At 51.2% G+C, this 106,220-nt stretch overlaps 36 protein-coding genes across 38 annotated transcripts; 18 read left to right on the plus strand and 18 right to left on the minus strand.

Annotated features, from left to right (window-relative positions):
* Nucleotides 1–6,113: 6,113 nt before the first annotated feature.
* LOC128820559 (claw keratin-like) lies at nucleotides 6,114–9,130 on the minus strand. Its single transcript, XM_054001333.1, has 3 exons — nucleotides 9,081–9,130; nucleotides 7,081–7,350; nucleotides 6,114–6,974 (listed from the first exon to the last, which is right to left on the minus strand). Exons 2-3 carry the CDS (start codon nucleotides 7,334–7,336, stop codon nucleotides 6,940–6,942), a joined length of 291 nt encoding a protein of 96 aa, XP_053857308.1. The 5' UTR covers nucleotides 7,337–7,350; nucleotides 9,081–9,130; the 3' UTR covers nucleotides 6,114–6,939.
* Nucleotides 9,131–17,805: 8,675 nt separating this feature from the next.
* LOC128820567 (feather beta keratin-like) lies at nucleotides 17,806–18,202 on the plus strand. Its single transcript, XM_054001339.1, has one exon. It carries the CDS (start codon nucleotides 17,897–17,899, stop codon nucleotides 18,200–18,202), a length of 306 nt encoding a protein of 101 aa, XP_053857314.1. The 5' UTR covers nucleotides 17,806–17,896.
* A 1,776-nt stretch (nucleotides 18,203–19,978) lies between these two features.
* LOC128820563 (feather keratin 1) lies at nucleotides 19,979–20,576 on the minus strand. Its single transcript, XM_054001336.1, has one exon. The coding sequence runs from the start codon at nucleotides 20,339–20,341 to the stop codon at nucleotides 20,036–20,038; it is 306 nt and encodes a 101-aa protein (XP_053857311.1). The 5' UTR covers nucleotides 20,342–20,576; the 3' UTR covers nucleotides 19,979–20,035.
* Nucleotides 20,577–23,249: 2,673 nt separating this feature from the next.
* On the minus strand, nucleotides 23,250–23,956 carry LOC128820565 (feather beta keratin-like). Its single transcript, XM_054001338.1, has one exon. The coding sequence runs from the start codon at nucleotides 23,863–23,865 to the stop codon at nucleotides 23,560–23,562; it is 306 nt and encodes a 101-aa protein (XP_053857313.1). The 5' UTR covers nucleotides 23,866–23,956; the 3' UTR covers nucleotides 23,250–23,559.
* A 2,660-nt stretch (nucleotides 23,957–26,616) lies between these two features.
* LOC128820557 (feather keratin 1-like) lies at nucleotides 26,617–27,053 on the minus strand. The gene has a single exon (XM_054001331.1). It carries the CDS (start codon nucleotides 27,003–27,005, stop codon nucleotides 26,700–26,702), a length of 306 nt encoding a protein of 101 aa, XP_053857306.1. The 5' UTR covers nucleotides 27,006–27,053; the 3' UTR covers nucleotides 26,617–26,699.
* Nucleotides 27,054–28,543: 1,490 nt separating this feature from the next.
* Nucleotides 28,544–29,127, plus strand: LOC128820562 (feather keratin 1). Its single transcript, XM_054001335.1, has one exon. The coding sequence runs from the start codon at nucleotides 28,793–28,795 to the stop codon at nucleotides 29,096–29,098; it is 306 nt and encodes a 101-aa protein (XP_053857310.1). The 5' UTR covers nucleotides 28,544–28,792; the 3' UTR covers nucleotides 29,099–29,127.
* A 4,863-nt stretch (nucleotides 29,128–33,990) lies between these two features.
* On the plus strand, nucleotides 33,991–34,341 carry LOC128820552 (feather keratin 4-like). The gene has a single exon (XM_054001327.1). The coding sequence runs from the start codon at nucleotides 33,991–33,993 to the stop codon at nucleotides 34,339–34,341; it is 351 nt and encodes a 116-aa protein (XP_053857302.1).
* A 5,320-nt stretch (nucleotides 34,342–39,661) lies between these two features.
* Nucleotides 39,662–40,012, plus strand: LOC128820551 (feather keratin 4-like). Its single transcript, XM_054001326.1, has one exon. The coding sequence runs from the start codon at nucleotides 39,662–39,664 to the stop codon at nucleotides 40,010–40,012; it is 351 nt and encodes a 116-aa protein (XP_053857301.1).
* A 5,323-nt stretch (nucleotides 40,013–45,335) lies between these two features.
* On the plus strand, nucleotides 45,336–45,722 carry LOC128820555 (feather keratin B-4-like). Its single transcript, XM_054001329.1, has one exon. The coding sequence runs from the start codon at nucleotides 45,336–45,338 to the stop codon at nucleotides 45,666–45,668; it is 333 nt and encodes a 110-aa protein (XP_053857304.1). The 3' UTR covers nucleotides 45,669–45,722.
* Nucleotides 45,723–46,847: 1,125 nt separating this feature from the next.
* Nucleotides 46,848–48,076, minus strand: LOC128820508 (uncharacterized). The gene has a single exon (XM_054001284.1). It carries the CDS (start codon nucleotides 48,074–48,076, stop codon nucleotides 47,279–47,281), a length of 798 nt encoding a protein of 265 aa, XP_053857259.1. The 3' UTR covers nucleotides 46,848–47,278.
* Nucleotides 48,077–50,505: 2,429 nt separating this feature from the next.
* LOC128820507 (scale keratin-like) lies at nucleotides 50,506–52,329 on the plus strand. Its single transcript, XM_054001283.1, has 2 exons — nucleotides 50,506–50,518; nucleotides 51,126–52,329. Exon 2 carries the CDS (start codon nucleotides 51,140–51,142, stop codon nucleotides 51,863–51,865), a length of 726 nt encoding a protein of 241 aa, XP_053857258.1. The 5' UTR covers nucleotides 50,506–50,518; nucleotides 51,126–51,139; the 3' UTR covers nucleotides 51,866–52,329.
* A 156-nt stretch (nucleotides 52,330–52,485) lies between these two features.
* On the minus strand, nucleotides 52,486–53,970 carry LOC128820544 (scale keratin-like). 3 transcript variants are annotated; one of them, XM_054001319.1, is made up of 2 exons: nucleotides 53,835–53,970; nucleotides 52,486–53,065 (listed from the first exon to the last, which is right to left on the minus strand). In XM_054001319.1, the coding sequence occupies exon 2, from the start codon at nucleotides 53,042–53,044 to the stop codon at nucleotides 52,652–52,654; it is 393 nt and encodes a 130-aa protein (XP_053857294.1). In that variant the 5' UTR covers nucleotides 53,045–53,065; nucleotides 53,835–53,970; the 3' UTR covers nucleotides 52,486–52,651. The 3 variants fall into 3 exon arrangements, with proteins under 3 accessions (XP_053857294.1, XP_053857293.1, XP_053857292.1); XM_054001318.1 differs by lacking the exon at nucleotides 53,835–53,970 and adding an exon at nucleotides 53,189–53,226; XM_054001317.1 differs by lacking the exon at nucleotides 53,835–53,970 and adding an exon at nucleotides 53,145–53,204.
* Nucleotides 53,971–56,732: 2,762 nt separating this feature from the next.
* On the minus strand, nucleotides 56,733–57,579 carry LOC128820534 (scale keratin-like). Its single transcript, XM_054001308.1, has 2 exons — nucleotides 57,429–57,579; nucleotides 56,733–57,321 (listed from the first exon to the last, which is right to left on the minus strand). The coding sequence occupies exon 2, from the start codon at nucleotides 57,295–57,297 to the stop codon at nucleotides 56,905–56,907; it is 393 nt and encodes a 130-aa protein (XP_053857283.1). The 5' UTR covers nucleotides 57,298–57,321; nucleotides 57,429–57,579; the 3' UTR covers nucleotides 56,733–56,904.
* Nucleotides 57,580–58,131: 552 nt separating this feature from the next.
* LOC128820535 (scale keratin-like) lies at nucleotides 58,132–58,974 on the plus strand. Its single transcript, XM_054001309.1, has 2 exons — nucleotides 58,132–58,268; nucleotides 58,376–58,974. The coding sequence occupies exon 2, from the start codon at nucleotides 58,400–58,402 to the stop codon at nucleotides 58,790–58,792; it is 393 nt and encodes a 130-aa protein (XP_053857284.1). The 5' UTR covers nucleotides 58,132–58,268; nucleotides 58,376–58,399; the 3' UTR covers nucleotides 58,793–58,974.
* A 982-nt stretch (nucleotides 58,975–59,956) lies between these two features.
* LOC128820514 (scale keratin-like) lies at nucleotides 59,957–61,205 on the minus strand. Its single transcript, XM_054001290.1, has 2 exons — nucleotides 60,648–61,205; nucleotides 59,957–60,540 (listed from the first exon to the last, which is right to left on the minus strand). The coding sequence occupies exons 1-2, from the start codon at nucleotides 60,711–60,713 to the stop codon at nucleotides 60,124–60,126; spliced, it is 483 nt and encodes a 160-aa protein (XP_053857265.1). The 5' UTR covers nucleotides 60,714–61,205; the 3' UTR covers nucleotides 59,957–60,123.
* A 97-nt stretch (nucleotides 61,206–61,302) lies between these two features.
* Nucleotides 61,303–62,184, plus strand: LOC128820533 (scale keratin-like). The gene is made up of 2 exons (XM_054001307.1): nucleotides 61,303–61,484; nucleotides 61,592–62,184. The coding sequence occupies exon 2, from the start codon at nucleotides 61,616–61,618 to the stop codon at nucleotides 62,006–62,008; it is 393 nt and encodes a 130-aa protein (XP_053857282.1). The 5' UTR covers nucleotides 61,303–61,484; nucleotides 61,592–61,615; the 3' UTR covers nucleotides 62,009–62,184.
* Nucleotides 62,185–63,636: 1,452 nt separating this feature from the next.
* On the minus strand, nucleotides 63,637–64,465 carry LOC128820543 (scale keratin-like). Its single transcript, XM_054001316.1, has 2 exons — nucleotides 64,329–64,465; nucleotides 63,637–64,221 (listed from the first exon to the last, which is right to left on the minus strand). Exon 2 carries the CDS (start codon nucleotides 64,195–64,197, stop codon nucleotides 63,805–63,807), a length of 393 nt encoding a protein of 130 aa, XP_053857291.1. The 5' UTR covers nucleotides 64,198–64,221; nucleotides 64,329–64,465; the 3' UTR covers nucleotides 63,637–63,804.
* An 834-nt stretch (nucleotides 64,466–65,299) lies between these two features.
* On the plus strand, nucleotides 65,300–65,699 carry LOC128820276 (scale keratin-like). Its single transcript, XM_054000929.1, has one exon. It carries the CDS (start codon nucleotides 65,300–65,302, stop codon nucleotides 65,690–65,692), a length of 393 nt encoding a protein of 130 aa, XP_053856904.1. The 3' UTR covers nucleotides 65,693–65,699.
* Nucleotides 65,700–66,940: 1,241 nt separating this feature from the next.
* On the minus strand, nucleotides 66,941–67,604 carry LOC128820541 (scale keratin-like). Its single transcript, XM_054001314.1, has 2 exons — nucleotides 67,557–67,604; nucleotides 66,941–67,449 (listed from the first exon to the last, which is right to left on the minus strand). The coding sequence occupies exon 2, from the start codon at nucleotides 67,423–67,425 to the stop codon at nucleotides 67,033–67,035; it is 393 nt and encodes a 130-aa protein (XP_053857289.1). The 5' UTR covers nucleotides 67,426–67,449; nucleotides 67,557–67,604; the 3' UTR covers nucleotides 66,941–67,032.
* A 741-nt stretch (nucleotides 67,605–68,345) lies between these two features.
* LOC128820542 (scale keratin-like) lies at nucleotides 68,346–69,051 on the plus strand. The gene is made up of 2 exons (XM_054001315.1): nucleotides 68,346–68,393; nucleotides 68,501–69,051. Exon 2 carries the CDS (start codon nucleotides 68,525–68,527, stop codon nucleotides 68,915–68,917), a length of 393 nt encoding a protein of 130 aa, XP_053857290.1. The 5' UTR covers nucleotides 68,346–68,393; nucleotides 68,501–68,524; the 3' UTR covers nucleotides 68,918–69,051.
* A 1,492-nt stretch (nucleotides 69,052–70,543) lies between these two features.
* LOC128820545 (scale keratin-like) lies at nucleotides 70,544–71,372 on the minus strand. Its single transcript, XM_054001320.1, has 2 exons — nucleotides 71,236–71,372; nucleotides 70,544–71,128 (listed from the first exon to the last, which is right to left on the minus strand). Exon 2 carries the CDS (start codon nucleotides 71,102–71,104, stop codon nucleotides 70,712–70,714), a length of 393 nt encoding a protein of 130 aa, XP_053857295.1. The 5' UTR covers nucleotides 71,105–71,128; nucleotides 71,236–71,372; the 3' UTR covers nucleotides 70,544–70,711.
* Nucleotides 71,373–72,193: 821 nt separating this feature from the next.
* Nucleotides 72,194–72,727, plus strand: LOC128820548 (scale keratin-like). The gene has a single exon (XM_054001322.1). The coding sequence runs from the start codon at nucleotides 72,210–72,212 to the stop codon at nucleotides 72,600–72,602; it is 393 nt and encodes a 130-aa protein (XP_053857297.1). The 5' UTR covers nucleotides 72,194–72,209; the 3' UTR covers nucleotides 72,603–72,727.
* A 1,112-nt stretch (nucleotides 72,728–73,839) lies between these two features.
* LOC128820539 (scale keratin-like) lies at nucleotides 73,840–74,514 on the minus strand. Its single transcript, XM_054001313.1, has 2 exons — nucleotides 74,467–74,514; nucleotides 73,840–74,359 (listed from the first exon to the last, which is right to left on the minus strand). The coding sequence occupies exon 2, from the start codon at nucleotides 74,333–74,335 to the stop codon at nucleotides 73,943–73,945; it is 393 nt and encodes a 130-aa protein (XP_053857288.1). The 5' UTR covers nucleotides 74,336–74,359; nucleotides 74,467–74,514; the 3' UTR covers nucleotides 73,840–73,942.
* A 627-nt stretch (nucleotides 74,515–75,141) lies between these two features.
* Nucleotides 75,142–76,003, plus strand: LOC128820531 (scale keratin-like). Its single transcript, XM_054001306.1, has 2 exons — nucleotides 75,142–75,303; nucleotides 75,411–76,003. The coding sequence occupies exon 2, from the start codon at nucleotides 75,435–75,437 to the stop codon at nucleotides 75,825–75,827; it is 393 nt and encodes a 130-aa protein (XP_053857281.1). The 5' UTR covers nucleotides 75,142–75,303; nucleotides 75,411–75,434; the 3' UTR covers nucleotides 75,828–76,003.
* A 1,452-nt stretch (nucleotides 76,004–77,455) lies between these two features.
* Nucleotides 77,456–78,195, minus strand: LOC128820538 (scale keratin-like). The gene is made up of 2 exons (XM_054001312.1): nucleotides 78,148–78,195; nucleotides 77,456–78,040 (listed from the first exon to the last, which is right to left on the minus strand). The coding sequence occupies exon 2, from the start codon at nucleotides 78,014–78,016 to the stop codon at nucleotides 77,624–77,626; it is 393 nt and encodes a 130-aa protein (XP_053857287.1). The 5' UTR covers nucleotides 78,017–78,040; nucleotides 78,148–78,195; the 3' UTR covers nucleotides 77,456–77,623.
* A 627-nt stretch (nucleotides 78,196–78,822) lies between these two features.
* LOC128820529 (scale keratin-like) lies at nucleotides 78,823–79,684 on the plus strand. Its single transcript, XM_054001304.1, has 2 exons — nucleotides 78,823–78,984; nucleotides 79,092–79,684. The coding sequence occupies exon 2, from the start codon at nucleotides 79,116–79,118 to the stop codon at nucleotides 79,506–79,508; it is 393 nt and encodes a 130-aa protein (XP_053857279.1). The 5' UTR covers nucleotides 78,823–78,984; nucleotides 79,092–79,115; the 3' UTR covers nucleotides 79,509–79,684.
* Nucleotides 79,685–81,189: 1,505 nt separating this feature from the next.
* LOC128820277 (scale keratin-like) lies at nucleotides 81,190–81,697 on the minus strand. The gene has a single exon (XM_054000930.1). The coding sequence runs from the start codon at nucleotides 81,695–81,697 to the stop codon at nucleotides 81,305–81,307; it is 393 nt and encodes a 130-aa protein (XP_053856905.1). The 3' UTR covers nucleotides 81,190–81,304.
* An 809-nt stretch (nucleotides 81,698–82,506) lies between these two features.
* Nucleotides 82,507–83,368, plus strand: LOC128820530 (scale keratin-like). Its single transcript, XM_054001305.1, has 2 exons — nucleotides 82,507–82,668; nucleotides 82,776–83,368. Exon 2 carries the CDS (start codon nucleotides 82,800–82,802, stop codon nucleotides 83,190–83,192), a length of 393 nt encoding a protein of 130 aa, XP_053857280.1. The 5' UTR covers nucleotides 82,507–82,668; nucleotides 82,776–82,799; the 3' UTR covers nucleotides 83,193–83,368.
* Nucleotides 83,369–84,873: 1,505 nt separating this feature from the next.
* Nucleotides 84,874–85,381, minus strand: LOC128820278 (scale keratin-like). The gene has a single exon (XM_054000931.1). The coding sequence runs from the start codon at nucleotides 85,379–85,381 to the stop codon at nucleotides 84,989–84,991; it is 393 nt and encodes a 130-aa protein (XP_053856906.1). The 3' UTR covers nucleotides 84,874–84,988.
* Nucleotides 85,382–86,190: 809 nt separating this feature from the next.
* On the plus strand, nucleotides 86,191–87,052 carry LOC128820536 (scale keratin-like). Its single transcript, XM_054001310.1, has 2 exons — nucleotides 86,191–86,352; nucleotides 86,460–87,052. Exon 2 carries the CDS (start codon nucleotides 86,484–86,486, stop codon nucleotides 86,874–86,876), a length of 393 nt encoding a protein of 130 aa, XP_053857285.1. The 5' UTR covers nucleotides 86,191–86,352; nucleotides 86,460–86,483; the 3' UTR covers nucleotides 86,877–87,052.
* Nucleotides 87,053–88,475: 1,423 nt separating this feature from the next.
* LOC128820537 (scale keratin-like) lies at nucleotides 88,476–89,263 on the minus strand. Its single transcript, XM_054001311.1, has 2 exons — nucleotides 89,173–89,263; nucleotides 88,476–89,065 (listed from the first exon to the last, which is right to left on the minus strand). Exon 2 carries the CDS (start codon nucleotides 89,039–89,041, stop codon nucleotides 88,649–88,651), a length of 393 nt encoding a protein of 130 aa, XP_053857286.1. The 5' UTR covers nucleotides 89,042–89,065; nucleotides 89,173–89,263; the 3' UTR covers nucleotides 88,476–88,648.
* An 860-nt stretch (nucleotides 89,264–90,123) lies between these two features.
* On the plus strand, nucleotides 90,124–90,535 carry LOC128820547 (scale keratin-like). Its single transcript, XM_054001321.1, has one exon. It carries the CDS (start codon nucleotides 90,143–90,145, stop codon nucleotides 90,533–90,535), a length of 393 nt encoding a protein of 130 aa, XP_053857296.1. The 5' UTR covers nucleotides 90,124–90,142.
* Nucleotides 90,536–93,296: 2,761 nt separating this feature from the next.
* On the minus strand, nucleotides 93,297–94,123 carry LOC128820523 (scale keratin-like). The gene has a single exon (XM_054001298.1). It carries the CDS (start codon nucleotides 94,105–94,107, stop codon nucleotides 93,643–93,645), a length of 465 nt encoding a protein of 154 aa, XP_053857273.1. The 5' UTR covers nucleotides 94,108–94,123; the 3' UTR covers nucleotides 93,297–93,642.
* Nucleotides 94,124–97,582: 3,459 nt separating this feature from the next.
* LOC128820522 (scale keratin-like) lies at nucleotides 97,583–98,713 on the plus strand. The gene is given in 3 exon segments (XM_054001297.1): nucleotides 97,583–97,594; nucleotides 98,131–98,589; nucleotides 98,591–98,713. Coding segments are annotated over 2 exon segments (465 nt in total). The 5' UTR covers nucleotides 97,583–97,594; nucleotides 98,131–98,151; the 3' UTR covers nucleotides 98,618–98,713.
* A 1,449-nt stretch (nucleotides 98,714–100,162) lies between these two features.
* On the minus strand, nucleotides 100,163–100,972 carry LOC128820526 (scale keratin-like). The gene has a single exon (XM_054001300.1). The coding sequence runs from the start codon at nucleotides 100,970–100,972 to the stop codon at nucleotides 100,523–100,525; it is 450 nt and encodes a 149-aa protein (XP_053857275.1). The 3' UTR covers nucleotides 100,163–100,522.
* Nucleotides 100,973–104,805: 3,833 nt separating this feature from the next.
* LOC128820524 (scale keratin-like) lies at nucleotides 104,806–105,498 on the plus strand. The gene has a single exon (XM_054001299.1). It carries the CDS (start codon nucleotides 104,806–104,808, stop codon nucleotides 105,253–105,255), a length of 450 nt encoding a protein of 149 aa, XP_053857274.1. The 3' UTR covers nucleotides 105,256–105,498.
* The last annotated feature ends 722 nt before the right edge of the window (nucleotides 105,499–106,220 follow it).

Here is a 106,220-nt window from a genome sequence, read left to right on the forward strand (position 1 = left end):
GAAAAAAGGGGCGCAGAGCACCGGGATTTTGGGAAGATCCTCCCAGTGGCTTCTTTGTGCGCAGGGAAGAGTTGGGGCCGTGTGGGTCTTTTTGGGATCACGCCCATGGCAGAAGAATCCTGGGGTTTTTCCCCAGGATTTAATCCTAATGAGGTTGGATGGACGTTGCCTATGAGGAGGAGCCCAAAATCCTGCCCTAAAATCGTCAGTTTTCTTCTCCTCCCGAAATTTCCCATGTTTTTTTATGACCCTTTGGGATTTCTTGCTCCAACACCTTCCCCCCTTCCCAAAATTCCTGTTCCAGACCAGGATGATTAAAGCACGTGGACAAAGTGTGAAATTCATCCCTCGGAAAGGATTCCAGCTCTCCTCAGCTGATCCCTGTGGCATTTGGGAATTCCCAAGCCAGGAAGCGAATCCTGGCTGGCAAAATCAATCCCTGGAGCACAACGGGATCAACTCCTCCCAAAATCCCCCGAAATGCAGAAATCTGGTGAGGAAATTTCTCTTTTCCAGTCGCGTTTTGTGTTTTTCTCCAGTGCCTGGAGTTGGTTCGTCAGGAATTTTGGGGTCCGGGATGGATCCAGACTGAAGGAAGGGGAGGTTTAGAGGGGATTTGGGAAGGAATTTTGTGAGGGTGGGGAGGCGCTGGCACAGCTTTTCCAGGGAATTTCTGGGAAAACCCGTTCTCAAAACTTTCCCAAATGTTTTTTTTTTTTCAGAATTAAGAGACTGAAATCCCTCATTCTCCCATAAATTCAGAAGCCTTGGAAAAGCCCCCGCTTTGATTTTTGCACCTTTTACCCGGCACAGGAAGCAGAGCAGGAAAGCGCCCCAAAATCCCTCAGAGCCAGAATATTTATGCAAGGTTCGGCCCCGATTTTGAGGAGAAATCCACCAAAACGAAGAAAAGTGTCCGAGGCCAGGCTGAAAGGAGCCGGGACCGCGGCAGGGGTGGAACTGGGCGAGTTTTAAGTCCCCTTCCAGCCCAAACCGCCCCGTGAGTAACAAAGGGAACAAAGAGCGAGCGCAGACTGCAAACCCCACAACACAGAGACTTAATATCCATTAATCCTAAATCGCTGTCGAAAATTACATCCTTGCGCAGGGCAGGGGCAGCTTTAATGCCGGTTAATTCGGTTTTTTGTGCCCGAACCGGTTCGGCGGGGCTGCGGAGCCGCGGGGTTCGCTGCTGCGTCTGAGTCAGGAGCGCTGCCTCACGCAGGAATCATCAAAGACAGCAAAGATTTGGGGTGGGAGCGCTGCTGCCGGAGCTTGGCAGCCCTCGCCGTCCTCACTTCAAAGCGCCTCTGCCCGCTGACATCAGCGGCACAAAGCTCGCATCAGCAACAATTCCACCCATCGGGCAGGAGGAGCCGCCGAGCGGGTAATTAACGCAATTAACACCTCCCTCCCCGCGCCTTCTGCTCTATCAGGAGCTCGGATTTCGCAGGGAAAGTCGGAGAAGCTCAAAATCCAGGCGGTGACCCCCGGCCCGCTCAGGGCAGGGAGTGACCTCGGTTGGTCTCGGTGGTGGTTGCCCAAGAGCCGGCGGCTCCCGGGGTGGGGATAAATCCCCAAATCCGCCCAGCGAAGGGGTTTGGGGTTGGTGCGACCCGGAGCACGCCCAGGGTGTCTCATCCTGCTCCAGGAAATCCTCCCCGATCCCAGGTTCCTGCGCTGGGGAGGGTTGGAGCAAACGGCAGCCCCTGGATCGAGCCGTCCGTGGAGGGGGGCGCGAGGCAGGGAGGGTCTGCTCCAAAAAGATGCTCCAAAAAGATGTGCCCGATGAAGAGAGCCTTTCCTGGAGGTTTTTTTGGTTGATAAAAAAAGGGGATTTTTTTCTTTTAGGATGGTCCAGCCTTGCCAGGACTCCGAGGTGTGGGGGATACTGAGGCTCACTGGGGTTTTTTAGTCTTTCCAGGGTTTCTCAGAGCAGCTGAACCCCCTAAATCCAGCAGTGGGCCCCAGGATTTCTGCTTTTTGTTCGCTTCTAGCTGGCATTAAACCCAGCTATTTTTCAGATTTTAAATCCTGAAAAATAACAAAGGGATAAATTCAGGGAATTAAATGTTGGAGGAGCGCAAAAGGGAAAGGGAATGAAAGGAGGAGAGCTGTACTGAGGTGTAGAATATATATACATATATAAAACATGTATAAATATAATAGAAATAAAAATAAATATTGTAGAAAGAAATAGAAATATGACATAAACAGTATAATTGTTATATAGGTGTTATGTAAATATATGGAAATTATACACATCATATGTAAATATTGTGCATAAATATTATACATAAATATTATATATAAATATTATAGATTTATATACTAATATATAATTGCAAGAAAATTGAAATGCCGTGTTGGCCAGGGCAGCAAAGGAAATTCAATTATATAAATGATAGAAATGTTATATATCATATATAATGATATAAATAATATCCAATTATATAAATGATATAAAATCTGTTCAGAACACACCTGAATTCTCTGCTGTTTGTTTTGGTTTTTTTTTTTTAATTAATTCTGGTTTTTGGTGTTTGGGTGGAGCCCCAGATCCGAGTTCCCTCGGTGACTTCGCGTCTCCCTCTGCTTGCCCCAGCTGGCATTGCACAACCTGCCTCAGTTTCCCCACAAAGACCGAGATTTTTCTGCTCTCAGCGGTCCCAAACTCTTCTTTTTACAGCACAAAAGGGGCACCTGCTTTCCTTCTGCCCCATGAAAACCCCAGACCAGGAAAAGGCACCAGGAAGGGCTCCAGGGAAGCTGGAGAGGGACTTTTCCTCAGGAACTGCAGGGCCAGGACACGGGGAATGGGGTCAGAGGGGGAATTTGGGTGGGATTTTGGAAAGGAATTGTTCCCTATGGGGGTCCCAGGTTATTCCATGGATTTCCCACCCCTGGAATGTCCCAGGCCAGGCTGGAGCCGCCTGGGATGGTGGAATGAGATGATTTTTCTTGTTCCTGCCCATGAAAGGAGACGATTTCCGAGTTCCACTCCAATCCAAACCATTCCAAAATTCCGTTCTGTGCTGCTGTAAAATTCAATGGACTTATAAATGTGGATGCCCAAGGTGCTGCTCATTTTCCTGCAGTCAGGCAAGGATGAATCCCAGACTGGTCTGGGTTGGGAAGATCTGAAATCCCGTCCCATTCCACCATCCCAAACCCCAGAGACTGATCTGGGCTCAGTGTCACTCAGCTTTGTCACGTTAAAACCAAATAAAACCAAATAAAACTCAATAAAAACAAATAGAACCAAAACAAATAAAACCAAATAAAACCAAATAAAACCAAATTAAAACAAATTTTAAAAAATAAAACCAAATAAAACCAAATAAAAAAACTAAAAATAAACAAAAACAACACCTGTCCCACGCTGGCTGTGACAAAACAACCCCAGGGATGATCCCTGAGCATTCCCGGGATAATCTGGCCTGAGAGAAGGAGCTAGAGGAGCTGTTGGCACCATCAGGGCAGGAATGGATGGGTAAAAATAAAAACCGAGCTGTCAAAACATCCCTGATTTGTGATGTGGGGCCTGAAAATGCCTTCCCAAAGTTCCTTGGAATTATTCCCACTGGATTTTTGAATTATTCCCTCTGATTTTGGAATTTTTTCTGCTTGATTTCGGATTTTTTTCAGTTTGATTTCGGAATTTTTCCTACTGGGTTTTTGAATTATTCCCACCTGATTTTAGAATTATTCCCACTCGATTTTGGAATTTTTCCCACCTGATTTTGGATTTTTTCCCACTCGATTTTAGAATTTTTCCCACCTGCCTCCCAGCAGGACGGATCTCTCCCCCTGGGGGAAAATCCCACATTTCCAGGAGGGTTTAGGGCAGGGAAAGCCGGGGCTGTTTAATGGGAATAAACCACAGGAATGCAAACAAACCATGCGGGGGGAGGAGCCGGCTATTTTTAGTAACCTCTGGGTGTGGCAGCTGCTCGGAGTCGCCCTGGTCCTCCCGGGGTGGCCCCAGGTGACAAATTCCTGCCTCTGCTGCCACCAGCCTTCCCTGCGGGGGTCAATTTAATGGAAATTCAATCCCTCGGGGCCTGGAGGATCAACGAAGCGTCATTAATGAAGATTTGTGCTTGAGTGACGTCATCACCCGATATTTGAGCATTTTTTGTCCCGATGTTTAGTGTAGGAAAAGCAAAAACAGGGGAAAGATTTGGGATTTGTTTCTTCTAAATATCTGTAAATGTTCCTGCCTGTTCCTAAATGTCTGTAAATGTTTATTCTATATATATATAAATTTGTTTATTCTAAATATCTGTAAATGTTCCTTCCTGTTCCTAAATATCTATAAATGTTTATTCTAAATACCTGTAAATGTTCTGTAAATTTCCTGGGCGGAAATTTGGGATATTTGGGGATTTCTTGAGTCAGTCCAGACACTCAAAATCCCCAAATATCCCAAATTTCCGCCCATTGAAACCCCAGGTGATACAGCTACACCCCTGAGGGATGGAGAACTTTGGCTCCCACCTCAGAATTTCCGCCAATTCCTTCACCCAGCCCCGGGGCAATTCACTAAAAATCCCAAACCAGCTCCTTCCCTCCCAAAAAAACCCCAAAATAACCATCCCGAAAAATGCCGCTCCCAACCCCCCATCCTCACCTTGCTAAAGCGCAGCTGTTGCCCAACATCTGGATGTCCAAATTCGAATCTTCGTGTCGCAAGGCTTGTGTACAAAGATAATTAATGTTTGTGCAGCATTCCCAACCCTCTGTCATTACGGGAAGGATCACCCAGGAGTCAATTTGTGGAAAAAGCAGATTTGCAGATTTCCTTTGTGGATTAGAAGAAATGAAGTGGATTGGTGTGGACAGAACAGCCTGGCGGGGGTTGAGGAAGGATTTTGGAAACGTGATTCCCTGGAAATTCCAGTGGGGGAACGTCAGCTCGTTAATTCTCAGCTTGATCACTCATTACTTCTAGCTATTACCAAATATCAGCCAATATATACATAATATTTAATATTTATATTTATTTCTTTTGCATTTTAAGATACACATCCCTCCGTTGATCATCTTTGCCTATAATAGATAATATTTATATTTATTTCTTTCACACGTTGCAGATGGTCCTTGCCCATAATATATAATATTAATATTTATTTCTTTCACACATTGCAGATCATCCTTGCCCAACTTGTCCTAGCCTGGTGCCCCAGGGAGGGTGACAGTGCCCAGCGCCTGCCCTGTACACACTTGGCCCAGGATTTTTGTCCTATTTTTGGGGAACAGCCTTGTGAGTTGGCTGGAAAATTCATTCCAGGGCTTCAATTAATTAAAAAAATCTGCATTTTTGTGCTGGGCCTGGCACCCGGAGGCAGCAGCATTTCACCCCAAAATCCAGGCTGGATGAACTCTGGGAAAAGGCAAAATCTCATCAATTTTGCTTGGTAGGTTGGTTAATGCTGATGTGGGGGGTATTGAGCCCCAGGAAAAGTCCCAAAGTCACTTCTGGGACCAAAAATGTTCAAAATAAAATGTGGAGGAGAAAGTTTTCCACCAGAACTGGAGTGACTGGAGAGAGGGGTGGGCTCAGACTGAAAAAGGGGAAATTTGGGTGGGATTTTGGGGAGGAATTGTTCCCTGTGAGGGCCTGGCCCGGGTGGTTCCATGGTTTCTCCATCCCTGGAAGTGCCCAAGGCCAGGCTGGAACCACCTGGGAGAGGGGAAGGTCCCTGCCCATGAAATTTGGGTGGGATTTTGGGGAGGAATTGTTCCCTATGAGGGTCCCAGGTTATTCCATGGATTCTCCATCCCTGGAAGTGCCCAAGGCCAGGTTGGAACCATCTGGGATAGGGGAAGGTCCCTGCCCATGGAACCGGGGTGGGATTTTTTGGGATTTAAGGTTCCTTCCCATCCCAAACCATTCCAGAATTCCATGGGCTGCTTTAGATGGGATTTTAGGGATCAACCCTTCCCTGGCCCAGGTGCTTCCATGGATTCCCCATCCCTGGGAGCGCCCAAGGCCAGGCTGGAACCACCTGGGACAGTGGGAATGTCCCTGCCCATGGCAGGGGGTGGCACTGGATGATTTTTGGGGTCCCTTCCACCCCAAACCATCCTAAAAAAGCAAAACCCAAAAGTGCATCTTCATGACAGCATTTAATGGGAACGAGAAGCTCAATTTACAAGTGCAAAACTCTCTGGAAAGGATAAAATCAAAGAATTCCAGGAGGGTCCACAACAAATCCCCACTCCCATGATTTTCACAGATTTTAGCAGAAGGATTTTGCAAAGAGATTTGCTCTTACAATTGCTGTATATATTTTGATTTTGTTTTTTTTTTTTTTTTTCCCTGGCTTTCATTAAATGAGATAAAGAAAGGAAAAGAAACTGGGAGAGCGTTACACAATGGGACTAAGCAGGAAGAAAGCACAGCAAGGAGCTACAAATTCCTAATTTTCAGAAATGCCAAGTAGAGCTGATTTATTTCTTTCTTTTTAAATGCTGGTTCAGCAAAATTTGCAAATGAAGAGGAATTTGGGTAAAATTTCATTTTAGAATCCAAGATTTTCAGTCATATTGTTTGGGTGGATTTTGTAATTTTTTTGAGAGAAATTGATAATAAAACATCTGTGTTGGCATAAAAACGAATTTATTGACACACAGCTTTTAGCAAACCAAAAAAAAAAAAAAAAAGAAAAAAAAGAGATATATATATATATATTTTTTTTTAATTCTGGTTTCTTGGAAAATGCTGGCCTTTGGTTTGCCCTAATTTGGAATGAGGTCAATAGAGAAATTTCAGTTTTCTCGTAGTTTGGAAATTCTAGTCCTTGGGCAGGTCTAGTGCCAGGAATCCCTGGATTTATGGACTCCATGGGAACCTTGGGAGCTCGGCACTTCTACAATCCATTATCCATAAACTTTAGTCGGGCTCTGTCTGACCGCTCAGTTGTGCTTTTCAGTCTATCCACAGATATCCAGGCAGGGTTTAGGTTGGCCTGCAAGTTCCACAACAAAACTGGGATAAGTGAGGAGGAAAAGGATTAAAATTCCCCAAAGCGCCCCGAAAGGAGGCGTTCACACCTGAGCCCAAAGCGCACCTACCCCCAAACCCATGGAATCCCTGGGAGCCCAGGAAGTTCCTGATGTCCAGCAAGGCCGTGGAGCCCACCAGGGTCTGCTGGGGGAAGGTGGTCAGTGTGGGCCCGGGGTAGATGACGGAGTAGGGGGGAAAGTCGGGCTCCACGATGTCCACCACGGTGTCGGGGTACTTGATGACACAGGTGTCACTGCGGGTCACGGCAAAGGGCTCGGGGCACGCCAGGCCTGCGGGCAGGCAGCACTCGTGGAAGGGAGACATGGGGCAGGGCAGAGCTGGAAACGAGCAGGGAAAGAGGGAAAAATGAGAAAAAACCATCCTTGGTGCGGCGGGAAATATCTGGGATAAATAGCGGGGTGTTGGTAACGCAGTTATGGGGATTTACGGCAAATTGGGAATTGCAAAGAGCTCAGGTGGGAATTCAATTTGGCCTGGAATTGAGCAGGAAAAGAGGGAAAAATGAGAAAAAATCATCCTCGGTGTGGCGGGAAATATCTGGGATAAATAGCGGGGTGTTGGTAACACGGTTATGGTGATTTACGGCAAATTGGGAATTACACAGAGCTCAGATGGGAGCTGAATTTGTCCAGTTTAGTTTTCCAAGCAGGAACTCTTTTCCTTCCTGATTGAACTTCCTGCTTTTCAATAGAATTATATTTTCCAGACCATCACCATTTTAACCCCAAAAAGCTTTTATCCCATTGCTTCTCTTCCCGGGATTTTCGCTGTGCCCATCCCCCTCCTATTGCCAGCAGAAAACCATGACCCCCAACTCAACCCCAGACTTTAAACTTGGGTTTTAATCCTCGTTTAAATCCCCAGTGTGCAGGATGGAGCTCATGTCCTCCTCCCACCCTGTTCCAAGTGGAGCAGTGAGATCCACCCATCTTTTATTGGTCTCATTAGGGACCAGCTGGATATTTGAAATCCCAGAGCACTTTAAGCCCAGCCTGATATCGAGGCCAGATTTTTCCCGGGTATGGTTTAATTACGGACTGAAGGCCGTGCTTGCCCTGGATTGTGCCCACACGGATTAGGCAAGGAAAACATGGAGGGAGAAGGGATAATTTTCCTAATTTTCCTCATTTTATCTCTGTGGAGCTGCTGGGGGAGAAATTAAGGGCTGGCAAAAGGGGGGCTTGAAGTGATTTCCTAAATAAGTCCCCACTTCACCCCAGGAATCTCTACAGGAGACAAAATCCAGGGGGAATTTCTCACATCTCCACCTGAACATTCCATTTTAACCTTTCTGAGTTAAAAAAAATCTGATTTTTTTTCCCAATTGATTCAAGTCCAATCTCCTTAGACTTGAAAGTGAGGAAAAGGCAACCACGGGGGATTTTTCCAGCTGAAAAGCTGGATCTGGAATGGCTGATTTTGGCTTTGAGAAAAGAAGATTGGTCTGGGGGTTGACATCGTCGAGTGATTCCACACGATTGGTAAAAGCTCATCCCAGAACTCCTGAAAGGAGGTGAAAAAGGAGCGCTTGGATGTTCCTGCTACATTTGGAATTCAAAACTGTAAATATATTTTAACCGAAGTCAGCAGTAAAGTGGATTTTGAGTAAGGAAAATCTGTGTTCTGCTCTCTGCAGGATTGGGAAAATATTTAGGGCGAGTTCTCCAACTTAACACTGAAGCCTCCTGGAAGACAGCTGAGGGTGAGAACATCATAGAAATTAAATTTTAAATGATCATTTCTTTAATGACACCGACTCTTTAGAATATGAAAAGAGCACCATGGAATTATTGAGACTCTTTAGGATTCAGAGGGAGTTTTCTGTGCCCTCCCTAATTTCCACGAGCTGAGCTCTCCCCTCTGAAGTGTAAAACTTCAATTAACTCCAAACTAAAGGATAATAAAAAGGCTTTTTCTGGCAAAACACCCCCTTGTCCTTTCACGAGCTCACCCTGTCATTTGATATTCAGATAGAAACAATAACAATAATAATAATAAAAATAAATAATTGATTTAAAATTCAATAATTGATTCAAAATTGACTTACCTGGATCACCCAAAGAGGAGAGGAAAAGAAAAGTGATTAGGGAGGCTTCTACGTAGCAAATGCTTTTATACACGTCCCCAAAGCGCCTGGAGGATGTGACACCCTCTTTGCATGAAGTCTTAATTAGTTGCAAAACAAACTTTGCTGCCTGCATAACTTCTGCGAGTAATGAAACTGTTTTGCTCCCTGTTTGTGTTTGTTCCTTCCCGGAGCTTCCCAGAGCGTGCTACGCCCTCCGGGCAGGATTCACTTTGCCCTTTCAAGGGCCAAAAACAGGGCTCGATCTGCTGGTAATTAACCACATTTCAGTTATTTCGGGGCCTGATCAAGGGTTCTTTTATTGGCATTGGGTTTTCCCTCTCAGGTTCTGTGAAAGGGAGCTGCAGTGGCATAATTTCCTATCAGGGAGCAGCATAATATTTATAATTTCCCAGTGCGGATGGGATTTTTTATTCCCAGGGGCATCAGCTGTACCCCTACACAGCTGGACAGCCACGGAAAAGGAGAAAGAATAAATTCACAATTCCAGAATTCTCAATAAATCCCACGAATTCTCAAGAAATCTTTAATTTCACGGCATCAGCGAACACCTCTGAGAAAGAGGAGAAAGCTTAGCCTTATCTCCCATCCACTCCTTACAAATCCTGGGATGGGGTTTAAGCGGAGCAGCTGGATTTGCTCCCGGGCTTTGTGGGGTTTGACCCCAGTGCAATTAAAGGCACTCAAATCCCACCCACGATTCTGGCTCCTGACTCAAGGTGAAGTCACCGAGCCTCACACGGGCCTGGTTTTGTTTGTTTGGGCTTTTTTTTCCCCCTCTCCCCCCAGTTTTTTTGGGTTGGAAAGGATAAAATTGTGGGAAAGGAAAGGTTGGAACCACCTAGGTTTTCTGGGACAGAATTAAGCGGGGGGGAAAAGTAGACATGAAATTGTTCTGTCCTGATGAAAACTTAATTTAACACAAATTAGGGATGTGAATTTAATATAAAACCATTAAAAATACAGGAGATAAATTGGGCTGGGTAGTTTATCAGCATTTTTGAGTGAGCCAGACATGGATTTAAAATGTTTTTATTAAGATTTTAAAGAGGAAATCAATGGCAGAAAAATCATAATAAAGATAGAAATCAGGATTTTCACAGAAAGAGATTTCTGAGGGAGCCACCAGAACGTTTTGGGATAACAGTCCCCCACACAGTTTTATTTCTTTACTACATAAAAGCTGTCCTTAATTGAAATCCTACTGGAGTACCAGGATGGGACTCAAATATTCGGGGACACCCTTAAAAGCAAAATTCCACCTCTGTGTTGTGTCCCTGACGCCCAAATCTGCATAAATCCCTTGAGATCAGCCCAAAACCTTTTGTTCCCAAGTGCCCACAAATGCTTTTGCCTTAGGACCCCTCTCAGGCTGCAGATAATTTATGCTGGGAGGGAAAATTGAGAGTAAATAATAATTAGGAATGAAGCGAGGCAGCTCAACTTTCTGGCACCTTGCTTGGGATATGAATCCTGGGAAAGAGGAATGAGAATTGTGGATATCCCATCCCTGGAAGTGTCTAAGGCAGGTGGGAATGTCCCAAGATTTAACTCTAATTAACCAGCCTTAGGGTATATGAAAGCTGTTCCACAAAATTAATTCAGTTGAAGATATAAAGGGACACTAATGCATATTTTTATATTTTTATATTTTAAAAATATTTTAAATTTATAAATTTATGAATTTTATAATACGATAATTATATATTTCTATAATATATATATTTATATATTTATATTTCTATATTTTTATTTCTGTATTTCTATATTTTTGGGGTTTGTACTTTTTATATTTTATTTATATTATATATATTTATATATAAATATTTTTATATTTTATTTATATTTATAGTTATATTTTATTTCCTTTCAGAACCAACATACTAAGATTTGCTTCTTGCCGATTAACCACCTAACACCTTTTAAAGATAATAATTAATTGTATTTATATAAAAAATTCACACAATGTGCTGCCAAGTGCAGATAAACCTTAAAACCTGAAGGTTTATCCATCACAGGTTGGATTTGATGATCTTGGCGTTCTTCTTCTGGGGTTCTGTGAACCCTCCCCTTTTCCCAACCCCTTGTGCTGCAGAACATTCTGTAACTCGCGGGGATTTCTGCTCCCTCTGCATTTTTGGGCCCCCTGTAAAAAAATCTCCTCTGCCCTTCCCTCGCAGGTGGATTTTCTGTCGCCTTTGGCAGATTTTAATTCCAGTTATTATCTGGGTTTAGGGAAGCACAGGAGGCAAATGAATTCTCCGAGGTCACCCCGGGAGCACCCAGAGGAACCCGGAGTGAACCGGGCTGGCATTTATTTGAATTCCACATTTGAATTCCAGCGGCTCCTGCAGGCCTCGGCCACCGTTCCACGGGGTCCATGGGGGGGAAGGAGAATTCCCCATGGGAAACCCGGGGATCAGCGTGATGGAGCTGGGAATGAAGGACTGGGAGCTCCAAACCATGTCAGGGATTGAGGGAGGAGCTGGGAGCGCTTTTGGACGTGTCCTGAAATGTCTTTTGCAGTTGGGGCCTGGAAATCTGCGCCAGTAAACACAGCCCTGGGTTTTATTTTAATAAATCGTTTTGTTTTCAAAGTGCCCTGTGTTGTCACGTTCTCTCCATGTGTTGTTTTGTGGAGTCCTGGAGTGGTTTGGGTGGGAAGGAGCTTTAAAAATAATTTCATTCCAAGCCCTCCCAATAACTCAGGCTGCATCCAGCCAGGCCTCGAACACTTCCAGGGATGGGGAATCCACAATTCCCTGCAAAAACTCCCCACCCTCCCACAGAACATTTTTATCCTTAATTTCTCCCTCAGAATGAGCAGCAAACTTTGAATGCTTTCCATTTTCCCTTCAAAAAAAGTGCTGAGTTTGCCAAAGTTGCTGGAGGCCTTCAAGGCCCAATCCCTAATTAAAGCCCAGGCCTTTGTTTATGTCTTTCGAAACCTAAAGCTGCCACTTAAGAAATCTGCAATTAGTGGGGCCTGCAAATTGCTCCCGTGGATGGGGTAATGATCCCCAGGCAGAAAATAATTCCTTTTTAATGAAAATCCTGCCCCAAAAATCCCCCCCCGTAGGAAATGCCGCGCTGCCAAGGAATAATCGTATCAGTGTGGATTTATCTGCTTTTTAACAGCTAAAGAGGGGGGAAACCAAGCAAATAAATAATAATAATAATAATAATAAAAGCAGGAGGGTGAAGCTGTGGGAATTTTCTTCAATTAATTGAAATATTAGCGAAGTCTTTTGTGTGTGTGTGTGAGGTGCTAATTAATTCTAGGTTAATTTTTCAGGACTGAGTTGTGCATTCTCTTCTTGTGGGTCACGCTGGCCCCATTTGCATTTCTGACCTTCCCACTCTGCTCCTGGCCCTTCCTCAGAATTCCAGAATAATTGTCTTTTTTGGGCTCTGAGGCTCATAATTAAACTGAAAAATCTTTTTTTTTTTTCCTCAATTCCTTCCTCTGACAAGCCCCAAATTTTTATTAAATCTTAATCAAAGTTCTTGATTTGTTATTCCTTTATCAATATGAAAAAATTCAGCTCTGAGCCCCTTCCCCTAAATCCAAAATTAACCATGAATGATCTCCACATTTTGATTTAAAAATTAGTCCCTGCTTGTGTAATTCCAGAGGAATCAGTGTTGTCCAATGTCCAGGTTTTCTCTGCAACAAATTCCAGCATTTGCCTGTACTGGGAAATCTGGCAGAAGTAAAAAAAACAAAGTTTACAAATCAAAATCAAACCTGAGAAAATATTTATAATCATTAATATTATATTTGCAATAGCAAAAATTACTGTTATTTATTATTTAGTGTATTGCTAATATAGTATTATTTATGATAAATATAATTAATATCTAGATTTTGTTATATTTATACAAATATTTTAATAATTAGAAATATACAATAGATTTAAAGGCTATATATATATATAACATATATTATATACTATATATTTTATATTTTATATTTTATACTTTATATATTTTTTATATTTTAATATTGTTATATTTTTTGTTTTGTATTTTTATATTTTCATATAAATATATTTGTATGAAAAGATAAATATATTTATTAGATTTATTTTTATTTTTATATTTTCTTATATATTTTAAAAATATCTGTTTATGACCAGAGGACGTCCATTACCTGGTCCTTCAGGGTGACTTTGTGACTCTCTTTGCGATCCTGCAATCCTGCTGCATCCCCAAAAGCTGCTAATGAGTGTTTTACATGAATAAATCATTCATGAGATATTGCAAAGGACTTTGAAATCCTTTAATCTGAAACTTCCCGGGGCTGTTCCCCAGGACTGGCATTGCCTCGGGAACTTTGCAGAGTCACGCATTTTTGCAGGAATAATTCCAGACGGAAATGGGATTAATTATTAAAAAGGGGGAAATAGGAATAAAAATGGACAATTCAATGATTTTCAGGGAACGGGGGATGGAGAATGAGCCTTTTTCCTACTGAAATCTCCCAATATTCCAATTATTTCAGATATATATTTTATATGTAATAAATTTTATATCTATATAAATGTATATATAAAATTTTATATATATATATTTAATATACATATTTTAATTTAATTTTTTTTAAAATTATTATTTCCTCAGCAGTAGGGAGACAGGAGGAGGGAGGGAGAGAATTTTCCCTGCTCCAGTCCTTTTCCGAGCAGGAACTACAAGGCTCTGCTGCGAAACCTGAACAGATTTTCTGGAGCACTAAAAATCAGGAGCAGAGAAGCCCCAGTTCCTTCTGGGAGTTTCCGGGGCAGGACCTGGAGCTGCTGGAACCCCCGAGAGGATGGAGGAAAGGCTGAAGGAATTGTTCTGCACACACAGAAACTGGGATTTTATTCCTTTTTTATCCAAAAAAGGACATTTCTGGGCACCCTCGCTATGCTCTGAAACACTTCTTTGAGCATCACCCCCTATTAAAGGGCCAAGAGGTGCCCCAGGGCTGACAAAAACCTCATTCCTGAGCTCATTTTGGGGTAAAAACCTCCACTTTCAGCCCAGGGAATGATGCAGGGAAAGTGCCCAGTGTCCCTCGAGCTCTGCCCTTCCCTACAGCCAGATTTGTTTTTTACCTGCTCCTTGTTTGCTCCTTTAATAGAGCAGCCATTTTTAAATATTTTTTTTCTCTTTAAATCCCTCTAAATGAGGAGGTGTGACAGGGAGAGCCCCGGGGCAGCAGCTCCGATCCCAAATTTTGCCATCCCAGCTGCTCATTAATGGTTTGCACATCCCTGTGTCATTATCCCCAGCGTGGAATTGGCTTCAGACACCCATGGATTGAGCAATAAAAGCCCTCAAAGATAAACAGATCAGAGCTCAGCTGCCATTCCAGTAATCAGTTCCTAATCAGGTCAGGATTCTTGGCCATGTAAGGGTTTTTTTTATTTTATTATTTCCTATGCTGCGTGCATATTAAAACCCAATAATGGAATAAATTTAATTTATTCCATTATTGGAATAAATGAATTAGTGGAATAAATTAAATCCCAATAGTGGAATCAATAAAATCCCAATAGTGGAATAAATTAAATCCCAAGAATGGAATAAATTAAATCCCAGTAATGGAATAAATTAAATCCCAAGAATGGAATAAATTCAATGGACTAAATTCCATTATAATTAATGGAATAACCTGGATCCAGGGAGAGGCAAGTGAACTCCTTTCCCTGGGTTTCACGAATCCATTCCCTGGCTTTGTGTTGGGATTTCCTGTCAGTCTCCCAGGAAATCACAGAATGCTTTGGGGTGGAAAGGGCCTTAAAACTCATCTTATTCCCCCCTGCCATGGACAGGGACATTCCCACCATCCCTGGCTGCTCCAGCCTGGCCTTGGACACATCCATGGATGGAACATCCATGGGATAACCCCTGCCAGGACCTCCCCAGCCTCGCAGGGAGGAATTCCTTCCCAAAATCCCATCTAAATTTCCTTTCTGTCAGTCTGAACCTTCCCAAAATCCCACCTAAACCTCCTCTCCATGGGTCTGAGCCCATTCCCCCTTGTCCTGGCACCCCATCCCTTGCAAATTGTCTCTCCCCGTGGTTCTCGGAGCCTCTTCAGGTCCTGCAAGGCCACAACTGGATCATCCCAAAGCTTCTCAAGGGTAAAAATTCCCAACTCTCCCAGCAGAGCTGTTCCATCCCTCAGATCCCATCCTGGAGCCTCCTCTAGGCTCTCTCCAGCAGCTCCAGGTCCTCCCTGGGCTGGACTTTGGGCTGGGGCAGCTCTGCAGGTGAGGTCTCACCTGAGCTGGACCCCCCCTCCCCATCCCCACCTCGTTTTGTTCCCAGCGCTGCTGCATTAAATTGTCACAAGAATCCCAAGCAGCCTTGGATCTGCTCCAGAGGCTCCGTGGGAGGTCATTGTGACGCACAAAACGACTTTTTAATGAAAAAAATTAATAACCCTGGGTTCTGACGCTGTCAAATGCTGTCTGCCCAGGGAGTAACCAAATTTCGGGTGACGTTCTTGCTCAAGTGACAAAACCATTCCAATTTTGCATTGTAGATGCAATATTTCCATGGCTGATGCACTTTGTGTGTCTCAACCATTTAATGAATATTTGGGATTGGCTTTGAAGTTCTGCCCTTTCAAGAAGCTGAAGCTTCAGTTGTTCTGCAGGCAGACACCTCCGAGGCTTTGGGATGTGGGATGAAGCTAAATGAGAGATGGAGGTTCTGATACTGCTGGCAGGGAGCCTCCAGAGAAATGTCCCTATTTTTATTAATTTTTAAAAAAATCCTAAAAAAATTAGGTTTTTAAAATTAAAAAATACTTACTTTTGAAGTATTGAAATGTCTTTTTTTTTTTAATTAAAAAATACTTATCAATAATTCCACTTTGAGTGAAACATCCTTTTTTTTTTTTTTTTTTAAATTAAAAAAAATGCTTCCTAAAAAAATTCCCCTCAGTTGTGGAGTTACGGAATGGTTTGGGGTGGAAGGGACTTCAAAGATCACCTTTTCCCAACCCCTTCCACTGGCAGGGCCACCTCCCACTGGCTCAGGTTGCCCAATATCCCATCCAGCCTGGCCTGGAATGGATCACATCCTGGAATTGATCATTTCTTCAGCCTCAATCACCACAGGATGCATTCCCAATAAATTCAGTTCTTCTCTGAACTGAAATCTTCAAATAATTCTAAAAATAAAATGGAATCATTTTATCCCTTCATGGTCAGTTTAATTCTTGTTTTGCTGCAGTCATGACGTGCCAAGCTCTGCTTTAATGAGTAAAATGAAACATTTCTCTTCTCAGAAATGTTTTGGGGTGGAAAAATTGAAGCTGGACACTTCCTCCCCTTGGTTAGCCAAAATTACCCGCTCAAATTATCTGAGCTGAGCAGAAATGATTGCTGGCTGCACCACCTGAATGAAGCATTTGCGCTTCTGGCTTTGGGGATGGCCATAAATAAACCCAAATTAGGTGTCCCAGCAATTGCAGGGATGCCCCCTACCCTGTGTTCCCAATTGCTCTCATTCCTGTCCTACAGCAGGGCTGTCAGGATGTCACCAGCGGCCATCCTGGCCTCCAAATTGTGGTGCCAAGACAAAAAACCTGAGCACATTCCAGCCCTAATTAGGCCAGGGAAGCAACTTGCCCACTTGCCAGCTGCTGAATGTTTTATTTCCACTGAGAAACAGAGTTCAGCTCCCTGTTGGAAAAACGGAAGGAAAAACCACTCCTGGAGACTTTGCAGAAGTTGCTCTGATGGTCAAGGGGGAATTATTCCCCCTTAAAATGTGAAGCTGACTTGGAAGAGTCTACACAAACTGAAGGTAGCGACACAATGAACTATAAACCATGAGGTGATTTCTGGAATAAAATGCTGAATGTTAACTGAAAAACTAAAAAAAAATTGGTGCCAGGCCAGGTTTGTGACCTAATTAGGCTCTCACCTAAACCAGGGTTTCATTCTCCGTGAGAGATTCAAACCAGACATGAGGCACAATCTAAAAACACAGGGAAAAATAGCTGCAATTACACTTATGCAAAACATGCAAATGATGTGTGAATCTGGAGCTACCTGGGATGAGTCTGGCCTGGTTTTAATTTGGAAATGGCCATGAGACAGATGAGGCAGTGACTAAAGTGCCAGACAGAGGAGGAAAAACATGTTGCTTTCCAAGGAGGTCGCCACAAAGGCCTTGAATTACCTGCATCAACAATGCTGGCCAGGAGAGGCCTTTGATCTCTAATTAAGTCACATAAAACAAGGTTCCAGTGTGGATTGGGGGTGCCGGCAGCAAGGAAACGGGGAAGGAGTGTTGCAGCCCCAAATCAAAGGTTGGTGCAGGAGGAAGGGAGTGTTTTCCATGCAGGATGAGCTTGGGAAACACAACCCATGAGCAAAGGCTGGCCCTGGGGCTGCCCAGGATGGTATAAAACCCACTCTGAGCGCAGGATCCCTCATCCACCTCTCCTGCTTTCTCCTCCTTGGTGACACAGGTGAGCTGCAAGGGCTTTGCCTCCCGCTTCACCTTCTCCTTCTTCTCTTTGTCTTTGCCTTCATCGCTGCTGTGCAGCTCCTGCTGAGAACTTTGCCCTCAGATCCTGCTCCCAGCCTCTGTTCACTGGAGAAGCTGGGAGAAGCTCTTGGGCTCTTTGCAGGAAGCTGTGAGGATGAGGTTCCTGATCCTTTCTTCCTCCCTATTCCCTGTCCCTTGTCCCGGTCTCTGCTCCTGCTCCTGCTGAGGCCGTGCCTCAAGTTCTGCCTGTGCCTTCTGCAGGTGCTCCTGCAGCCACAGCCATGTCCTGCTACGACCTGTGCCGGCCCTGCGGCCCCACCCCGCTGGCCAACAGCTGCAACGAGCCCTGTGTCCGGCAGTGCCAGGACTCGCGGGTCATCATCGAGCCGTCCCCCGTGGTGGTCACCCTGCCCGGGCCCATCCTCAGCTCCTTCCCCCAGAACACCGCCGTGGGATCCTCCACCTCCGCCGCCGTGGGCAGCATCCTGAGCGAGTCCGGGGTCCCCATCAACTCGGGCGGCTTTGGGCTCTCGGGGCTCTCTGGCCTTGGTGGCCGCTACTGCGGCCGCAGGTGCCTGCCCTGCTAGAGCTGGGCCGGACGTCCAGTGAGTGCCTCCCCCAGGACGCCCCAAGCCAGGTGCCGCGCTGAGGCTGGAGCTGCTGGCCAGCGTTTCCAGAGGCCTCGGGGCCCTGCAGCCCTCCTGCCAAGGAGGGAGGCAAACGTGGCCAGCTGAGGCTTCTGCTTGTCCTGCTTTCTTCTGCACCTCCCCGGGCCCTGCCGGGCCCTGCTCTGCTGGCCCAGGGGCTCAGCCCCTGGCCGGTGCAGCGGGGTCCTGCTGCTCCCGCTGGCCCCGTGCCCGGGGCAGGCAGACGTGTGTCCCACTGCTGGCACAGCCAGGGCTGCCTGCCCGGCCCTGCTGCTGGGCCAGCCTGGCCCGGGCCCTGCCCACCCCTGCTTTGTTTCTGTCTTCATACTCAATAAAGTTCACTCTGCATTGGAACTGGAGGCTCCTGGAGTTCCTTCCCTTTTGCGATCCCCAGCCAAAGCTGTGCCATGTGGGGTGTGATGCCCTGGGGAGTTTTGGGTGGTTAAAGGCCAGGGATGGACCCTTCTCTCACCTGGGCAAGGTGAGAACCTCCAAGGCAGTCGCTGCAGGTGCCATGGGGCAGTGGAGGGTGTGTGGCCTTGTGTGGGTGTTCACAGGGTGGCCAGGAGTGCCCCAGGGGACCGCTGAGCGCGGCTGTGTTTGGGGACATGCTGGGGGTGGATGTGTAATGTGGACATGGGACAGGGTTGGACACACAGGGATCATGATCCCTCCTCTGAGGGAGGGCAGCAGTGATGGTGACATAGCCTGGGTCTGTACCCAAGCCTAGAAGGGAGCGCTGGAACCATCTTATCCCCCGCCCAAACTGTCCTGTGGTCAGTGGCATTAATTGCTTTTGAGTTATTCCGTGTGCCACCGTGTCCGGAAGGAGCAGGAATCTGGAGCAGACCTGTAGAACTCTGCTGTGCAGATTGGCTACTTGATCTTGGAACTTTTTTCCAGCCTTGAGGACTCTGGGATTCCTCCAGAAGAGTGACCCATGCTCAGTCCATTTCCACTGTACCAACACGTGGCACAGGACTCACATTTCTCTTTGCACACCTGCCCTGTGTGCCATGTGTCACCTCAGAACCTTGGGCTGTCCCTGTGCCCCAGGCTTTGGATGCTGTGCTTGGATGCAGGCAAGGAAAACAACCACTTGTAGTTGGAAATGCACAGCAAAGGCGTTGGGAAGAGCCCTGTTAATCTGCACAGAGATGTCTTCTGGAAGGTCAGTGTTCTGCCTCATCAACTGGAACCCAATGTCCAACCTCCCTCCTGGATCAAATGTCCCCTGGAGCACCTCTTAGTCACCCTGTGCACAATCACAAGGCCACACTCCCTCCAATCCCACCCAAGCCCCTCCAGGGCATCACATCCCCAACGGAAAAGCTTTAGCTGGGGATCGCAAAAGGGAAGGAACTCCAGGAGCCTCCAGTTCCAATGCAGAGTGAACTTTATTGAGTATGAAGACAGAAACAAAGCAGGGGTGGGCAGGGCCCGGGCCAGGCTGGCCCGGCAGCAGGGCCGGGCAGGCAGCCCTGGCTGTGCCAGCAGTGGGACACACGTCTGCCTGCCCCGGGCACGGGGCCAGCGGGAGCAGCAGGACCCCGCTGCACCGGCCAGGGGCTGAGCCCCTGGGCCAGCAGAGCAGGGCCCGGCAGGGCCCGGGGAGGTGCAGAAGAAAGCAGGACAAGCAGAAGCCTCAGCTGGCCACGTTTGCCTCCCTCCTTGGCAGGAGGGCTGCAGGGGCCAAAGCCTCTGGAAACGCTGGCCAGCAGCTCCAGGGGACACTTGGCTTGGCGAGGCACTCACTGGACGTCCGGCCCAGCTCTAGCAGGGCAGGCACCTGCGGCCGCAGTAGCGGCCACCAAGGCCAGAGAGCCCCGAGAGCCCAAAGCCGCCCGAGTTGATGGGCACTCCCTCCTCGCTCAGGATGCTGCCCACGGCGGCGGAGGTGGAGGATCCCACGGCGGTGTTCTGGGGGAAGGAGCTGAGGATGGGCCCGGGCAGGGTGACCACCACGGGTGAGGGCTGGATGACCACGCGGGAGTCCTGGCACTGCCGGACACAGGGCTCGTTGCAGCTGTTGGCCAGCGGGGTGGGGCCGCAGGGCCGGCACAGGTCGTAGCAGGACATGGCTGTGGCTGGAACAGCACCTGCAGAGAGGGCAGCAAAAGCACCCACGGGCTGTGAGGCACAGAGGGAGATGCTGCTGGGCAGGAGGAAACACAGCCTGGGCACAAGGGACAGCCTGGAGAGGGAGGAAGGGAGCAATTCAACAGCCCTGAGCCCAAAGAGTTCCCTGCAAAGAAATCCCAATGTCTCCCACCTCTCCCCAGGAGAAAACAACCACCAAAACCTGCTGAGAGCAGGATCAAGGAGAAAGACTCTCAGAGATCACTACGGAGAGACAAAGATTCCATTGAGGGCCAAGGCAGAAGAGAAGAGAAGGTGAAGAGGGAGGCAAAGGCTCTTGCAGCTCACCTGTGTCACCGAGGAGGAGAAGGCAGGAGAGGTGGATGAGGGATCCTCACTTGCTCTGCCTTTTATACCATCCCACACAGCCCCGGGCCCGACGCACCTTTGCACAGGGAATGTATTTACCAACAAGCTCATATTTTATGCAAAGCATCCCCAATTAAGTAAACTGGAGGTTGTTTACGCTCCCTGCGAGGCTGCCTTTTCATTTCCCTGTGCAGGACATGCCCATTCAGCCAAACTGGCTCCTTTCAAGTGCCAGCATTAGATGCCAAAAGGTTTTTAGGGTATTTTTCAGCCAGATCCAGGCTGATGTTTCAGCCAGCTGGGTGGAGTGGTGCTGTATTTCCAGGTGATGTCAGCACCTTCCCCTCCTAAGGCAGCTCTGAGCCTTTGGAGTGATAAATGCAGTTTTTTTATTATAAACCCACGATTAAAGGGCTGGCTGTGGCAGGGACTGGCCGTAGATGTTGCTCCCTGTGACTCCAAGGCCTTTCAAGCCTTTTTAGACATCATTTATTCATCAGAGAGACTACATGGGTTGGTTTTGAATTTTCCTTGGGATCTCATATTGCCTTTACAAGAAATTATCTAGTTTCTTCTGCCTTTCACCTCTTTCAGCATTGCCTGGAGTTCTCCAATCAGCAGAACAGGACAGTTCCAGAAGGAAGGACGCTGCTTTCCCAACAACAAATATTAGTCAGTGTCATTATCTTGCAGAAAACACTCCCTAATGAGAACATCTGACTTCAAAACCCTTCTCCCATTCCCCATGGCCATCCCTCCATTCCTTTTCCCCCCCGGCCTCGGAACAGAACCTACACCTGGTCCCAAACACTTGGGAATATTTCCAAGCAGGACACAGGGAGCAGCTGAGGGTTGGAAGTGCCCACAAACCCAGCCTGGGGAGCAGCGGGGGTCAGGATGTCCCCAGAGATGCCCAGCAAGGGAAGGATTCCACTCTCTGAGCTACATTTCCTGGGGCAAGAGCAGAGTTGGTGACCCCAGGAGCCGTGACAGCCCCGCCCGGCCACCACCGTGACACCCCTCGTGGCAAAGGGGGCAAAACTCCTGTCCCAGAGAGGCTGGGGCTCCATCAGAGACAGAAAAATCTTAAATCCCAAGAGGTCCAAGCCAGATTCCTCATCCAGGAAGATGAAGGGAGCTCTCAGGTTGACAGGAGAAGTTTCTCCAAACAAACCTATTCAGGAGAAAACCCCAGACAGGGCAGATCTAACAGAGAGATTTTCCTTCAAAAAAACCGCACATTTCCATCCAGGCATTTCCACGCAAATCCCTTCCACAGGCAAAACACTGAATGCAACAAAGGCATTTCCACCCTCTCTCCTTCTCCCTCACCCAGACCTCCCCACTGAGGGTCTCCGTAAAGCCTGTCCCCACCCACCCCATTCTCTCAGGGGTGTCCTGGGGGTGGTGCCTCCCTTCCCTGGTTCCATTTTGACTCTGTGGATCCAATGTCCCCTCCTGGCTCATACAGGGATGGGAGGGCATTTCCACAGCAGATAAATGCGGATATTCTCAGTTCAGTCAGAGAGAAAAGGAGAGATTTCTACCAGGCTAAGCCTGGGAAAGAGTCCAAAAAGAATGTAAACAATTTATTATCTCTCTTGCTGTTCGTATTGTTTATAGATATGTTCTGCCACCGTGTGCTATTCATAGTGCACCAATGGTGTGAGATGTTTTTACTTTAAGACCAATGAAATTGGTCCTCACAATGTGCTCTATAAAAAGAGTGATGTATTTGAAATAAATCTTTCTCTTCTTTGCCTTCTGAACTGGAGTTGTTTCGTTCCCGTCCTGCCTCAATGGCGACAGATAAAGAGACAGAGCAACTTGGCAGGATGGCTTTATTTCAGACACTGAAGCCCCAAATAGGGCAGAGGAGCAGCCTTTGGCTCTCAGCAGATGACTGCAGGGCCAGGCACACCCCATCCCCTGGGGAGAAACACGGCAAAGAATGCAGGAAAAGAAAATTTGGCATCACGTTGACTTTGGCAGTTGCACTGGTGGGCACATGTCCTTTCAACTCATTTGGGACTCCCTCTGCACCCAGGGCTTGGGAGAAGTGCTTGAGGAGGGAAGGCAAAGGTCCAGGGGTAGGTGGTAAAACATAACCATGGCCTTGGGCAGCTGGGTGGAACTGGCACAGATACATCGGTCAGTGGCTTGACTCACCAGCTGCAAGTTGCCCCCAACCTCAGCCTCGCTGAGCGGTCCCCTGGGGCACTCCTGGCCACCCTGGGCACACCCACACAAGGCCACACACCCTCCACTGCCCCATGGCACCTGCAGCGACTGCCTTGGAGGTTCTCACCTTGCCCAGGTGAGAGAAGGGTCCATCCCTGGCCTTTAACCACCCAAAACTCCCCAGGGCATCACACCCCACATGGCACAGCTTTGGCTGGGGATCGCAAAAGGGAAGGAACTCCAGGAGCCTCCAGTTCCAATGCAGAGTGAACTTTATTGAGTATGAAGACAGAAACAAAGCAAGGGTGGGCAGGGCCCGGGCCAGGCTGGCCCAGCAGCAGGGCCGGGCAGGCAGCCCTGGCTGTGCCAGCAGTGGGACACACGTCTGCCTGCCCCGGGCACGGGGCCAGCGGGAGCAGCAGGACCCCGCTGCACCGGCCAGGGGCTGAGCCCCTGGGCCAGCAGAGCAGGGCCCGGCAGGGCCCGGGGAGGTGCAGAAGAAAGCAGGACAAGCAGAAGCCTCAGCTGGCCACGTTTGCCTCCCTCCTTGGCAGGAGGGCTGCAGGGCCCCGAGGCCTCTGGAAACGCTGGCCAGCAGCTCCAGCCTCAGCGCGGCACCTGGCTTGGGGCGTCCTGGGGGAGGCACTCGCTGGACGTCCGGCCCAGCTCTAGCAGGGCAGGCACCTGCGGCCGCAGTAGCGGCCACCAAGGCCAGAGAGCCCCGAGAGCCCAAAGCCGCCCGAGTTGATGGGGACCCCGGACTCGCTCAGGATGCTGCCCACGGCGGCGGAGGTGGAGGATCCCACGGCGGTGTTCTGGGGGAAGGAGCTGAGGATGGGCCCGGGCAGGGTGACCACCACGGGGGACGGCTCGATGATGACCCGCGAGTCCTGGCACTGCCGGACACAGGGCTCGTTGCAGCTGTTGGCCAGCGGGGTGGGGCCGCAGGGCCGGCACAGGTCGTAGCAGGACATGGCTGTGGCTGCAGGAGCACCTGCAGAAGGCACAGGCAGAACTTGAGGCACGGCCTCAGCAGGAGCAGGAGCAGAGACCGGGACAAGGGACAGGGAATAGGGAGGAAGAAAGGATCAGGAACCTCATCCTCACAGCTTCCTGCAAAGAGCCCAAGAGCTTCTCCCAGCTTCTCCAGTGAACAGAGGCTGGGAGTAGGATCTAAGGGCAAAGTTCTCAGCAGGAGCTGCACAGCAGCGATGAAGGCAAAGACAAAGAGAAGAAGGAGAAGGTGAAGCGGGAGGCAAAGCCCTTGCAGCTCACCTGTGTCACCAAGGAGGAGAAAGCAGGAGAGGTGGATGAGGGATCCTCACTTGCTCTGCCTTTTATACCATCCCACACAGCCCCGGGCCCATGGGCACCCTCAGCACATGGAACGTGTTTACCAAGCTCACCCTGCATGCAAAACATCCCCATTAGAGAAATGGGGACAGTGCAACGCTGCTTTTTCATTTCCCTGTGCAGGACATGCCCAGTCAGCCTCCCAGGCTCCTTTCAAGTGCCAGGATTAGAGGCCAAAATGTGTCTGGGGGCAGTGCCACGTCAGCAGGGCTGGGTGATGCAGCTGCTGTTCGGGACTGTCCTATTTCACCAGGGGACACCAGGCTGTTTGCCCTCCAGGCCCTCACTTTAGGATTCCCAGAATGATCAGGGCATTTTTTCTGGCAGCCCTAAAATAACAAGCCACACTTAAAAATGTGGTTTTTGCGTCAGGCGTCACTTCATCCACCGCGTAACCAAATACTTGACTCCAGCAGAGCTGGGCATCAACTTCCTTGTCACCTTGTATACTCTGAAGAATCAGAAATTTCACATCCAGATAAATCCATGCGCTCTTTGCCCTTCCATGCCTTCATGTAGAGCCCCCAGCATCCTCGAGTCAACGGAGGATGTTTGAAAAGCAGAAAGTCCCCTCCAACACAACCTAACTCTGCTCCCACCAGCTCCACCCAGCTTCAAGTGTCCGTGTTGGGCCTTTCCCACTGTTCGTCCTCCATTCCCAAATCTCCAAACCCCTTCTGGGAGCCTACACCTAAACTCAGTAGCAGGTGGTGGAAAGAGCTGGCAGAGCTCTCCAAAGAGACATCAAAACACATCAGAAGGACTCATGGTCTGGGAATGTCAGCAGGAAAACACTGGAGGCAAGCAGACACAAGATCGCGGGCTCCTCTTCCATCCTGTCAGCACACTCAGACATGCAGGGCTCACCTGGCCTGGCTTTGTCCCATGGTCAGCACTGAGGGACTGCCCTTAATGGTCTTTGAGACCTCCATTCCCTGCCCTCCATGCCTGGAATTGTCTGGGACCCCTTCATTCCCTGACTTCCCCCCCTGGAATGTTCTCTGACCCCTCCATCCCTGGAATGTTCTCTGACCCTGCCACCCCTGGAATGTTCTCTGGCCCCTCCGTTCTTCTGCTCCAGGTGGAGTGAAAGTCACTTCTTGTGTTTGGACAATGCTCTCAGGCACAGGGTGGGATTTTGGGGTGTCTGTGCAGGGCCAAGAGCAGGATTTGATGATTTCTGGGTCACTTGCAATCTGGATATTCCATGATTCTGTGATTCCCTGAATGACAGGGAGCAGAAGACGTGGGAGGAAGCAGGAGTACCTTGCCCTCCTCTGCCTCATCACCCACACGACAACTCAACATTCCAGTGATGTTCTCCCTGTGCCCAATGTGTCCCTGTGACCTCCTGAGCCCTCCAGGAGAGACAGGAGGGCACAGGGGATGCTGTGGTGGCAGAAGTGAAGGGTAACAACTCCTTGGGATTCTGTTGCATGAAGGACATTGTCGTAGTTGAGATGGTCACAACACAGAGCAACACACTGCATTTTCAGAAGGCTTCAAACCTGGTTTTATTCTAGCACACATGCTTTTTATACATTCCCACAAAACTCAGGAATTTACACTTTTCTCATTGGTCAGGAGAGACAAACAAAGTGCTCATTGGAACAGGCAGCTGCAGGTTTCTCTTATTTCTCCTTCTTTCCTTCTTGGTTTCTGTGTCAACGACCTCGGTAGGAAATTCTTTCAGGGGTGAACATGGATCCTCTTCTCAGACTTCTCTCTGGCTCACAGAAGTCACTGTAAAACCTCTCCCACAGGACATGAGCCATGGAAGGTGTTCCAGGAAACATTTTTCTACTGAGTGATGGAACACATGGACCACGGAGGTTATTATGGGGTGTCCATCCCTGGACAGATCAAGAGAAGCCGTTGGCATCTAAAGCAACACCCTCAAGGCTGTCCCACGTGAGCAAGGGTTGGGCCACGTGACCTCTGGAAGTGTATTCTAACCCCAAAAACTGTGATTCTGTGACCTCCCACACAGAGCAGCTTTAGCTGGGGATCGCAAAAGGGAAGGAACTCCAGGAGCCTCCAGTTCCAATGCAGAGTGAACTTTATTGAGTATGAAGACAGAAACAAAGCAAGGGTGGGCAGGGCCCGGGCCAGGCTGGCCCAGCAGCAGGGCCGGGCAGGCAGCCCTGGCTGTGCCAGCAGTGGGACACACGTCTGCCTGCCCCGGGCACGGGGCCAGCGGGAGCAGCAGGACCCCGCTGCACCGGCCAGGGGCTGAGCCCCTGGGCCAGCAGAGCAGGGCCCGGCAGGGCCCGGGGAGGTGCAGAAGAAAGCAGGACAAGCAGAAGCCTCAGCTGGCCATGTTTGCCTCCCTCCTTGGCAGGAGGGCTGCAGGGCCCCGAGGCCTCTGGAAACGCTGGCCAGCAGCTCCAGCCTCAGCGCGGCACCTGGCTTGGGGCGTCCTGGGGGAGGCACTCGCTGGACGTCCGGCCCAGCTCTAGCAGGGCAGGCACCTGCGGCCGCAGTAGCGGCCACCAAGGCCAGAGAGCCCCGAGAGCCCAAAGCCGCCCGAGTTGATGGGGACCCCGGACTCGCTCAGGATGCTGCCCACGGCGGCGGAGGTGGAGGATCCCACGGCGGTGTTCTGGGGGAAGGAGCTGAGGATGGGCCCGGGCAGGGTGACCACCACGGGTGAGGGCTGGATGACCACGCGGGAGTCCTGGCACTGCCGGACACAGGGCTCGTTGCAGCTGTTGGCCAGCGGGGTGGGGCCGCAGGGCCGGCACAGGTCGTAGCAGGACATGGCTGTGGCTGGAACAGCACCTGCAGAGAGGGCAGCAAAAGCACCCACGGGCTGTGAGGCACAGAGGGAGATGCTCCTCACTGGAGAAGGAGCAGAGTCTGGGCAGAAGGGACAGTCCAGAGAGGGAGATAGAAAGGACAAGGAATTGCAGTCCCCAAGAGGGCCCTAAAAACACAGACAAGACCTTCTCCCATCTCCCTCCAGTGTGGCACAGAGAATGGAGACGATCTCCAACTGCCCCAGCAAAACATAACTGAGGTGAAGCCCCAGTGGGAGCCAGAAGAGACAGAGGAAAAGAAATGGAAACAGAGGAAGGCACTCACCTGTGTCACCAAGGAGGAGAAGGCAGGAGAAGTGGATGAGGGATCCTGCACTTGCTCTGCCTTTTATACTGTCCCACACAGCCCCGGGCCCAGGGACAGTCTTTGTACAGGGAATGTGTTTACCAAGCTCATCTCGCATGCAAAACATCCCAATTACAAAAATTAATGTTTTTATTTTTGCCCTGCAAGGCTGCCTTTTCATTTCCCTGTGCAGGATGTGCCCAGTCAGCCTCCCAGGCTCCTTTCAAGCGCCAGGATTAGAGGCCAAAACATTTCCAGGGAAAATGATTTGTCAGCAGGGCCGGGTGATGCAGCCAGGGCTGAGGAGTGTCCCACTGACCATCTGGTGCCAGCCCCTGGCCCTCCAGGGCAGGACTTTCAAGTGCAGAGGCAGCCCCATGTCCCCTGCTGGACATGGGCACCACGGGGCCGGACTGGGACCGGTCCCTCACCAGAAGGGATTCCTGAGATTGGAAAAGCTCTCCCAGAACATTGAGTCCCACCTGGGACTGATCCCCACTTTGTCACACAGCCCAGAACACAGAGTGCCATGGCCAGTATCCCACTGGTCACCTCCAGGGATGACGACTCCAAACCCCCCTGGGCAGCCCCTGCCAAGGCCAGGGGAGCGATGCCCAGGCCAGAGAGGGACAGAGGCGAGGAACAGAGCTGACCCTTGAAGGGGAATGGCCAAGCTGGAGCCTCAGGGCCCTGAGGAGCTCAGTCCCATCATCAGGAAACACTTTAAAGTCCTGCCCTGGAGGGCCAGAGCGGGAATTATTTGGGATGTTGGACACTCCTCAGCACTGGCTGCATCACCCAGCCCTGCTGACATGGCACTGCCCCCAGACAGGTTTTGGCCTCTAATCCTGGCACTTGAAAGGAGCCTGGGAGGCTGAATGGGCATGTCCTGCACAGGGAAATGAAAAAGCAGCGTTGCACTGTCCCCATTTCTCTAATGGGGATGTTTTGCATGCAGGATGAGCTTGGTAAACACGTTCCATGTACTGAGGGTGCCCATGGGCCCGGGGCTGTGTGGGATGGTATAAAAGGCAGAGCAAGTGAGGATCCCTCATCCACCTCTCCTGCCTTCTCCTCCTCGGTGACACAGGTGAGCTGCAAGAGCCTTTGCCTCCCTCTTCACCTTCTCTTCTCTTCTCTTCTGCCTTGGCCCTCAATGGAATCTTTGTCTCTCCGTAGTGATCTCTGAGAGTCTTTCTCCTTGATCCTGCTCTCAGCAGGTTTTGGTGGTTGTTTTCTCCTGGGGAGAGGTGGGAGACATTGGGATTTCTTTGCAGGGAACTCTTTGGGCTCAGGGCTGTTGAATTGCTCCCTTCCTCCCTCTCCAGGCTGTCCCTTGTGCCCAGGCTGTGTTTCCTCCTGCCCAGCAGCATCTCCCTCTGTGCCTCACAGCCCGTGGGTGCTTTTGCTGCCCTCTCTGCAGGTGCTGTTCCAGCCACAGCCATGTCCTGCTACGACCTGTGCCGGCCCTGCGGCCCCACCCCGCTGGCCAACAGCTGCAACGAGCCCTGTGTCCGGCAGTGCCAGGACTCCCGCGTGGTCATCCAGCCCTCACCCGTGGTGGTCACCCTGCCCGGGCCCATCCTCAGCTCCTTCCCCCAGAACACTGCCGTGGGATCCTCCACCTCCGCCGCCGTGGGCAGCATCCTGAGCGAGGAGGGAGTGCCCATCAACTCGGGCGGCTTTGGGCTCTCGGGGCTCTCTGGCCTTGGTGGCCGCTACTGCGGCCGCAGGTGCCTGCCCTGCTAGAGCTGGGCCGGACGTCCAGTGAGTGCCTCGCCAAGCCAAGTGTCCCCTGGAGCTGCTGGCCAGCGTTTCCAGAGGCTTTGGCCCCTCCAATCCTCTTGCCAAGGAAGGAGGGATGGAGGTGCTGTCTGGACTCGTGGCCAGCCTGTTTCAGCCTTGAAAATCCTGCTTTTGAAGAGTTTCCTTGTCTCTGACTTGGCATTTCACGGTGGTTTAACGCTCTGATTGCCAGCAGTCAGTGGAGGGGTTTTATTCAGGAATTAAGGAAAGGTGGAGTCTTGCTTTCTGTCTCTCAGTTGGAATGGTTTCTTTTCCCTTCATAAATATATATTTTCCCTTTGTTTTTGCTGAATGCTACTTGACTGTTTATCATTAAACTGATGTTGCATCTGATTTTGAATTTCTTTGTGGTTTTTCTCTCCTTTTTACCTCCCCTTGGGGCAGAACTATGTGAAAATCTATGCAAAGATTTCACAGAGAAAACCACCACAACTCATCTGAGAAAAGTAATTTTATTGGGTTTTATGCTCTTGAGAAGCACTGAAGCGGTTCTCAAATCTATTTCTATTTCTAGGATGTTTTCCCCCAATTTTTTTATCCCACCTCTGTATTTAAAAGTACAGTTGTGGTGTTTAGGCTTGAGAGATTTTAGATCTTGTCCCCTCTTTGGCATCTTTGAAACTATTGTGAATCTGAATGATTATTAATATGGCAGAAGCAACACTTGCCATTGTGGCAACCAAATGAGACCCAAGAAAAATAAAGCCACGAAATAAAATCTATTTGAAAATGAAATCATCCTGGAGCTGAGCTATAAATATTTGAGGAGCTTGAGGGAAGGCTCCTGGCATTCAGGTCCAAATGTCCACAGAACAGGCAAAAGAGGTGGGGTTTTCTATTCAGACATTTTATGCTTTGTTTAAAGTTTATTAATATTTATTTACTTGCAAATTTACAAATTTGGGAGAAGAGTTCAGCAAAAAGATGGGATAGAATCCTAAAATATCCTCATTGGATGGGACCCTCAAGGTTCATCCATCATCCAATCCTGGTCCTGCACAGTCACCTCAAAATCCAAAAACACCCCTGGGAGTGTTTCCCAAATGCTCCTGGAATAACCCTGGGACCATGCCCAATCCCTGCGGAGCCTGGGCAGTGCCCAGCACCCTCGGGGGGAAGAATTTTCCACAAAAATCCAGCCCAAACCTCCCTGGCACAGCTCCAACCATTCCCTGGTCACGGGGAGCAGAGGGACTCTGCTGGGGACCCTTTCCACCTGTGGCTCGAGGCAGCAACACCAAAAAATGAAATCTGGGCAATGAAAATGTCCCAGACTGAGAGGAGCCTGGGCTGGCAAAGAGGCTTCCATGGGTGGATTTTCCAAACAATTAATCAGAGGAACTGGTGGGATGAGTTGTTCCCTGGGATCTGTGAGGAATTCAAGGGCAGCGGCATTCCGCATGGCAGAACAGCTGCAGTTGTATTTATGATCAGACTATTTTTTCTATTTTTTTTAAAGATAAAAATGACCTCATGGTCATCTTAAGTGACATCCCAGATATGGCATTTGCTGATAAAAATGTTACACATAAGGTTTCTGTGGTGTAACAATTTTATTATGGTGTGAAATTGATGCAATACCAATTAAAAAGTATGGGGCTTAAAAGCCAGTTTAAATCTTTTTTTTTTGAAACATATGTAAGGGATTCAAAAATGTATTCTGTATCTACCACCAACAGACCATTTAATCTATTTAATCTATTTAATAGATTTAATAGATTTAATAATTTTAATTGATTTAATTAATTTAATCTATTAATCTTGCAATGCAAATAGACCTGGAGCACAAGGGGTGGAGGAGGGGAATTTGGGAAAGTGAAGAGTCTGCGTAAGGGGAAATAAACCCTGAAACTTACCCTTGCTGACCAAAAGGTAAAAAAAGGGAAAAAAGCCGTGTTCCGGAACCTTCCCAATCCATCATGGGGGTTGTGCAGGGTGTGGAAGTTTTTATTAAATTTCCAGCTCAGTTCAATTTCAAGCAGAATTTTATACTTTTAAGGGTCTGATCCATCACCTGCAATGACTGAAATCACTGGGGAGACAATTTCTGAAGAACACAAACGTGGTTTGGAAGCTGTGTTCCCTTTGGATGTTCAGGTGGAAAAATGGGTGTGATAACTCTCTAGATATTTTTAACTTTATGGGATTTTTGAAGCCTTTTTTTTTTTGCATTAATTAGTTCCCACACATATTTTTGCAAGTGGAACCTTTTCTTGATAAAGGAATTATCCTGCTTTTGTTTCCCAGTCTAGGTTTAGGCTGGCATTGCGTGAGAAGCATAATCCACCCATTAAAAATTCTTTCATCTTCCCAGTTTATGGGTACTTTTAATTTCTGGTATTTTTAGACCGACTCTAATAATGTCAGTGTGAAATTACTTCAAGCACAGTGTAATAAAGACAATTTTTTTCCCAGCTCCTTAGCAATTTGTTCACTTGTGGCCGCCTTGGGATCCAAGATCAAATCCAAGAGGAGCCAGAACTCTTTGTGTGCCATTCCCAGTCTGACCCAGTTACAAACAATTGTCAATTAAAATGTTCACATTTCCCAAAAAAGAAAACCTCTGAGGACCTTTCCAAGCTTGGAGAAGCTTTGGGGTGACCTAATTGTGGCCTCCCAGGACCTGAAGGAGCCAGCAAGAAACATGGGGAGTGAATTTCCAAGAGCCTAGAATGACAGGACAAAGGGGGAAAGGGGTGAAACTGAAAGAGGGGAAATTTAGGTTGGATTTGGGAAGGAATTCTTCCCTGTGGGGGTGGTGAGCCCCTGGCACAGGTGGTTCCATAGATTCCCCACATCTGGAAGTGTCCCAGGACAGGTTGGGCGAGGCTTGGAGCAACCTGGGATCATGGGAGGTGTCCCTGCACATGGATTGGCACAGGATGAACTTTGAGGTCCCTTCCCACCCAAACCATTCCATGATTCCACGATTCTGACTGGTGTTTGTGAGCTGAGGTGGAACAGGAGGGGTTTAGAGGTCCCCTTTGTAAAAGAACTGATAAATCAGGATTAAATGTCCCCTTGTTCTCCCAGCTGTGCCTCAAACTGCGTTACCCAGATTTAATGCCATAAAACCATCTGAATTGGATGCGATAAAGTGGTAATTTGTCTCTGAATTCCATAATTCTGGCACTTCCTGCCTGGGCTCTGTGGGATTTCAGGGCTGGATGTGCTCTTTAGGCAGGGCCTTGACCAAACCCAGAATTGAGATTGTTCTGACGCCCAGCTGGAGGCAGAGCCAGGTAAGCATCACTGGAGACAGGAATTTATTAAGGATTTACACTCATACCCTTAATAAAAGAACACCTTGGAATGATGAATTATGTATTATAGACATTCTTAGTATTTTTCTTTATGACTAAAGTCAAACATACTCTGGAGTCTGGATTTTGTTGTGACTGAAAGGTGGCCCTGGAATAAATTTGGTCCCTAATTCCCGAGATGAGAGAAACCTGCAGGACGGAATCTGTCTGTCAGAAGATAAGGAGGAAATAAAAACAAAGTAAATAAGCAGTGAGGAAAAGAACATTTAATCAGGTGGAACATTTGACATTCAGGACATACTCGTTGGGAATTAATTCCAGGTACAAAGGCTGTCTGTGGTCCCCAGGCCATCAGGGCTGAGGTATAAAAACCAACTCAACCCAACTCCTTCCTACCACTTCTCTTCCCTCTTTCCTCTTTTGTGAGCAAGGTTAGTTCAAATCCACTTCTCTTTCTCTGTTTGCTGAGTTCTTGCCTTTTAATAATCTGTTTTTTTCCCCCACAGTGTTCTGCTGCTTGCTGGATTTTTTTTTTCTTTTTTTTTTTTTTTTTTTTTGGTGGGGGGAGGCTTTTTCTGTTAAAAAAGTTGGGGTTTGCTGTTGGAATCGTGGAATTTCTGGAGTCCTGACTTGGTTATAAAGATCCTTGAACTGGTGATAGAAAGTTATTCAAATGTGGGATTTCAGACATGTTAAATTACATTAAAAATATTAGAACTAATAAAGATTAACGAATTGCATGGGTGAAAAAACTCTGCAAGGGGTTGGAACTCTATATTTCAGCAGCATTTTATATCTTGGAGGGTCTTTTCCATCCTGGAATGTCAGCTGGGTCACCAAGTTTGGAAATTTTGTTCCAGAGTGCAAAGACATCTCCTGGAATGTTGGGAATTGGGATCAGGGATTGTGGGGATGAAGGGAAAGAAGGGGAAAAAAGAGCTGAGCACCCTCTAGAAATCAGAGAATTTTGGTTTTATTGCTGTGGTGCAGATAAAACCCAGGAGTGTGCACAGAATTCCTGCCTTTTCTCACATCCATGGATGAGTTGTCTGGGAAAGATTTCAAAGACCTCTTCTTCAAGGCTGATTAATGATGTTGAAATTTGTCATTGAATTTTGTACCTCTTTGAAGGCAAAGTTGGAGCCTTGAAATGAATCCTCCCTTTCATTTTTCTAGCTGCCTGTGGACCTCTCTCCACAGGTACATTTGTGGTTGGGTTTCACTCCTAATTGCTGCTCCCTCAATGCTCTGGGTGCGCGGAGCTGGGTCTCTCCAGACGTGCAATCAAAATCCTACAATTAAATTAATGACACAGGCTTGTTTCATTTGTTCTGCTGCCAGTTCTTCCCCTCATCACCAACATTCCAGAGGATGTTTCAGCCTCTGTCTCTATTTAAGAGTTTGGTTTCCTCCTCATCTCCTGGCTCAGCTCCTAAAAGGCTCCTTGGAAAGTTGCTGTCCCAATAACTGAACTAAAATGAGTAAATGAGCTGAGCTGAGAAAATGCAGGTGTGACACAGCTCCTGCCTTGCCCTCAGGTGTGCTCCTGTATTCCAGACCTCATCCCGAGCCATGTCCTACTACGATCGATGTCCTCCCACGTCCTGCGGCCCCACCCCGCTGGCCAACAGCTGCAACGAGCCCTGTGTCCGGCAGTGCCAGGACTCCACCGTGGTCATCCAGCCCTCACCCGTGGTGGTCACCCTGCCTGGGCCCATCCTCAGCTCCTTCCCCCAGAACACCACCGTGGGATCCTCAGCCTCCGCAGCCGTCGGGAGCGCTCTGAGCGCTGAGGGCGTCCCCATCAACTCGGGCAGCTCCTTGGGCTTTGGGGGCTTTGGCTACCCCGGGCTGGGCAGTGGCTACAGCCGGCCCTACCGGCGCTACAACGCGTCCCGCAGCGGCTTCTACGGACCCTGCTAAGGTGGGAGGAGAAGACCAGGAACGCTGAACTCCTATCTGTCCCTGGAGCAGGACTGAGCTCACGGTGTCCAAAATGGGGTCAGAACCCCACAGCTCCGCCTGAACGGAGTCCATCGGCCCCTGGAATGAGGCCACTGCTCCTGTTTTACTCCTAGGTGTTTCTGGTGCTGTTTGTAGCTCTGCTGCTCGGTGTATTTGGTACTACCCAGTGTAAAGTTTTAAATTTAGGAATTAGGCGGGATGTGGTTCTCAGGGTACGCTGGAAGAAGAGCTCTGCCTTGGGAACACGCCCCCCTGAGCTGAGCCTTTCCCCCCACACCGACCCCCGGTTCTTTGCAGAGCTTTAATCCTCTTGTAGGGATTAATAAAATGATGCTTTTATCATAATCTCCTGTGTCTCCTGCTGTTTTTTTCCCCTTCCCTCCTGTTCTTATTTGAAACTTTTCCCCTCCTGTTCTTATTTGAAACGTTTTCAGTTTCATTTTTTAGGTGAAATTTATCACCGAGTAGAATATCAATAGTCTGGGGGAGTTGGGAATATTGGGAAGGTCAGGAATGTTCAGCCTGGAGTGTGGAGAACTCAGAGCACCTCCAGGATCTGATTTAGATTTACAACAGCCACTGTAGGCACTAAACCAGTCCATTTGGGGGGAAAAAAAGGAAAAAATTCTCTTGCTGGGAAGGTTTGGGGCATTCCACAAACCCAGTTATGCAAATAATATCTGCAGCAGGTTGAGTTGTCCCCAGGAGTTAAACTGCTCATGGTTTATGTCCCAGCCTGGTGTGAGATGAATAACCTCCCTCAAAGCTTCTTTCATCTCCGGGGACCCGGCATTCATTTCAATCCTTTGTTCCATCACACCCAGGGCTGCAGAGCCAACACAATGCTACAAATTTCAGTTCAGGCAGTAATTTGTCTACTCTTTGGTGCCTCACCTGTCCCGGGAGCTCCAAAGGTGTTAATTGAGTGTGGAGAGTGCGGAACTCCACAAGCCGGAGTTGGTGTGTCCTGGCTCCCCATCTAAGGGCTCCCAACCTCTTGGATGATCTCCGGGTTAATTAGGGAGCTGGAATCCCTGCCAGGCTGTTAATGAGGCCATTCCCAAAATGGGATCTCCCCTCCAAGAGCTGCAGTTTCTGTGCCTGGAGGGGAGGATGAGGAGGAAGAAGCGTTCCTGGCTTATTTTAGTTTTACCCATGAAAAGGAGGTGAATTTTTCTTGGGAGTGATCCCTACTAGAAGGAATGGATTTTGTAACATATTGGAAAAGATTACGAGCTGTTGGGTTGTAGAGATTTTGAGGAGAGGGAGGAGAAAGATTCTCCTTTTATAGAAAAACCTTTTGTAGAAAAACCTTTTTGTAGAAAATACTCTAAAAAAGAAGAGAATCTTCTTGTGGAGAGAATAGGAGGAGTTAAAGGATTTTAAGGAGAAGGAGATTTGGCTTAATTGTTTTTAAAATATAAATTATAGAAAGGTTTAATTAAATAATTAAAGTTTCTGAAGGTGTTTAGCTTCGTGCACACATGACAGTTTATGGTGGTTGGTTGAATGACATTTGCTGTGCTTAGACAGAATGTAACTGATAAATTGGCTAATTCCTTAAAAAGGCCTGTTTTTTGTGATCTGCAGCTGCCTGGGCACTCCGTGACAGGGTTTAATTTCCTCCCCGTGTCCCAGAGCTCCCTCCATCCCAAAAAATGTCTTCCTATGATTTGTGAGCCCCCATGTTCTGTGGAAATCGGGTTTCTCATGGAAAAGAAATGTGTTGTGCATGGGGTTTATCCCAATTATTCCTGGCAAATCCTGGCTCCCAGGGGATGGATCAGAATCCCAAATTCACCAGCCTTGGTGGCACCAAAGGTTGTTCTGTGAGGAAGGTGGAGCTGGCTCCCAGGGCAGCGCCAACTGCACTCATCCAATTTGAAACGTAATTAAAATCTGCGTTTGAAACCTCGCGAAAAGCAGGTCTGAAAAACAAACAAAACCTTCCCATCCTGGGTGTGTTGTTTTGCAGAGCTTCTGGTGAGTAAATAATTTCTCCCCTCGAGTGTGAATTAATTTCTGGAGCTGTTTCCTGCTGTTCCCAGCAAAATTCCAGCTGGGAATTCCACACAACCCGCCTCCCTGTAGGAATTCTCCGCAGATCCATCTGGGAGTGAGTGACATTAATTTTTGGATAAAACCAGAAATCCTAACAGAAATTGTTGATTAGCCCAGAGTGATTTTAAAGTTGCTTGTGACAGAATCTGAATAAAATTAACAATGAAATGAGCTCCAGTTGGGTGTGAAAATGGAGGATTTCACATCTCCCTGTGCCTTCAGGGGGGTTCTTCGAGGAGAGGTGAGGTCCCAGGCTCTGCCTACCCCAAAAAACCATCTTAGATCACACATCCACAGCTTCATCTGCCTGGGCTGGGCAGCAAATTTCAGCCAGGAATGGGGAGTGGCTGCAAAAACCCCGAATTCCAGGCAAACGTGGCCAGAAGGTCTGAATTAAACACCTTAAACTGCAGGAACACCTTCCAGTTCAAACAATTCCCAATCCAGGGGGATCTGGACAGGCTGGAGAGGTGGGACTGAGCTAAGGCCAAGGCCGAAGTACCAAACCCAGCTTGGGGCAATGCCAAGAATCCAGGGAGGGGATTCTGCCCCTCTGCTCTGCTCTTGGGAAATTCCACCTGGAATTCCAGTTCTGGAATTGTGTCCAGCTCTGGAAATGTGTCCAGTTAGGGAATCGTGTCCAGCTCTGGAATTGTGTCCAGCTCTGGAATCATGTCCAGCTCTAGAATCGTGTCCAGTCCTGGAATTGTGTCCAATTCCAGAATCATGTCCAGTTCTGGAATGGTGTCCAGCTCTGGAACTGGCCTGGATTATGGTGGGAACCTCAAATGGCTCCATAAAGTCCTCACGAGCTCAGTCCAGAATTCCTGAGAGAAAAGCAAAACTCAGCACAGGAAGGAACTCAGGAGCTGCAAGAATTTTACAGAGGCTCCAAGCCTTTGAGGAACTAATTATTCATAACAAGCTAATTAATTACAATTCAAAACAAATTGCAGATGCCACTCTTGCCAGGGAAATTCCCTCTGCTTCTCCATGGATTTTGGGGTCCCTACTGTGCCCGGAGACTTCACCCAGGGATGACTGTGAGTAACCTCCCAGTTCCATTTTGATTAAAGATCGCTTTTTTCAGATGTTCAGTCACTCACAGGTGTCTCAGGAGGATGTTCTCACATTATGCAAAAAGTCTTAATTATAATCAGAATATTTAGGTCTGGCCTTGATGACAAAAATCTGTGAACTCTTAATTTGCTCACTTTAATTCATTTCAAAATCAAGCCATTAAGTCATTCTGAGAGTACAATAAAATAAAAGCTTTAGTTGGAACAATATTTATTGTAATTGCTTACAAGGAAGTCTCCAAACAGATTTGAAATGTTGCCAGATCTGTTTTTAAATTCACAGCTGGATTTGAAATGTGTTTTGTGTTTTCCAAGCAAAACTCGGATGAAAGAGGAATAAAAAGAATGAAGAAAATCTTAAAAAGATGAAAAGGAATTGTGGATGGTGTTATGCAAATTAATTCCTCAACTAACTCCTAGAGAGGAAATATTTTTTAAAAACAGCTGCCAATTCCTTAAAATATGGAGAAATAGTGAGGAATGCACAGCTAAGGACAGCCAAGGATTTTTTTTTTTTTTTTTTTTTGAGAATCCTCCTGAAATATGAGCTGGCTCGAGCCAAACTTTGAACTTTTTGATTTAAAATAAAGCAGCTGTAATTCTTGTCAATAGAAACAATGACATCAATTTCACAGCCCAATTACTGCCCTGCACCCCTAAATCTTTGTAACATATTATTAAATAAAATACAAGAATTCAGATCTAGGTCAGGGATCTGAAATGTGCCCAGGATGGGACATTTGCATGGTGGCACTCCAGTAAAGCTGCTGATAAACTTTGAAGTCCGCAGGAAGCTCTGCCCAAGCCAAACGAGTTTTTGTTCCCAGGGGATCCCAACAGAGACAGCCCTAATTTAAATGTGATTTGCATGTCTCGGGAGTGGCTGTGCCAGCAGAGCAAGAACCTCGGGGTTAATCCCTTCATCCAGGACTGCTTATCGGTTTGGGGTTGGAAAAGAGCTCCAGGATCATCAGTCCCAACCTGTGATTCATCCCTCGATGTCCTCTTGTTCCTGGGACACCTCCAGGGATGGGGACTCCAAACTTCCCTGGGAAGCCTCTTCCATGGAAAAATTCCTTCTTCCTTTCCCAGAGAGCCTCTCCATGCCTGGAGGTGTCTGAGGAATGAGTGGATGTTGGGCTGGTGACCATGTTGGGGTTGGGAACACCTTGGACTCGATGGTCCTGGAGGTCTTCTCCAACCTCAGGGATCCTGTGGAAAGCAGCTGGAAATACACATGGCTTGCCTTCCAAAACCTGCAATTCTCCACAAATTCCCCCAGGATTTATCTTGCAGAGGAGGGCACTGCATTATGCAAATGAAGCCTAATCTCCTTTAATGACGCCAAGCAGATCCCAAAGGGGTTTGAAGGCTGAATAAATCCTGCTGAATTAATCATTGCAGTGTTCCCAGGAATGAACCCAGCCTGGAATATTTTAAGATGAAAGCATCCTGTGGTCAGATAGACAAACCACAAGATAAGGAAGTGAAGCAGTAAAAAACATAAATGCTGAGGCAAAAAACCCTGTAATCAGTTGTGGCCCATAAATAACTTCTTGCACAAAGAGTGGCCCAAGTCATTGGGCAACTCAAAACTCGGTATAAATACCTGAGCAGCTCCAGTCTCTCCCAGCCATTTCTCTTCCCTTCTTTGCCATCGTGACTAAGGTGAGTTGGAACCTATTTATTCTCTTTCTACAGCGAACTTTTGCCTTGATTTTGTAGCTTTTCCCTCACTCCTGTTGCGGTATTTTTTTTCTCAAGGGAGGAAGGGATTTTATACCAAAGAGGGAGTTTTGTGTAGGTGGCGAGTTATAAAAATCATTAATTAGCCACGTTAGCTAAATTGCTATGGGTTATTTATTAAATGGGTTATTTATTCAGTTTTGGGATCCAAGGAAGTTTTAAGGTTGTGCAGCTGCACTTTAATATCAGCAGTGAATTCTTGGGCCTGTTCAGTCGTGTGACTGTGTCCCACCACAGCCCAAGTGGAGAATTCACCTAAGGCCAGAACAAGAACAGCACTAAAAATCTGATTTCCTTCTCAATTCCCAATCCTGAATGGACCCCTGGAAAGCTGGTGATAAATGTGGGTGTAACCCAGCTCCTGTATTCCAGACTTCCCTCCGGCCACAGCCATGTCCTGCTACGACCTCTGTGCCCCCACATCCTGTGGCCCCACCCCGCTGGCCAACAGCTGCAACGAGCCCTGTGTCCGGCAGTGCCAGGACTCCACCGTGGTCATCCAGCCCTCACCCGTGGTGGTCACCCTGCCTGGGCCCATCCTCAGCTCCTTCCCCCAGAACACCACCGTGGGATCCTCAGCTTCCGCAGCCGTCGGGAGCGCTCTGAGCGCCGGGGGCGTCCCCATCAACTCGGGCAGCTCCTTGGGCTTTGGGGGCTTTGGCTACCCCGGGCTGGGCAGTGGCTACAGCCGGCCCTACCGGCGCTACAACGCGTCCCGCAGCGGCTTCTACGGGCCCTGCTAAGGTGGGAGGAGAAGACCAGGAATGCTGAACCCCGACCCGTCGCTGGAGCAGGACTGAGCTCACGGCCACGGTTTTTGGATGCCACATGAGATACCCCCAGCCTGGAGTAAAAGGAGCTGTGGGAGTTCGGCATCTCCCCAAACCAGGCCTTTGCTTGTCTTTTGTTGTGCTTTACTTCATATTTCTGATCAAATGTCTTGTCCTGCTTTTTTGTTTTGTTGTTTTTTTTTTTTTCTTTTTTTGTATTTGATAATAGGCAAAATATTAATTCTTGGCAATTGTTGTGCATGGCTGGATTAGCACAGGTCATTCATCAATGAAGAAGGAAGATTTCCACTCGCTGAGAATGTCGCTGTGAGAGGGATGAGTGGGTTCTGTCCTTACTGGACCATGGAAATGTATTCCTGATTTTTTCATTGCTTCCTTCCCTTCCTCAACCCATTAAATTTGTGCTGCATCACCCTCCGAGTCTGCCTGGCCTTCTTTGCTCTCCCAACCCCTTTTCCAATGCCTTTGGAAGTCCCCACTTCCAGAAAACATAATTTCAAAATAATAATAATTTCAAATAATTTCAAAGGAGAACGAGTCAGATTCCAGGGGTAGAAAACTTAAATCCGAGCCTGAGACCCCTTATCAAGGGCAGAAAGGGACCCTGCAATAGGTGCCTCCTGCTGGGACATAAAAAGGGAATTTTAAAAGCTGTGATACTTGGGAAAAGCCTTTTAAAAGAAGGGAGCTCAGCTGAGGTTCCTCAGGGAAATGTGGAGGGAGAGAAGCAGCAATTGGGGCATCCTTTTTTTGGGTGCAGCATCTCCTGGCGGCTGAGCTCAGCCCCTGGTGAGTCTGGGAGAGGAGGCACAGAAGGATGGGAACAGTTTCTCCCTTTGGAATTTGCTGGGTTGGGAAGCAAGTCTGGGACAGAGAGATTAAAGGACTAAAATTTAAAGAATTTTAGTTCCAGACGTCTCTTAGGGTGTTTTAAGCCAGAGCTGAGCTTTATCAGACGCGGCTTTGCTCCTCCTGGATTGGGATGAAGGAGCTGTTTAGACACCCTGAAGGAAAGAAGGTTTGGAAAGCTTCCCCTGAAGGCTCTGGATGACTCAACCTCCTGTCAGCTGGTAAAACTCCTGATATCTTGAAAAGTCTCACTTGGAGTCTTTGCCTATCCAGAATGAGGCTGAACTGTAATTAAAGGTGCTGATGAGGTTCTGCCGACTGCAGTCATTAGTGAAATGAAATTAAAGGCGGTAAATGAAAGAATTAATAATTTTAAGGAGGAGGTTTTTTTTTTTAATAAACACCAGAAGACAGTGGAAAGCTGGCAGTTTGATGTTCTATTACAGAGGAGCTTGGTCTGGATTAAATGTTTAATTTAATATTTTTTGCCATCTCAACTGAAGCTATTCCCTGATCAAAGGTGATGAATTCCAAAAAGTCCAATGGCTCCAAAGGTTGTGACTGAGGCACTGCTGAGAAGGTGCCTTGGACAGGTTCAGGTGGATATTTCTCATGAGAAAATTAATTTCCTTACCCTTGCAGTTCCCTTTTCATTAACTGAACCAAATCCCTTCTCAGATTGCAAAAAAACTCCCCTTAAAGCTGATATGTTTCCTCCAAGCATTCAGAAATCGCGTCAAACTTTTCAAAATAAAATTAAAAAATGACCCTCAAGCACCATCTCCCCCTTTCATTCCTGTCCCAAACCGCCTTTTTGGGTTAAAACTTGGTGTGGCAATGAGTGAAGCACAAATCTGAGGAAAAAAGGGAAATCTGGGTGGGTTTGCAGTCCATTAGAAAGTGATTTATTCACTGCTGCAGAAAACGAGTGGGAAGATCGTGTTAGAATGTTTTTCACAGCGAAGGATTTCTTCTGAAGACCTGCAACAACTTGGTCCCATGGAAATAAAAAAAAAACACCAGGTGTTTTTGCAGAAATATTTGTTGTCAGCGAAAATCCCTTTCAGCACCAAATTCTGCAAAGCTGAAGCCAGAGCTGCAGCATCTCCTGGGTTTACGGGGAGAAGGGAAGAGGCAGTAAGGCTCTGGAGAGCTTTTATGGCTTTCTGGGGCTGCCTGGAGGATCCCAGACATTCCTGCACCTTTTATTACCCAGTCCCCGCAGGAACTATGGGTTTACTTTACATTTGGCCAGGTTCCCAGCAGGGAAATTGGTTTGTTTACTGTTTATGTTCATTAATGGTTTATCCTGGCCGCGGATGAAACCCACGACCCGTGAGGCCGTTTTCATCTCCCTGCTTTGCATCCATGAAATATTCCCGACTCCATTGTGCCAACTCCACTTTCCAAAGTGGGGATGAGTCAAAATCCCGTTTGTTTAGAACTTCTGGCATTTTGGGCACACACCTGGGAGCAGCCCCTGGTGTGGCAGCGGGTTTTAATTGGAGTCCTGAGTGTGCAATCCCTACCGTGATAAGTGCCCAGGAGATTTCATATCGCTGCTCCTTATAATCTTCCCATGAGCAACATCCCAAAGCTTTTGGCTCCTGGGAGGAGGAGATGGAGCCAGCCAGACAAGCTGAACTCAGGATCACCTTCAGAAGTGGAATTTGGGCTCTTTTTATCTTCTCTGTAGCTTTGGATGAGTTGGCTTTCAAACCACAAGCTGCTCTTAGAGTCGATAGATAATTCTTGTTATAAAGGAAAGTCAGGGAATCATGGAATGGTTTGGGTGGGAAGGGGCCTTAAAAATCATCTAAACCATGGGCAGGGACACCTTCCACTATCCCAGGGTGCTCCAAGCCTTGTCCAACCTGGCCTTGGACACTTCCAGGGATAGGGCAGCCACAGCTTCTCCGGACAACCAATTTTCTAACATTTCTGTGCGTGCAGAGAGAACTTTGGGAAGGTCTGGACAATCTTGAGGGACAGGAGAGTTTCCATGCATCGTGTCATCATTTTGGATCATCCCAAACTGGGGACATCCAGCGACTCACTGCTGGAATTGAGCTGATGCAAATTCTGATTTGTATTTCAAGGACAAGATGGAAGGATTGGAGCTGGTGGGGAAGTTTGTGGAATCCATCAGGAATCTTGGCCACCCCTTTGAACCCCTGGTCATGTTCAAAGACCTCGTCCCTGCCCATTTGCTGATCATCCCACATTTGCATGTCTGAGTGGTCCAGGGAAATCCTTTGGGAACTTTGAAGACTTCTGCTCTTCAGAAGTCTCCAACCAGCGTTTATTTCCCAGGAGATGTCGGGGAAGATACTCCCAGTTCGGGGCTGATTTGCTTGTCTCTGCCTCAGAGATTAAACACCACGAGAGGCTGGAATGCTCGGCCCTGCCCTCCAGTCTGCTCCTGCATTGTCTGCAATTACTTTTTAATCTGGAAATTGCCTTTGAAAAGGAACTGGAATTGCTGCACGCTGAGGTGATCTTTGAGACGTGCAAAGTGAAAGCCAGAATTGGCTTTCAAAGAGGGAAAAAATGAACAGGAACACTACAAACATCACTAAATAACTGCTATTAATTTGGGGAACAATTTTGCATAATGGTGCAAAGCCCAGCAGGGGAAAGTAATAATTTAGTGGTAAATGTAAAAGGGTTTGGCGTCTTTGATGACCCCAACGATGAGCTTGGGCAAGGCTTTGAGCAGCTCCAAATTCCCAGGCATCCTCCAGCTGACCTCAATCACTGTCCTGGTTTGATGTAGGGAGAAAACCCAGCCTGGAGACTCCTGAGATGAAGGACTTGGACACTCAGTTCCCAAATTGTGTCTCAGATTCCATCATGGGAGTCTGGTGGTTTAATAATAAAGGAATAGGTCAGATGCTGATCCTCTTTTATGTTCTCTGCTGAGTCAAGAAAATAAAATCTGTTCCCTCAAATAATCCTTTTCCCAGTACCTTGGAGAGTGGTGGAGTTTAATCAGCTCTAAATGCTTTCTAACAATTTTATTTCCTTGATTTTTGTGTGTCTCCCTCTCTTTGAGAGGAATTTGGTGAAATTCTGAGGCAGAAGTAGGAATTTCTGCCCTTCTCAGAGAGAGGTGTGCCAAAAACTTATGCCCTCCGTGCAGGGGGAAAGGGATGTCACAGGGAAGGTCACTGCACCTTTCCTGATGGTTTCATTCATCCTTGTCATGGTTCCTTAGGATGCAAAATAATTTCCTGAGTATCCCAGATGAATCAGCCTCTGATCAGGAATTAACCGGGCTCGTAAGATTTGAGGATAAAAGAAACCTCTCCGGAGGAATGCATACATTACAGGGAGGAAATGAAATATAGGCAAGAAACACAAACAGAGAGGAAAAGTAAATCCCCAGCCAGGGGTATTTTGCATATGAGGAATCGTTAGCAATTGGCTGCTAATGGGCTACAAGCACAATTTTTGTGCCAGGTCCTCGGGCTCTCTGGGCCAGGGTATAAAACCAGCCCGGTCGGAGGAGCTACAACCACTCCTGCTTTGCTCTCCTTGGAGAAAAGGGTAAGTCTCGATCTGCTCCCCATTTTCCTGGATTGTTGCTGTCGTTGTGTTTTCTTTTTCTGCTGTTTGTCTGTAGCAGCCCGAGGTTTACACTCTTTAAAAATTGCTGGGGAGACCTCGAAGCAGCTTTTTCTCCAGGGAGGGACATTCTGTGAAGGGTGGAGGTCGTTCCTGTGCTGACCCCGGATTTTTTCATTTGTGTCACCCAAAACTTTCCGTTCCTAGAAGTCCCAAGCTCTGCCTAAGTGTTGCTCAGCAGCTGGGAGTGGATGTGGGGAATCTGTGCAGAGCTTTTGGCTCTTGAGATGGAACCACAAAATATTCGGGGTTGGAAGGGACCTCTGGAGATCTCCCGAGGCAGGTGACACAGGAAAACCTCCAAGCGGGACTGGAACGACTCTGGAGAGGGAGACTCCTGGGCACGAGGGTCTGAATGTCTCCAGAGGGAGATTCCCTGAACTCCCTTGCTAAGAGCCACCTGTGCCAAGGCCTCACCACCCTCGCGGTGAAATTTCTGCTCCTCATTTTTACTTGCTGAGGATTTTTTTTTTTTGTTTTCCCTCTTTTTTCGGGCACAGTTTTTCATTGCTTTCCTGACTGCCTGGTCCCTCACCTCCCCGCTTATTTCAGGGCTGCAGGAGGAGTGTGGTGGGAAAGGAGCGCTCAGAGCCGCTCAGGAGGAGGTGGAGCTGCCCTTGGTGGTGTGGAGAGCTCCGAGCTTCACTGAAATCTCCTTTCAAGCCGAGACCAACCCTTCATTCCATTCCCTGGCAGTCCCTGCGTTCTCCATCACCATAACAGCTTAATTACGTGACTAATTACACCTCGCTCCTTGTATTCCAGAATTCCCTGCGTTCCACACTCACAGCCCACAGCCATGTCCTGCTACGACCTCTGTACCCCCACGTCCTGCGGCCCCACCCCGCTGGCCAACAGCTGCAACGAGCCCTGTGTCCGGCAGTGCCAGGACTCCACCTACGTGATCCAACCTTCTCCTGTGGTGGTCACCCTGCCCGGGCCCATCCTCAGCTCCTTCCCCCAGAACACCGCCGTGGGATCCTCAGCCTCCGCAGCCGTCGGGGATACTCTGAGCGCCGGGGGCGTCCCCATCAACTCGGGCAGCTCCTCGGGGCTCGGCAGTTTGGGGTACTCCGCTTTGGGGGGGCTCTATGGGAGGTCTTACCGGCGCTCCAACCGCTGCGGGCCCTGAGGGAGCCTCGGGACGGCCGGGAAGGGATGAGCAGGAGATGGAAAGCGCGATCGGATGCAGGACTGAGCCCGTGCCCACCCGCTTGCTGACCCCCGCAGCTTTGCCCTGAGCTCCCGGGGCTGCAGGAGCTTGGCCTTTCCCATTTGATACCTTTCAGTGGTATCAGGGAGGTGAAAAATGTCACTCGAATGTCGCTAGGCGTCCAGCTGTAAAGCACTGCCTGGAAATAGGTGATGAATTTTAATCGATATTCAACCCTTCTGCTTTCTTATGCTGTATTTTTTTTTTTTAATTTCACTTCTTGCTCATTAAATAGATGGTGCATCACAATTTGTGGTTTGTAATGTTCCTTCTCCTCTTCCTCTTTGGAGTCTTCTCTGGCAGAAATTTGCATGTGCATAAATTGTGAGTACCAAGCAGATCTGCATTTAAGTTATGCCACGCTAATCACTGAGGAATTAGATAAATATAAACAATGAGTAATAGCCTCTTTTTTTTTAGGGAATATTTTCCCTTTTTCTCATTTCTGGAAGAACAATATGAAATAATCACTCCTGGCTAGCAACAAATGGGGGGAAAGGGGTGGGAAAGCTCAAGCAGCTTTAGAGACAAAACTTCATTTAATTTATTCCCAATATCCCATCTAAACCTCCTTTCCATAAATTCGAGCCCATTCCCCCTTGTCCTGGCCCTCCAGGCCTTTGGAAATAATTTCTCCCCATATTTCTTGTCGGCTCCTGGAGATACTGGAAGGTGAAATCATGTCACCCGAAGCTTCTCTTCCTCAGGCTGAACAAACCCAGACAGAACTTCCAAAACCCAACAGAGAAAATTAAAACTTAGGTCTCCTCCTTCCCTTGTTGTCCTGCTAGCTTAGAAACGCTGCAATTACGTCTTAATTGTTTGCTAAACGATGTGGTGATTGAGGGGCCTTTCGGATGTCATCAGGAATCCTCAGAGCAGGAGCAATTACTCAGAACCTCGGGGAAGTTAATGACGGGCAAATTGCTAAACAAACATTCCTCGACGTCGTGTTAAGTACCCCAATTAAGCTCCCATTCCACATCTTAAACACGTGGAGCAGGGTAGATCCTGTGATAAGGAACCCTGAGCCCGCTGGGGAGTTCTGCTCCCGGAGGAAAAAAATAAAGGACGAATGAAAACCAGAGAGGCTTTTGTGCAACACCAACAGGAGTTTAATGTCAGAGAGAAGAGCAACAGCCGAGGGCAGGGAATCCAAACGATCCCAGGGACAGCAGGGGATGCAGGACTCGTGCTCTAGGAGCAGGGCCTTGCTCAGGACCGGGATAAGCCAGAGATGGAGAGGTCTGGGCACAGAGAGGGGATGGAGGGCTCAGGGCACAGAGAGGGGATGCAGGGCTCAGGTATCCCGAGGGGATGGAGGGCTCGGGGTGTCCCGAGGGGATGGAGGGCTCAGGGTATCCCGAGGGGATGGAGGGCTCAGGGTGTCCCGAGGGGATGGAGGGCTCAGGGCACACCCAGGGCACACTCAGCTGCCACTGCCAGCGGCTCCTGCCAGGTGTCCCCATGGCCCAGGCTGGGCTCCAGGGCTGGCACTGCCTCTGGGGGCGGGCACTGACAGGGCAGCTTTAGAAAACCCCACAGCTCCCGCGGCGGGACCTGCCCCATCTCTGGGAGCCAGGCAGGGAATAGCCCAGGCCCCGCGAGGAGAAGCCAGAGCTGTAGGACCTCCCGCAATTGCCAAAGGAGCCCCCATAGCCCCCCAGGGAGCCCCCATAGCCAATGTCACCTCCATAACCCAGGGAACGGCCGTAGCCAAGGGAACCCCCATAGCCCTGGGAGCCCCCATAGCCCCCACAGCTTCCCAGGCCAAAGGAGCCCCCATAGCCCCGGGAGCCCCCATAGCCCCCCAGGGAGCCCCCATAGCCTGAGAAACCCCCATAGCCCTGGGAGCCCCCATAGCCCCCACAGCTTCCCAGGCCAAAGGAGCCCCCATAGCCCCGGGAGCCCCCCAACCCAAAGGAGCCCCCATAGCCCTGGGAACCTCCATAAGGTCCCCACCCAAAGGAGCCCCCGTAGCCCTGGGAGCCCCCATAACCTCCTGACCCAAAGGAGCCCCCATAGCCAGAGGAGCCCCCCAAGGCCAGGGAGTCCCCAGAACCCCCAGAACCTCCCAGCCCAAAGGAGCCCCCGTAGCCCTGGGAGCTGCGGGAACTGAAGGAACGCCCCAGCCAGGCTGGGCCAGACGATCCCACAATGCTCTCCTGAGGGAAGCTGCTGAGCACGGGGCCCGGGATGGTCACCACCACCGGCGGGGGCAGGATCAGGGCTCTGGAGTCAGGGCACTGCTGCACACATGGCTCGTTGGAGCTCTCCGCGATGGGCTGGGGGCAGCTCACACTGCAGGACTCGCTGGAGTAGGACATCCTTCTGTGCTGGGAGGCTGCAATGCACAGCAGAAAGGACTTTATGGCTAAACTGGCTGAGATGCATCAAAATTAAACTTTTCTATGTCTGAAATAGCTGAGGGAAACAGATGAATTCAAAGGTGATATCAAAGAAATCTCATTATTGTATCATCTCCTCCTTCTTCTCACCATGGTCATCCTTGCAAGAGAAATTCTGTGCTGGATAAATTAAACAAACTTGTAGCAACCTGTGGTAAAGATTCAGTCAAAGGTGTAAGACCAGCAAAAAAGAAGGAAAGAGGAAGAGGAAAGAAGGCTCATTGACTTTATGCACTAATTCAGATTTTATGGGGATGCGTGGCACCACTTACCTTGTTCGCTGCTGGGATGGGAACAGGAGCAGTGGATGAAGGGCTGTGGGTGATCTGAGCTTTTATATCCTCCTCAAAGCCACCCTCTGAGCCACCCGTCCTCGTTTATTACAAAACCAACGCCACAGTGGGCGCTTCCGTTCTGTCACCTCAGCACTCCCAGACTCGCGTGGCTATGACACAACTGCTGATGGCAATCAGCTCCCTCTGAAGGCGATCCGAGGGGATTTGGGGAATTTGAGGCTGAAGGGTGGTCATGCAGTCATTGATTAAAGCCAGCTCTGGTTCACTCCAATTTTAATGTCCTTTTAAATTGGGACATTTTAATGGCCACAGTAACACTTCCATGATGTGAAGCCCTTTGTGGTGCCACCTTCGCCAAGTGAAGGTCGCCCAACTGGACCTAAAATTGTGGCTCTGAGAGGACACAAATTCTCCTTGTAGCTGACTAGGAATCTATAAAAGTCGTCCCCAAAGAGGCAGAAATTGGATACACTCAGAAGAGGCCTCGACCTAAAGCTAATTCCAAACATTTCATGATTTCATCTGAAATCTCAACTTCCAGAAGTTCAGTTTGAAATACATTAAAAATCTTAATTTTCTTTCGCCCCCCCACCACGAGGTACTGATGACTACAGAAAAAAGAGAGAATTTAATAAAGTAGTAGAAAAATAAAAATGTATTTTATTAGGATGAGTCTGGGACATCCTGAAGTTATTTCTTTTCTTTCGTCTTGCAATTGTTCTCTAATTTTACAATATTGCAAAAGAGAGGCAATAAATTACCTCTAAATTGTAAAATAGCTCTGCTTATGAAGTGTCATCAGGATTTGCTGATAATAATGAGAGGTACCTGGAGGATAATGACTTTAAGCTGCCTCACAAATACTCATTAGTAGTCAGTGCTTGCAATTTCTGCTATTATCCTATTAAATGGAGGCTGGGAGTTATGAGGATTTATTCTGAGTTAGGAGCTCCCTTGTTATGAAACAGCATCATTAAAAAATACGCCAATCAATGTCACTCCTCTTGATTCCCTAATCAGCCTCTGATTAATAATTTCAGTGCTGGCAATGATTCAATTTTCATTGAATGAGCTCAAATTTTCATTCATGAGCTCAAATTCTTCATTTTATTAACTATTAATGTGTTTGGGATGATTATGACAAGTACCTCATGTGCCATATCGAGTGCATCTTCTTCTTAATTTATGAGGCAGCATTTTGCTGAAATATCTTAATTTTCAGGGGAGAACTTAAAGCCTGATGGCAAATTATCTGAATTTTCAGGCTTAACCATCAATGTTCAGCAAAAAAGGGGTCTCAAACTGATACTCTAAAATCTCTACTCTTGGAGTCTCACCTGTAAATATTTTGTCCATGAAATTGTGCCTAATGACGCAGAGCCCTCAGCTCACGCGTCTCTGAACTGACGCTCCTGCCCCAGTTTTGGGTGCTGACATTTCTGTGTTTGAGTCTAACACACCAAATATGAATTTCCTGTGGGCGTTCACAAAGCCCCTCATGGTCCTGGAAGGATTTGGAACATCCCCCAAGTGTCACTGCCTCCATGACATTCCAAAGCCAGCAGGGAATGGAGCAATGGAGCCCACCTTGGAAATGCTGAGTAATTAATGGCATTTGAGCTGCAAACACAGCTCTTAAAACCCCTCACGTTTCTAAAACATTTGGAGATCATTGATATTTTCTTCATTTTTGATACCCGTCTCCCTCTTTTTATGCATCTCCCATGGATTTTCACGGAATTCACTTAAATTTTAAAAGACAAAGTTAATTAATCTGAACTCATCAAACCCAAATAGCGCTCATGATGGGGATTATTACCTCATCATTCACCAGCTCGATGCCCTCAAGTCTGTCCTGACATGGCCTCACGCCTGTTTTTGCGCATGGGGAGTGGCAGTGCAAAGCCAGCAGAATTAAATCCCTCCATGTGAGGGTTGTTTTGTGTGGGACCAGAGGCACGGAGGGTGTTTTGTCCATGTAAGCACTTTGGGAAATGTATAAAAGCTGCCACCACTCTGAGCCTCTCCATCCACATCTCCTGAGTTATTCGCTGTGGTGAAGAGGGTAAGTCCAATTTGAACTCCTCTCTCCTTCTCTATCCTTCTTTTTTTCCCGTCCAATTCTTTGATGTTATGGATTGGCAGATTGAAAAACTGTGGGTCTCAGAAGGTTGTTGTAGAATAAAATGTGAATTTTCACCATGCCACTTGGAATAACCATTTCCAGGCATTTTAGGTACAAATTAAAAATATTTGAGTGATCATTTCCACCTTGTGGGAATATAAGGGTAAATTTTTTGTTTGGAAGCTGAAGGCTACTTCGGAAAGGATATGAAACAACAAAAAATGCTGCTTTGTATCTGACACTTCATAATTTCTTATAGATACATTGCTAGATTTCAGTTGGTCTTTATAAATTTATAAAGAGATAAAACTAGATTTGTCACAGAGTAAGAAGTGTCACCGGGGATGACACCAGATGTTTTCATCTGTGGGTGACATCTCAGGGACCTTGACAGCAACCAGAGTCCAGAATGTGATTTTTGTGGTCACATGAGGGCCAGATTTGGAAAGCAATGAACTCTGTGCTATCACATTTTCCATGGCAAAGCACAGGCAGAGTCAGGTGGAAATTTCTGGATCTGAAACCTTTCTGATGCTGTGCGTTGCAGCCTCCCAGCACAAGATGTCCTACTCCAGCGAGTCCTGCGGCGTGAGCTGCCCCCAGCCCATCGCGGAGAGCTCCAACGAGCCATGTGTGCAGCAGTGCCCTGACTCCAGAGCCCTGATCCTGCCCCCGCCGGTGGTGGTGACCATCCCGGGCCCCGTGCTCAGCAGCTTCCCTCAGGAGAGCATTGTGGGATCGTCTGGCCCAGCCTGGCTGGGGCGTTCCTTCAGTTCCCGCAGCTCCCAGGGCTACGGGGGCTCCTTTGGGCTGGGAGGTTCTGGGGGTTCTGGGGACTCCCTGGCCTTGGGGGGCTCCTCTGGCTATGGGGGCTCCTTTGGGTCAGGAGGTTATGGGGGCTCCCAGGGCAATTGGGGCTCCTTTGGCTATGGGGGCTCGTTTGGGTTGGGAGGTTATAGGGGCTCCCAGGGCTATGGGGGTTTCTCAGGCTATGGGGGCTCCCTGGGGGGCTATGGGGGCTCCCGGGGCTATGGGAGCTCCTTTGGCCTGGGAAGCTGTGGGGGCTATGGGGGCTCCCAGGGCTATGGGGGTTCCCTTGGCTACGGCCGTTCCCTGGGTTATGGAGGTGGCATTGGCTATGGGGGCTCCCTGGGGGGCTATGGGGGCTCCTTTGGCAATTGCGGGAGGTCCTACAGCTCTGGCTTCTCCTCGCGGGGCCTGGGCTATTCCCTGCCTGGCTCCCAGAGATGGGGCAGGTCCCGCCGCGGGAGCTGTGGGGTTTTCTAAAGCTGCCCTGTCAGTGCCCGCCCCCAGAGGCAGTGCCAGCCCTGGAGCCGAGCCTGGGCCATGGGGACACCTGGCAGGAGCCGCTGGCAGTGGCAGTTGAGTGTGCCCTGGGTGTGCCCTGAGCCCTCCATCCCCTCGGGACACCCTGAGCCCTCCATCCCCTCGGGATACCCTGAGCCCTCCATCCCCTCGGGACACCCCGAGCCCTCCATCCCCTCGGGATACCTCAGCCCTGCATCCCCTCTCTGTGCCCAGAGCTCTCCATCCCCTTGGGACACCCTGAGCCCTCCATCCCCTCTCTGTGCCCAGACCTCTCCATCTCTGGCTTATCCCGGTCCTGAGCAAGGCCCTGCTCCTAGAGCACGAGTCCTGCATCCCCTGCTGTCCCTGGGATCGTTTGGATTCCCTGCCCTCGGCTGTTGCTTTTCTCTCTGACATTAAACCCCTGTTGGTGTTGCACAAAAGCCTCTCTGGTTTTCATTTGTCCTTGTTTTCCTCTGGTGGGATATTCACTCTTGTGCTGGGAGGAGTTGCCTGGAGTTCCTCATTTGGCCACGGCCCTTGGGTCATTGTCATTTGGGAAAAGGAGGCAAAGAGAAAGGAGCTGGATGCAGGAAAACTTTATTGAGCACCGAAAGGCAGGAGAGGCAGGGAGAGAGAGGGTGGGCAGGCCCCAGGCAGGCCGGGTGTCACGGGCTGCAGGAGGCCAGGGCAGCTTGTGCAGAGCTCAGCTTCTCCATGCTGGGCTGAGGCAGCAGCAGGGCTTTGGGGCAGTTGGTGGTGGCTCTAGCAGGGCCCGCAGGTGTCCCAGAGCTTCTTGCTGTAGCGGGGCCAGGCGCAAGGGCTGCAGGCAGGAGCAGCGTAGGCCCTGCCAAAGGTGCAGAGGCCCCCCGAGGCCTGGGTGGCGCCGGTGCCGTAGAGGCCGCCCAGCCCCAGGGAGCCGCCAAAGGCCGGTGCTCCGGAGGAGCCCACCACGGCCTGCTGGGGGAAGGAGCTGAGGATGGGGCCGGGGAAGGTGACCACCACGGGTGGAGGCTGGATGAAGGCCGAGGAGTCGGGGCACTGGCGGGCGCACAGCTCGTTGCAGCTCTCAGCGATGGGCTGGGGCACAGCCACGCTGGTTCTGGGCGGGCACAGGTCTGTGCTGGTCCTGGGGGGGCACAGGTCGTAGCAGGACATCTTGGAGCGAGAGAGATGAGGCTGAAAGATAATTCAGAAGAACAGGGGTTAGAACAGACATGGGGATCTCCTGATTCAGCAGTGGCTTGTTCCCCCAGACCTGAAAAAGGCCTTGAGTGGCCAAAGCCACACAGCCTTGCCCACCCTGCCCAGCACTGGCCCTGTGCCCTGTAGTCCCCTCAGAGCCCTGATCCCCACACCCCCAGACCTCACAATCCCTGCCCAAGTTCCTGGCTCCATCTGTCCCAGCCAAGGGCTCAAAGCAGGACATATTACAGGGGTGAAGTTTGGTTTGCAACAGATAGAGACATAAAAACTATAAAAACTCAGAAATTGATGAGAGAAATTTTCAACATGAGTGAAATCACTGTGTTGTGGTTCATGTTCAGCCTTGGTCTGTAATGGTGAAAACCCAATGAGCACCTTGATAAAAAATTTCCTGCCTATGTAAAACCATCCCCAGAATGACCAGACCCCACAGATTGATCTTTGTTCTAGCCCCACATGGTTGTGTCGTTCAGCTTTTGGAAGTGCCTATCCTGAAGAGCAATATAAAAACCCGAGTCCCATCTCCCATGAACTTCCCCAAAGTTGGGAAGTTGGGAACATCTGGGGTCTCTCAAAGATTTGGAGACTCCCAAATCCCACATTTCCCACTGGTTTCATTAAGAGTAATTACAGACAGAAACAATGTAAAGCTGTTCTAAATCTCAGCATTCCTAAAGGAATCTTCTACAACTGCTCTGGTTGTGATTAATTAAATAGAAAGAAATTAAAAATTCATACTCACTAAGCTCCGCAAGGCGAATGAGCTGCGAGAAGTGTCTGTCCAGTGCCCAGGCACTGGAGCTTATATAGAGGATCCCAACATTCCTGAGGGTTTGGGGTGGGGGTTCTGCCTGAAAGAAATTGTTTGCCAGCTTTGAGTCATGAAAAGTTGGAGTTTGTGGCAGTTCTGATTTCCTTCATATTCTCCTATCGTGTGATGTTGGAGTTTCACCATCCTGATTTCTTTTATCTTGGGTCTTAATTGGCACTGGCAACTCCTGGCCTCATTAGAGTGACCTCACTTGAATTACCATGTTCATTAAGCTGACTCCACATGTTACTTCTTCCTTTACAACCTTGTCATGAGCTTGTCTGCTCCAAGATTTTGTAAGACTCATCTTTGGCTGACATGGACATTTTTCCTTAACAGCCCTTTCAAATTATCTGATAAATTAATTAGAAGCAGAAACCAGCTTATTCCAGAACTACCCAGGGACAAATGTCATTTCCAGCCCTAATTAAAGCGACATTGTTGGTCTGAGATGGATTTAAGGGGTCATGAACATCTGCTGAGATCATCCAGGACACTCAGCAGTTCCCCAATAGTTTCCCATTGAGAGGAAGGTTTGGAATCAATCCCATATAAAAATCACTTTGTTTAACTAAGAAGGTTTTAGTAGGAAATGAAATTCAGTTTCAAAAGGTTCAATGGTGCTGAATGTTCTCATATCAAGTCCTGTGATTCTAATTTTGAGGAAAAACCAAAGAGGCAGATCAAGGTTTTTCTTTAATGTCATGGGTGCAATCTCTTATCAAGAGTGTTCTGGCCCTTCTTGAGAAAAATACTTTGTAATGATTTCACAAACATTCATTATCTGCTGTTCAACCCAGCTAATGTTTGGTGTTGCATTACAGGAGTGATTTAGATGTTTTACTCTTACACAACCCCAAGCTGCTTTAATGTGCAGGAAACAAGGTGGTGCCTGCCATTACTTTGATTAAATAATGATTTGTGCCATTGGAAGTCAAGGGTTAATGATTAATGCAGCTCTTCTTTTCCTTCTTTAAAAAAAAACCCTTTCCATATCCATGGTTGAATCCTCTGTGAGTTTAAGATTCCACCTTTGCTGTATTTGCCTTATTTCAGGCTATATTTTCCATAAAAAATAAATATTTGTGTTTATTTACCCTTTTCCTGTGATTTTTCAGAGCACAACTTTAGGTTTTCACCTGTATCCAGTGCATTTTACAGACCCTTCTGGTCATTCCTGAGAAATCCCCCCAGAGATCCACTCCTAACTCCTGTGCTGAAGATTGGTTGTTGTGGTCCAGGTTCACACCAATATTTTCATTTTCTCTGCAGATGAAAAAGGACTTGGGTTTAGGTTTGTGTTTTGTTTGTTGCCTCAACAAATTACCCTGTATTTGCTGCAGGGGAAGGAAAAAAAAAATCTCCAAGCACAGAGAGGGTTTGAGTGGTTCCCACATCTCCCAGCTTGGGCGGGATTTCCTTGCTTTGATTTATATTTTACAAAAATCTTACAATCAGAGCAAGTTGTGCCTCATCCCTGGCTCAAACTCCCTTCAAATCCAACCCCTTGATTTCTCCTGGGCTGCATCAAAACCCCCGTGGGCAGCAGGGGAGGGGGGATTCTCACCCAGCTCAGGTGAGACCTCACCTGCAGAGCTGTCCCAGCCCTGGATCCCAGCCCAGGCAGGACCTGGATAGAGCCCAGAGGAGGCTCTAGGATGATCTGAGGAATGGAGCAGCTCTGCTGGGAGGAAAGGCTGAGAGAACTGGGATTATTCTGTTTGGAGAAGGGGAAGCTCTGAGGCGACCTCACTGTGGCCTTGCAGGACCTGAAGGGGCTACAAGAAACACGGGGAGAGGCTTTTCCCAAGGGATGGAGTGACAGGACAAGGGGGAATGGGTTCAGACTGACAGGTAGGAGGTTTAGATGGGATTTTTGGGATAAATTCTTCCCTGTGAGCGCAGGGAGGCCGTGGCACAGGATATTCTATGGCTGCCCCATCCCTCGAAGTGTCCAAGGCCAGCTTGGACAGGGCTTGCATCAACCTGGGGTGGTGGAAGATGTCCCTGCCCATGGCAGGGAGTGGAACGAGATGATTTTAAGATCCCCTTCCCACCCAAACCATTCCATGAGTCTGTGATTGCCACTCTCCACTTCTTATTAAAAACACCGTGATTTCAGTGCTCTCTGGACTACAAAATATATTTGGAGGGTTCCTGTGTGAAAAAAAACCCCATCTAAGTGCAGATTTTCTCGAGCCTCTGAGGAACAAGGGCTGTGAGAGCACTTGGGAAGAACTGAGCAATGATCTCTGCTCCATGTTTTCTTGTTTTGTAGCCCTTGAATGTCCCTGGGCTGAGTAACAGGTCCCAAAGCAGGGAGGAGCTGCCAGGCACCTCAGCCCTGATCAGATCGTTCGTAGCCGCTGGGTTTGGCCAGGCCGGGCCCTGCCCTGCTCTTACTTTCCCTTTTGTGTCATCCAGGGCAGGCTGCTCCTCTCAGAGTGGCTCCAGCACTCCCAGGCCCTCCCCCAGAGGCTCTCCAGAGATTTAAGCAACCAGAAATGGTCAAGTTGAATAGCTCTGTTATGAGCGGGTAAGACCTCAAGTGTGTACTCAGCATCATTAAAAAAAAAAAAAAAAGATGATAACAACACAAAAATATGATGCATGAAAGATTTATTGTAGGAACAACATGAATAACTCAGAGAGTACAAATGAAAATGTGGGAAAATAAGAGGTACAAAGAGAATAAAAAAAATAAAGCTAAAATTTTTAACTCATGAAGATGTCTACAAGCAGAGCTAAATAAATGCAAATATGACACGAGGTTGATAAAAATTGACATAATAAAGACCAAAGAAAATGAAAGAACAATGAAATTGTTACACAAAATAATTCACAAAAGAGAACATTAGGGACTACATCTTAACACTGGAGACAAAGTAAAACCCAAAGCAAAGGAAAAGGATTTTAAAAAAGACTAATGATGGCAATAATTGAGATTAACAACTTCTAGAGTTCTCCGTTGCTGACAGATGAAAAAGGCTCTGGGATGAGTCTAGCAGGGCCCGCAGGTGTCCCAGAGCTTCTTGCTGTAGCGGGGCCAGGCGCAAGGGCTGCAGGCAGGAGCAGCGTAGGCCCTGCCAAAGGTGCAGAGGCCCCCCGAGGCCTGGGTGGCGCCGGCGCCGTAGAGGCCGCCCAGCCCCAGGGAGCCGCCAAAGGCCGGTGCTCCGGAGGAGCCCACCACGGCCTGCTGGGGGAAGGAGCTGAGGATGGGGCCAGGGAAGGTGACCACCACGGGTGGTGGCTGGATGAAGGCAGAGGAGTCGGGGCACTGGCGGGCGCACAGCTCGTTGCAGCTCTCAGCGATGGGCTGGGGCACAGCCACGCTGGTTCTGGGCGGGCACAGGTCTGTGCTGGTCCTGGGGGGGCACAGGTCGTAGCAGGACATCTTGGCGTGGGATGCGAGGCAGCTCTGAAAGAGAGGGCAGCCATGGCAGGAGAGCAGCCCAGGGCAGCGCCTGAGCCACAGGGGCCGGGCCTGGAGCAGGGAGCCGCGAGGAGGAGCGCTCACACACTTACCCTTGTTCCCGAGGAGGAGAAGGTGGCCAGGGCAGTGCTTGGTCCAGTCTGGCCCTGACACGGCTTTTATAGCAGCCCTGGCCTTGCTCAGCTCCAACCTGGCCAGTCTGCACAGGGGACACTCCCTGCTGCTGCTGCTGCTGACACCAGGGCTGTGCAGCCCCTGCCCCTCCCTGAGTCAGCATCCCACAGGTGCCACCCCAGCACATCCCAAGATGCCCAAGCAATCTCGTCCCTCCTGTCACATTAGAAACTTGATAGCCAGAATGGCACCCAGGAATGGACTCCAGGAACACCTGTCAGGGCCTGAAGCATCTCGGACAGGAGTGTCTGGAGCCTCCAACATGGAGGCAATCTGTTCATCACAGGACGGTCCAGCAGAACCAGACCCCATCTGCCAGGCATCAGTGCCCAGGGGCTTCCACAAGGCTGGGAACAAAGACTTCTCCACTCAGGCCTGATCTCCGTAGGGCAAAGAGGAGTGATGTCCATCTGGCTCAGGCTGATTCGGGCCCCACCCCAGTCCATTGGACCATTAAAGGTGTTCCTGGAGCCCTTTCCTGGCTGCCATGCCAAATATCAAGTATGTGACGTGTCAGGAAGGACGAGATCGCTTGGGCATCTTGGGATGTGCTGGGATGGCACCTGGGGGATGCTGACTCAGGGAGGGGCAGGGGCCGCACAGCCCTGGTGTCAGCAGCAGCAGCAGCAGCAGGGAGTGTCCCCTGTGCAGATTGGCCAGGCTGGAGCTGAGCAAGGCCAGGGCTGCTATAAAAGCCGTGTCAGGGCCAGACTGGACCAAGCACTGCCCTGGCCACCTTCTCCTCCTCGGGAACAAGGGTAAGTGTGTGAGCGCTCCTGCTCGCGGCTCCCTGCTCCAGGCCCGGCCCCTGTGGCTCAGGTGCTGCCCTGGGCTGCTCTCCTGCCATGGCTGCCCTCTCTTTCAGAGCTGCCTCGCATCCCACGCCAAGATGTCCTGCTACGACCTGTGCCCCCCCAGGACCAGCACAGACCTGTGCCCGCCCAGAACCAGCGTGGCTGTGCCCCAGCCCATCGCTGAGAGCTGCAACGAGCTGTGCGCCCGCCAGTGCCCCGACTCCTCTGCCTTCATCCAGCCTCCACCCGTGGTGGTCACCTTCCCTGGCCCCATCCTCAGCTCCTTCCCCCAGCAGGCCGTGGTGGGCTCCTCCGGAGCACCGGCCTTTGGCGGCTCCCTGGGGCTGGGCGGCCTCTACGGCGCCGGCGCCACCCAGGCCTCGGGGGGCCTCTGCACCTTTGGCAGGGCCTACGCTGCTCCTGCCTGCAGCCCTTGCGCCTGGCCCCGCTACAGCAAGAAGCTCTGGGACACCTGCGGGCCCTGCTAGAGCCACCACCAACTGCCCCAAAGCCCTGCTGCTGCCTCAGCCCAGCATGGAGAAGCTGAGCTCTGCACAAGCTGCCCTGGCCTCCTGCAGCCCGTGACTCCCCACCTGCCTGGGGCCTTCCCATCGTCCCCCTCCCAGCGTCTCCTGCCCTTCTTGGTTCAATAAAGTTTTCCTGCATCCAACTACTTTCTCTTTGCCTTTTTTTCCCAAGTCATGGCTCCCCCTGGGATAGCAACTGTAAATTTGAAGAGGGAATGTTTTATTGGAGGTTAAAGTGGAGAAAGAAATGGCATCAAATGGGAAGTGGATGCATATGAAGCAGAGAAGTGGCATGTGTCACGGGAGGTTAAGAAGTAGGAGAAGGACAATGACCATAACAAGGACAAGGACAAGGACAATGACAAGGAAAAGGACAAGGACAAGGACAAGGACAAGAACAAGGAGTTTCGATCACTGTGCCTGAAGACAGACAGATTCCCTGGTTGCAGGCCATGAGCCCAGGGGCCTTTACAGTTCTGCAGCCATGGTTACAATGAGTAGGACTGTCCCTGGAGCTGGGAGCTATCCAGGAGCAAATGCTGTCAGAGCTCCAGTGCCTCTGAATCCACCTCAGCTCCGCTAAAAGACCAGGGATTGAAATCAGAAACAAACTTGCCCATCACCATGCCCTATAGATTAAATTTCCCTGTCATCAGCGACTTCGCTCTTTCTCTTTCTTTCACTTTCTCTGTCTCTTTCCCTTTTTTTTGTATTTCTTTGTCACCTTGTTTCTCATGTTCTGTTTCTTCTCCTTCTCCTTCTCCTTCTCCTTCTCCTTCTCCTTCTCCTTCTCCTTCTTTCTCCTTCTCCTTCTCTTTCTCCTTCTCCTTCTCCTTCTCCTTCTCCTTCTCCTTCTCCTTCTCCTTCTCCTTCTCCTTCTCGTTTTTACTCCTTCCCCTAATCCATACACTCCCCACAGACCAATTATCTTCGGATTCCATTTCTCTCTTGATTTCATTTCATTCTCCACATAAATGTCCTCTGTCCTCTTCCCACATATCTTTTACCAACCCTTCCATTTTCCATTGCCTCGACTGTCCCCCAAGACAATTTCCCCTCCCACTCTTGGACTCTCCCATGCCCAAGGTATTCATGATTGCAGAAACGCAGTCAAAGAGAACGAAGTTAGATGCAGGAAAACTTTATTGTACCAAGAAGGGCAAGAGAATCAGGGAGTGTGGGCAGGCCCCAGGCAGGCCGGGTGTCACGGGCTCAGGACAGCTTGTGCAGAGCTCAGCTTCTCCATGCTGGGCTGAGGCAGCAGCAGGGCTTTGGGGCAGTTGGTGGTGGCTCTAGCAGGGCCCGCAGGTGTCCCAGAGCTTCTTGCTGTAGCGGGGCCAGGCGCAAGGGCTGCAGGCGGGAGCAGCGTAGGCCCTGCCAAAGGTGCAGAGGCCCCCCGAGGCCTGGGTGGCGCCGGCGCCGTAGAGGCCGCCCAGCCCCAGGGAGCCGCCAAAGGCCGGTGCTCCGGAGGAGCCCACCACGGCCTGCTGGGGGAAGGAGCTGAGGATGGGGCCAGGGAAGGTGACCACCACGGGTGGAGGCTGGATGAAGGCCGAGGAGTCGGGGCACTGGCGGGCGCACAGCTCGTTGCAGCTCTCAGCGATGGGCTGGGGCACAGCCACGCTGGTTCTGGGCGGGCACAGGTCTGTGCTGGTCCTGGGGGGGCACAGGTCGTAGCAGGACATCTTGGCGTGGGATGCGAGGCAGCTCTGCAAGAGAGGGCAGCCATGGCAGGAGAGCAGCCCAGGGCAGCGCCTGAGCCACAGGGGCCGGGCCTGGAGCAGGGAGCCGCGAGCAGGAGCGCTCACACACTTACCCTTGTTCCCGAGGAGGAGAAGGTGGCCAGGGCAGTGCTTGGTCCAGTCTGGCCCTGACAAGGCATTTATAGCAGCCCTGGCCTTGCTCAGCTCCAGCCTGGCCAATCTGCAGAGGGGACACTCCCTGCTGCTGCTGCTGCTGACACCAGGGCTGTGCGGCCCCTGCCCCTCCCTGAGTCAGCATCCCCCAGGTGCCACCCCAGCACATCCCAAGATGCCCAAGTGATCTCGTCCTTCCTGCCATGTCAGAAACATGATAGGAGGGATGTCACCCTAGAATGGGCTCCAGGAACACATTTAATGGTCCAATGGACTGGGGTGGGGCTGGAATTAGCCTGGGTCAGATGGACATCTCACCTCTTTGCCCTAATAAGATCAGGCCTGACAGGAGAAGTCTTTGTTCCCAGCCTTGTGGAACCCCCTGGGCACTGATGCCTGGCAGATGGGGTCTGGTTCTACTGGGTTGTCCTGCGATGCACAGATCCCCTCCATGGTGAATGCTCCAGACACTCCTGCCCCAGATGCTTCTGACCCTGACAGGTGTTCCTGGAGCCCTTTCCTGGCTGCCATCCCAAATATCAAGTATGTGATGTGTCAGGAAGGACGAGATCGCTTGGGCATCTTGGGATGTGCTGGGGTGGCACCTGGGGGATGCTGACTCAGGGAGGGGCAGGGGCCGCACAGCCCTGGTGTCAGCAGCAGCAGCAGCAGGGAGTGTCCCCTGTGCAGACTGTCCAGGCTGGAGCTGAGCAAGGCCAGGGCTGCTATAAAAGCCGTGTCAGGGCCAGACTGGACCAAGCACTGCCCTGGCCACCTTCTCCTCCTCGGGAACAAGGGTAAGTGTGTGAGCGCTCCTGCTCGCGGCTCCCTGCTCCAGGCCCGGCCCCTGTGGCTCAGGCACTGCCCTGGGCTGCTCTCCTGCCATGGCTGCCCTCTCTTTCAGAGCTGCCTCGCATCCCACGCCAAGATGTCCTGCTACGACCTGTGCCCCCCCAGGACCAGCACAGACCTGTGCCCGCCCAGAACCAGCGTGGCTGTGCCCCAGCCCATCGCTGAGAGCTGCAACGAGCTGTGCGCCCGCCAGTGCCCCGACTCCTCGGCCTTCATCCAGCCTCCACCCGTGGTGGTCACCTTCCCTGGCCCCATCCTCAGCTCCTTCCCCCAGCAGGCCGTGGTGGGCTCCTCCGGAGCACCGGCCTTTGGCGGCTCCCTGGGGCTGGGCGGCCTCTACGGCGCCGGCGCCACCCAGGCCTCGGGGGGCCTCTGCACCTTTGGCAGGGCCTACGCTGCTCCCGCCTGCAGCCCTTGCGCCTGGCCCCGCTACAGCAAGAAGCTCTGGGACACCTGTGGGCCCTGCTAGAGCCACCACCAACTGCCCCAAAGCCCTGCTGCTGCCTCAGCCCAGCATGGAGAAGCTGAGCTCTGCACAAGCTGCCCTGGCCTCCTGCAGCCCGTGACACCCGGCCTGCCTTGGGCCTGCCCACATTTCCTGATTCTCCTGCCCTTCTTGGTTCAATAAAGTTTTCCTGCATCCAACTTCTGTCTCTTTGCCTCCTTTTCTGCAATCGTGAATACCCCTGGAGGTGGGGGAGATCCACAAGTGGGAGAGGAAATTGTGTTGCTGGGTGTGGCAGGCACATTCTTCTCTCTCTCAGGATTTTTCATGGAGGAGCACAGAGAGAAGAAAGAGAAAACAATTTCTATTTCTGCTCCTTGTTTTTCCCATGTGGAATGTGCTTGGAGAAATGCTCACCTGGGTTGATTGCTTGATTGGATCCTGGAGAGGATTGTTTGAGCCTGATGGCCAATCCAATCCACCTGTGTCTGGACTCTCAGAGAGGGTCACGAGTTGTGAGTGGGTTAGATATGGGAGTTAGAAAAAGTAGGTTTGTAGTTTTAGTATCTCCATTAAATAGTTTATTAATGAATTATAGCATAGTTATAATAAAGAAATCATTCAGCCTTCTGAACAGGAGTCAGACATCAGCATTTCTTCCCACCGGGTTCACCTGCATTTTCCATAGCTGGGATGGCCACAGGCAATGGAAAATAGAAGGGGAAGGGAAAGGTTAAACAGAAGTGGGGATGGGACATTGGCGGTTAAAGTGGAGATGAAAATGAAATCAAAGGGGAAGTGGAATGATACGAAGGAGAACTGTAGGAACCGGTGAGGTTAGGAAACGGAGAAGGCGAACGAGAAGGGGAAGGAGACTGGGAAGGATCTCTGAGCACTCTTCAGGAAGGGACACAGATCCCCCTGCTTGTCGGCCATGAGACCAGGAACTCTTCCAGACCTGCTGTTGTGTTGGTGGAGAGTGGGGTTGGCCACAGAGCTGGGAGCCATCCGGGGACAGAGGCTACCAGAACTCCAGGCCCTCTGTGCCACCATGGCTCTGCTAAAGGAGCTGGAACAGAAATCAGAGGGAGAATTCCCCCTCACTCTTCCCTGTACATTAAATTTCCTTGTCATCAATTACTTCTCCTTCACTTTCTACGTCTTATTCTTTCTTCTTTTTATTTCTTCTACTCCTTGATTCTTATATTCTCTTTCGTCTTCTCTTTCTCCTTCTCTTTCCTCTTGTCATCCTTCTTTGCATTCTCTTTCCTCTACTTTTCCTCCTTCTTCCACTTTTCCTTCTCATCATCCTGCATCTCCTTCCCCTCATCCTTCTCATGCTTCTCATGCTCCTCGTCCTTCTCCTTCTCCTTCTTCTTCTCTTTCTCCTCCATCTCCTCCTTCTCCTAAAGAAGCACCTTCTCAACATACTCTGTCTTCTCATTCTGTATCCTTTTTGGTTTCATGTTCTCCACATTACTGTCCTCTGTCTCATCCCTGATCCATTTTATCTTCCACATCCCCTTCCTTTTTCCATTGCCCCTCACCATCACGGTATCACCATTTCCCCTCCCACTCTTGGAATACCGTCCTTCTCTGGAATTTCCTGGTTTTGGGAAAAAGGGCAAGGAGTCTGGAGTTGGATGAGGAAAATTTTATTGAGCACTGAAAGGCAGGAGAGGCAGGGACAGTAATGGTGGGCAGGCCCCAGGCAGGCCAGGAGTCATGGGCTGCAGGTGACCAGGGCAGCTTGTGCAGAGCTCAACTTCTCCATGCTGGGCTGAGGCAGCAGCAGGGCTTTGGGGCAGTTGGTGGTGGCTCTAGCAGGGCCCGCAGGTGTCCCAGAGCTTCTTGCTGTAGCGGGGCCAGGCGCAAGGGCTGCAGGCGGGAGCAGCGTAGGCCCTGCCAAAGGTGCAGAGGCCCCCCGAGGCCTGGGTGGCGCCGGTGCCGTAGAGGCCGCCCAGCCCCAGGGAGCCGCCAAAGGCCGGTGCTCCGGAGGAGCCCACCACGGCCTGCTGGGGGAAGGAGCTGAGGATGGGGCCAGGGAAGGTGACCACCACGGGTGGAGGCTGGATGAAGGCAGAGGAGTCGGGGCACTGGCGGGCGCACAGCTCGTTGCAGCTCTCAGCGATGGGCTGGGGCACAGCCACGCTGGTTCTGGGCGGGCACAGGTCTGTGCTGGTCCTGGGGGGGCACAGGTCATAGCAGGACATCTTGGCGTGGGATGCGAGGCAGCTCTGCAAGAGAGGACAGCCATGGCAGGAGAGCAGCCCAGGGCAGCGCCTGAGCCACAGGGGCCGGGGCTGGAGCAGGGAGCCGCGAGGAGGAGCGCTCACACACTTACCCTTGTTCCCGAGGAGGAGAAGGTGGCCAGGGCAGTGCTTGGTCCAGTCTGGCCCTGACACGGCTTTTATAGCAGCCCTGGCCTTGCTCAGCTCCAGCCTGGCCAGTCTGCACAGGGGACACTCCCTGCTGCTGCTGCTGCTGCTGACACCAGGGCTGTGCAGCCCCTGCCCCTCCCTGAGTCAGCATCCCCCAGGTGCCACCCCAGCACATCCCAAGATGCCCAAGTGATCTCGTCCTTCCTGTCACGTTAGAAACTTGATAGCCAGAATGGCACCCAGGAATGGACTCCAGGAACACCTGTCAGGGCCTGAAGCATCTTGGGCAGGAGTGTCCGGAGCCTCCAACATGGAGGCAATCTGTTCATCGCAGGACGGTCCAGCAGAACCAGACCCCATCTGCCAGGCATCAGTGCCCAGGGGCTTCCACAAGGCTGGGAACAAAGACTTCTCCACTCAGGCCTGATCTCCGTAGGGCAAAGAGGAGTGATGTCCATCTGGCTCAGGCTGATTCGGGCCCCACCCCAGTCCATTGGACCATTAAAGGTGTTCCTGGAGCCCTTTCCTGGCTGCCATGCCAAATATCAAGTATGTGACGTGTCAGGAAGGACGAGATCGCTTGGGCACCTTGGGATGTGCTGGGATGGCACCTGGGGGATGCTGACTCAGGGAGGGGCAGGGGCCGCACAGCCCTGGTGTCAGCAGCAGCAGCAGCAGGGAGTGTCCCCTCTGCAGATTGGCCAGGCTGGAGCTGAGCAAGGCCAGGGCTGCTATAAAAGCCGTGTCAGGGCCAGACTGGACCAAGCACTGCCCTGGCCACCTTCTCCTCCTCGGGAACAAGGGTAAGTGTGTGAGCGCTCCTGCTCGCGGCTCCCTGCTCCAGCCCCGGCCCCTGTGGCTCAGGCACTGCCCTGGGCTGCTCTCCTGCCATGGCTGCCCTCTCTTGCAGAACTGCCTCGCATCCCACGCCAAGATGTCCTGCTACAACCTGTGCCCCCCCAGGACCAGCACAGACCTGTGCCCGCCCAGAACCAGCGTGGCTGTGCCCCAGCCCATCGCTGAGAGCTGCAACGAGCTGTGCGCCCGCCAGTGCCCCGACTCCTCTGCCTTCATCCAGCCTCCACCCGTGGTGATCACCTTCCCTGGCCCCATCCTCAGCTCCTTCCCCCAGCAGGCCGTGGTGGGCTCCTCCGGAGCACCGGCCTTTGGCGGCTCCCTGGGGCTGGGCGGCCTCTACGGCGCCGGCGCCACCCAGGCCTCGGGGGGCCTCTGCACCTTTGGCAGGGCCTACGCTGCTCCCGCCTGCAGCCCTTGCGCCTGGCCCCGCTACAGCAAGAAGCTCTGGGACACCTGCGGGCCCTGCTAGAGCCACCACCAACTACCCCAAAGCCCCGCTGCCGCCTCAGCCCAGCATGGAGAAGTTGAGCTCTGCACAAGCTGCCCTGGCCTCCTGCAGCCCGTGACTCCCCGCCTGCCTGGGGCCTGCCCACCCTCCCTCTCCCAGTCTCTGCAGCCCCTCGGTGCTCAATAAAGTTTTCCTGCATCCAGCTCCTTTCTCTTTGCCTCCTTTTCTGAAATTAGGGAGACCCTGGGCATGGGAGAGTTCCAGGAACAGGAGGGGAACTGTTGATGCTGAGATGGCCAGGGTCAATGGAAAATGGATGGGGAAGGGAAAGGTGCTCGAGGTGAGGGACAGGGAGAGAGGAGGGTGATGTGGAGAAGAAAATGAAATCAAAGGGGAAATGCAATAAAAAGATAAGTATTGTCAGAAGTGTTGGTCTTAAAGAGAGGAGTTTAAGGAGAAGGAGAAGGAGGAGGAGAAGGAGGAGAGATGAAGGAGAAGGAGAAAGAGAAGGAGAAGAGGAAAGAGAATACCAGACAAAAGGAGACAGCAAAATCATATGACAGAAAGAAAAAGAGAATGAGAATGAGAAAGAGAAAGACACAAAGAGAAAGAAACAAAGACAAAGACAAAGAGCTGATGACAAGGAAATTTAATGTATAAGGCATGGTGGCATGGATTTTTCTCTCTGATTTCAGACCCTGGTCCTTTAGCAGTGCCAGGGCCGATAGAGTGGGGCTGGTGCTCTGACAGCATTTGCTCCTGGATGGCTCCCACTTCTGGGGACAATCCTATGCATTGCCAGCATGGCTGCAGAACTGTAAAGGCCCCTGGGCTCATGACCTGCAAGCAGGGAATCTGTCTGTCTTCAGGCAGACACCTTGAAGCTCCTTGCCCATGTCCTTGTCTTTGTCCTTGTCCATCTCCTTCTCCTTCTACTTGACTTATTTCTCCTTCCCTGAAGCATTCCCACTTCTCTCCTGCATATCCATCCTCTTCATTTTACATTTCAATTTCTTCTCCACTTTATCCTCCAGTGTTACATTCCTTCATCTATTAGACAGTTGCTGTCCCGTTCCGTTTTCAGTTTTGCCAAGAACAACAATTCCCCTCCCCACTCTTGAAACTCCCTGATCCCCAGGGGTAGCCATGACTTGGGAAAGAAATGCCAAGAGACAGGAGTTGGATGCAGGAAAATTTTATTGACCCTCAAGGAGCAGGAGAGGCAGGGAAAGGGACAGGGGGCAGGCTCCAGGCATGCCAGGTGTCACGGGCTGCAGGAGGCCAGGGCAGCTTGTGCAGAGCTCAGCTTCTCCATGCTGGGCTGAGGCAGCAGCAGGGCTTTGGGGCAGTTGGTGGTGGCTCTAGCAGGGCCCGCAGGTGTCCCAGAGCTTCTTGCTGTAGCGGGGCCAGGCGCAAGGGCTGCAGGCAGGAGCAGCGTAGGCCCTGCCAAAGGTGCAGAGGCCCCCCGAGGCCTGGGTGGCGCCGGCGCCGTAGAGGCCGCCCAGCCCCAGGGAGCCGCCAAAGGCCGGTGCTCCGGAGGAGCCCACCACGGCCTGCTGGGGGAAGGAGCTGAGGATGGGGCCGGGGAAGGTGACCACCACGGGTGGAGGCTGGATGAAGGCAGAGGAGTCGGGGCACTGGCGGGCGCACAGCTCGTTGCAGCTCTCAGCGATGGGCTGGGGCACAGCCACGCTGGTTCTGGGCGGGCACAGGTCTGTGCTGGTCCTGGGGGGGCACAGGTCGTAGCAGGACATCTTGGCGTGGGATGCGAGGCAGCTCTGCAAGAGAGGGCAGCCATGGCAGGAGAGCAGCCCAGGGCAGCGCCTGAGCCACAGGGGCCGGACCTGGAGCAGGGAGCCGCGAGCAGGAGCGCTCACACACTTACCCTTGTTCCCGAGGAGGAGAAGGTGGCCAGGGCAGTGTTTGGTCCAGTCTGGCCCTGACACGGCTTTTATAGCAGCCCTGGCCTTGCTCAGCTCCAGCCTGGCCAATCTGCAGAGGGGACACTCCCTGCTGCTGCTGCTGCTGACACCAGGGCTGTGCGGCCCCTGCCCCTCCCTGAGTCAGCATCCCCCAGGTGCCACCCCAGCACATCCCAAGATGCCCAAGTGATCTCGTCCTTCCTGTCACGTTAGAAACTTGATAGCCAGAATGGCACCCAGGAATGGACTCCACGAACACCTGTCAGGGCCTGAAGCATCTTGGGCAGGAGTGTCCAGAGCCTCCAACATGGAGGCAATCTGTTCATCGCAGGACGGTCCAGCAGAACCAGACCCCATCTGCCAGGCATCAGTGCCCAGGGGCTTCCACAAGGCTGGGAACAAAGACTTCTCCACTCAGGCCTGATCTCCGTAGGGCAAAGAGGAGTGATGTCCATCTGGCTCAGGCTGATTCGGGCCCCACCCCAGTCCATTGGACCATTAAAGGTGTTCCTGGAGCCCTTTCCTGGCTGCCATGCCAAATATCAAGTATGTGACGTGTCAGGAAGGACGAGATCGCTTGGGCATCTTGGGATGTGCTGGGATGGCACCTGGGGGATGCTGACTCAGGGAGGGGCAGGGGCCGCACAGCCCTGGTGTCAGCAGCAGCAGCAGCAGGGAGTGTCCCCTGTGCAGACTGTCCAGGCTGGAGCTGAGCAAGGCCAGGGCTGCTATAAAAGCCGTGTCAGGGCCAGACTGGACCAAACACTGCCCTGGCCACCTTCTCCTCCTCGGGAACAAGGGTAAGTGTGTGAGCGCTCCTGCTCGTGGCTCCCTGCTCCAGGCCCGGCCCCTGTGGCTCAGGCGCTGCCCTGGGCTGCTCTCCTGCCATGGCTGCCCTCTCTTGCAGAGCTGCCTCGCATCCCACGCCAAGATGTCCTGCTACGACCTGTGCCCCCCCAGGACCAGCACAGACCTGTGCCCGCCCAGAACCAGCGTGGCTGTGCCCCAGCCCATCGCTGAGAGCTGCAACGAGCTGTGCGCCCGCCAGTGCCCCGACTCCTCTGCCTTCATCCAGCCTCCACCCGTGGTGGTCACCTTCCCCGGCCCCATCCTCAGCTCCTTCCCCCAGCAGGCCGTGGTGGGCTCCTCCGGAGCACCGGCCTTTGGCGGCTCCCTGGGGCTGGGCGGCCTCTACGGCGCCGGCGCCACCCAGGCCTCGGGGGGCCTCTGCACCTTTGGCAGGGCCTACGCTGCTCCTGCCTGCAGCCCTTGCGCCTGGCCCCGCTACAGCAAGAAGCTCTGGGACACCTGTGGGCCCTGCTAGAGCCACCACCAACTGCCCCAAAGCCCTGCTGCTGCCTCAGCCCAGCATGGAGAAGCTGAGCTCTGCACAAGCTGCCCTGGCCTCCTGCAGCCCGTGACACCCGGCCTGCCTGGGGCCTGCCCACATTTCCTGATTCTCCTGCTTCTTGGTTCAATAAAGTTTTCCTGCATCCAACTTCTGTCTCTTTGCCTCCTTTTCTGCAATCGTGAATACCCCTGGAGGTGGGGGAGATCCACAAGTGGGAGAGGAAATTATGTTGCTGGGTGTGGCAGGCACATTCTTCTCTCTCTCAGGATTTTTCATGGAGGAGCACAGAGAGAAGAAAGAGAAAACAATTTCTATTTCTGCTCCTTGTTTTTCCCATGTGGAATGTGCTTGGAGAAATGCTCACCTGGGTTGATTGCTTGATTGGATCCTGGAGAGGATTGTTTGAGCCTGATGGCCAATCCAATCCACCTGTGTCTGGACTCTCAGAGAGGGTCACGAGTTGTGAGTGGGTTAGATATGGGAGTTAGAAAAAGTAGGTTTGTAGTTTTAGTATCTCCATTAAATAGTTTATTAATGAATTATAGCATAGTTATAATAAAGAAATCATTCAGCCTTCTGAACAGGAGTCAGACATCAGCATTTCTTCCCACTGGGTTCACCTGCATTTTCCATAGCTGGGATGGCCACAGGCAATGGAAAATAGAAGGGGAAGGGAAAGGTTAAACAGAAGTGGGGATGGGACATTGGCGGTTAAAGTGGAGATGAAAATGAAATCAAAGGGGAAGTGGAATGATACGAAGGAGAACTGTAGGAACCGGTGAGGTTAGGAAACGGAGAAGGCGAACGAGAAGGGGAAGGAGACTGGGAAGGATCTCTGAGCACTCTTCAGGAAGGGACACAGATCCCCCTGCTTGTCGGCCATGAGACCAGGAACTCTTCCAGACCTGCTGTTGTGTTGGTGGAGAGTGGGGTTGGCCACAGAGCTGGGAGCCATCCGGGGACAGAGGCTACCAGAGCTCCAGGCCCTCTGTGCCACCATGGCTCTGCTAAAGGAGCTGGAACAGAAATCAGAGGGAGAATTCCCCCTCACTCTTCCCTGTACATTAAATTTCCTTGTCATCAACTACTTCTCCTTCACTTTCTACGTCTTATTCTTTCTTCTTTTTATTTCTTCTACTCCTTGATTCTTATATTCTCTTTCGTCTTCTCTTTCTCCTTCTCTTTCCTCTTGTCATCCTTCTTTGCATTCTCTTTCCTCTACTTTTCCTCCTTCTTCCACTTTTCCTTCTCATCATCCTGCATCTCCTTCCCCTCATCCTTCTCATGCTTCTCATGCTCCTCGTCCTTCTCCTTCTCCTTCTTCTTCTCTTTCTCCTCCATCTCCTCCTTCTCCTAAAGAAGCACCTTCTCAACATACTCTGTCTTCTCATTCTGTATCCTTTTTGGTTTCATGTTCTCCACATTACTGTCCTCTGTCTCATCCCTGATCCATTTTATCTTCCACATCCCCTTCCTTTTTCCATTGCCCCTCACCATCACGGTATCACCATTTCCCCTCCCACTCTTGGAATACCGTCCTTCTCTGGAATTTCCTGGTTTTGGGAAAAAGGGCAAGGAGTCTGGAGTTGGATGAGGAAAATTTTATTGAGCACTGAAAGGCAGGAGAGGCAGGGACAGTAATGGTGGGCAGGCCCCAGGCAGGCCAGGAGTCATGGGCTGCAGGTGACCAGGGCAGCTTGTGCAGAGCTCAACTTCTCCATGCTGGGCTGAGGCGGCAGCGGGGCTTTGGGGCAGTTGGTGGTGGCTCTAGCAGGGCCCGCAGGTGTCCCAGAGCTTCTTGCTGTAGCGGGGCCAGGCGCAAGGGCTGCAGGCGGGAGCAGCGTAGGCCCTGCCAAAGGTGCAGAGGCCCCCCGAGGCCTGGGTGGCGCCGGTGCCGTAGAGGCCGCCCAGCCCCAGGGAGCCGCCAAAGGCCGGTGCTCCGGAGGAGCCCACCACGGCCTGCTGGGGGAAGGAGCTGAGGATGGGGCCGGGGAAGGTGACCACCACAGGTGGAGGCTGGATGAAGGCAGAGGAGTCGGGGCACTGGCGGGCGCACAGCTCGTTGCAGCTCTCAGCGATGGGCTGGGGCACAGCCACGCTGGTTCTGGGCGGGCACAGGTCTGTGCTGGTCCTGGGGGGGCACAGGTCGTAGCAGGACATCTTGGCGTGGGATGCGAGGCAGCTCTGCAAGAGAGGACAGCCATGGCAGGAGAGCAGCCCAGGGCAGCGCCTGAGCCACAGGGGCCGGGCCTGGAGCAGGGAGCCGCGAGGAGGAGCGCTCACACACTTACCCTTTTTCCTGAGGAGGAGAAGGTGGCCAGGGCAGTGCTTGGTCCAGTCTGGCCCTGACACGGCTTTTATAGCAGCCCTGGCCTTGCTCAGCTCCAGCCTGGCCAGTCTGCACAGGGGACACTCCCTGCTGCTGCTGCTGCTGCTGACACCAGGGCTGTGCAGCCCCTGCCCCTCCCTGAGTCAGCATCCCCCAGGTGCCACCCCAGCACATCCCAAGATGCCCAAGTGATCTCGTCCTTCCTGTCACGTTAGAAACTTGATAGCCAGAATGGCACCCAGGAATGGACTCCACGAACACCTGTCAGGGCCTGAAGCATCTTGGGCAGGAGTGTCCGGAGCCTCCAACATGGAGGCAATCTGTTCATCGCAGGACGGTCCAGCAGAACCAGACCCCATCTGCCAGGCATCAGTGCCCAGGGGCTTCCACAAGGCTGGGAACAAAGACTTCTCCACTCAGGCCTGATCTCCGTAGGGCAAAGAGGAGTGATGTCCATCTGGCTCAGGCTGATTCGGGCCCCACCCCAGTCCATTGGACCATTAAAGGTGTTCCTGGAGCCCTTTCCTGGCTGCCATGCCAAATATCAAGTATGTGACGTGTCAGGAAGGACGAGATCGCTTGGGCATCTTGGGATGTGCTGGGATGGCACCTGGGGGATGCTGACTCAGGGAGGGGCAGGGGCCGCACAGCCCTGGTGTCAGCAGCAGCAGCAGCAGCAGGGAGTGTCCCCTGTGCAGACTGTCCAGGCTGGAGCTGAGCAAGGCCAGGGCTGCTATAAAAGCCGTGTCAGGGCCAGACTGGACCAAGCACTGCCCTGGCCACCTTCTCCTCCTCGGGAACAAGGGTAAGTGTGTGAGCGCTCCTGCTCGCGGCTCCCTGCTCCAGGCCCGGCCCCTGTGGCTCAGGCGCTGCCCTGGGCTGCTCTCCTGCCATGGCTGCCCTCTCTTGCAGAACTGCCTCGCATCCCACGCCAAGATGTCCTGCTACGACCTGTGCCCCCCCAGGACCAGCACAGACCTGTGCCCGCCCAGAACCAGCGTGGCTGTGCCCCAGCCCATCGCTGAGAGCTGCAACGAGCTGTGCGCCCGCCAGTGCCCCGACTCCTCTGCCTTCATCCAGCCTCCACCCGTGGTGGTCACCTTCCCCGGCCCCATCCTCAGCTCCTTCCCCCAGCAGGCCGTGGTGGGCTCCTCCGGAGCACCGGCCTTTGGCGGCTCCCTGGGGCTGGGCGGCCTCTATGGCGCCGGCGCCACCCAGGCCTCGGGGGGCCTCTGCACCTTTGGCAGGGCCTACGCTGCTCCTGCCTGCAGCCCTTGCGCCTGGCCCCGCTACAGCAAGAAGCTCTGGGACACCTGCGGGCCCTGCTAGAGCCACCACCAACTGCCCCAAAGCCCCGCTGCCGCCTCAGCCCAGCATGGAGAAGTTGAGCTCTGCACAAGCTGCCCTGGCCTCCTGCAGCCCGTGACTCCCCGCCTGCCTGGGGCCTGCCCACCCTCCCTCTCCCAGTCTCTGCAGCCCCTCGGTGCTCAATAAAGTTTTCCTGCATCCAGCTCCTTTCTCTTTGCCTCCTTTTCTGAAATTAGGGAGACCCTGGGCATGGGAGAGTTCCAGGAACAGGAGGGGAACTGTTGATGCTGAGATGGCCAGGGTCAATGGAAAATGGATGGGGAAGGGAAAGGTGCTCGAGGTGAGGGACAGGGAGAGAGGAGGGTGATGTGGAGAAGAAAATGAAATCAAAGGGGAAATGCAATAAAAAGATAAGTATTGTCAGAAGTGTTGGTCTTAAAGAGAGGAGTTTAAGGAGAAGGAGAAGGAGGAGGAGAAGGAGGAGAGATGAAGGAGAAGGAGAAAGAGAAGGAGAAGAGGAAAGAGAATACCAGACAAAAGGAGACAGCAAAATCATATGACAGAAAGAAAAAGAGAATGAGAATGAGAAAGAGAAAGACACAAAGAGAAAGAAACAAAGACAAAGACAAAGAGCTGATGACAAGGAAATTTAATGTATAAGGCATGGTGGCATGGATTTTTCTCTCTGATTTCAGACCCTGGTCCTTTAGCAGTGCCAGGGCCGATAGAGTGGGGCTGGTGCTCTGACAGCATTTGCTCCTGGATGGCTCCCACTTCTGGGGACAATCCTATGCATTGCCAGCATGGCTGCAGAACTGTAAAGGCCCCTGGGCTCATGACCTGCAAGCAGGGAATCTGTCTGTCTTCAGGCAGACACCTTGAAGCTCCTTGCCCATGTCCTTGTCTTTGTCCTTGTCCATCTCCTTCTCCTTCTACTTGACTTATTTCTCCTTCCCTGAAGCATTCCCACTTCTCTCCTGCATATCCATCCTCTTCATTTTACATTTCAATTTCTTCTCCACTTTATCCTCCAGTGTTACATTCCTTCATCTATTAGACAGTTGCTGTCCCGTTCCGTTTTCAGTTTTGCCAAGAACAACAATTCCCCTCCCCACTCTTGAAACTCCCTGATCCCCAGGGGTAGCCATGACTTGGGAAAGAAATGCCAAGAGACAGGAGTTGGATGCAGGAAAATTTTATTGACCCTCAAGGAGCAGGAGAGGCAGGGAAAGGGACAGGGGGCAGGCTCCAGGCATGCCAGGTGTCACGGGCTGCAGGAGGCCAGGGCAGCTTGTGCAGAGCTCAGCTTCTCCATGCTGGGCTGAGGCGGCAGCGGGGCTTTGGGGCAGTTGGTGGTGGCTCTAGCAGGGCCCACAGGTGTCCCAGAGCTTCTTGCTGTAGCGGGGCCAGGCGCAAGGGCTGCAGGCGGGAGCAGCGTAGGCCCTGCCAAAGGTGCAGAGGCCCCCCGAGGCCTGGGTGGCGCCGGCGCCGTAGAGGCCGCCCAGCCCCAGGGAGCCGCCAAAGGCCGGTGCTCCGGAGGAGCCCACCACGGCCTGCTGGGGGAAGGAGCTGAGGATGGGGCCGGGGAAGGTGACCACCACGGGTGGAGGCTGGATGAAGGCAGAGGAGTCGGGGCACTGGCGGGCGCACAGCTCGTTGCAGCTCTCAGCGATGGGCTGGGGCACAGCCACGCTGGTTCTGGGCGGGCACAGGTCTGTGCTGGTCCTGGGGGGGCACAGGTCGTAGCAGGACATCTTGGCGTGGGATGCGAGGCAGCTCTGCAAGAGAGGGCAGCCATGGCAGGAGAGCAGCCCAGGGCAGCGCCTGAGCCACAGGGGCCGGGCCTGGAGCAGGGAGCCGCGAGCAGGAGCGCTCACACACTTACCCTTGTTCCCGAGGAGGAGAAGGTGGCCAGGGCAGTGTTTGGTCCAGTCTGGCCCTGACACGGCTTTTATAGCAGCCCTGGCCTTGCTCAGCTCCAGCCTGGCCAATCTGCAGAGGGGACACTCCCTGCTGCTGCTGCTGCTGACACCAGGGCTGTGCGGCCCCTGCCCCTCCCTGAGTCAGCATCCCCCAGGTGCCACCCCAGCACATCCCAAGATGCCCAAGTGATCTCGTCCCTCCTGTCACGTTAGAAACTTGATAGCCAGAATGGCACCCAGGAATGGACTCCACGAACACCTGTCAGGGCCTGAAGCATCTTGGGCAGGAGTGTCCAGAGCCTCCAACATGGAGGCAATCTGTTCATCGCAGGACGGTCCAGCAGAACCAGACCCCATCTGCCAGGCATCAGTGCCCAGGGGCTTCCACAAGGCTGGGAACAAAGACTTCTCCACTCAGGCCTGATCTCCGTAGGGCAAAGAGGAGTGATGTCCATCTGGCTCAGGCTGATTCGGGCCCCACCCCAGTCCATTGGACCATTAAAGGTGTTCCTGGAGCCCTTTCCTGGTTGCCATCCCAAATATCAAGTATGTGACGTGTCAGGAAGGACGAGATCGCTTGGGCATCTTGGGATGTGCTGGGATGGCACCTGGGGGATGCTGACTCAGGGAGGGGCAGGGGCCGCACAGCCCTGGTGTCAGCAGCAGCAGCAGCAGGGAGTGTCCCCTGTGCAGACTGTCCAGGCTGGAGCTGAGCAAGGCCAGGGCTGCTATAAAAGCCGTGTCAGGGCCAGACTGGACCAAGCACTGCCCTGGCCACCTTCTCCTCCTCGGGAACAAGGGTAAGTGTGTGAGCGCTCCTGCTCGCGGCTCCCTGCTCCAGGTCCGGCCCCTGTGGCTCAGGCGCTGCCCTGGGCTGCTCTCCTGCCATGGCTGCCCTCTCTTTCAGAGCTGCCTCGCATCCCACGCCAAGATGTCCTGCTACGACCTGTGCCCCCCCAGGACCAGCACAGACCTGTGCCCGCCCAGAACCAGCGTGGCTGTGCCCCAGCCCATCGCTGAGAGCTGCAACGAGCTGTGCGCCCGCCAGTGCCCCGACTCCTCTGCCTTCATCCAGCCTCCACCCGTGGTGGTCACCTTCCCCGGCCCCATCCTCAGCTCCTTCCCCCAGCAGGCCGTGGTGGGCTCCTCCGGAGCACCGGCCTTTGGCGGCTCCCTGGGGCTGGGCGGCCTCTACGGCGCCGGCGCCACCCAGGCCTCGGGGGGCCTCTGCACCTTTGGCAGGGCCTACGCTGCTCCCGCCTGCAGCCCTTGCGCCTGGCCCCGCTACAGCAAGAAGCTCTGGGACACCTGCGGGCCCTGCTAGAGCCACCACCAACTGCCCCAAAGCCCTGCTGCTGCCTCAGCCCAGCATGGAGAAGCTGAGCTCTGCACAAGCTGCCCTGGCCTCCTGCAGCCCGTGACACCCGGCCTGCCTGGGGCCTGCCCACATTTCCTGATTCTCCTGCCCTTCTTGGTTCAATAAAGTTTTCCTGCATCCAACTTCTGTCTCTTTGCCTCCTTTTCTGCAATCGTGAATACCCCTGGAGGTGGGGGAGATCCACAAGTGGGAGAGGAAATTGTGTTGCTGGGTGTGGCAGGCACATTCTTCTCTCTCTCAGGATTTTTCATGGAGGAGCACAGAGAGAAGAAAGAGAAAACAATTTCTATTTCTGCTCCTTGTTTTTCCCATGTGGAATGTGCTTGGAGAAATGCTCACCTGGGTTGATTGCTTGATTGGATCCTGGAGAGGATTGTTTGAGCCTGATGGCCAATCCAATCCACCTGTGTCTGGACTCTCAGAGAGGGTCACGAGTTGTGAGTGGGTTAGATATGGGAGTTAGAAAAAGTAGGTTTGTAGTTTTAGTATCTCCATTAAATAGTTTATTAATGAATTATAGCATAGTTATAATAAAGAAATCATTCAGCCTTCTGAACAGGAGTCAGACATCAGCATTTCTTCCCACTGGGTTCACCTGCATTTTCCATAGCTGGGATGGCCACAGGCAATGGAAAATAGAAGGGGAAGGGAAAGGTTAAACAGAAGTGGGGATGGGACATTGGCGGTTAAAGTGGAGATGAAAATGAAATCAAAGGGGAAGTGGAATGATACGAAGGAGAACTGTAGGAACCGGTGAGGTTAGGAAACGGAGAAGGCGAACGAGAAGGGGAAGGAGACTGGGAAGGATCTCTGAGCACTCTTCAGGAAGGGACACAGATCCCCCTGCTTGTCGGCCATGAGACCAGGAACTCTTCCAGACCTGCTGTTGTGTTGGTGGAGAGTGGGGTTGGCCACAGAGCTGGGAGCCATCCGGGGACAGAGGCTACCAGAGCTCCAGGCCCTCTGTGCCACCATGGCTCTGCTAAAGGAGCTGGAACAGAAATCAGAGGGAGAATTCCCCCTCACTCTTCCCTGTACATTAAATTTCCTTGTCATCAACTACTTCTCCTTCACTTTCTACGTCTTATTCTTTCTTCTTTTTATTTCTTCTACTCCTTGATTCTTATATTCTCTTTCGTCTTCTCTTTCTCCTTCTCTTTCCTCTTGTCATCCTTCTTTGCATTCTCTTTCCTCTACTTTTCCTCCTTCTTCCACTTTTCCTTCTCATCATCCTGCATCTCCTTCCCCTCATCCTTCTCATGCTTCTCATGCTCCTCGTCCTTCTCCTTCTCCTTCTTCTTCTCTTTCTCCTCCATCTCCTCCTTCTCCTAAAGAAGCACCTTCTCAACATACTCTGTCTTCTCATTCTGTATCCTTTTTGGTTTCATGTTCTCCACATTACTGTCCTCTGTCTCATCCCTGATCCATTTTATCTTCCACATCCCCTTCCTTTTTCCATTGCCCCTCACCATCACGGTATCACCATTTCCCCTCCCACTCTTGGAATACCGTCGTTCTCTGGAATTTCCTGGTTTTGGGAAAAAGGGCAAGGAGTCTGGAGTTGGATGAGGAAAATTTTATTGAGCACTGAAAGGCAGGAGAGGCAGGGACAGTAATGGTGGGCAGGCCCCAGGCAGGCCAGGAGTCATGGGCTGCAGGTGACCAGGGCAGCTTGTGCAGACCTCAGCTTCTCCATGCTGGGCTGAGGCGGCAGCGGGGCTATGGGGCAGTTGGTGGTGGCTCTAGCAGGGCCCGCAGGTGTCCCAGAGCTTCTTGCTGTAGCGGGGCCAGGCGCAAGGGCTGCAGGCGGGAGCAGCGTAGGCCCTGCCAAAGGTGCAGAGGCCCCCCGAGGCCTGGGTGGCGCCGGCGCCGTAGAGGCCGCCCAGCCCCAGGGAGCCGCCAAAGGCCGGTGCTCCGGAGGAGCCCACCACGGCCTGCTGGGGGAAGGAGCTGAGGATGGGGCCAGGGAAGGTGACCACCACGGGTGGTGGCTGGATGAAGGCAGAGGAGTCGGGGCACTGGCGGGCGCACAGCTCGTTGCAGCTCTCAGCGATGGGCTGGGGCACAGCCACGCTGGTTCTGGGCGGGCACAGGTCTGTGCTGGTCCTGGGGGGGCACAGGTCGTAGCAGGACATCTTGGCGTGGGATGCGAGGCAGCTCTGAAAGAGAGGGCAGCCATGGCAGGAGAGCAGCCCAGGGCAGCGCCTGAGCCACAGGGGCCGGACCTGGAGCAGGGAGCCGCGAGCAGGAGCGCTCACACACTTACCCTTGTTCCCGAGGAGGAGAAGGTGGCCAGGGCAGTGTTTGGTCCAGTCTGGCCCTGACACGGCTTTTATAGCAGCCCTGGCCTTGCTCAGCTCCAGCCTGGCCAATCTGCAGAGAGGACACTCCCTTCTGCTGCTGCTGCTGACACCAGGGCTGTGCGGCCCCTGCCCCTCCCTGAGTCAGCATCCCCCAGGTGCCACCCCAGCACATCCCAAGATGCCCAAGTGATCTCGTCCCTCCTGTCACGTTAGAAACTTGATAGCCAGAATGGCACCCAGGAATGGACTCCACGAACACCTGTCAGGGCCTGAAGCATCTTGGGCAGGAGTGTCCAGAGCCTCCAACATGGAGGCAATCTGTTCATCGCAGGACGGTCCAGCAGAACCAGACCCCATCTGCCAGGCATCAGTGCCCAGGGGCTTCCACAAGGCTGGGAACAAAGACTTCTCCACTCAGGCCTGATCTCCGTAGGGCAAAGAGGAGTGATGTCCATCTGGCTCAGGCTGATTCGGGCCCCACCCCAGTCCATTGGACCATTAAAGGTGTTCCTGGAGCCCTTTCCTGGTTGCCATCCCAAATATCAAGTATGTGATGTGTCAGGAAGGACGAGATCGCTTGGGCATCTTGGGATGTGCTGGGATGGCACCTGGGGGATGCTGACTCAGGGAGGGGCAGGGGCCGCACAGCCCTGGTGTCAGCAGCAGCAGCAGCAGGGAGTGTCCCCTGTGCAGACTGTCCAGGCTGGAGCTGAGCAAGGCCAGGGCTGCTATAAAAGCTGTGTCAGGGCCAGACTGGACCAAGCACTGCCCTGGCCACCTTCTCCTCCTCGGGAACAAGGGTAAGTGTGTGAGCGCTCCTGCTCGCGGCTCCCTGCTCCAGGCCCGGCCCCTGTGGCTCAGGCGCTGCCCTGGGCTGCTCTCCTGCCATGGCTGCCCTCTCTTTCAGAGCTGCCTCGCATCCCACGCCAAGATGTCCTGCTACGACCTGTGCCCCCCCAGGACCAGCACAGACCTGTGCCCGCCCAGAACCAGCGTGGCTGTGCCCCAGCCCATCGCTGAGAGCTGCAACGAGCTGTGCGCCCGCCAGTGCCCCGACTCCTCTGCCTTCATCCAGCCTCCACCCGTGGTGGTCACCTTCCCCGGCCCCATCCTCAGCTCCTTCCCCCAGCAGGCCGTGGTGGGCTCCTCCGGAGCACCGGCCTTTGGCGGCTCCCTGGGGCTGGGCGGCCTCTACGGCGCCGGCGCCACCCAGGCCTCGGGGGGCCTCTGCACCTTTGGCAGGGCCTACGCTGCTCCTGCCTGCAGCCCTTGCGCCTGGCCCCGCTACAGCAAGAAGCTCTGGGACACCTGTGGGCCCTGCTAGAGCCACCACCAACTGCCCCAAAGCCCTGCTGCTGCCTCAGCCCAGCATGGAGAAGCTGAGCTCTGCACAAGCTGCCCTGGCCTCCTGCAGCCCGTGACACCCGGCCTGCCTGGGGCCTGCCCACATTTCCTGATTCTCCTGCCCTTCTTGGTTCAATAAAGTTTTCCTGCATCCAACTTCTGTCTCTTTGCCTCCTTTTCTGCAATCGTGAATACCCCTGGAGGTGGGGGAGATCCACAAGTGGGAGAGGAAATTGTGTTGCTGGGTGTGGCAGGCACATTCTTCTCTCTCTCAGGATTTTTCATGGAGGAGCACAGAGAGAAGAAAGAGAAAACAATTTCTATTTCTGCTCCTTGTTTTTCCCATGTGGAATGTGCTTGGAGAAATGCTCACCTGGGTTGATTGCTTGATTGGATCCTGGAGAGGATTGTTTGAGCCTGATGGCCAATCCAATCCACCTGTGTCTGGACTCTCAGAGAGGGTCACGAGTTGTGAGTGGGTTAGATATGGGAGTTAGAAAAAGTAGGTTTGTAGTTTTAGTATCTCCATTAAATAGTTTATTAATGAATTATAGCATAGTTATAATAAAGAAATCATTCAGCCTTCTGAACAGGAGTCAGACATCAGCATTTCTTCCCACTGGGTTCACCTGCATTTTCCATAGCTGGGATGGCCACAGGCAATGGAAAATAGAAGGGGAAGGGAAAGGTTAAACAGAAGTGGGGATGGGACATTGGCGGTTAAAGTGGAGATGAAAATGAAATCAAAGGGGAAGTGGAATGATACGAAGGAGAACTGTAGGAACCGGTGAGGTTAGGAAACGGAGAAGGCGAACGAGAAGGGGAAGGAGACTGGGAAGGATCTCTGAGCACTCTTCAGGAAGGGACACAGATCCCCCTGCTTGTCGGCCATGAGACCAGGAACTCTTCCAGACCTGCTGTTGTGTTGGTGGAGAGTGGGGTTGGCCACAGAGCTGGGAGCCATCCGGGGACAGAGGCTACCAGAGCTCCAGGCCCTCTGTGCCACCATGGCTCTGCTAAAGGAGCTGGAACAGAAATCAGAGGGAGAATTCCCCCTCACTCTTCCCTGTACATTAAATTTCCTTGTCATCAACTACTTCTCCTTCACTTTCTACGTCTTATTCTTTCTTCTTTTTATTTCTTCTACTCCTTGATTCTTATATTCTCTTTCGTCTTCTCTTTCTCCTTCTCTTTCCTCTTGTCATCCTTCTTTGCATTCTCTTTCCTCTACTTTTCCTCCTTCTTCCACTTTTCCTTCTCATCATCCTGCATCTCCTTCCCCTCATCCTTCTCATGCTTCTCATGCTCCTCGTCCTTCTCCTTCTCCTTCTTCTTCTCTTTCTCCTCCATCTCCTCCTTCTCCTAAAGAAGCACCTTCTCAACATACTCTGTCTTCTCATTCTGTATCCTTTTTGGTTTCATGTTCTCCACATTACTGTCCTCTGTCTCATCCCTGATCCATTTTATCTTCCACATCCCCTTCCTTTTTCCATTGCCCCTCACCATCACGGTATCACCATTTCCCCTCCCACTCTTGGAATACCGTCCTTCTCTGGAATTTCCTGGTTTTGGGAAAAAGGGCAAGGAGTCTGGAGTTGGATGAGGAAAATTTTATTGAGCACTGAAAGGCAGGAGAGGCAGGGATAGTAATGGTGGGCAGGCCCCAGGCAGGCCAGGAGTCATGGGCTGCAGGTGACCAGGGCAGCTTGTGCAGAGCTCAACTTCTCCATGCTGGGCTGAGGCAGCAGCAGGGCTTTGGGGCAGTTGGTGGTGGCTCTAGCAGGGCCCGCAGGTGTCCCAGAGCTTCTTGCTGTAGCGGGGCCAGGCGCAAGGGCTGCAGGCGGGAGCAGCGTAGGCCCTGCCAAAGGTGCAGAGGCCCCCCGAGGCCTGGGTGGCGCCGGTGCCGTAGAGGCCGCCCAGCCCCAGGGAGCCGCCAAAGGCCGGTGCTCCGGAGGAGCCCACCACGGCCTGCTGGGGGAAGGAGCTGAGGATGGGGCCAGGGAAGGTGACCACCACGGGTGGAGGCTGGATGAAGGCAGAGGAGTCGGGGCACTGGCGGGCGCACAGCTCGTTGCAGCTCTCAGCGATGGGCTGGGGCACAGCCACGCTGGTTCTGGGCGGGCACAGGTCTGTGCTGGTCCTGGGGGGGCACAGGTCATAGCAGGACATCTTGGCGTGGGATGCGAGGCAGCTCTGCAAGAGAGGGCAGCCATGGCAGGAGAGCAGCCCAGGGCAGCGCCTGAGCCACAGGGGCCGGACCTGGAGCAGGGAGCCGCGAGCAGGAGCGCTCACACACTTACCCTTGTTCCCGAGGAGGAGAAGGTGGCTAGGGCAGTGCTTGGTGTAGTCTGGCCCTGACACGGCTTTTATAGCAGCCCTGGCATTGCTCAGCTCCAGTCTGGCCAATCTGCACAGGGGACACTCCCTGCTGCTGCTGCTGCTGCTGACACCAGGGCTGTGCAGCCCCTGCCCCTCCCTGAGTCAGCATCCCCCAGGTGCCACCCCAGCACATCCCAAGATGCCCAAGTGATCTCGTCCTTCCTGTCACGTTAGAAACTTGATAGCCAGAATGGCACCCAGGAATGGACTCCATGAACACCTGTCAGGGCCTGAAGCATCTTGGGCAGGAGTGTCCGGAGCCTCCAACATGGAGGCAATCTGTTCATCGCAGGACGGTCCAGCAGAACCAGACCCCATCTGCCAGGCATCAGTGCCCAGGGGCTTCCACAAGGCTGGGAACAAAGACTTCTCCACTCAGGCCTGATCTCCGTAGGGCAAAGAGGAGTGATGTCCATCTGGCTCAGGCTGATTCGGGCCCCACCCCAGTCCATTGGACCATTAAAGGTGTTCCTGGAGCCCTTTCCTGGTTGCCATCCCAAATATCAAGTATGTGACGTGTCAGGAAGGACGAGATCGCTTGGGCATCTTGGGATGTGCTGGGATGGCACCTGGGGGATGCTGACTCAGGGAGGGGCAGGGGCCGCACAGCCCTGGTGTCAGCAGCAGCAGCAGCAGGGAGTGTCCCCTGTGCAGACTGTCCAGGCTGGAGCTGAGCAAGGCCAGGGCTGCTATAAAAGCTGTGTCAGGGCCAGACTGGACCAAGCACTGCCCTGGCCACCTTCTCCTCCTCGGGAACAAGGGTAAGTGTGTGAGCGCTCCTGCTCGCGGCTCCCTGCTCCAGGCCCGGCCCCTGTGGCTCAGGCGCTGCCCTGGGCTGCTCTCCTGCCATGGCTGCCCTCTCTTTCAGAGCTGCCTCGCATCCCACGCCAAGATGTCCTGCTACGACCTGTGCCCCCCCAGGACCAGCACAGACCTGTGCCCGCCCAGAACCAGCGTGGCTGTGCCCCAGCCCATCGCTGAGAGCTGCAACGAGCTGTGCGCCCGCCAGTGCCCCGACTCCTCTGCCTTCATCCAGCCTCCACCCGTGGTGGTCACCTTCCCCGGCCCCATCCTCAGCTCCTTCCCCCAGCAGGCCGTGGTGGGCTCCTCCGGAGCACCGGCCTTTGGCGGCTCCCTGGGGCTGGGCGGCCTCTACGGCGCCGGCGCCACCCAGGCCTCGGGGGGCCTCTGCACCTTTGGCAGGGCCTACGCTGCTCCTGCCTGCAGCCCTTGCGCCTGGCCCCGCTACAGCAAGAAGCTCTGGGACACCTGTGGGCCCTGCTAGAGCCACCACCAACTGCCCCAAAGCCCTGCTGCTGCCTCAGCCCAGCATGGAGAAGCTGAGCTCTGCACAAGCTGCCCTGGCCTCCTGCAGCCCGTGACACCCGGCCTGCCTGGGGCCTGCCCACATTTCCTGATTCTCCTGCCCTTCTTGGTTCAATAAAGTTTTCCTGCATCCAACTTCTGTCTCTTTGCCTCCTTTTCTGCAATCGTGAATACCCCTGGAGGTGGGGGAGATCCACAAGTGGGAGAGGAAATTGTGTTGCTGGGTGTGGCAGGCACATTCTTCTCTCTCTCAGGATTTTTCATGGAGGAGCACAGAGAGAAGAAAGAGAAAACAATTTCTATTTCTGCTCCTTGTTTTTCCCATGTGGAATGTGCTTGGAGAAATGCTCACCTGGGTTGATTGCTTGATTGGATCCTGGAGAGGATTGTTTGAGCCTGATGGCCAATCCAATCCACCTGTGTCTGGACTCTCAGAGAGGGTCACGAGTTGTGAGTGGGTTAGATATGGGAGTTAGAAAAAGTAGGTTTGTAGTTTTAGTATCTCCATTAAATAGTTTATTAATGAATTATAGCATAGTTATAATAAAGAAATCATTCAGCCTTCTGAACAGGAGTCAGACATCAGCATTTCTTCCCACTGGGTTCACCTGCATTTTCCATAGCTGGGATGGCCACAGGCAATGGAAAATAGAAGGGGAAGGGAAAGGTTAAACAGAAGTGGGGATGGGACATTGGCGGTTAAAGTGGAGATGAAAATGAAATCAAAGGGGAAGTGGAATGATACGAAGGAGAACTGTAGGAACCGGTGAGGTTAGGAAACGGAGAAGGCGAACGAGAAGGGGAAGGAGACTGGGAAGGATCTCTGAGCACTCTTCAGGAAGGGACACAGATCCCCCTGCTTGTCGGCCATGAGACCAGGAACTCTTCCAGACCTGCTGTTGTGTTGGTGGAGAGTGGGGTTGGCCACAGAGCTGGGAGCCATCCGGGGACAGAGGCTACCAGAGCTCCAGGCCCTCTGTGCCACCATGGCTCTGCTAAAGGAGCTGGAACAGAAATCAGAGGGAGAATTCCCCCTCACTCTTCCCTGTACATTAAATTTCCTTGTCATCAACTACTTCTCCTTCACTTTCTACGTCTTATTCTTTCTTCTTTTTATTTCTTCTACTCCTTGATTCTTATATTCTCTTTCGTCTTCTCTTTCTCCTTCTCTTTCCTCTTGTCATCCTTCTTTGCATTCTCTTTCCTCTACTTTTCCTCCTTCTTCCACTTTTCCTTCTCATCATCCTGCATCTCCTTCCCCTCATCCTTCTCATGCTTCTCATGCTCCTCGTCCTTCTCCTTCTCCTTCTTCTTCTCTTTCTCCTCCATCTCCTCCTTCTCCTAAAGAAGCACCTTCTCAACATACTCTGTCTTCTCATTCTGTATCCTTTTTGGTTTCATGTTCTCCACATTACTGTCCTCTGTCTCATCCCTGATCCATTTTATCTTCCACATCCCCTTCCTTTTTCCATTGCCCCTCACCATCACGGTATCACCATTTCCCCTCCCACTCTTGGAATACCGTCCTTCTCTGGAATTTCCTGGTTTTGGGAAAAAGGGCAAGGAGTCTGGAGTTGGATGAGGAAAATTTTATTGAGCACTGAAAGGCAGGAGAGGCAGGGATAGTAATGGTGGGCAGGCCCCAGGCAGGCCAGGAGTCATGGGCTGCAGGTGACCAGGGCAGCTTGTGCAGAGCTCAACTTCTCCATGCTGGGCTGAGGCAGCAGCAGGGCTTTGGGGCAGTTGGTGGTGGCTCTAGCAGGGCCCGCAGGTGTCCCAGAGCTTCTTGCTGTAGCGGGGCCAGGCGCAAGGGCTGCAGGCGGGAGCAGCGTAGGCCCTGCCAAAGGTGCAGAGGCCCCCCGAGGCCTGGGTGGCGCCGGTGCCGTAGAGGCCGCCCAGCCCCAGGGAGCCGCCAAAGGCCGGTGCTCCGGAGGAGCCCACCACGGCCTGCTGGGGGAAGGAGCTGAGGATGGGGCCAGGGAAGGTGACCACCACGGGTGGAGGCTGGATGAAGGCAGAGGAGTCGGGGCACTGGCGGGCGCACAGCTCGTTGCAGCTCTCAGCGATGGGCTGGGGCACAGCCACGCTGGTTCTGGGCGGGCACAGGTCTGTGCTGGTCCTGGGGGGGCACAGGTCATAGCAGGACATCTTGGCGTGGGATGCGAGGCAGCTCTGCAAGAGAGGGCAGCCATGGCAGGAGAGCAGCCCAGGGCAGCGCCTGAGCCACAGGGGCCGGACCTGGAGCAGGGAGCCGCGAGCAGGAGCGCTCACACACTTACCCTTGTTCCCGAGGAGGAGAAGGTGGCTAGGGCAGTGCTTGGTGTAGTCTGGCCCTGACACGGCTTTTATAGCAGCCCTGGCATTGCTCAGCTCCAGTCTGGCCAATCTGCACAGGGGACACTCCCTGCTGCTGCTGCTGCTGCTGACACCAGGGCTGTGCAGCCCCTGCCCCTCCCTGAGTCAGCATCCCCCAGGTGCCACCCCAGCACATCCCAAGATGCCCAAGTGATCTCGTCCTTCCTGTCACGTTAGAAACTTGATAGCCAGAATGGCACCCAGGAATGGACTCCATGAACACCTGTCAGGGCCTGAAGCATCTTGGGCAGGAGTGTCCGGAGCCTCCAACATGGAGGCAATCTGTTCATCGCAGGACGGTCCAGCAGAACCAGACCCCATCTGCCAGGCATCAGTGCCCAGGGGCTTCCACAAGGCTGGGAACAAAGACTTCTCCACTCAGGCCTGATCTCCGTAGGGCAAAGAGGAGTGATGTCCATCTGGCTCAGGCTGATTCGGGCCCCACCCCAGTCCATTGGACCATTAAAGGTGTTCCTGGAGCCCTTTCCTGGTTGCCATCCCAAATATCAAGTATGTGACGTGTCAGGAAGGACGAGATCGCTTGGGCATCTTGGGATGTGCTGGGATGGCACCTGGGGGATGCTGACTCAGGGAGGGGCAGGGGCCGCACAGCCCTGGTGTCAGCAGCAGCAGCAGCAGGGAGTGTCCCCTGTGCAGACTGTCCAGGCTGGAGCTGAGCAAGGCCAGGGCTGCTATAAAAGCCGTGTCAGGGCCAGACTGGACCAAGCACTGCCCTGGCCACCTTCTCCTCCTCGGGAACAAGGGTAAGTGTGTGAGCGCTCCTCCTCGCGGCTCCCTGCTCCAGGCCCGGCCCCTGTGGCTCAGGCGCTGCCCTGGGCTGCTCTCCTGCCATGGCTGCCCTCTCTTTCAGAGCTGCCTCGCATCCCACGCCAAGATGTCCTGCTACGACCTGTGCCCCCCCAGGACCAGCACAGACCTGTGCCCGCCCAGAACCAGCGTGGCTGTGCCCCAGCCCATCGCTGAGAGCTGCAACGAGCTGTGCGCCCGCCAGTGCCCCGACTCCTCTGCCTTCATCCAGCCTCCACCTGTGGTGGTCACCTTCCCTGGCCCCATCCTCAGCTCCTTCCCCCAGCAGGCCGTGGTGGGCTCCTCCGGAGCACCGGCCTTTGGCGGCTCCCTGGGGCTGGGCGGCCTCTACGGCGCCGGCGCCACCCAGGCCTCGGGGGGCCTCTGCACCTTTGGCAGGGCCTACGCTGCTCCTGCCTGCAGCCCTTGCGCCTGGCCCCGCTACAGCAAGAAGCTCTGGGACACCTGCGGGCCCTGCTAGAGCCACCACCAACTGCCCCAAAGCCCTGCTGCTGCCTCAGCCCAGCATGGAGAAGCTGAGCTCTGCACAAGCTGCCCTGGCCTCCTGCAGCCCGTGACACCCGGCCTGCCTTGGGCCTGCCCACATTTCCTGATTCTCCTGCCCTTCTTGGTTCAATAAAGTTTTCCTGCATCCAACTTCTGTCTCTTTGCCTCCTTTTCTGCAATCGTGAATACCCCTGGAGGTGGGGGAGATCCACAAGTGGGAGAGGAAATTGTGTTGCTGGGTGTGGCAGGCACATTCTTCTCTCTCTCAGGATTTTTCATGGAGGAGCACAGAGAGAAGAAAGAGAAAACAATTTCTATTTCTGCTCCTTGTTTTTTCCCATGTGGAATGTGCTTGGAGAAATGCTCACCTGGGTTGATTGCTTGATTGGATCCTGGAGAGGATTGTTTGAGCCTGATGGCCAATCCAATCCACCTGTGTCTGGACTCTCAGAGAGGGTCACGAGTTGTGAGTGGGTTAGATATGGGAGTTAGAAAAAGTAGGTTTGTAGTTTTAGTATCTCCATTAAATAGTTTATTAATGAATTATAGCATAGTTATAATAAAGAAATCATTCAGCCTTCTGAACAGGAGTCAGACATCAGCATTTCTTCCCACTGGGTTCACCTGCATTTTCCATAGCTGGGATGGCCACAGGCAATGGAAAATAGAAGGGGAAGGGAAAGGTTAAACAGAAGTGGGGATGGGACATTGGCGGTTAAAGTGGAGATGAAAATGAAATCAAAGGGGAAGTGGAATGATACGAAGGAGAACTGTAGGAACCGGTGAGGTTAGGAAACGGAGAAGGCGAACGAGAAGGGGAAGGAGACTGGGAAGGATCTCTGAGCACTCTTCAGGAAGGGACACAGATCCCCCTGCTTGTCGGCCATGAGACCAGGAACTCTTCCAGACCTGCTGTTGTGTTGGTGGAGAGTGGGGTTGGCCACAGAGCTGGGAGCCATCCGGGGACAGAGGCTACCAGAGCTCCAGGCTCTCTGTGCCACCATGGCTCTGCTAAAGGAGCTGGAACAGAAATCAGAGGGAGAATTCCCCCTCACTCTTCCCTGTACATTAAATTTCCTTGTCATCAACTACTTCTCCTTCACTTTCTACGTCTTATTCTTTCTTCTTTTTATTTCTTCTACTCCTTGTTTCTCATATTCTCTTTCCTCTTCTCTTTCTCCTTCTTCTTCTTGTCATTCTTCTTCCCATTACCTTTAGTCTACTTCTCCTTTTTCTCCTTCCTCTTTTCCTTCTCATCATCCTTTATCTCCTTCCCCTTATCCTTCTCCTTTTCCTCCTCCTCCTTCTCCTCTTTCTCTTCCATTTCCTCTTTCTGCTAAAGCAGCCCCTTCTCAACATTCTCTCTCTTCTGAATGCAGTATTCATTTTGGTTTCGTGATCTTCCCCACATAACTGTCCTCTGTCTCATCCCTGATCCATTTTACCTTCCACATCCCCTTCCTTTTTCCATTGCCCCTGACAATCACAGTATCACCATTTCCCATTCCACTCGTGAAATACCATCCTACTCTAGAATTTCCTGGTTTTGGGAAAAAGGGCAAAGAGTCCAGAGTTGGATGCAGGAAAATTTTATTGAGCACCGAAAGGCAGGAGAGGCAGGGACAGTAATGGTGGGCAGGCCCCAGGCAGGCCGGGTGTCACAGGCTCAGGACAGCTTGTGCAGAGCTCAGCTTCTCCATGCTGGGCTGAGGCAGCAGCAGGGCTTTGGGGCAGTTGGTGGTGGCTCTAGCAGGGCCCGCAGGTGTCCCAGAGCTTCTTGCTGTAGCGGGGCCAGGCGCAAGGGCTGCAGGCGGGAGCAGCGTAGGCCCTGCCAAAGGTGCAGAGGCCCCCCGAGGCCTGGGTGGCGCCGGCGCCGTAGAGGCCGCCCAGCCCCAGGGAGCCGCCAAAGGCCGGTGCTCCGGAGGAGCCCACCACGGCCTGCTGGGGGAAGGAGCTGAGGATGGGGCCGGGGAAGGTGACCACCACGGGTGGTGGCTGGATGAAGGCAGAGGAGTCGGGGCACTGGCGGGCGCACAGCTCGTTGCAGCTCTCAGCGATGGGCTGGGGCACAGCTACGCTGGTTCTGGGCGGGCACAGGTCTGTGCTGGTCCTGGGGGGGCACAGGTCGTAGCAGGACATCTTGGCGTGGGATGCGAGGCAGCTCTGCAAGAGAGGACAGCCATGGCAGGAGAGCAGCCCAGGGCAGCGCCTGAGCCACAGGGGCCGGGCCTGGAGCAGGGAGCCTCGAGCAGGAGCGCTCACACACTTACCCTTGTTCCCGAGGAGGAGAAGGTGGCCAGGGCAGTGCTTGGTCCAGTCTGGCCCTGACACGGCTTTTATAGCAGCCCTGGCATTGCTCAGCTCCAGTCTGGCCAATCTGCACAGGGGACACTCCCTGCTGCTGCTGCTGCTGCTGACACCAGGGCTGTGCAGCCCCTGCCCCTCCCTGAGTCAGCATCCCCCAGGTGCCACCCCAGCACATCCCAAGGTGCCCAAGTTATCTTGTCCTTTCTGCCATGTGAGCGGTTTGATAGCCAGGATGGCACCCAGGAATGGGCTCCAGGAACACATTTATTGGTCCAAAGGTGTGGGGCAGGGCTCTAATTAGTCTGGGCCAGATGGACAACTCTCTTCTTTGCCATGTGAAGATCACACCAGATTGGAGAAGTCTTTGTCCCCAGCCTCGTGGAAGCCCCTTACCAGTGACTTCCGCAGGTGGGATCCGGTTCTGCTGGGCTGTCCTGTGATTCACAGATGCCCTTTATGGTGAAGAATCCTGACACTCGCACCCCAGCTGCTTCTGACCCTGACAGGTGTTCCTGGAGCCCGTTCCTTGGTGCCATTCTGTCTATCAAGTCCCTCACATGTCAGGAAGGCCAAGATCGCTTGGGCATCTTGGGATGTGCTGGGGTGACACCTGGGGGATGCTGACTCAGGGAGGGGCAGGGGCTGCACAGCCCTGGTGTCAGCAGCAGCAGCAGCAGGGAGTGTCCCCTCTGCAGATTGGCCAGGCTGGAGCTGAGCAAGGCCAGGGCTGCTATAAAAGCCGTGTCAGGGCCAGACTGGACCAAGCACTGCCCTAGCCACCTTCTCCTCCTCAGGAAAAAGGGTAAGTGTGTGAGTGCTCCTCCTCGCGGCTCCCTGCTCCAGGCCCGGCCCCTGTGGCTCAGGCGCTGCCCTGGGCTGCTCTCCTGCCATGGCTGTCCTCTCTTGCAGAGCTGCCTCGCATCCCACGCCAAGATGTCCTGCTACGACCTGTGCCCCCCCAGGACCAGCACAGACCTGTGCCCGCCCAGAACCAGCGTGGCTGTGCCCCAGCCCATCGCTGAGAGCTGCAACGAGCTGTGCGCCCGCCAGTGCCCCGACTCCTCTGCCTTCATCCAGCCTCCACCCGTGGTGGTCACCTTCCCTGGCCCCATCCTCAGCTCCTTCCCCCAGCAGGCCGTGGTGGGCTCCTCCGGAGCACCGGCCTTTGGCGGCTCCCTGGGGCTGGGCGGCCTCTACGGCGCCGGCGCCACCCAGGCCTCGGGGGGCCTCTGCACCTTTGGCAGGGCCTACGCTGCTCCTGCCTGCAGCCCTTGCGCCTGGCCCCGCTACAGCAAGAAGCTCTGGGACACCTGCGGGCCCTGCTAGAGCCGCCACCAACTGCCCCAAAGCCCTGCTGCTGCCTCAGCCCAGCATGGAGAAGCTGAGCTCTGCACAAGCTGCCCTGGCCTCCTGCAGCCCGTGACACACGGCCTGCCTGGGGCCTGCCCACCCTCCCTGCTTCTCCTGCCCTTCTTGGTACAATAAAGTTTTCCTGCATCCAACTCCTGTCTCTGTGTGTATTTTCCGGAACTCTCTTCCCTCCACAGCAAGAGGGCGCGTTCTGATCCCTCCTTTTGTCACCAGGGCCTATCATATGATTTTTACTCCTGCAAGTGGTCAGGGGTTTCTGCTTTGTTTGCATCAGTTCATGTTCTACTCTTTGTTTTGCTCAGGATTACTTCCATTGTTTTTTCCTGGATTCACTCTGTCTGTCGGACAGGCAGGGGCATGTTTGCAGCAAAAGGGAAATTGGGTGTGCTCTTTCCCTTGGTTTTACATGTTCTGCTCATATTACTATGGCTCTCAGATATTTTTTGCCTTCCGTGTATTCACTCCAGAGCATGTAAAGGGACCTCTGACCCAGCGAAGTGACTGCAAACTCATGGTCACAGCAGGAGCTGATGTCCCCAGGCTTTGAGGGTATCAAATCCAACCATGCCCTTTGTTTGTCCCTCCTTGGAGGCTCCATCTTGAGCTGTTATTCTGTTTTTGCACCGTGATTGAATTATTTTAGGCATCCAGGGGTCTGAGACTCTTCTTGGAAAACCTGGGGTTGAGGCAGTGAGAAATCCTTGTGTGACTGGGACTGTGAGAGGTGTGGGAGCTCAAGCAGAGGTGACTGGAACCAGTGGTGGCTCAGATGGTTCAACTGCACGTGACCTTCAGTGCTCTGGGCTGGTTGCCAAGGTGGAGATCAGTCCTGGGTTTGACTCAATGACGTTGGAGGTGTTTTCCTGGTTCCTGGGATGCTGAGGTGGCTCCTGGAAGGTGGGACAGGGAAGTTTCCTTGCCATTGCAGCACCTCCTTTCCCTGCAGTCAGCTCTGCCCTGTCCCTTGATGGTCACTCTGTTATTACTGCTCCCAACAGTTCAGCCACCTCGTTTTTCCAGTCTGAAACTCTGATTCCCTCCGTCTCAGTGCCACTCAGCTTTCTGTTATCAGGACTCCCAAAAGATGTGCCAATGCCAGAAACGTAAATGCATAATTAGAGGTTTTTCCCCGACGGATCCTTGAGTAAGGAATGAAGTCCCTCCACCCCATAACTCCCGCGTAGACATTGAGAGAAAGATCAGCCCTTTGTTGGGTTTTGCAATCAGACATGAGCTCACCCTGAGCAGGCATCCAGCCCAAATTAAAGCTGTGTAATCATTGTTCCCTAGGTGTTAATGGCTCTCTTCAGGGGTGTTATCTTGGGCTTAGCACTTGTCTGACACAACGCCTAATTTGGCTGGTACCTGCCTGGCACTGCCTGGCTGAGAGGATCAGGTGAAATTTGGCAGTCACAGCTCAGGTGTTCAGCTGAGCTCATGATTTACACCCAAGCACCTCTTGGAGGCTGCGGGTGGAAGCAAAGATCAGAAAAGAAACGGAGGGAAAAGCATCCACGTTTTGTAAAGTTCTTTCAGGATCTGCCCTGGATGAGGGGAAAGGGGACAGGGAGGATGAAGCAAGGAGAGAGACGAGAACCTGCCTGAGGAGAGCTTTTGGAGATGCAGCAGGGGATGTTCAGGTTGGACATAGGAATTTCCTCTGGGAAAGGGCGGCCAGGCCTTGGAAGGGCTCAGGAAATTTTGGAATTCCCACCCTTGAGATGTCCAAGGAATTCCTGGATTTTGGGCTTGGTGACCAGGTGGGAATCCAGATGATCTCAAAGGTCTTTTCCAACCTAAACAATTCTGTGTGGGTTTTTTTTTTTGTCAAAATATTCTCAAATAAGTGTTTGTTTACCCATAAAAATTAAGTCTTGGTTTGTGAAAATAAAAGCAGCATTCACAGGTACTATGGACTAATTTTAATTTCAATTTATTACTTACAGCCATCTGACAGATCCCGTCCAATACAAGGAAGAATATTGAAATTACCTGTGAAAAATAAGATCTGCTGTTCCTTCACACTGATTAAGATATTTTCTTTGAAAGAGTCCCGGTGAAGGAAGAGGTAAATCCTCTCTAATGCATCTGTTCATGTTCTTTTTACCTCACCTGCTGACAGGTTCAGCCAAACCTTCCCCGAGGCAACTTTATCATGGCAGTGATTAACGAAAAAAGAGAAGGTAGTGCCTCATCTTTGCTCATCAGATACCTATCTCAGAAATTGTTTCCCTTTGTTCACCTTCCTCCTATCATTCCTTTCAGAACTTGCTTTGGCAGAACTTCAGGCGGTATTTTTTAGCTTTGTCTTTGAAGGCAGTTGGATGATTTCTAATACAGCGCCTGGAAGATGTAAAATTAAAAAGAATTCCAGCACTAAATTAATGACTTAAAGAACCACGGAATATCCTGGGTTGGAAGGGCCCTAGGGGGATTGAGTCTGACTCCTAGCCCTGCACAGGCACCCCAGGAATCCCACCCTGTGCCTGAGAGCGTTGTCCTTGAGCTCCGGCAGCGTTGGGGATGTGACAGTTCCCTGTTCCAGTGCCAAACTGGATGGAAATAATTGGAATAGCTACTGGAAGTCTGACAACTGGAATAATTAGTGTAAGGCAGAGAGGACTCTGAGCTGCAGGTCACACCAAAAGCATCTCAGCCTGGTTCTGATGGGGAAGAATCCCACTCTGGGGCTTAACAGGAAAAACAAAGACAGGTGTTGTATGCAGGACTTTTTTATTGCAAGGGTAGGGAAGGCCCCACTGGACAAGGACACAGGAGGCAAAGACAAGCAGGTTGTCCCTCACTAGAGCTGCTCCCTCAGCCTTGAGGCAGGAGGCAGGAATTTCAGGGAGAAGCCAATGGATGGTGGAGCTGCACATTTGGCCACTGGAAGGGGCGGGGAAGAGGAGACCGAAAGGAAGGAGGAAACAAAAAGGAGAATTTCCACAGGGGTTCTGACTCCATGGTCTGAAGTCAAGTTCTGATGCTCTTCCTCTTCCTCAGGAGCTCAGGTGAGGATCCACCGGTGTCATCTGCCAAGCTGAGGGATTTTTCCCTCGGATTTAGCAGGACCCGCAGCTGCCGCGGCGGTAGCGGCCATAGCGGGAGGACCAAGGGCTGCAGGAGCCAAAGGATCTCCCAAAACCATAAAGGCCCCGGTACCCCCCACAGGAACCCAGAGCCCCATAGCCCAGGGAGGAGCCCCCATATCCATACAGACCCCCGTAGCCCAGGGATCCGTAACCCCCATATCCATAGAGACCCCCATAGCCCAGGGACCCATAGCCCCCATAGCCCAGGGAGGCCCCAGAGGCTGGGAGGACGGGAGCTCCAGCAGATCCCACCACGGAATCCTGCGGGAAGGAGCTCAGGATGGGGCCGGGGAAGGTGACCACCACGGCGGGAGGCTGGATCACGGTGGTGGAGTCGGGGCACTGGCGGACGCACGGCTCATTCCCACTGCCAGCCAGGGGCTGGGGCTGGATGACGCCACAGGCAGAGGAGGGGCACAGGTCGTAGCAGGACATCTTGCAGGGGATTGGAGGTCGATCTGCAAGAGTTGATTAGAGCAAGTAAAGATGTTATTTGCCAATGGAAAAGGGCTCTGGAGCTGGCTGCTTTTCGCCAGACAGGAGAGCTTTAAAGCACCAGAATTTCCCCACATCTCTTAGAGATGAAAATTGAATAAGAACAGCCAAAATTATTTGCTGGGTCACTTTGGTGAGTCAGGGGATCAACAAGGAGAGGGACTCTACTCCAGAAGTGGTGTGTGTTGTTATTCAGGAATTCATGACTCTGGCTCTTCATTCCCACTGATCTCCTTTGTGCTGATCCTTGTCAAAACAGGGATTATAACTCATTGTCTGTTCAGATTCCCTCGTAGTTTCTTGGATGAGACCATTGCAAGGAAATTGCAAAGACAATTGTCCCATATTTCCAAAATTGAATCAGGGCTTTGAGATCCCTACAATGAGCTTAACACCCCAGCATTTTGATTTTGGGCTATGAACTCTTTTGAAAAATTCTCACACCAAACCACTTGCTCTCATTAACTTGGAAAACCCAGCACTTCACATTTCAGCTCCTTAAATTCCCTCCAGGATCCCTTTTAATCTTAAATAAATCTAATACAGAGCGTTTTAAACAGGTCTCAATTCTTCTCTGTGTCCTACTCCAAGCCAGTGCCTGGTCTCTTGAGGTGTTCATGCCCATTTATCTTGAATTTAAAGCAGTTCAGTTGATTTGTAATAGAACAAACTGGATCTAATGGCAGGTTTGCCTCTAAACTCAACATTTCCCTGTGAACCAGAAAGATCTAAACTTTCCAAATAACTTCCAGTCACCTATTTAACCAAACAGAGAATAGGAATAAAAACAGAACCTTTCACATTATGGCTACAACTGGTGAAGGCAACCCAATATCTAGCAGAATTTTCTGATAAGAAACTTCCAGTTTGGTTTGGAACAGAATGCCAACCTTGAAAGCAGAGAGCAGCCTTCCATAAGGTTTTGCAAGGTTTATCTCTTCACCTCAAATTTTTCCTATGAGTTCCCAATAGAAGGGAGCACCCCAGCTGAATTGTACAGCAAAGAGAGATTCCAAAAGTAGCAAAGATAGATTCCAAAAGCAGCAAAGAGGAATTCTAAAAGCAGAAAAGAGCAGCTCCAAACTTACCAAGTGTTGAGAAGAACGAGTGGAGGGAAGACGTTTGGGAGAACCCCAAGTGGAGACAGCTTTTATACAGTTCAGACTTGCCTGAGGGCTCAGAGGAGCTCATTAGTTGACACAGAACATTTTTTTGTATTGATTGCTCCTCAAAGTGATGAAATTGTTGCTCTTTGTGTTTATTCTTGATTTCAAATGCCGCGTTACATCACACAAGGTCCTTTGAGCTGAAACGCTGGTGGGTTGAAATTGGTGCATCGTTCATCCTGAAACATGATTCATGAATTAGTGTCAGTTTTCTGGAGTGACACCATGCACTGAGCTGTTTTTACACAAATATTCTTGTCCTGTCTTATAAGACAGTTACGCTCAGACATTTACAGAAATTATAAAACTCTTAGAATGGTTTGGGGAAACAAATAGCCAGAAATGTCTTATGTTTTTTCTGACCCTTAAGCCACAGTTTAAACCTGAGTTTAGTTCTGAAGGGAGCGATATTTATGATTTTAAGGATTAGAATGGAAAGCTCAGAATAATCAGAGTGTACATTGAATTAATATTCAAATTTATGTTTTTTTGAGATGGTTCCATCTCTGGAAGTGTTCAAGGCTGGTTTGGATCAACCTGGGACAGTCAACCCTGTCCATGGCAGGTGTTGGAACAAGAGGGTCTTTGAGGTCCCTGCCAATTTTAAACCATTCCTATATGATTCTATATAGGAGAAATCCCAAATTTAGCTGTAGAAATAAAATCCCTTTTTTTTTAGAGAGGATCTTGCAGCTAGTCCCATCCTTGCTGTCATCTTTCAGCACAAAGCAATTACGAAGTGGGAATCTGCTGGGAAAAGCAAATGTTGGATTTGCTGAGGTTTCTCTCTCTGTTTACACCACGATCGTCCTACTCTATCATTATCATCGTTATCATAATCACCTACCTGGTTATCTCCACACCATGTGTTATTTATAAATTGTGAGCTTTTTCAAATCTGGAGATACGTATGGGAATTTCCTGAGCCATTATCCTGGGAAAAAAAAACCCAAAAAGTCATGTCAAAGTTTTACAAGAATATTCCAAGGGATTTTCAAGCACCTCCTGAACACCCATTACTGTCTTGTTCCTACTGTGTCAGAGTTATATAAAATCTGTGCCTGGGTGTAAACACACCACAATTACAGGAGATTATCTCATTAAAATGCATAAATTGAGGCCACTTGGGTTTTTCCCATAATCAGCTCTTGGTTTATAACACTGACCTTCCTGTCTTTGACCTTAAGAATAAAATCTATTTTTTCTTTTTTATTTAATACACAGAATGTTGTGTCTCTAACATGTAAGAATAGGAGGGGAAAACATGAGAAAGGAAAGGAAAGCTCATGAAACAACTCAGAAAACTCAATTTCCATGGAATTGTGGCTGCCAGGTGAAATATTTCTCTGTTTCCAGGGACTGAAAGAGAACCAGTGAAGAGTTTAAAAAAGAACATGGGGGGAGACTCCTTTTAAGGATTGAATTGGCAGGAAAAGAGGGGATGGATTAAAACTGACAGAGAGGAGGTTTAGATGGGATATTGGGCAGGAATTGTGCACCTTGTGAGGGTGGGGAGGCCCAGGCACAGGATATTCCATATCCCCTCCCTGGACGTGTCCAAGGCCAGGATGGATGAGCCTTGGGGCACCCTGGTCTATGGAAGGAGTCCCTGCCCATGTCAGGAGGTGCCACTGGATGATCTTTAAGGTCTTTTTCAACCCAAACCATTCCATGATAGCATTTTATGGTATAAAGTCCATTCAAAGATGCTCCTGATTGTTGTGTTTGCCTTGCCTTGAGTAGGTGGAGGGAGAAATGCTGAGCCTGCAGAACCAATGTTTTTCCCTTTGTTATTTGTCCCCAGTCCTCATTTGAGGCCCTAAAAGAAACTCCATTGGCGCCGTGTCTCCTGTTGATCTCACTCAAGGACCTTTACCTGGACAAAATCACGAGGTCCTTCAGTCATCCCAATTATGAAGGACTCATAAATAAATGAAGTCAGCTTTATTTCCTCCTCTAACGCTAAGGAAAGCAATGGGATCATAAAAAAATAATTCCTCACATAAAGCCCAGAGACAATAGAGGTCTGGGATGGAATGTGCAGCTCATGCTATGTGTGGGTTTGAAGTGCACCAGCAATAAGCAAAGACAATTTCAGCACTTTGGGGAATTAAGTGTCCTGCAATTTGGGGTTGGGACCTAATTATGAACTGGCGCATCAGGTGGCCAATGCCCTGTGGGCAAGCAGGGAGCTCTATAAAAGGTGTCTGCACCAGGTCCTTCCATCCACTTCTCTCACCTGTTCTGCCTTCGTGAACCAGGTAAGTCACTTTTGTCTCAACCTTCTCTAAATTGAACTTTCTGTCAAGAAATCTGTTTGCAGTCAGGCTGCCGATGCTCTGTAGGATATTTGGTGTTTAATTTCTCATTTATCTCTAGGTCTTTCAGGAGAGGGATTCACTGAGTGGTATTGAACCCCAAATTTGTATTATTTTAGCACTCCAAACGGTTGCTTGTCTGTATTTTAGGAGATAAAGAATAACCTGTATATGTGCCGGTATTTGGTAGAGTTTTGCTGAGTTTGTAACAGGAAAGATAAAATCTGAGTAGAAATCATCAGCTAAGAGTAATGTAATGCTGATGAAATTACCAGATCTGGAAATTCAAAGATACAACTGAAGAGTACAGACTGTGTTGAACTGAAGTCAAGAGTAGCCTGGAGATCACAGCCATAGGAAAAATAAGAAAAGGAAATACATTAACTTCCCAGATTTATTACTGATACCCTTGGACTGTGCCGGCACAACCTAAAGTTTGCTATTCCTTTAAAATTAATATAAATTAACACCTTCCACAGATTAACCTCCACCCCTGCAAGATGTCCTGCTACGACCTGTGCCCCTCCTCTGCCTGTGGCGTCATCCAGCCCCAGCCCCTGGCTGGCAGTGGGAATGAGCCGTGCGTCCGCCAGTGCCCCGACTCCACCACCGTGATCCAGCCTCCCGCCGTGGTGGTCACCTTCCCCGGCCCCATCCTGAGCTCCTTCCCGCAGGATTCCGTGGTGGGATCTGCTGGAGCTCCCGTCCTCCCAGCCTCTGGGGCCTCCCTGGGCTATGGGGGCTATGGGTCCCTGGGCTATGGGGGTCTCTATGGATATGGGGGTTACGGATCCCTGGGCTACGGGGGTCTGTATGGATATGGGGGCTCCTCCCTGGGCTATGGGGCTCTGGGTTCCTGTGGGGGGTACCGGGGCCTTTATGGTTTTGGGAGATCCTTTGGCTCCTGCAGCCCTTGGTCCTCCCGCTATGGCCGCTACCCGCCGCGGCAGCTGCGGGTCCTGCTAAATCCGAGGGAAAAATCCCAAGTGATGTCTCACCAACAGATGAAATGTGATGGTTTCACAGCCAAAGAGCTTGGAACCACTGCTGCTCCATTCCAAAACCACAAATTTGTAGCTGTCCAGCCCCTTTTGGATTTCTCCTTTTTTAGCTTCTGCCTTAAAGCTTTTCCCGCCCCATTTCTATGTTGCCTGGGCTAAATATGGAACAAAAGGGCTCAAAATGGGTCCTGTTTGTTCACATAAACATCTGGGATTTGGAAGAGAACCCAAATCAATCACATGTGAATGTGCCTCTGGCTGGAGAAGAGTTTCTTGCTTCTTGGAGACTCTGCAAATGCATTGCTTTGCTTGTTGTCATTAAAAGTTTATTGCATCAAAGTTGCTATGTTCTGGTGTTCTTTTCTCCTGTTTTCACCATTGTTATTTGCCTTTGGAGAAGCCTCACCTGTGCAGGTGTCAGTAACACCCTAAAATATCCTGGAATCATGGAATGTTGGGTTGGGAGGGATCTTAAAGCTCATCTCATTCCATGCCCTGCCATGGGCAGGGAAACCTCCCATTGGCCCAGGTGGCCCAGATCTTCATCCAACCTGTCCCTAAACCATGGAGATGAATGTCCTGCCCAAAAAAGCATGGAAGATTAAATTTCCGTATGAGTTTCTTCCAGGTAAAGCTTTCATCTCTTTGAACTTCATGTTCTGACTCAAATATTTCCTCAATCAAATACTTAAACTCTGTCCTCAGGAGAGTCCTCAGCAAAAAGTTAAATAAATTTCTTGTCAAATCTTTATTTAAAGTTTTCTGGGCCACAGAGTGAAACTTTGAAATCTGAAATCTTTCTGAATAATCATGAAATGTAAAGTGTTGGATGGCTTTTGACAGAAAAACAGCTCCTTCAAGGATTCATTAATACCAGCAAGAAAAGCTGGAGCAGAGAGAACATGGGGGGATGGTACCTGGAAAAATTAAAAGGTAGGAAATACCTTAACCTGTGAGCAAATCCACCCTTCTTCTTGCTCTGGTGAGATTCCACCTTCCAGGATCTACAGGGAAGCTGGAGAGGAACTGGAGTAACAGGACAAGGGGGAATGGATTCACACTGACAGAAGGCAAATTTAGGGTGGATATTGGGAAGAAATCGTTCCCTGTGAGGGTGGATAGGCGCTGGTACAGGTTTTCCTGGGAATTTCTGGTTGCCCCATCCCTGGAAGTGTCCAATGCCAGGCTGGAGCAACCTGGTCTAGTGGGAGGTGTCCCTACCCATGGTGGGGGGTGGAAGGAGAAGATCTTTAGGGTCCTTTCAATCCAACCCATTCCATGAGTCCATGACTCTGTAATGTTATTTTTGTGCCCCAGGACAGCTGGGCAGGGAGGATTCCTGCTCCCAAATTCTGGATCAAGTAACAGGGAGCGACTTCACTCCCAGCTAAGACGTTCCAGGTGTTTTTGAAGTCAGCCCATTGTAAGGATTTGAATTCCCCCCCCGCCCCCCCCATACAGAGAGAAGTGTTGCAAACCCACAGCCAGAGAAATTTAAACTAAAACTTCATTTGTTTTTTGCAGAACAGAATCACTTTAATGAAAAAAAAAAGCATTTACAGAAAAGCATTGCAGAGTATGAAGAATATCAGATCACAGGCAACTCCTTCCGTGGCTGCTCTTCTCCAGTTGGACAGTGAAGTTGCATTTTAGAAGAAGATAAATGATTATTTTATCCCACATATTGCACACACACAGATGGGAAAAAAAGCCCAGAAGATGACAAGTAGAAAGTGAACGAATTAAGGAGGAGTTGTGTGCTTCCAGCTCCACCGGAGTGGGGTGGCCGTAGTCACAACACCTCCTCTAGGGCCAGGATTGTATCTCTCCATTGCCGGTGATTCCTTACTCCAAGACGTTTCCGTAGGGTTTAGCAGATCCCCCAGAAGCCGCGGCCGTAGCGGCCATACCAGGAGGAGTAGGGGCTGCAGTAGCCAGAGCCAAAGACTCTGCCAGAGCCATACAGGCCCCGGTATCCCCCACAGGAGCCCAGACCCCCATAGCCCCACAGACCCCCGTAGCCCAGGGATCCGTAACCCCCATATCCATAGAGACCCCCATAGCCCAGGGACCCATAGCCCCCATAGCCCAGGGAGGCCCCAGAGGCTGGGAGGACGGGCGCTCCAGCAGATCCCACCACGGAATCCTGCGGGAAGGAGCTCAGGATGGGGCCGGGGAAGGTGACCACCACGGCGGGAGGCTGGATCACGGTGGTGGAGTCGGGGCACTGGCGGACGCACGGCTCATTCCCACTGTCAGCCAGGGGCTGGGGCCGGATGACACCGCAGGCAGAGGAAGGGTACAGGTCGTAGCAGGACATTTTGCAGGGATTGGAGGTCAACACAGGCTAAAAAAGAAAACAAGGAGTTAAAAATTGAGCAATTTAAATTAAAATAACAAGTAGAGTGTTCTGAGCACTTTGAAATCTCAGTTCTCTCTTGTTTCCAAAAAGCGTTTTTTTCAAAAATCCTCTAAAGGATGTCCGCACACAAGAGCAAGTGGGAAATGTTCTAAAAACCTTGTCCCTCGTAACATCCTGCAAAGGACTATGACTGATTTCTCCATATTAAACTGAAAACTGGGAAGCAAAACCAGCGAGAGCAAAGTGACTTTGTCCAAGGTCATTGGATGAGTCATTAGGAAAACTCAGATTGGGGTTCAGCAGGTTTGCATGAGATGGAGCTTATAGAGAACTTAATTACAGTAGCTTCATCTTCCCACTCATCCCAGTTTTGCTGAGAGTCAAGGGAACAACAGATTATAGGATTGTGAGTGCCCAGAAAGGCATTTGACAAGACAACAAAGAACAAATCTCCAACGATGTTCTGTAAATCCTTAAAAGAGTTCTGAGGAGGAACTTGAAAGCGGGAATGTGAAGGAGAGTCTGAGGATTTGTGGTACCAGGACACAAATGACTTTATCATGTGTGAACGGCTGCAGGGGTGACACCCTTGTCAAACCTTGAACCTTTTATGCAAAGGTTGAGATGGGTTAAATGTATCAAAACGAGGATCAGAGAATCACAGGCTTCCTCAAGCTGGAAGTGACTCAAAAGGCTCAAGTCCAACTCCCTGCTCTTTTCAGGGTTATTTAGAGCTAAACCAGAGAACCTTGGAATTGCCTGGTTTGGAAGACACCCTTAAGATCATCCAGTCCCACCCCCTCCATGGGCAGGGACACCTCCCACTATGCCAGGTTGTTCCAAGCCCTGTCTCAACTGACTTTGGACACTCCCAGAGATGGAGAATCCATAGTATATCCAGTGCCAGGGCTTCCCCCCCTTCACAGGGAAATATTTCTTCCCAATATCCAACCTCAATTTCCCCTCTGTTCCCCCCACCCCATTCCCTGTGTCCTGTCCCTACAGTTCCTGAGTAAAGTCCCTCTCCACCTTCCCTGGAACCCCTGCAGATCCTGAGGTCTCCACAAAACCTCCATTCCTCCAGGCTGAACATTCCCAGCTCTCCCAGCCTGGCTCCACAGGGGAGGAGATCCAGTCACCTCAGTTGACTCAGAGCACTGTCCAGTTGCTCCAAGGTCTGGAGTTCCTGACACCAAGAACTCCACAGAGTGTTCCACACACCAAAAAGACAGAAAAGTCCTTGATCTTTCCCAAGTCCATGCAGATTCACCCAACAGAAAGGATGCTGGATATCAACTCGAGTTGAAACCAGCAGTAAAAAATACACCAAGAGCAATGGAGAAGATTCAGACTTACCCAAGTCTCCAAGAAGTCAAGGGAAGCGTTTGGAGGAGCGAGGAGACAAAGGAGCTTTTATATCAGCTGGAGGTACCACATCAGCATCTTGCCCGCCCCAATTTCGAACTCATGCAACCATCAGGATGATGAAATTGTTGGGTTCATTATTGGCGTTTATGAGGCCTTTCAAATTTGTTTGTAATAATGATCTAAACATCATCTGAGATTATAGAGAATTCTTTCATCTTGTGACAACTTGGGGGGGAGATTAATACCCAGCATTATTCCTCTGTCACTTCCTTGGAATTACATCAGGAATCACCAAGCCAGCTCCTCTTGGTATTAACTGAATACCTGGAGAGTGGCTCATGGGTTCATCGGAATCACAAATTTCACTGGAATTTAATCCTGAGCAGGAAAAACAGTGAAATCCTTAATTTTGGCCAAGTCCACAGAGTTCCATGGAGGAGACACAGAGGAATCTTTGCCTTCCTGAGGCTTGTTTGGGAGATAAACGAGGAATGAACTCACAAAGTTAACTAAAGCCACAAAGGGATTGGAGGTCCTAAAGAGACTTTTCCCAGGTGTTGAGGGTCCGATGTTTTCTGGACAAAGATGGCAACTGAGAACATTGAATGGGCCTGAGGAAACGTGGGATTTTTTAGGGAAAAATGGATCCTCTGGTGCAAAAGTCAAAACATGATGCAAGTGCTTTGAATTATAGCCTTGGTTCTTAGAAATTCATGAGCTCCTGTGATACACAAGTCATAAATCCCAAAATGGGCTGAGCTGGAAGTTTCTGGGATGAGGGAACAATCAGGAATTTGGAACGTGTGACACAAAGGCTCCTTCTTGCCTCGTTTACGGGTGGGCCATTTCAATATTGCAGACTCCACGCTATAGGTGATCCCTAAATGGTGAGGTGGGGTTCTCAGCCTTTGGGGGCCAGGGGCTTTTGGACAATAATCTTTTCAAGCTTCCGGGGAGCAAGTCCATGCAAATCCTGTAGATGGTCCAGTAGATTAAAGGCATGGAGCTGGATTTAGGTGCCTCACAATTATGGAATGACATCACATTCAAATGCTTCGGTCAAGATATTTGTGTCCTTGTTATCATCAGTTCAAGGCCAAATACTGGGGGTTTGTGCCCCTTCAGGATTTTTCCCAGTGAAAAAGAATTTGAAATAACAAATTCTGAATAAAACCTGGAAATTCATGAACCGTATTTTATTCAAAAACAGTTCCAGGGATGGGGCAACCACAGGCTCCGGTCCCAGGGAAAAAGGGACAGGAAAACAGGGAATGGCCTTGGGTGGTGAAGGTGGTCACAGCTTGGACTTGATGGTCTTGGAGGGTTTTTCCAACCCAAATAATTCCAAGATTCTGTAACAAAAACCATTTAAGGACCACAGGATGCTTTCCATGCCTTCCTTTGGGTTCCATATTGTTCTCGCATTAAGCAGAGAATAATAATGATAAAAATGACCACCCCAAAGTTGCTCTAAAACATTTATTCTCCAGGTATTTTGGTTTTTAATGGGAAAAAGCTCTGCACATCAGGTGACCCCAAGCGAGCAGACGGGTTTTGCCATTAATGATGGAGAAGCTCCAAAAGAGCGTTGGGATAATTTCTGCTGTAACGCCAGGGCTGTGAATGGAATGATAACAGGAATGAGGATGACTTGTCACCATTCCAGATGAAAGAGGGCTCTGTGATGAAACGCACCTATCACATTTCACGAGACCTGGGACCAGCAAATAAACAAAGAGTCAGCAGAACTTTGAGGACCTACGTGTCGCATTCATTTGGGGTTTGCCCCAATTATGCACATCCCCAAATTGCACCTTAGACGTTCCTCAGGATTTTGGGAATGGTATAAAAGCTCTCCCAACCCGGGGCTCTTCACCTCGCCTTCCTTGCTTCATTCACCTTTGTGAGAAAGGTAAGCACCATTCTAAGGGATCTCTTCCCTTAGAATTTTCCCTTAGAAAATTCCAGTCTCTCTTTTCTGCGGGTCTTAATTGAGGTTGGGATCATCCATAAGGATTCTAAGATTCTTAATAATTGGGTTATTTTGTGATGATTTATTTTTAGTTGGTGCTCGACATTCATAGGTTTGAAATGGTAAAATCATTCTTTCTTCTCAGTAGAAATTAGAAAAATTATCAAAGCAGCTTCCAAAGCCTTGCAGAAGGTTTGTTCACCCAATAAGAATTTTCTATGGGTTTTCTAGGTGGGAATGAAGTACAAGAAATTAGGAATGAGACCCCAGGAGAGACGACAGCTCAGAGAGCAAGTCATTTACAAAAACACTGATGAGAATGAAGCACAACCAAGACTTGAGACATAACAATTATTTCCATCCACATGTCCAACTGTCAAATCTTTTAACCATTGAATTTCTGCCTTTTGCTCACTCCTCAGTGTCTGCTGACCTCCAATCCCCTTGCAAGATGTCCTGCTACGACCTGTACCCTTCCTCTGCCTGCGGCGTCATCCGGCCCCAGCCCCTGGCTGACAGTGGGAATGAGCCGTGCGTCCGCCAGTGCCCCGACTCCACCACCGTGATCCAGCCTCCCGCCGTGGTGGTCACCTTCCCCGGCCCCATCCTGAGCTCCTTCCCGCAGGATTCCGTGGTGGGATCTGCTGGAGCTCCCGTCCTCCCAGCCTCTGGGGCCTCCCTGGGCTATGGGGGCTATGGGTCCCTGGGCTATGGGGGTCTCTATGGATATGGGGGTTACGGATCCCTGGGCTACGGGGGTCTGTGGGGCTATGGGGGTCTGGGCTCCTGTGGGGGATACCGGGGCCTGTATGGCTCTGGCAGAGTTTTTGGCTCTGGCTACTGCAGCCCCTACTCCTCCTGGTATGGCCGCTACGGCCGCGGCTTCTGGGGGATCTGCTAAACCCTACGGAAAACCCTCTGGATGATGTAGAAGGGCAAAGCAAAATGCAGATTTTTCTTCCCTTTAAAATCTTTCCTGATACCTCCATGAGTTCAGTTCCTTGTTATCTTCTTTATCATCCCTGTGGCTGAATGCAATGACAGACTGAAGTGTCTTTCAAGCTCTGCCTGCATTTACAATCCTGATGTTACCATGTTGTTTGTGTACTTTTCATTCTCATTAAAACTGTTGCATCACTGAAAATCCTCGTGTTGGGCTTTTGTGTCCTCACCCACCCCTGAGTTTGCCAACCTCACTGGGGAAAGCTCCCTGCTCTGCATGAGGCTGCAAAAACATTGAGCAAACCCTGCCCAGAGGGAAAAGTCTCCATGGAGAGCCTTCCACGGGGCTGTTTTACCCATGAATTTACAATTTCAGTAAATTTACATTTACGGAATTACAACGTGGTCACAGCATGGTGGCCAAAGATAAGCAGAAGTTTCCTCTACGTGTTGAGGTCTGTGTGCAGAGGGAACTTCTTTAAATCCACAACAAGGACCTCATGAGTGGTCATGGAATCACGGAATTGGGTGGGAAGAGTCTTGAAGATCGTCAAGACCATGGGTTTAATTTATTTATGTTTTAAATAGAAATAGAATTTGTGTCCATATTTTATAAGTAGCCTAAAACCCTAAAGCACTGCACCATAAATGTCGTTATCTTCTTATGTCATCAGCAAAGCACAAAGCCACCTCCTGATTCAGGCAGATCCTTATCTCACAAGGAGTTTTCTTTATCTGGTTCAGCTGCCAAAAGATCTCAGGGTATGCATTTTCCTGCAGCAAAAAGATTTGTTGAACATCTGACCAGAAAACTGAAGGGAAAAAGTGAATTTAAAAAAGGCAAAACCTGCTGCAAAATTGAATGACTCCCAGGAGAACCCGGAGCTTCCCCAGTGGTATCCAAATGACAGGAGGAGTCGATGT

This window comes from Vidua macroura, chromosome 29 (assembly GCF_024509145.1).
Source record: "Vidua macroura isolate BioBank_ID:100142 chromosome 29, ASM2450914v1, whole genome shotgun sequence".
In the NCBI taxonomy this organism is placed as follows: domain Eukaryota; kingdom Metazoa; phylum Chordata; class Aves; order Passeriformes; family Viduidae; genus Vidua; species Vidua macroura.

Bases quoted from the DNA above. Each gene is read 5' to 3' on its own strand.
- LOC128820526 (XM_054001300.1), bottom strand. From the start codon at position 100,972: ATGTCCTGCTACGACCTGTACCCTTCCTCTGCCTGCGGTGTCATCCGG.
- LOC128820533 (XM_054001307.1), top strand. From the start codon at position 61,616: ATGTCCTGCTACGACCTGTGCCCCCCCAGGACCAGCACAGACCTGTGC.
- LOC128820552 (XM_054001327.1), top strand. From the start codon at position 33,991: ATGTCCTACTACGATCGATGTCCTCCCACGTCCTGCGGCCCCACCCCG.
- LOC128820524 (XM_054001299.1), top strand. From the start codon at position 104,806: ATGTCCTGCTACGACCTGTACCCTTCCTCTGCCTGCGGCGTCATCCGG.
- LOC128820539 (XM_054001313.1), bottom strand. From the start codon at position 74,335: ATGTCCTGCTACGACCTGTGCCCCCCCAGGACCAGCACAGACCTGTGC.
- LOC128820276 (XM_054000929.1), top strand. From the start codon at position 65,300: ATGTCCTGCTACAACCTGTGCCCCCCCAGGACCAGCACAGACCTGTGC.
- LOC128820531 (XM_054001306.1), top strand. From the start codon at position 75,435: ATGTCCTGCTACGACCTGTGCCCCCCCAGGACCAGCACAGACCTGTGC.
- LOC128820545 (XM_054001320.1), bottom strand. From the start codon at position 71,104: ATGTCCTGCTACGACCTGTGCCCCCCCAGGACCAGCACAGACCTGTGC.
- LOC128820508 (XM_054001284.1), bottom strand. From the start codon at position 48,076: ATGTCCTACTCCAGCGAGTCCTGCAGTGTGAGCTGCCCCCAGCCCATC.
- LOC128820551 (XM_054001326.1), top strand. From the start codon at position 39,662: ATGTCCTGCTACGACCTCTGTGCCCCCACATCCTGTGGCCCCACCCCG.
- LOC128820542 (XM_054001315.1), top strand. From the start codon at position 68,525: ATGTCCTGCTACGACCTGTGCCCCCCCAGGACCAGCACAGACCTGTGC.
- LOC128820537 (XM_054001311.1), bottom strand. From the start codon at position 89,041: ATGTCCTGCTACGACCTGTGCCCCCCCAGGACCAGCACAGACCTGTGC.
- LOC128820567 (XM_054001339.1), top strand. From the start codon at position 17,897: ATGTCCTGCTACGACCTGTGCCGGCCCTGCGGCCCCACCCCGCTGGCC.
- LOC128820544 (XM_054001319.1), bottom strand. From the start codon at position 53,044: ATGTCCTGCTACGACCTGTGCCCCCCCAGGACCAGCACAGACCTGTGC.
- LOC128820507 (XM_054001283.1), top strand. From the start codon at position 51,140: ATGTCCTACTCCAGCGAGTCCTGCGGCGTGAGCTGCCCCCAGCCCATC.
- LOC128820563 (XM_054001336.1), bottom strand. From the start codon at position 20,341: ATGTCCTGCTACGACCTGTGCCGGCCCTGCGGCCCCACCCCGCTGGCC.
- LOC128820278 (XM_054000931.1), bottom strand. From the start codon at position 85,381: ATGTCCTGCTATGACCTGTGCCCCCCCAGGACCAGCACAGACCTGTGC.
- LOC128820559 (XM_054001333.1), bottom strand. From the start codon at position 7,336: ATGTCTCCCTTCCACGAGTGCTGCCTGCCCGCAGGCCTGGCGTGCCCC. The intron at 6,975-7,080 runs GTAGGTGCGCTT...TGGAACTTGCAG, and splicing joins GGGATTCCATGGGTTTGGGG to GCCAACCTAAACCCTGCCTG.
- LOC128820555 (XM_054001329.1), top strand. From the start codon at position 45,336: ATGTCCTGCTACGACCTCTGTACCCCCACGTCCTGCGGCCCCACCCCG.
- LOC128820277 (XM_054000930.1), bottom strand. From the start codon at position 81,697: ATGTCCTGCTATGACCTGTGCCCCCCCAGGACCAGCACAGACCTGTGC.
- LOC128820514 (XM_054001290.1), bottom strand. From the start codon at position 60,713: ATGCCTTGTCAGGGCCAGACTGGACCAAGCACTGCCCTGGCCACCTTC. The intron at 60,541-60,647 runs GTAAGTGTGTGA...CCTCTCTTGCAG, and splicing joins TCTCCTCCTCGGGAACAAGG to AGCTGCCTCGCATCCCACGC.
- LOC128820557 (XM_054001331.1), bottom strand. From the start codon at position 27,005: ATGTCCTGCTACGACCTGTGCCGGCCCTGCGGCCCCACCCCGCTGGCC.
- LOC128820530 (XM_054001305.1), top strand. From the start codon at position 82,800: ATGTCCTGCTACGACCTGTGCCCCCCCAGGACCAGCACAGACCTGTGC.
- LOC128820534 (XM_054001308.1), bottom strand. From the start codon at position 57,297: ATGTCCTGCTACGACCTGTGCCCCCCCAGGACCAGCACAGACCTGTGC.
- LOC128820536 (XM_054001310.1), top strand. From the start codon at position 86,484: ATGTCCTGCTACGACCTGTGCCCCCCCAGGACCAGCACAGACCTGTGC.
- LOC128820562 (XM_054001335.1), top strand. From the start codon at position 28,793: ATGTCCTGCTACGACCTGTGCCGGCCCTGCGGCCCCACCCCGCTGGCC.
- LOC128820543 (XM_054001316.1), bottom strand. From the start codon at position 64,197: ATGTCCTGCTATGACCTGTGCCCCCCCAGGACCAGCACAGACCTGTGC.
- LOC128820548 (XM_054001322.1), top strand. From the start codon at position 72,210: ATGTCCTGCTACGACCTGTGCCCCCCCAGGACCAGCACAGACCTGTGC.
- LOC128820535 (XM_054001309.1), top strand. From the start codon at position 58,400: ATGTCCTGCTACGACCTGTGCCCCCCCAGGACCAGCACAGACCTGTGC.
- LOC128820523 (XM_054001298.1), bottom strand. From the start codon at position 94,107: ATGTCCTGCTACGACCTGTGCCCCTCCTCTGCCTGTGGCGTCATCCAG.
- LOC128820538 (XM_054001312.1), bottom strand. From the start codon at position 78,016: ATGTCCTGCTACGACCTGTGCCCCCCCAGGACCAGCACAGACCTGTGC.
- LOC128820541 (XM_054001314.1), bottom strand. From the start codon at position 67,425: ATGTCCTGCTACGACCTGTGCCCCCCCAGGACCAGCACAGACCTGTGC.
- LOC128820529 (XM_054001304.1), top strand. From the start codon at position 79,116: ATGTCCTGCTACGACCTGTGCCCCCCCAGGACCAGCACAGACCTGTGC.
- LOC128820565 (XM_054001338.1), bottom strand. From the start codon at position 23,865: ATGTCCTGCTACGACCTGTGCCGGCCCTGCGGCCCCACCCCGCTGGCC.
- LOC128820547 (XM_054001321.1), top strand. From the start codon at position 90,143: ATGTCCTGCTACGACCTGTGCCCCCCCAGGACCAGCACAGACCTGTGC.